The 144179-nt window shown below is 45.5% G+C and overlaps 1 protein-coding gene across 1 annotated transcript; it reads right to left on the bottom strand.

The window, feature by feature from the left end:
• Positions 1–1059: 1059 nt before the first annotated feature.
• Positions 1060–46305, bottom strand: MELK (maternal embryonic leucine zipper kinase). Its single transcript, XM_074994014.1, has 18 exons — positions 46067–46305; positions 44558–44658; positions 44174–44259; positions 43288–43404; positions 42116–42259; positions 41095–41163; positions 38491–38583; positions 32237–32335; positions 24869–24937; positions 24282–24380; positions 23095–23181; positions 19699–19830; positions 16863–17006; positions 15540–15759; positions 13709–13811; positions 13056–13224; positions 2624–2727; positions 1060–1373 (listed from the first exon to the last, which is right to left on the bottom strand). The coding sequence occupies exons 2-18, from the start codon at positions 44619–44621 to the stop codon at positions 1196–1198; spliced, it is 1977 nt and encodes a 658-aa protein (XP_074850115.1). The 5' UTR covers positions 44622–44658; positions 46067–46305; the 3' UTR covers positions 1060–1195.
• Between the last annotated feature and the right edge of the window lie 97874 nt (positions 46306–144179).

Raw genomic sequence — 144179 nt, forward strand, 5'->3', positions numbered from 1 at the left:
CCAGGAAAAAAGTTATGAGAATGCTTAGTTACTATTGCTCTTCTGTCTTACAAAAACACTATAGCAAAGTTCTTTGCACTTCTGCATACATTTGCTGAAAATCTGAGCAAAGCCATTCTTCCCTATCATTGCCTTTATAATTATAATTTACAATTAAATAAGTGTCCACTTGCGTCTAAGTATGCAAGGGGTATTTAACTGGGATAGATAGCAGATTTAGTTTCCTTTGTCAGGTGATTAAACACAACACCTACCTGAAGATCTCTGTGCATGCTTAGCAGCTAGTCTCACCAACAGAGATTGCTCCAATAAAAGATACTGACTCACCCACCTTGTCTGTGAGCCAAAACAGCTACCAAAACTTTAACTTCCTGTGGATTTGCTTACTAGCTGTGCCTGTTTGAAGTTGTATAGGTCTATCCAGCAACAGTAGTAGAACCCACAGGGCAAGACTCCAGCAATGGCCTCCATGTCTGTTGTAATTACTTAGTTACCACCTCTGCACACTCTGGTATGGAATACCTCTAGAATGGCTTGGCTCTAAGCTTCAAAGTACTACCCTCCAGGATCAGAAAGCTTATGCACACAGTTGTTAACCATCACTAAAGGCTTAGTAACGAATTACCATATTATAATATTTCATATGGGTTTATCATTTAAATCCCAGCATTGTTGGCTTAACATATTTATTGAAGTCAATCCTATTTTGTTCAACATATTGAGCATATAGTTTAACTGGTGACCACAGCTGTGACTTAGTTAACGATCTCAATAAATCCTACTTAGACAGGAAAAGAATTATGCAAATGAATGATCTGCTTCCTGCCCAACATGTACTTTCACTAAGCAGACACCAAAAATAATCTTTAGAATTAGAAAATTAACTCTTATTTGGACTTCAATTTTATACCCAAGAGAAGAGCCTAGCTTATATTTATAAAATGTTTATTTCAGAAAGAAATTACATTTGCAGAATACAAGTAGTTGAACATTCACATCCACATGAGAGGTGGACACGTGGAGACAGTTTGTATACAAACATACATGATTAAAGACAAGGACAGAGTTATCACATTTATTCACAAATTAGTGTATTTAAAAATAGAACAGTTCTTTGAACAAGATTAGAGAACTAAAATAATTAGGGTAAAGCAGTGTAAAATCACCCTTGCTTTGGATATGACTCCTCCATCAATTACACCTTGCAGCTAGATAGGATATCTTCCACTAGTCTCTTGTAGACCCATGCATCACCTTTAAGTCGTTGCCTCCTGATACCTACTACTTCAGATTTATTGAGCTGGCACACTTCTAGCTCAAATTGCATTGTCACTTTGCCAAAATCTGACTGCGTTTGACATTTCAAGGTATACCTGCATGGCCAAGGCAAAGAGAAATAAAATAGTCACTGTTCTTTTAATATTCGTTAGGAAGTTGCCAACATGAAAACTTAAGAGGGGACAATTAACAATTCCCACACAAAGTATCACATGGAGATGCAGCAGTGCAGGCAAACAGCTTGAACAAGGTAAGGTAAAATGAAGGCTAGCTCCCTCTTGAAAGAGGGTACCTTGTCTGCAAAGGCTAATGAAGAGCACAAGATCTCTTTCGCCACAAGAATGGCTGCCTGCCTCTCCCGGGAAGTGGGATCTATGACAAAGAACAAGGCAGGGGGATGATTATAGTTTTCTCCAGTCAGATTATCTTCTGCAACTATTACAGCAATATCCCCTGTTGTAAGGCTGTCCCTAACCTCCTGCATCAGGCTTCAAGAGCAGCAGTCTTCCCAATGAACAGAAATTGAACCATCCTGATTTCTGGAGATGCAGCATTGCGTGGTGGCAACAACTCATCTCTTGCCACATTTGAGGCATGAAAGACCAAGATCTGATCTCTGAATCAGCATGTCAAAGTTAGTCACTTAAATGAAGTTAAGTGCTTCTTCCTGGATGCTTAGCAGAGGCTGATCTTTTTAAATGACTTCCTTCAAGTGAAGAGAATTTTATAAACAAAGATTATCCATGTGAGTTATGATCCCTGTTTTATACATCAGGAAACTTCAGTATAGGCATTTGAAGTGTCTTGACCAATGTCAGTTACATGCAGACATGCAGCTCCTTAAGCAGAGACCCTGCAAACTAAAGCAATGTCTGAGCCTGCATGTATAAGTATTAAGGCTTACATTATGTCAGCCAGGATGGATGGTATTTTAAGTGGCATTATGTGATGGCCACAACAAATCTCCATCATGTTAGCACTAAAGTGCCTTATCTCTGGTAGTGTGACAGTATCCCAAAGAGCCTCTGCCACCCATGAAATCACAAGAGATAGGATTAGCTGTTTGCTCAGTCTCTTTAAAGCAAGTTGCCACAACATTCATGACAGGTCAGCACAGGAGACTATTAACATTATCAGGAGCATGTTAAACTATTTCTTTTGCATCAATAGGCAATATTTAGCACGTTGATATGTCTCATGAGGTTGTTTAATAAGAGGTACAATATTAAAACAAAAAGGCAGCATAAGGGGTTGAGAGGAAAGAAAGTTGAATGCTTTGCTTTAGCAAAATTAGAGAACCAACCAATGGGGCCAAAGATTAGTTTTGCCTGATGTTTTAACTTACCCTTTCTGTACATAGTCAACATGTTTCTCTGGGAGGATGGCAATTATTTCATTCAACAGCTGGTCTGGATTCAGTAGTTTAGTTGTGGTTACATTATAATGAGCCTGAAAAATAGAAGTGCAAGAAGCTCAGTCAGGAAGGCAAACTTGTTTTTAATATTCATGTCAAACCCTACAGATCCTGTGGCAATAAATATTTTAAGCAAAGGTTACACACCTCTCACAGTAACTGTTTTGAGATGCGTCTCCCATGGGTATTCGACAAGCCCTCAACCAGAGGAGGGCTTCCTGTTATCAGCCTGCCTTTGGCCTGTGCGTGTGTTCCATATAACCTTGCGCCATACGCCCAGACTGTCAGGCCAAACTGCCCCCAGTTTTCTCTAAATGTGCAACACCAGGCCAAAGCATGGGTAAGGCAGGGCAGATAACTGGACACTAACAGGGACACATCTTGAACTACAGGTCCTGCACAAAGAGTAACCTTTGCTTTGAGTAGTGTCCCTGAGGGTGCTCTACTGCAGGTGACTCCTGAGCAGTATCCCTGCGAGGAAAGGGCTCTAGAATTAAGTGCAAGACTGAAGCCAGTGATCCAGTGGGGGCAGATCAACCCACAGTGTTTAAGGTAAGAAGCACTGAGGCCCATGTAGCAGTTCTGCATCTCAGGCAACTGAACGTCAGTGTAGCTGGGGAAAGTCACCTGTGATCTGGTAGATGAGTCATTCTCTCAGGAGGCAGAGCACAGCTGCATCATAGAAAGCACCAAAACACAGAGCTCTATCTGAAAGGTTTGTGAAGAAAATCGTGGACCCCTCAGATCTTTCTGCAGTGACAACCAACCAATCTAGCTTATTTCCAAAACTATTTATCCTGTCACAATGCCTATCTCAAATCTAACACGAAAAGGAGGTCTCAGCTCAGGTGTGTGTTTTAGAGAAAAATATATGCCGATGAATGAACTGGTGCTGAAGCTGTTAGGAGGAACACATTTGCTGAGAACTTTGGATGCAATCGTAAGGAGAACTTGTCCTTGAAACTTATCATAAAGGGAGGTCTGCAGCCAAGGCCAAATCCCTCTAGATCTGAGGGCAGATATGATAGCTATTAGAAAAGCCATTTTCATAAATAAATGGAAGGAAGGAGCAGGTTTCCACAGCTTCAAATGAGGGTCCTATGGTATTTCTAATTACCAGTTTGAGATCCCAAATCAGAGCAGGTTTCTTAACCTTGAGTAAAGACTGCTCAACCCTTAAGTCAAATGGCACTGGATGAAGAAATACAGAAAACCCCACTAAGGCTATGTCTACACTAGCCCCAAACTTCGAAATGGCCATGCAAATGGCCATTTCAAAGTTTAGTAATGAAGCACTGAAATGCATATTCAGCGCTTCATTAGCATGCGGGCAGAGGTGGCGCTTTGAAATTGATGCGCCTCACTGCCGCGCGGCTCGTCCCAACGGGGCTTCTTTTCGACAGGACCCCGCCTACTTCGAAGTCCCCTTATTCCCGTGAGCAGGTGGGAATAAGGGGACTTCGAAGTAGGCGGGGTCCTTTCGAAAAGGAGCCTCGTCGGGACAAGCCACGTCATTTTCAAAGCACCGCGGCCGCCCGCATGCTAATGAAGCGCTGAATATGCATTTCAGCGCTTCATTAGTAAACTTCGAAATGGCCATTTGCGTGGCCATTTCGAAGTTTGAGGCTAGTGTAGACACGCCCTAAGTGAGGGAATGAAATGCTGATATTGGGGTCTAATGAACCTCAGAGCCTTAAAAGAGCATGATTAAAAACGTTAAGCCAGAATGGCTGAAAACAGAAAATCCAGGCACAAGGTATGATAACTACACCAGGGTTGAATCTTTTCCGTTTCTGATGGTAAGTAGTTCTAGTTGATTCCCTGCAAGTGTTTAGTGATACTTGTACTTCTGCCAAACAGGAACAGCAAATGAGTCTGAACTAGGAGGCCTAAAGATAAAGTGAGCAAACTCACTGTCTCAGCTTCCTCAGCAGCTTTCTAACTGAGTATCTTGCACTGTTCTGCTCCAAAGCATTCAAAGTTACACTAGTGGTTTTTCAGGTTCTGGGAGCCAGGAACATTGACTCAATGGCAGACGCATTTGGAGCGCAGCAGACCTGGCACCCACTTGCCTGCTACTGCCCAAGTTTCTGCATTCCTGGTGCAGTCTGGACTCATTTCAGTTAGGTGGGCTCATAGCCCAGGATTTTCTGGGCTTGTCAGAAGCTAACTGGACAATATTACCAGGGTCATTTGCCAAGTGCTTTCTGGACTGGAATATGGCGATCACACTGCATTAACCCCAGTTCTATCAACTCCTAGAGCTCAGTTTTCTTGACAATAAGCAGATTTACGGTTAGCAGGTGGGCAACTAATGATTAGGGTATGGAACAGCATCCATGAGGAGAGCTTACAAAGACAGACTGGTCGGCTTGACAGCGATAAACAGACATGACTGAAGTCTCTAAAACAGGGATTGGGATGGAGAAAAGAGAAGTTACTCACCTGTAGTAATGATGGTTCTTCGAGATGTGTCCCCATGGGTGCTCCACAATAGGGGTCAGGCTCGCCCGGCGCCGCAGATCGGAAATCTTCCAGCAGTTTCTCCTGGATCACGCATGCGCCGGCACGCGCCACCCCCCTGCGCGCCCCCGGCCATGTGCGCGATCCGGTCCCCACCAGTTCCTTGACCAACCGCCTCGGATGCTCCTGAAAAACACTAGACAGAGATCCAAAGCGGGGAGGATGGGCGGGTGGTGGAGCACCCACGGGGACACATCTCGAAGAACCATCGTTACCACAGGTGAGTAACTTCTTTCTTCTTCGAGTGGTCCCCGTGGGTGCTCCACAATAGGTGACTACCCAGCAGTAACCCAAGTAAGGAGGTGGGTAATCAGTTGATGTGCAGCTTGCCCCCGAGAGGACTGCTGTCGACAGACGGGTATCCTCTTCGATACCCGAGGGAGGGCATAATGCTCGGCGAAGGTGTCGTAGGAAGACCAGGTCGCCGCTCTACAGATGTCTTTTAACGCGATGCCCTTGAAGAAGGCTGTTGACGCCGCCACTGCCCTGGTGGAGTGAGCCCTGGGCGGGGCCAGCAAAGGAGCAGTTTGAAGCTCGTAACACATTTTTATACAGGACACAATGTGCTTAGAGATTCTCTGTGAAGAGAGACCTTCTCCTTTTGACCTGGGAGAGAGAGAGACTAGGAGCCTGTCCGTTTTCCGGAAGGACTTAGTTCTGTCTATGTAGAAGGCCAATGCCCTCCTCACATCCAGGAGATGCAGGCGTGCCTCCGTGCTGGAGCTGTGAGGCTTCGGGTAAAACGAGGGTAAAACTATTGGCTCGTTAAGATTGGACTCCGAAGAGACTTTTGGAACAAAGGCTGGGTGCAGCCTTAAGGTTACCGCCTCCTTTGAGAATACTGTGCAGTGCGGCGTTGCCATCACTGTTGCGAGCTCACTCACCCTGCGGGCTGATGTAGTAGCAAGGAGGAAGGTTGTTTTCTTTTTTTATCATAAAGAGACTTATGGGAACTGTGGCTAATGGTTCAAAAGGTGGACCCGATAGCGTGCTGAGCACCAAGTCCAAATTCCACGATGGTGGAAGCGGTTTCCGAGGGGGGTACAGGTTTACCAGCCCCTTCTAGAACCTGGTAACAATAGGATGGGCGAATACCGTGGGCCCTTCCTCTGTATGCTGAAAGGCTGATATAGCAGTGAGGTGGACCTTTAGCGAGGATAGAGAAAACCCGCCTCTCTTGAGGTCCAATAAGTATTCTAGTATTACAGGTATAGGAATGTCAAGGGGAGCTAACTGCTCAGCGGAACACCAGGCTGTGAATCAAGTCCATTTCTGCTTGTAAGTCCTCCTGGTGGAGGTCCTTCGGCTACATTCCAGGACTACTTGTACTCCCTCCGTACACGTGCTCTTTAAAGAGCTGAGCCATGGATTAGCCATGCTTGTAGGTGCAGACCCTGAGGGTGCGGGTGCACTAAGGACCCCTGAGCCTGCATGAGTAATTCCAGTGCCACCGGTAGAGGGAGCGGTGGGCGGTCCGACATGCGCAAAAGCAAGGGAAGCCATTGCTGCTGATCCCAAGCGGGACTATGAGTATCATGCGAGCTCTCCCGCTTCTGGCTTCGTGCAAGACCTTGTGGCAAACATTGATCAGGGGAAACCCCCAAGTACGAAAAATGCGCCCTAGCAGATCGGAGCGGATCTGCCATTCGTGCGTGATTGCAAAGCACCTGCTCAGCTGATCTGCTTTCACGGTGTGAGTGCCCGGCAAGTACGAGGCTTTCAACATTATGTTGTTGGCAATGAACCAATTCTACAATTGGACTGCTTCCGCACATAGGGCACGGGATCGTGCTCCTCCTTGTCGATTGATGTAACACATAGTGGAGGTATTGTCAGTATTGAATCCCGACTACTTTGCCACGTAGGTAATCTCAAAAATGCTTGCAGGCGTTGAACACTGCTCTGAGCTCCGGCATGGTTATGTGCAGTGTCTGTTCCGCAGAGGACCATAGCCCTTGCGTTACCTTGTCGCCGATGTGCGCTCCCCATCTTATGTGGGAGGCATCGGTAGTAAGAAAAAAATAGAAATTTGTGGTTGGTGAAAAGGCACCCCCACTAGCAGATTCTCGGGGTTTTCCCACCACACCAGGGATCTGCGCACCTCTGTTGTGGGCGACACCACCCTGTGGACAGTGTGGGATGCCGGTTTGTAAACCCTCACCAGCCAATGCTACAGGCTTGACGTGTGCAACCTGGCATTCTGTACCACAAACGTCGCTGCCGCCGTATGGCCCAGCAGCTGTAGGCACGTTAAGACCGGCACCGTGGGGCTGTATGTAATGACTTGCACCAGCGAACTGATTGCGCGGAAGCGGGCGTCAGGTAGGTACACCTTTGCTGTGATAGAGTTTATGCGTGCCCCTATGAACTCTATATGTTGTGTGGGTTCGGACTTTGACTTTGCGAGGTTGATGACTAGGCCCAGCGAAGAAACGTGTCCGCTGTGATGCGTATCATGCGTGAGACCTCTGCCTTCAAGGTCCCTTTTAGCAGGCAGTCGCCCAGATATGGGAAAAATAAACACCCCGTCTGTGCAGGTAGGCTGACACCACTGCCAGGGTTTTGGTAAAAACTCTGGGGGCCGAGGAGAGGCCAAACGGAAGAACCCTGTGCTGGAAGCGCTCCTGGCTGACCGTGAAGCGGAGGAAGCGTCTGTGTGCCGGGTGGATTGTTATATGAAAGTAAGCATCTCGTAAATTGAGTGCTGCAACCCAGTCTCCATCGTCCAGTGCCGTGAGTATCAAGGCAACTGTGATCATCCGAAACCATTGCTTACGCAAGTAACTGTTGAGGCCCCGAAGATCTAAGATGGCCTCCAGGGTCCTGTTTTCTTCTCTGGTAGGAAGTAGTGTGAATAAAAACCTTCCCCTGGAATTATTCCGGCACTCTTTCCACCACCCTTATGAACATAAGGTGAGTCACCTTCTGCTTGAGCCTCGCCTCGTGGCAGCGTCCCTGAGGTGAGGCCTGGTGGGAGGCTTCGTTGGTGGAAGCGACTAGGAGGGGATCGCGTAACCCGTGGCTATGATCTCCAGCACCCATATGTCTGTGGTGATCTTTTGCCATTGGGAGTGGAATGGTCTGAGGCGATGATGGAACATGAGATGAGTGTGGCACTGAGCAAGGGTATTGATAGTGCAGGCCCCGACCTACCCATCAAACTTGTTGCCTTTAGGCCTGACCCGAGAGCGTACGGCTTTAAGAATGTCGCCTAGGAGTTCTGTACTGTTGCCGCTATTGATAGTGCCCTTGGTCGTAGTCCCATTGATATTGAGCACGCTGTGGTTGTAAGCGTAGCGTCTTTGCTGAGGGTAAAAGTTTTCCCTCCTGTATGGGGGAGTATAAATGCCCGAGGTTCTAAGTGTAGCTCTCGAGTCCTTACTGGGGTGAGGGACCGAGTGGGTTGAGTCCGCAAACAGCTTTTGTGTATCAAAGGGAAGGTCCATGATCTTTGCCTGTAGGTCCCTCGAGATACCCGACGTCTGGGTCCAGGATTCTCTACGCATGACCACTGCTGTAGCCGTTGAACGTGCCGCCGTGTCCGCCACGTCCAGGGCAATCTGAACTCCCGTCCGCGATGCTGCGTAGCCCTCTTGAACCATCGCCTTTAACACCGGCTTTTTATCTTCCGGAAGTGAATCCATGAGGGGAGTAAGCCTGGAGTAATCATCAAAATTATGGTTTGCTAGGTGTGCCCATAATTTGCCACTCTCAATAGCAAGATAGGAGAGGAATATACCTTCCTGCCAAACAGCTCTAGCTTCTTAGCATCTTTGTCCGATCCCCCCGATTTGTACTGAGAAGCCTTTGACCTCTGCTGGGACCACCCGACCACCAAAGAATTTGGTTGTGGGTGACTGAAGAGGAACTCCATGCCCTTTGCCGGGACCAAGTATTTCTTATCCGTTCTCTTGTTCGTAGGCGGAACAGAGGCCGGAGTCTGCCATGTAGTAGTGGCTGACTCCAGAATGGCTTCATCCAGCGGAATAGCAATTTTGGATGAAGCCGGGGGTCTCAAATTTTTCAGGAGTTTGTGATGTTTCTCCTGCATCTCTGCCATTTGAATGTCTTGCATGAAAGCCACCCTTCTAAACGGCTCCTGAAACTGTTTAAAGTCATCCAGGGGAGAGACGTCCCTGGGGGCCATGGCCTCATCTGGGGAGGATGAGGAGGAACCACTAAGGTAAACCTCCCTCGAACCCTCGGGTTCCTGCGTCCGATGATACACTTGCTCGCTGGAGGATCATGAATAAAAGTCTTGGGGTTCTAAAATTAACTCCCCTTTAGACAACTGTGTTTCCGTCCCCAATCGGGAGTGCCCACGGGGGTATTGAGCGGCTGGGGAGGGGACCTGCCCCTGGGTGTAGGCCTGTGGTTTGTCTGTGTCCAGCCTGATAAGGACAACCATGGCAGCACGGGCAAGGGTCCAGGGATGGAGACCTAGACCACTCGCGGGGTGTGTACCCCCGATGTCTGGGAGAGCGAGACCTTCGCGACGACACAGATAGAGGTGAAACTGGCTTGTGATAGTACGCCAGGGGGATCCAATCCCAGAAATGGTGAAGGTGGCCCAAGCCATGGTGACATTGGTTGGAGGAACGGAGAAGGAGGAGGTTTTTTTTTTTGTTTTTTGTTTTTTTTTTGTTTCTTTTTTCCCGGATGGGCCAGTGGAGACACAGGCCTTCAGTGCGGCGTGTGTATCACAGGGGGAGGGCTTGGTGCTGACAGCAGCGCAGCCCTGTCCAGAGATGGACTGCGGTGCCGGGTTTTTGATGTTGCCTTGCCCCTCCGCTGCGGGGCCGGCACTGCCCCCTTCCGTGCCAGGGATCTCGGCCCCGCTGTCAGCGCCGCGCTCGGCCCCGTCAGCTGCAGTGCCGCACGGGTATCCCCCTCCGGTGCCTGCAGGCTCCGTGCCTTGCAGCCCTGCACCACTGGTGCTGCAGGGATCTGTGCCGCCTGCGGCGGTGCCGCCGGTTCCGGCGCTTGCCTGGCTCACACTCTAGGCGCCGCGTGTGCCGGCTGTTGAATAATCGGAGGCTCAGCCTCTGCCACGTGCGCTGCCATGCTGCCACTTGCCTGAGTATGCGGCTGGTGGCTGTGTGCTCCGCTCGTCCTGCTCGCTGCAAATGCACGACAAGGATCAAGCCAGGGAGAGAGTTTCCTCTGTTTCTGCGCTGAGGGGGTCAGAGAGAAAAGCTGCCCTCCTCTTATGCAACCCAGAGGGCCCTTCTGGGTGAGGCTTCTCCGGCAAGTCCGGCTGGAGAGCCTTATCAACAAGAGCATTTTACGCCTCATCGCTATGTCCTTCCTGGCCCTGGCTGTGAGCTTAGCACAGTGAGAACACGTCTGGGTAAGCTGTAATTCCCCCAGGTGTCAGATGCATTCGCTATGCCCCACGGAGGCCAGCATAGCTTCACGGCATGACTCCTGCTTTTTAAAACCTGAAGAGGCCATTGCGTTGAGTCCTTTATTGTTAATAGGGTACTTAGCACTTAATCCGTGCCTTTCCACCCCAAGTAGTGATCACCGGCCTGCGGGGCAGCGGGCGGCCTAAATGGCCTTCACGTCTGCTCCTCTCTTTTCTTTTTTTTTTTTTGTTTAATAACCGAAACAAATTACATGTGGAAAAAAAACCACTAAGTAATCTGACTCTGGCCTTAGCCTGAGTGGATTCCGTCTGCAGCCGATGGCAGTTGAGAAGGAACTGGCGGGGACCGGATCGCGCACACGGCTGGGGGTGTGCAGGGGGGGCGGCGTGCGCCAGCGCATGCGCGATCCAGGAGAAACTGCTGGAAGATTTCCGATCTGCGGCGCCAGGTGAGCCCGACACCTATTGTGGAGCACCCACGGGGACCACTCGAAAAAGTAGTATTATATACGCCTTCACAACCTAAGAACTAGCGTTGCCCAATGTAATAGACATCAGCCTTTTCTACACAGGCCACTTCCTTCAGAAAATTTTTGGGAAAAGGGGGCCTCCGAAAGGGTCTTCCAGACTCCAAATCACGTGACGTTCTGCTAGTGAGGCGTGGGGAATTTGCATCTGCGCCTCATTAGCATCTTTCACGCCATGTATTAGCATGCCACTTCCAAAGGAAGTGGCCTGTGTAGAAACTGCCATCAGGTTTAACAAAAAACTATTTCTTCAAACAACATATGAAACTTACTGCCAGGGATGTTGTGACGGTCAATACTATAACTAGATATAAAACAGAATTAGCTAAGCTCATGGGGGATAGCTGCATCAATGGCTGAGCCAAAATGGTTAGGGATGGAATTCCCTGCTCCAGGTGTCCCAGCACCTGGCAGAGGGTTCGGGAGTGGATGATAGAAGATTGATCACTGGATTGCCTGTTTTGCTCGTTTTCTGTGATACACCGAACATTAGCCACTGTTGGAAGACAAGACTCTTGGCTAAGCAAACCTTTAATCTGACCCAGTATAACTGTTCCTATGATCTGTTTTCTTGACAATAGCCAGCAAGTGCCTGAGAAAGTAGTTTGCCACCTAAAGACGCACATAGTTTATTTGAATACATTTATTTCAGGACTCAGGAACAGCGTCTCTGCTATAGTTGTGAATCAAGACAGGTTCTCCTCCAAGCTCAGTTTATATGACTTTTCCAGTGCATTATATGATAGCAAATATTCTGAAACAGCAGCAGCAACAACACTGAATGTTTTGTACAAGTCACTGTTTAATACACCAACGTTCAGTACTACACAACTGAAGTTGGCATCATGGTAGTTTTGCAGAATTCAGCCACCTTTGCTCTATCTTTAACATAGGTGCTACTCTATTAGTGCTTTAATAAGCAGCATGTACTGAAAGGCCTATTACATTAAAAATTGATGAGGGCTCAAGGCAGATGTTCTAAGCATGTATGTGCCCAAATACCTTTAAGTCCCAAGTCTTCAAGAGATTTCCCAAGAGCATTTTTGAGATTTATAGTTGAACGTTTCCCTTAGTCTCCTATAACTCACTGGTGAACAAACAGGGACCAGAAGACAAAAGCCAGACAGGCTACCAATATCCAGAGTTTGCATGGCCTGCTAGATCAGACTAGAAAAATCTGAGCATGGGGATGGGAGGTTCCCAACAAGTAACACCCAAACACCTAAATGAGCTCAATACATTAGCTGGAGGTGAGAAGTACACAGCTTCTATCTTATGACATTTGATTTCTATAGTGCCCTAAGGCACCAAAGCCCCTTTTGTATCCCTGGGATGCTCACCATCAAGTCCAAATCCAAAATCTCTCGATTCTGAAGAATGTGGTCTCCCTTGTCATTGTTAGCTCCTTCTAACATCACTTAGGGTGAAGATCTGACCTCAAGGACTTAAACAGCTTACAGACCTTGCATCTGATTTCACAGAGCTATCAAAAGCTACTTTCAGATAAGGCCACTCAAAGGCTTCCATCGAGATGCTGCATTTATATCAGCTTGGGGCTTCAGTTACCAGTGCTACCTTGACACTTTTCTAGTAAATGTGACCCTTCTGCACAGGATCAGTAGAAGGTCTGACTGCAGCTGCATCCCCTATAATGACAAGTACAGATTAGCTGGAGGGGAAGCAGACTGCAGTTATTTCCACAAGCCACCAACAGACTGAAACAGCTGTGTCAAACCCATCCTGAGCCAGAACTTGCACAGATGCCCTTGGCAATAAGTGAGGCTTTTTGCACCATATCTAAAATACTACAAAGGCATCTGCACTTTATTTTCAATGCAGAATGGATACAATTCAGACAACTGAAGTTAGAAATAGTGACAAAGACACCCTTGACTTCTCCAGAGATGATCTCATTTAAATAAAGGAGATTTCCTTGCAATCTTACCTTCAGTTTCCTTGGGCCATCCCTCGTGGATCCTTTCCTTTTGCCTGGTGTAAGCATTGTGATCATTTTATCCAAGCCTCTTTCCAGACTTCCAAACATTTTGGCTCTTTTTTTTTTTTGGCCACTATCCACATGAACTTGATTAAGATCCATATCTACTGAGCGACACCTGTCACATTAAGAGATTACAAAAATACAGGCCTTCCATTTTCTCATTGACTGGAAGTCAGTCATTTAAGAAGAATCACTGAAATTACTACCACACCCTGGCTCTGTATCTAGAAAGACAAGCAGAATACATTATAGCTAAAAAGAGACTAAGAGGATGCTATGAGAATTACTGTTCAATAGTCATTTGGGATTTAAGCAGAATTGTGTATAGAAAACAGCTACCCTCTGGGGAAGTGGAATCAGGGTGAATTTGTAATGATGAAAAATAGGAATATACCCAAGACTGATCAGGTGTGTAAATTTAAAAACTTTTCTGCCTTTAATATTTTCCACTTTTAAAAAGGGGTTTAAGGAGGGTTTAAAACAAAGACAAGACAATGAAAGAATAGGTGCTATTGTAACAAGCCTTCATAGTCTATTGGAGGGTTAGGGTAGTCCAGTTCCAAATCACCAATGGGTATGAATACTGAATGGGTATGTACCGTCTTTCTGGGCTAATGACTGCTGCCGCCACTATTTCATCTGTATTTGCTGGGATTGTGGGTTTCTTAACCAGGGTGTCTTTAGTGCACTGACTTCTCTCTGCTGAAAGAAGAGACCAATCCAAATGGGTTAAGGTTTATCAAGGATAGGAATTCTGAACTTTTACAGCGAGACATTTTCATGATCTGTCATCTTAAACCAAATCCTCTTATCCCAACCTCAGTGTCACTGAAATATATAGAATACCCTCAACAATCTTTCAAATACAAACCACAAGGCACCATTACTCCTTACGTTCAAGATTCAGACAAAGGGAGTCATTTTGCTGAGGCACTAGTAGTAATTGCTCAGATGCAAGGCAAACAGTATAGTTCAGCTGTTAGAATACAGGATGAGGGTTGGATAAAAAGCTAGCTTTGGCTCCCATCTCTGCCATTGACTCAGGGTACGGCCTCGGGCAAATCACCTCCTCCACTTCCTCATGTGTACAACCTGCATGTTTAAGTCCCCACCTCCTGTGGTGGTGAATTACTGCCTGTGAACATCAAGACCAGAGACAGGTTTCTTATTCCCCAGTTGGCATGCTTCTCCCCCATACCACCACCACCCACCACCTGAGTCCCCTTCTGCCTCAGAGCATTTTTGCCTTCCTCCATGTGAAGGTCTGGCACTATTACACAACTGCCATTTCTACCATTCAGGATCACCCCTACTACGCCCAGCACAGAGTGATCAACACTTGTTGATACCCCCACTGGTATACTTCACTTTCCCACGTGATACTTTTCACAACCACAGCACAGGCAAATGCAAGTGCTTTCAGTACCTCACTGCACTTCAGTTTGGTTTGAAAATCCAAGCTCCTAAGATACAAGTGATGTCCTGTTTCTCCATCCCTACCTCATCATAGTCATAGCTAAAAGTAAAACTACAGCGACTGTTGTGCAATCTTCAGGAGATTTGCCCTGCACACTCAACCTTGGCACAGTTTCCCTGCACCACACGTTACTGCCAACAAGAAGTTCTGCAGGACAACTGATCCACTTGTACCTGTTGCCCTAGGAAAGACAGGGGATTGCATAACTGTTGTTGCCTAGGCTTCTGGCCAGGGCCCTGTTCATTAGGCAATAGCAGCCCACCCACCCCAACAGGAGCAAACACCTCTCTATCTGAGAAAACAAGTACGCTAAAATAACCTACCGGAATGGTTGGAATAGGGTTCAGCTTTCTACAGAAATGGCACCAGACATACAGCAGGAAGCAGGGACCTTACTGCTGGCATGACAAGCCTGTGTGCCAGTGAATGCAGGGATGGTGTATCAGTGAAGAGGAACTGCCACAACTCTGCCCATATCCCATTTTCCTTCAGGGATGAGGGACTGCATGGATTCTTACTTTCCTTTTCATGCAGTTTGCAGTCAAGGGGAGGCCAAGTCTCTTCTCAGAGCCAACAGCTGATCACCAGCTGATCACCAAAAGGAACAGAGCTTATAAGCTATTGACTAAGTTAACATATGAAGGGTCTTCATTGCAAGATTTGGATTTCACAGCTGACATCATGCTAGTGCAAGCAAATACGACAGGAAACCAAATGGGGGATAAGAAAGGAAACAGATGTGTTTTTGTAACCCAAAGGAGTGATTTAAAGCCCAGATAGAGGAATTCTTGAAAGTATCTCCATTCAAAACTGTTCTCAAGGAGGCAACAAGAAGGGGAGATTACGCCACCGAGAAACTCCTGTAGGTATCAGTTAGCTAGAGTGGAACATTCAGCTATACAAACCTTAAACACCACTCATATATAGCTAATGAAGTCTCACAGCAGACACACCTGTGGGGGGAAGCGCTTGCTTCAGTGCTGTTTGTATCTTCTTCTGGCTCTTACTCAGAGGTGTTTTTGGAGCAGGAAGCACAAACTGCTCTTCTTTCTTGACCATCAACACCAAGTCAGAATTCTCTTTGTTTTCACTCTTTGATGCTGCTTTTCTTCTCACTGGAGATGGAGGTGGTGTAAATTCTACACTATCTGGTGTGGTCTGATACTCTGAAGGCTAAAAGGGATTAACAGTGAATTAACTCTGGATGAAAGTTAATACTGTCAGTACACTGAACACACACTATGTTTTAGAAGCATCAGGTCAACATAGCTACAAAAAACCCAATACCAGATCACTTCTCTCTGACCCATTCACAAAGTAGTAAAGAGCAGGATCTTAAGTCACCGTATGTTAGGTCTGCTTACGACCATGATGGTTAGTGGAAGCATTCCTAGTTAGGAGCACTAACTAAAGAAGGACAATGTTGGGGATGGGGGAACTACACTAAGCCCAGTCCCCCCACTTCCTCCCCTATGTTTTGGGCTCCATGAGACAGACAGGCAGGCAGTGGGGAGCCCCCGCTATCCCACTGACAGCTTGGCTTTATCTATTCTGCAGCTGTGAAACAGACAAGACAGCCAAAAGCCAGCGTAAGTCAAACTGTATCCACATGGAGACCGGGTCACTAAACTACATTGCCATAAGCTCTACACCATTCATGGAGGTGGAGTTACGTTGTCAGTGTAGTAGGGCACTTACATCAGCAGGTCAAGGCTGCAGTGTGTACAATGACATGATTGGATTGCCATAGGTCCCCGCAAAGCAGCTTAACTCTGGAGTGTGGACAAGATAAAATTCTTCTTCACTTACTCCACTGGCTCCCTTTGGCCACCAAGCACAGATCAAATTTCTCCTCTTCATCTTTCAGGACTTGCCCATCACTGCCCTAGCTACAGCTCCGATCATTCATTGCATATTCTCACTGCAAAACACTACCAGCCTCACTATCCCCTTTGTATCCTTCCTTGTCTGTTTCTTTTTCTGCACTGCCCCTACACATAGCACAAGCAGCAGATCCTCTGCCTCTTGTTATCCAAGCGAGGACCCACAGACTAGGAAAGGATGTTACAGTTTATAGCAATAGCCATCTGACCACCAAAGGCTTTTAGCTCCATCTTAATTTGTAACACCGTCTGGCCAGGAACTGTGTCTATTCAGCACAAAGCCAGGATAGTGATACTTAACATAAATGCTGTGTGCATTAAGAAAACCTCAGAGAGGCAGACAGCCTTGAAACAAGAGCAACTGTTTTTTGGAAATCAGTTTAATTCAAGCACCTGGATTGTTTGGGGCATATGCAGAGCAAATCTGGAATATGGCGATTCCTCATAAAATGCATCATCTGAAAAGTCCATGGAACCAAATGCACACAGCATTTCCCTGCAGTCTTGCACGTCTTCGTAAGTCAGGTTCTTCTCAGCCTGTTTAAAGAAAAAGGAGATGCCAGAGATTCTAATAAGGCATTTACTGAAAACTTATCAGTAAAGAACTTCATTACTTTTAGAGTTGGTTTTCATAGTTTACAGCTTTGCTCTTTAGAGTTTCTAGTTTTGGGCACCATCTCAGGTCACTTGTCATTTGAAAAGCCATAAAAGTTATGAGCAACAGCAGCAGATACAACATTATGCTGAAAGCACCATTAAACACAAGCAACCCATGCAGCAAGAGGCAACACCCGCTATTGATTTCTTCATGCAAGCCATAAGTCCCTAGCCATGCTAGCAAACACCACAAGTGTGGTCCTGCAAAGAGGAGATGCAAAATACAGGGAAGGAATATGGGAGAGCTGCTTAGTCATATTATTTAGGTCTGATACCCTGGAACAAATGGCTGTGGTAAGTCAATCACTTAAAGCTGCTGGGTGAATCAGCAAAAAAACTTGATTCTCTCACAGAGATGAAATTTCAACAGATGTAAAACCCTGTAGGGTTTTATGCCCATTGCACATGCTGATTCCTTCAAAATGCCAGAGGCCAGGAAGAGTTTAGTTCCATATTTCTGTAGGCTGTGGCCTTATTTGTTGCTATTTTTCCAGTGATGTCATGGCCCCCATCTTTTAAAGAGAGCGATTGGATTGGTTCTCTCTAGAGGGCATTTCCTGCTATGATCCTTCTGTTTAGGTGATGGCAGGTCCAAAAGGAGAATCACTAGAGTGGCACAGCTGTACCGAAGTACCCATGCCAGCATAGCACTACTAGTGCAGAGACTACACCAAAGGCAAAGCTCTCCTGTCACCATTAGTCCACCTCCCCAAGCAGCAGCACGTGTCTCCTGCCAACAAGAGTACACCACTTATGTTGATAATAACAGAGAGAAAGCCATGCTAGTCTATATACTAGCAAAACAAAAAAGCAGTCCAGTAGCACTTCAAAAACTAACAAAATAATTTATTAGGTGATGAGCTTTCATGGGACAGACCCACTTCAGATCATAGTCTGTTCTGGTATGGCTATGATCTGAAAGAGCTTTCGTGGGACAGACCCACTTCTTCAGATCATAGCCGTACCAGAACAGACTATGATCTGAAGAAGTGGGTCTGTCCCACAAAAGCTCACCACCTAATAAATTATTTTGTTAGTCTTTAAAGTGCTACTGGACTGCTTTTTCACTTATGTTGGTGTAATTTGTGTTTCTCTAGGGTTGCTGTTCCACACCCGAGTGACTGGAGTACTAATGTAGATCTACCCCTAGTTTTGCAGTAAGTCAATGCTTACAGTGCCTTTTTGTAGTAAAATGGGCAGAAATAGCCACTCCCATGGTCAGACAATATTTAAATTCAGAGTGACTGGACAGGAGATGGTTTTCAATACATCTGTGGATTGCACAGAACTCAATGGAAGGCCTCAGTGTTATTTGCCACTCCAATGAAATTGCAAACAATAAAGTCACCCATCAGCCCTCAGCTGAAAATAATGCCATTATAAAAGGGAACCACCATGTTTTGTCTGGAGACAAATGGGTTTTGGCCAGTGATCAACAGTATTGCCAAGATCAGATTTTTCATTACTATTGAAAGCCAAAGTGTAGCTTTCTAGTATATGACCAGATGTGCCACTGATGATTACTATAAGACCTTATCAGTCACCTGTTCATAGCAGCCAAGAATTTAGTAGCCAGATTCTGTAATTGAAATCATGTCTCATTACTCTGTGAATAATGGAACAGGACCTGATGGGCCAGGAGAAATTCACTCCATTATAGAAATGCTACTACAAGTCACTGGGCGGGGGGGTGGGAATACTATTTCCAGGTGGCAGATTTAACCATTACTAGAAAACAGCACTGTCATTCAAAGCATAATTTGGTTTAGTCATTCTTTTGGAAAATCTTTGTACTTCAAGCTGCTTGTCACACAAAGCTAATTATGTTCAAGCCACTGACAACACAGACCAAATCTCTAAATTAAGAGTCCTGCCAGCTTAGTTTCCATAGACAGGAGGTCAGCTAAGCTGAAATGGCTCAGCAGCAGATCTTCAGAAAGTATGTTTTAGAGTACTGGAGAAGTTAAGTATTTCCCCAGGTACTGTCTTGAGACTAGTAAGCGTATGTTACAGAAGAGATATTGAGGTAATCTGGCTCATCTCTGATGAATTGCTCTTATTGTTAATGGTAGTATTTTGCCAAATCCATTTCAATATCTCAAACAATGAGGCTTCCATTAGCACTGCATACTTTGAACTGCTCTCAGCAATACAGAATGGCACCAGTCCAGCCTTTGGGAAGGTGCAACTGCCCACTTGCTCCTGGCGTTCCCCAAAGGGTTGTATTATAGCCATGTCCAGACACTGCATTGGTTTTCATTCTGTTTGTGCCAAAGGAATTACATTTATAAACCTAACTACATACCAAGAGATGCTTAGGCTGTTAATCACTGCCTTAAATTGCTTTCCTCTACAATGCTAGCAAGTGACTACAAGAGTTTTCAGTGACAGCCTTAGCATATTTCAGTCCACTAAAAGGCAGTTGAAAGTATAGATCCTACATATAATATTGTGTTATGAAACAAAAGCAATTTAGATTTTATATGGTCTTTTTAATGGGATCATCTTTGGGAAGGTAGTGCAAAACCAAACACTGCATTAACATGGTACAGTACAGAGGCCTACAACTTACCTTCAGTTCTCTGCACGGTGTGACGCTAGCATATTCTGCTGCTAGAGAGGGAAGCCATAGACGGACAGGCTTACCATGAGCCTTCTTGGATTGAAGCAGGAGGTATGTTGCTGATATTTGATCATATTTCCACTAAAACCAAGAGGAATGTGTCAGAACACTATTTCAGGGTCATGGTGAACACTGCTTTAAATTATACTTTTCCTGCAAGGAAAACATCTACTTATTACAGACTCTTCTGGTCTGTATGGCCACACCACTGTAATGCCATAAAAGTCAATGGAGTTGTGTTGGTGTGGAGATCAAAATGAGGTTGTGCTCGTTACTACTCTGCCACCATTCATGCAAGCAAGTTAGAACTGTGGTCTAGAGATTGCAATAGAGGTGAGAAACAGGCAGAAACCCCCTATTCAAATGAAATCAATGGCAAGACTCCCACTGAATTCAATGGGGACAGGATTTCAATCAGAACACCTTGGTTCTTTTCCAGTTGTCACTGAATTGATATAGGACCTCAGGCAAATTGTGTCCATTTCCTTTATCTAGAAGCTAGGTATGTCCTTGCCAGCTTCCCAGAATGGGATTTGTGATTAGTCTTACATTAGGCCTTTAAAAAGGATTTAAAAAGTGATAAATCAGAGCAGCATTCTGTGCATCTTGGCTGAAGAGATCTAGTTGTCTTAACAGACAGACAGACAGACGAGTCTTTGAAGTTTGTTCCAGAGCTATAGAGCAGGAATAAGTGTAGATGGGTTAGACAGCAGTTCTTATTTCCCCAAGATTCATGTCATACTAGCAGCATTTGATTCACAATTTCCAGTCAGGTTGATTCTATAACTACTGCCTGGAGGGTTGGGCTTCCCTCTGAAAGAGCAAGAAGTCCTGTGACACCTCATAGACAAAGAGATATTTTGGAGCATAAGTTTTTGTGGGTATAGACCCACTTTGTCAGATGCATGAGTGGGAGTTCCAGAGGAGGTTCTAAATTTATAAGTTCATGAAAAGGAGGGAGTCCCAGTCAAGAAGGCCAGAGTTGACCAAGTCAGTTCAGTCATAGAGGACGTGGCCCATCATTAGTATCTAGTGTGGAGGTGTGAACATCGAGAGGAGAAACTACTTTTGTAATTGGCCAGCCACTTCCAGTCTCTGTTCAGTCCTTGGTTGGTGTCAAATTTGCAAATGAATTGCAGGTCTGCAGTTTCTCTTTGGAGTCTGTTCACATATCTACACCAGTGTCACCATCATAGGACCTAACCACATCAACCACACCATCAGGGGCTCATTCACCTGCACATCTACTAATATAATATATGCCATGTGCCAGCAATGTCCCACTGCAACATTCATTGGCCAAACTGGACAGTCTCTACGTAAAAGAATAAATGGACAAATCAGATATCAGGAACGGTAACATACAAAAACCTATAGGAGAACACCTCAGTCTCCCTGGACACTCAGTAACAGGTTTAAAAGTAACCATCCTGCAACAAAAAAAGAACTTCAGAAACAGACTCCACATAAGCTGTTGCTAATAGACCACATACTCCACGATGGAACTGACCATCTCAACTCTGGCCCTCCTCTTGACTGAGACTCCCTCCTTTTCATGAGCCTATAAATTTAGAACCTCCTCTGGAACTCCTACTTGTGCCTCTGACAAAGCAGGTCTTTGCCCCCCAAAAGCTTATGCCCCAAAAACCTGTAACAAAGAGATAGCAGTGTTAGTCTATATTCTACCAAAACAAAAAAGCAGTCCAGTAGCACTTTAAAGACTAACAAAATTTATTAGGTGGCGAGCTTTCGTGGGATAGACCCACTTCTTCAGAGCATAGCCACACCAGAACAGACTCAATATTTAAGGCACAGAGAACCAAAAATAGTTTAAGGTTGACAAGTCAGAGATCTTGTAGTTTTTGGTCTCTATCAGAAGGATCAGAGCAAATGCAATTGTACTTAAGGGCTTGACTATAATCCATTGAAGTGGTCTGTCCCACAAAAGCTCATCACAGAATAAATCTTTTTGTTTGTCTTTAAAGTGCTACATTTATGCTGCTTTGTTTTGTTGGGGTCTTAGACATTTAGGGGTAAATTAGGGCTAAATAGCAGCACAGAACACAGAGCCAAGACAGGTGGCTATAAATAAACTTTATGGGACTGTGAAAGTTGGCCACACCCATGATATGGTCATCCAGTGAACTAATTGTGCCAGATTACAGATGATGCCGGGAAGAGAGTTCTGGATTACAGAGGTTCAACCTGTACTCTGAAGCTCCTCTATGAAATTGAATTGGTTTTAAAAGAAAAATCATGCCAGCAACTTAAGTTTCCCTTGAAGGACACTAGAATTGTGGTTAAAACTTTGTCAAAAATTTAGGAAACACCAGAGTCTGATATGGGGGCAGGAGGGAAGAATAGTAATGTCTGAACTGCAGCTGAGCTGACAGTTAAAGTAGCAATACTTTGCAAGAACTGTCTTAGGTAGCCCATAGAGCTAGTTTTAGCATTCAACAGTAATTCAAGGAACCTGCAGGCCTGTATCCCATAAGATGTTAGCTTCAACCGCTAGCATAGGACTTAAGCCAGATGATCTTTGGCACCAATAAGCGGCTCAATGCTCAACCCCATGTTTTGGGGAACTGAGTAAGTATAAGAGGGAAGTTGGTACATAACATCAGGCAACTACAGGAATAAGAGCTAACACACCAGTATTTGGTTTTAGGGTAGAAACATGTGCAGACAAGAGTGTCGTTGCAACTAATTGGCATACATAAGTTAAATAGTAACAGATAGCTGTGCTAGTCTATATACTATCAAAACAAAAAAAGCAGACCAGTAGCACTTTAAAGACTAAAACTAGCACTCAGCATTAGTTGGGTGAAAAAATACAAGTAAGGAAGAGGAAGATACAGCTATTGAATATTCATTAGACATAATGGCATCAGCATCATATTATAAAATACGTATGCTAGCCTATGTGCATGGGAGAGAGAAGTAGGTTTTGGGAGGTACCATAATGATGGCCACTGGTGAGGAAACAAGTATTTAAGGTTGTTCTTCAAGGAATGCTGAGAGTACAGATGTTCAATGTACATTTTGTATTATCTCTATCCACCATAGTGGATCAGAACACTTGACTCCACTAAACGTATTAATCAATTACTACAAATACAGAAGCAAGCAGTGAGTGTTGCAACTATGGATATTCCAACTGAAAAGCAATTTTAGTAATGGACCTGTTCTTGGGAATAAGAGCCTGCCAAACTTCAGAGTGATAACTGGGAATTCTTAAGTAATAACATACACAATCCACAGATCAGGCTATGCTGAACTTGGGTATCATACTTGAACCAATGAGTATTTGAATCAGCTAATATGTTCAAGTTGCAGGTTACTTACCTCTGAAATTAACTTACTCATACTTTGCCTGCTGCGTTTATAGAACACGGAAAGCTCTGTTATGCAGTCATCATCAAGATGTCCAGGCTGCAACGAGTTTGTAATGTTAAAGTTTCAGACTTTGAAATCGTCTACATCGTGTTTGAGAGGGGGATGTTCCCATGAAGCCAGATGGCTCTAGGTTGACAGCCCAATATTTCTGGACAGTACTGCTGTGATTTGGCCTGACATCCTGTCTAATGAGCCACAGAACTTCCAAGGTAATTCCTAAAACAGATCTTTTAGAAAAGCATTCAACCTTGATTTTAAAAATTGCCTAAGACTGAAAATCCACTATGATCCTTTGTAATTAACCCTCACTATTAAACAGATGTGATTTTACTGGCATGCACTTCGATTCCTTCCCTACTTAAAAAGGAACAAACAAAGCTATTAAAATACATGCTTGCAGTTTTACACATTAGAACTCATGTTGGATGTACAATAAAGGAGCTCTTTGCATAGAGAAACAATGACACCCAATGGCCAAACACGGGGACTGGCTGTACATACTTGAATATTTTCCCTCCTGTTTATCACTTACACCTAGTCTAGCCTAGATTTTCAGTTTTGTGTTAACATCTATGGCTAGTATAGTATTTAGTGAAGAGGATCTAATTTTAGATTTTATAATAGTTTTACATGAGGTGTATCCCACATAGGAGATTACAGAAAATTAATAAAGTTGTAGAACAGAACTATATAAGACATTTCCTACTCTTGGTTCTGCAGCACACAGGTGCCTTATTTTCAAAGATATATACCTTACTGTATACAAATATCCAATTGTATCACAAGTACTCAATCTAACTGGCCAGCTAGCTGTGAAAATACCCATCAGATCCTTTGATGTTTTTTAAAATTAACTAGATTGCATTAAATTCTGCAGCTCACACAATGAGGTCCTCCTCCTTCATAGGGATTAAGTATTTCACATTGAGTATCATCATCTTCAATATACATTTGAGAGAAAGAGAACCTTAAAATTCAACAGGTACTAGCTGAACAAAAGTCATCTTTAGGTTTGTCCCTTTGAAGGATGAATATTTTACATTGTCTCCACATGCCATCTATTAAGGCATCAATTCAGGAATAATTTATGCTCTAGTCACTACATGGTACAGTAATTCTCTAGTTAGTGTACTCACTGGGTATTTGCTTTGCCATTGAACAGTGTAGGCATAATCATGCATGAGCCATGGGTGAGTCAAGAGATGTTTAACTGTAATTCGCTTCTTTGGATCCACCTAATGGGTAGTAAGAAATCTAGTCAGCCAGGACTTCCACAAAATGGACACCAGTTACTCCTCAGAACATTGGAGTTGAAAGTTCAAGTAGTAAAGATAAGGTCAGGCCACAGGGGTGTGTTATGGAAGGCTCCATTAACAGTAGCTGAAGGGATAATTAGCACTTGTCACCATGGCCAACAGTAACCCAGCTAATTTGTTCTATAAATTTAGCTTGCTATAAAAGCCCACTTGGACATTAAGTTTATACAGCAAGGTTACAATCCCCTAAATGAGAGTGGAAGACGGCTTTAATGTTAGGAACATGACAGCTGCACCATCCTAGGCAGAGTGCTTTGAGCAATGTTCTGTGAGCACAGTCCTTGCAGTGAAGGGACTGTTATATTCTCTTGAAAGATTTTTGAGCTAAGATACTATACTTCAATGCTATTTTGAGTAGTGAACAGTACTGTAAAAGGTTATGGCCTGAGTAGAACCGACTGCTTTACCTGCAGCATCTGGTGGAGAAGCAGTATACTGCTAGCAGAAAGCCACTTCGGAACCTCATATTTTCCTCTCTGTATTAAAAAAAATTGAGTGAACTTTGGCCAGCTAGTGCAAATATCTTCATGAAATTTCTTAGATAACTCACTAGCATTTATCTTCATGCAGAAAACCCATAATACAATTTGGAGCTAGAAGAACTGGCATTTGAAACATATTTAGACTAATTTGAAGTCAAGCGTGACTAGTTTTTAGGTTAAAATAGATTCCTGCTAAGTGCCATGGATAGAAGTCTGACCTTGACCTGCTGCTACAGGCACATAATTAAACCAGATTGCAGATAAACAAATGAGGTGTCCCACAAGGGTTCACATTGGGACCAATCCTATTCAACGTATTTATAAGTGATCTAGATAAGGGTGGCAAAACTTGTAAGTGATACTAAAATGCTCAAGACAGTTAAAGCAGATTGTGAAGAGCTTCAAAGACAAAACTAAATAACAGCACTATAAAATGGCACATGAAATTTAATGTTGATAAATGCAAAGTAATGTACAATGGAAAAAATAATCCCAACTATATGTACAAATGATGGGGATTAGTTTAGCTATAATCACTCAAGAGACACCCTGGAGTCATTGTGAATAGTTCTCTGAAAACATTCAATTGATGTGCAGCAGCACTCAAAAACCAATGTTAGGAATCATTAAAAAAAGGAATAGGAAATATTTTATTACACCTATATAAATCCCTGATATGCCCACATCTTGACTACTACACACAGATATGGTCATGTCATCTCAAAAAACGATATGGGCATTGGAAAAGGCTCAGAAAAGGGCAACAAAAATGATTAGGGGTTTGGAATGGGACCATATAAAGAAAGACTAAAGATTGGGACTTTTCATCTTAGAAAAAAGGAGACTAACAAGTAAGATATGATAGAAGCCTATAAAATCATAACTGGCGTGGAAAAAGTGAATAAGAAAAAATTATTTACTTGTTTCCAAAACATAAGAACTAGGGGCCAACAAACTAAATTAATGGGTAGCAGATTTAAAACAAAAGGAAGTTTCTTCACACAGCAGGCCTGTGGAACTCCTTGCCAGAGGAGGCTGTGAAGATCAGGACTTGAACAAGGTTCAAAAAAGTAGTAGATAAATTCATGGAGGTTAGGGTCCATCAGTTGGTAGGAATGGCATCCCTACCCTCTGTCAAAGGCTGGAAATGGATGACAATGACTACCTGTTCTGTTCACTCCCCTCTGGAGCATCTGGTATTGGCCACTGTCGGCCAACAGGATACTGGTCTCGATTGACCTTTGTCTGATCCAGTATGGCCACTATGTAGGGTAAGAGCAACTAAGCCATCAGCTCCAGCACACATTCTTCTACTCAGCCCTTATTCATACCATTTTGTTGCACCCAATTTTGGTATTCAGCCTTGAGTATGCAAGCACTTTGAACAGGAAATGTGGTTATATAGCACCTCTCATAATGATGTAGCAAGTATAGACTTGAAAAGGTAGGCCATGATAGGTCCTTGAACTACCAAGTGCTGGAGTCTGGACTAGGTAAACCGAGACTATTCCTTACAGGGATTTGTCCAACCCGTTCTTAAAACCCCACAATAGATTCTGAGCTTACCTATCTTGAGAGATAGAACATTTAAATCTCCTTTGCTGTAGATTAAGCCCATTACTACTTGTCCTACCATCAACAGGCCTCGGAAACAACTGATCACAATTGTCATTTTAACAGCCCTTAATGTAAGTTTTCATACATCACATTCTCCTACAGTCTCTTCCCAAGATGCTTTGTTTAGTCTTTCCCTATGAAAGTTTCAGAAAGCCTGTCCTACCATTTTTGCTGCTGTCCTCTGGATTATCCAGTATGTCCAACCACCACCCTAAAAAGTAGTGTCCAGAACTGGTCACAGTGCATCAGCCAAGGCCTCACCAGTGCCTAATACATTCAACATTTCTGTTAATACACCCCAGAATGAATAGCCTCTTTTTGGAACTTGATTCCATGTAACTTTTCAGCAGTACTACCATCTAGCCATTTATTCCCCATTTTATAGCTGTGCATTTGATTTCTCCTTCTCACATATAATACTGAGCACTTGTCTCAGTGGGCGTGGGTACTACTGTGATTTGTACTTTAAAATAGAATGAAGGTTTTAAATCAACTGCTAGACAAAGAATTAAAATTAACCTGATTTAACATTCTGTGCTTTAATAGTGGGATTAGTTATGTCACCAAAAGGGAAGCAGTCTTGCATTTATCTGCTTTCCATTTATTTGTATTTCTAATGCTGGACAGGCACCCTAGAGGTAGAAGGTGGCATTCACTAACCAGAAAAACTGGAAAGGATTTAAAAAACCTAGAAAATGTGGAGTTTTTATTAAAGCCAACAATCCATTGTTGGTGTAGCACGTCTGACTAGTAGCTGAAACACTAATTGCTTCCAAATTTGAGGAAAGATAACTGCTACAAAAGAGTCAAACTCAAATTGCTACCAACACCTCATGTTTTCATTTTAGTATACAAAGTCAGTGAAGAATCATTGTGAAATATGATTTAGCTATCAAATTGGAATGAAATGCACTGAATTTCATTTTTGCAGCCATGTTTCAATTAATACATATTTCTTTAGCTCCTTTGGTTTCATAATAGGGGGTCTGAATTCTTGTTGCTTTTGTTTTTTAGTCACGATTAAGAAGTTTAGAAATACTACTATTTGATAGCTGTGATATAGGAAATTTCTCTCTACAAGTAAGCTGAAGTGAAAGTTTTATATTTTCCAAGGAGAGCTGTAAAATTGAGATTTGGCACTAAAATTCAGCTCTGGCATATGAATACAGATGAGTAAGTAATGATTTATTAGTAGCCATGCTAGGAGTTACAGTTCAGCATTTTTATAAAGATAGCCAACAAATACACAACATAGAGGGAAATTTGATGCTTAATGAGGAGCTGTCAATTTTTTAATCTGATTTTCAATCAAAGCAAGACGCATTTAGTTGAGTGTTATTTCCAAGTGAAGTAATGTAAAGCATTTTAGGCAAAGAAACATACTGCATTCAGGCGATATGACACCCTAATTAGATTCACCCAGTGGACTGTACTACACTCTGACACAGAACAATAGTTTGAGCTGAGATTACAGTAAACTTCAAAATCTATAATGTGTGAAATTAAACTCCACAACAATGCATAAAAGTCCTAATTTGAATCAATTTTCCAACTTGCAAATAAATCAAAAATTGAAAATGGAATTCAGAGTAGTAGAAACAAGCCTATGTTGGCAGATAATCTTAATTAGGAAGGTTGTATCTTGTCCTCAAACATAAGTTCTTAAAGCATGTTCATTTGAATGCATTTAGACAAATTTGGGTAGCCAGTGTTCTGTGAATTCAGATCAGCTCTAGCTCCAGAGCATATGGCACAGTGATGAAAGTACTATGTAGGATTCATCTGCAAGACTCATGTTAAGCTTTGTCTAGGTTATATTTAGCCACCTAGAAGTTTACTAAATTCTCACTCAAATTATATAAATAAAAAAACCACACAAGTCCAGCAGCATCTTAAAGACTACACAGATTTATTTGTGCATAAGCTTCCCTGGGTAAAACTCACTTCAAATGCATCAGGACTCCTCATTGTCTTTTGCAAATACAGTGTAGACTAACATTACTACCCCTTTGAGACTTGTCAAACTATTTAAAGAATGGGTACCCACTCTGGGCAGTTCATAAAAGTGCCTTAAACAGAAAGCATGAAAGGGAATACTTATTTTTAAATATGCTGGGGAAAGTACATTCAATTATTTGCCAGAGCCTTTAGGTGCAAGAACATTTGTCCTCCTTACCAAACAATATCTGTATTGGCCAACCCCAACTAAATTCTTTTCAGTTTTATGATTAGGGCACCAAATCTGTCATGTAGGGTTCAGAAGTCTGGATACCGTGACTTTGTGACTTATGCAATGGCTACTGTAGGTGAAACCAGGGCCCCAGCCTTGCTAGGGTGTCCCCCTATTAAGATTTATTCTAGGACTTTTATCGTACCACTCAAGGATGGGTGATGAACCATGAGTTTGAGCTGTGACATCTCCATGACTGGTGACTAAATCGTTGCCTTAATGATCCTTTAAGCTTTCATTTTTATCCTCCACAATAACAGTATCTAGAGATTTGAACATTTTTCTTCAACCTACAGATGCATATCTTATGAACGTATAAAAGAAAGTCAGCTTCAGGCCTATACCTGGAAGACCATGATTTGATTTGTTAGCATTGTTTTGTGAGCCAATCCTGAAGCTAAATGGATTCAAGCTATTACACATTCTATTAATTCAGGAAGAAGTTTAGAGCAACCATATTCTTCCTAGGTCATATCCTGTCAGGGCAGTTCTTAACCACTACAGGGACCTCTCCCTCACGGGAGAAATTCCTGACTCCAAGGCCACCAGTCATAAGAACAGCCATAGTGGATACTCAATAGTTTTGAATCTGCAATTTTTGCCAACGCCCCTTTCTCCAGATCATTTATGTACGTTAAATAGTACTGGTTCCAATACAGACTACCCGAGAGACATTACTACTTACCTCTATTTTGAGAGCAGACCATTTATTCCTACCCTTTCTTCCCTATCCAGCTAAAAAAATCCATGAGAGGACCTTCCTTCTTATTCCATAACAGACAGGAGAGGGAGGGAAGGAGTCACTTGTCCCTCTACTCAGCCACAGCGATTTCTCACACTGTTTATTAGCTAAGCCTTCCCTTTCCAACAGCCGTACCAAGGAAAGGGACCGTCTGGTATGCTTTAAATTAAATTTAGCATTCAAGCAGCAAGTTTAATTAAGCAGTAGCACACAAAAAGACTACATACTAGCAGCACTTCCTGACTTACCCTATTTGTACCATTTAACCTCATAGAAACATTTAGTCTAGCTGGCTCATGGTTTTCTTCTCAGACCACCCCATTTTGAGGAGAAATGTGCAATAGCAATAGGTTGGCACTACAATGCTTGTTACAGACCAGAAATAATTGCTCTACAGCAGACCCCCAGCTAACACGAGGGTTGTGTTCTTGTGCAACCCTGTATAAGTAGAAATTCATGCAACTTGGGGGAGCCAGGAAACTGACCAGAGCAGTAGTGCTGGTCAGTTTCCCTCATGCTGTGAGTGGCGGGCAGCTGAGAGTCTGGCTCTGGGGCTGCCCGCTGCTCACAGGACGGGGAAGCTGACCAATACTGATCAGTTTCCCTGCTCCTCTCAGGGGTGGAAGCCTGACTCTTGGATCTGCTGCCCTGCACCTCTCGGGGTGGCAATCTGACTCTTGGCTGGAGCTCCCATCAGGGCAGCAACCAAGAATCAGGCTCTTTCTTGACTGCCATCACTGACAGGAGCAGGTAAACTGACCTGGGCAGCAGCCCTACTCAGTTTTCTGGCTCCAGCAAGTGGAGGAGAACTGTGAACCAGGTGTCAGCCTGGTTCCCCTCTCACCTTCACTTGCAGAGCCAGGAAACTGACCAGGGCAACAATGCCGGTTAGGTTCCCCACTCCTGTCAGTGGCAGTATCTCACTTGCTGCCACTGACAGGAGCAGAGAAACCTCTCCCGTCAGTGGCTGCAGCCTAGGTCAGCTGCTGTCCCTGATAGGAGCTGGGAAACCAACCAGCACTGTACCACTCAGTTGCATTAACTTAGATACACACAAATCAAGTGTGTGTATCTTGGGGCCGGGGGGTGGGGTCTACTGTATTGGCTTTTTTGGAGGGGTACAACCTATGATTTCTGTCAGTCAAGGAGATTTATACACATTTGCACATGTGTTTCCAGTACAGGACTAGGACAATGTGCTTCTTCCCAAATGCTGCTTACAATCAGCACAAGAGCCAGCCAGTGGTACCACAGGGGTTGGGGAGGGTGCAAATGAATAGACAGACGGGAGACAAGGGAAAATCATGTTTGCTACCTTTTCTTATTGTGGAGCAATGAAACAGTGCCCTAGGCAGCACAATCACAGAAAAAAGGCTGGACTACTGCTTTCACATAAGCCCTGCTCCACTCACTCTTGGTAATTCATCACTATTAATCCCACTACACAAGAGTTCTCTTTTTGGACTAACTTAAACAAGATCCAAAAGGTCACTGGTGTGACAGCAGCATTGCTGAGAAGGATCAGGGAGTTGTGTTGTATCATAACCTAATGAGTCAGAGCCAACATGCTGTTGCAGAAAATGCTTAATACAAACTAAAACTGCATTTGAAGAGGCACAGTATGCAAATCCTGGGAGAGGACAGTACTCATCTCCTCGGAGCTGGTTAAGCAAGCAACAAAGTTATTGGGGGGTGAAGGTAGAATAGGATAGCAATCCACAAATACTTGAAAGGCTGCCATAAAAAGAGGTGGAGAAAAATTGTTCTTTTGCTAGAGAGGGCAAGAAAAGGGGCAGTAGCTTTAAATTAATCTAAGCCTGCTCTTCTGTAAAATCTCAGGAAAAACTAAGTGTAAGAACAATAGGACAATGAAACAGACTATCTAGGGAGGTTGGGGAAGCTTCTTCCCTGAAGGTTTTCAAACAAACAATCTGGATAGGCAGCACTCAAGTGGCTTACATACAAATCCTGCATCCTAACAAAGGGTTAGATGAGATGTCTCTTGCAGTACCGTCTCACCCTGTGATTCCAAGGTTTATATAGGTGTAAATCTCACTCATCTTTCCCCATCTCCTTTCCTTAAGATCCTCTTTTCTACTTCTGAGGCAATGTTGCTCTTATTTCACTATTCTGTACTATAGACTTGACCATTTCCAATCACTTGAGCTGTCGTTCCTCCCCAAAGCTGATTTCCACCCTATTAAAAACTAGCCCTCTTTTTTTGTGGTTATTTTTTAAGAGTTCTCTTCAGCTGTAGAATTTATATCAAACCCTACTATTCCTTTGTTTGCTTCACACCTATCCTTTACCACAAGCCTGAAAAATGATCCATTAGTCAGTCCTATTCTACAAGGGTCCTCCCCAGGGGATTTAATCAGTGAGTTTTTAAATCCTTTGTTTCAGATTAAGCAAGAAACGGAAGTGTAACACCCTACATTATTTCATTACAGGTATTTTAGATCTACTTCTTTACCTATGTAGATATTCTGAATTTGAGAAATGTTACTTGATGATCACTTTCTTTAACAATTAGTGAATCTTCTGGAAACAGTGCAAAAGCAAAAATCAAGAAGTTCTGTTAAACACATAACAGCAATATACTTCATCACCAGAGAATAGGCCAAGATGTACCACATCCTGCCTCTGCTACACAAAGGGTCTTCACTTATGCTTGACATTTTGCATTTCCTAAAGCACAACATACCATGATCTTCCTGTAGAGCGCCATGACATTCTCATCATCAAATGGAAGAAAACCACACAGGAGAGCATACAAGAGAACCCCCATGCTCCATATATCTGCCTAAAAAAACAAACCAACACCATGAAGGGTCAGGTAAAATGAATAGCTGGGTGGATAAATACAGGGGAAAAAAAATCAGGTTTTTTTAAATTGAATTTTGATTTTTAAAATCCAGGCTAAATTTTTCAATTAAAAATAATCACATATACTCTCAAAATGAACTGATGGATCTAGTCTATCTGCTGTAATTACTAGCACTTGCTTCTTGAAAGTTCTAGGCTTTCAATTTCTCTCTCAGCAGACTAAAAAGTAATATGTGCAAAAAAAAAGACGATAGGACTTTTTTGTTCTGTGCTTATGTTGTCATGGACCTTGGCCAAGCACTGCAGAGAAGCTAGTAAGACATTGTTTTAACATGGAGGCAATATATAGGAAAGGCTAAAGGCAGCATTGAAAGAAACGGTGGAGTGGACAGGAAAGAAAAAGGGAAGACATTTAGCACACACACAGCTGCCTATATTTCTCCACACTTTTGCCACAGAAAACGTGTGATGGCTTCTGGATTGCAAGAGGCACAACTACCTGGGAATATCTGGAAGAAATTCATTCCCTAGGTAAGAAAGGAAAACATGTCAAGTCTTCGCAGTGCAAGATCATGCAGGGCCTAACTGCAAAAATGAAACCTAAAGAAAAAACTGTTTGCTGGGAGAAAGTTATGTAGATGAAGACATGGATATGGCTGAGGGAATCAGCTGGCTAGTAACTTAAATAATTCACTTTGCAATGAATCATTCAAGACTCTATGCCTGTTACTATAAGTGTTATGTGACAGGTAAACTCCCAAGATGCTTGCTATGTTGGATGTTGCTAGAAAAAAAAAAGTTTAGCTTAGCTGATCATTATGGTTTACTTAATTAGTTAACTAGATTTAGAATCTATACAGTACAGAAAGCTGCAGGAAGAGAAATCTAGAATTGCCAGTTGCCACCAAGTGCCTTTTTTTCTTATATCACATACTACATGCACCTTATTTTGGCACATCCTGGCCACAGACCATAATGGTGATGTCATAAATCTATTCCCCATTTTATTTCAACATAACTCAGCTTTTCCAAGGGAACGCTATTCTATATGGCTATGTCTACACTACATCTGTCGACAGAAGTTACTGTTGACAGGGAAATAGACAGTATTCTGTCAATGGATTGCATCTACACGCAACTTTTTCTGTCGACAGAGTACTGCCAGCCTGCCCTGCCCTCTGGTGCCAGAAAACGGAGCGGCAGCCCTGCAAAGAAAGTCCTCTCTGTCGACAGAAGTGTCTACACTGCACACTTGTCGACAGTATTCTGTCCAGCAATTGTTATGCCTCAAATTTGAAGGATAATGTAGGTAGTCCATTCTGTCCGACGATGTCTTCGGCTTGCACAGGCTCATTGGTTGTGGACACATGTGGCTGAGTCATCCAAGCTTTGAACAGCATGGGCATTCACAGTGGGGGCAAGGGAATTGTCCTGACTCTGCTGCTGTTGCTTTCTTCCTCTCACGAGCATCAATGAGGCATATGCGTTGCTGCTCTTCAAAGTTGTCATACGCATGTCGTTCGAGAGCACGCCAGCCTGTTCGGTCTTTTGCATGATGCTCTAGATGATCTGGTTTTAAACCAGCATGAGCAACGTTGGCCTTCACACAGTCTTTATATCTCTTGCGAGGCCTATCTTGATTCCTTTTGGCCTCAGAGTTCACCGTAGAGGAGTTGCTTAGGGATTCTTGACTCCTCCATTTGCATGATGTGCCCTGTCCAGCAAAGCTGGGCTTTCAGAATCATGGCTTCAGTGCTCGTGGTTCCTGCTCTGTCCAGGACTTCCAGCTTCATTACTCTGTCCTGCCATCGAATGTGCAGTATTGACCGCAGGCTGCACGTGTGGAAGCGCTCCAGCAGTTTTATATGTCTCCTGTACAAGGCCCAGGTTTCACTGCCATACAGGAGACTGCTCAGGACTACAGCCTTGTACGCGTTCAGCTTAGTGGACTGTCGGATATCTACTGATTCAACACTCACACTCTGAAGTCCTAGTGCCCAGCTGGCCTGGCAGATTCCTGCATTTGTCAAGGGACCCATCATTGGCTATCACACTGCCAAGGTACTTGAACTCCTCTACTGTTTTGAACTCTGTTCCTTCTATAAAGATTGAAGTGGGGAAAGCAGCAGATTCTGGAGCAGGTTGAAACAGCACCTTGGTCTTTCCTAGGCTGACGGTCAAACTGAAGAGGCGAGTGGCATCAGCAAAACTTGTTGACGATGAGCTGGGGATCAGATTCCTTGTGTGCCATAAGTGCACAGTCATCAACAAAAAGGGCTTCAAAGATGAGCCTCTCAGGTGTCTTGGCTTTAGCATTCAGATGACAATCAATTGATTCATGAGGGATAATACTGTTGAGGAAAATGCAGAGTTCTGTCGAGAGAATGCTTTAAGTGTGTGGATGTTCCCTGAGTTATGTCAACAGAAGGCCCCTTTTGTTGACAAAATTCTGTAGTGTAGACCCAGCCTATGTGTATTTTCAAAAAACAGAAATGCCAGTGAGTTAAGTAGGGCTTATTTCAAAAATTAAGTACACTCTAAGCACAGTCAGCCTTAGCTTTTTAGGGAACTCCATCTAAATCAAGTTTGGTTTTTTTTGGGGGGACATGATTTAAATCATGGATTTATTTAAAAAATAATCAATCCCCCCCAGAAAGGCTAACATCTGGTAGCTCGGTATTTGTCCAGGATGCATAGAACTGCTTACTGAGCAACAATGTTCTGTCCATTCTCAATACAGGGATCAAACATCATGGCTATAACTTTACCTCCATATGTCAAAGGACAATAGAACTACGGCAGGTTAACCAAAAAGAAGAGCACACTGAAGTGGCAAGTTTCCCTTTCTCTGACTCATCTTTGCAGTAAACTGCTACTTGTTGAACCACGGCTCAAGCCTCATCCTCTCCAAAACTTCACTTACATCCAGATTTGTTCAATTTTGATAGGGAGATAAATTGGCTGGTGGCAAACTTATTTTGCTAATGCTCAGAGTTAGCACTAAGCTTTTGTAAACTTCACTGATGCCATTGAGTGCCGTGTGTAGATCCTCCTTTGAGTGACCAACTACAACAGAATCTACATTCTGGAGTTCAGTTAATATTGCCAATATTACTTTAGTTCTGGCCTGGAAATGAAAAAGACTGAAGGTGTTAATAGGAGATGCCAACAGCCTGCATTAGATGGCCTTGGATTAATATTTTCATAAATGCTAAGAAAGTGGGGGAGCCGGTGGGTGCCAGTGCACAGCCTTGTTTTACACCAGGGCAGATGACAAAGGGCTCAGAGGTAGAGCCACTGCACAGGACAGAAGCAGTCATCTGGTCATGAAGGAGTCGTACATTGGTGATAAATTTGCTTGGGTAGCCAAAATTTGAGATGATTTTCCAGAGCATCCCAGCTATAAGGAGTCGAAGGCTTTCATCAGATTAGTAAGGCCATATACAGCTCTTAGTAGTATACTAAACATTCTTCCTGGATCTACCTGTCTGTGAAAGTCACATTGGTGGTGCCGCAAGATGGTAAAAAGCAGTGCTGAGAGTCTGGAAGTACTTCTGCTGAAAAAGGGAGTGGATTAAGTAAAATTCTAGCAAGAATCTTCCATGATGGAGAGGAGGGCAATACCTCAGGAGCCGAGGGTCAGCCCTGTCTCCCTTTTTGCAAACAGAGGTGTTGCAATTACATAAGTCAGCAGCAATGTCTTCACTGCACCGAGATTTTAAGGAGCAGCAAATGAAGCTTGTCAGTCTTTCAGTACTTCAGAGAGTATGTCATCAGGACATGGTGCTTTACTGTTCATTTGTGCAATGGTCTATGGGTTGGAAATTTCCCAGACTGGATGCTGAGGAATGGATTCAATGGTGTTTTCAGACAGTCATATCTTGATTTAGAAGCTTTGGTAGCATTCCTTCTGGCTTCATTACCTTTAAGAAAGGTACTGTCATCTTCCAATCTCTGAGGTGTTTGGTCCACACAGGGTCCTTGTCTCACAAAATGTTCCAACTATCCTGTCTGTCGGCAAATGTTTGGGTTATTTACTTTGTCCTCCCACTATTCGTTTTTGATTTCTCAGATTTTCCTTTGAACTTCAGCTTAGAGCTGACAGAAAAAGCTCTGCTTCTGACTGGGTAGCAGTTTTGCCAGTCTCAAAACTCTTTTTGATTCTGGCCCAAAAGGGCTGTTATCACAATGTTGACAACCAGTCCTGATGGCAATGAGTAGCAAAGCTGAGAGATGGCTCTTAAGGCTCCTGGATGGTCTTTTTTTAGGGCTTCCAAATCTTCTTGAACACTTGTTATGCCATTTCCAGGTGTGCAGATGGCATGCTTTTCACTGAGGAATGTTCAGAAGTTGTCTTACTGCTCCCAGTGTTTGGATATTTATTGCCATCTGTGCTATTTGGATTGTGCTCTATGTTCTGATACAGTCCTGATAGTCATGACTGACTGGTCAGTCCAGCAATCAGGTTCTCTTATGACAAGGTTAATTAGGACATCTCTTAGATGACATGTTCTGACAAATCACATGGTTTAGGGGTAACAAAGAGGTAGCCATGTTAGTCTGGAGTCGAAAAAACCACAGTCATGTAGCACTTTAAAGACTAACAAAATTGTTTATTTGGTGATGAGCTATTTTGTTTGTCTGTAAAGTGCTATGTTAGGCTACGTCTACACATGAAGCCTACTTCGAAGTAGCTTATTTCGATGTTGCGACATCGAAATAACGTCTACACGTCCTCCAGGGCTGGCAACGTCGATGTTCAACTTCGACGTTGCGCAGCACCACATCGAAATAGGTGCAGCGAGGGAACGTCTACACGCCAAAGTAGCACACATCGAAATAAGGGTGCCAGGCACAGCTGCAGACAGGGTCACAGGGCGGACTCAACAGCAAGCTGCTCCCTTAAAGGGCCCCTCCCAGACACAGTTGCACTAAACAACACAAGATCCACAGAGCCGACAACTGGTTGCAGACCCTGTGCATGCAGCATGGATCCCCAGCTGCAGCAGCAGCAGCCAGAAGCCCTGGGCTAAGGGCTGCTGCACACGATGACCATAGAGCCCCGCAGGGGCTGGAGAGAGCGCGTCTCTCAACCCCTCAGCTGATGGCTGCCATGGCGGACCCCGCAATTTCGATGTTGAGGGACGCGCAACGACTACACGGTCCCTACTGCGACATTTAACGTCAAAGTAGGGCGCTATTCCCATCCCCTCATGGGGTTAGCGGCTTCGACATCTCGCCACCTAACGTCGATGTTAACTTCGAAATAGCGCCCGACACGTGTAGCCGTGACGGGCGCTATTTCGAAGTTAGTGCTGCTACTTCGAAGTAGCGTGCACGTGTAGACACGGCTTTAGTGTTGTATGGTTTAGGGGTGTCACTGTTTCAGCAAGGGTGTTCACAAGTTTTGTCCTTGCTTGGCATGAAATTGTGACCACAAGGTCATTCCTTCAACATATACAGAGTAGAAGGAAGCCATTGGAACTGACGTTGTCTACTCCTCCCTTTCCAATGATGCTACACAATATGCTAGAATCTTGCCACCTCTTACATCACGATCCCCTAAGACGGCTATTAAATCTATTTTGGAATGAATGACAATTTTATGAAGGTCTGTGTAAAAGGATTCTCTCTGTTCTTCAGCATCACGTGTTGGTGCATATGGACTGATAATTGTGGAAAACATCACTGATCAGTTGGATGCAGAGGGTCATAAGGCTCTCACTGATGTCAACGAGCTCAGAGGTTGACTAGAAGGTTCTTGACTGCAAACCCAACATCGTGTATTCGTCTGTCACTTTCTGGTTTTCCTTTCCAAAAGAAGTAGAACTACTGCTCTGTTCCTTCTAATAGGCTTCATCTGCATGCATTGTTTTCCTAAGAGCAGCAATGTTGGCATTATACCTTAAGAGTTCTTGGGCAACGATTGCCTTTGAGTTCAACTTCTGATCTTTCACTTTTGGATTCTTATAAGGTACAGACATTCCAAGCTACAAGAAGCATTTTTGTTTTTCAACTGCACTGGGTGTGATCCCTCTGGACATGGAGTGTTTAAAGATAATTCTCATTATGTTAGTTTTTGTGTATATAGAGATATCATTCAGAGATTATTTAGGACACTGCATTAAATACCTCTGAGCCAATGTAAGCTTTGCCCTGAATTAACTCTGGTGCTGCGTAAGCTGGGCTCCCACAACATGTGTTCAGCTGGTAATCCAGGCCACCCTAGAGCAGAACAATTGAACAGATATATTAGATAAATTAGAAAGGATTTAAGTATCTAGTTTGAACTATACTGTGGTATATGATTATGAGCCTCACTCAACTGTGAGGTGTCCCATGTGATCACATATACCAGAACGAAGCAGAAATGCTCTGGGGCTAAGATATCAGCTATGCAGGAAATCTGGGTGCCATTGCCAGCTAATAGTTCTGGCATTACTATCGGCAGGCAACAGTTTCAGTGTTTCAGCTGCTCATCTTCCCATCTAGAAAGGGATAGTAACCTGTCCTTTTGGGGGCCAGTTACACCTACACAGAACTCTACTAATTGGATTGCTTGTTGTTACCATACTTCTCATTTTAGCCAGATCAACATTTACAGTAACGCCACAACTTTCAATGTGAGACAATCTGACATAAGGTTTAGAAGTCAGACCTCTGCACAGCACGTGTACAGGCAATGGTCTCATAGTCCATAACCCCTAGACCAATGGTTTTCAACTTATTATTGTAGGCTGCATATGTGACCCACAAGGTGCTCCCCAGACCCTATAAGGCCAGCTGGTAGCACACAAATGAACTGGGTGGCAGCTGTGTGCTAAATGGACCAGATGCAATCTGTGGGCAGAGAACCACTGCCCTAAACAAAGCCATACCTTTGGAACACTCAAAGCCAGATCTATTTCTGGAAGGCTTTTCCAGTCAATTATTTGAATTACAAAAGCAATTTAAGAGTGTGATCTCAACTGGGGCCTCTGTGTGCTAAGTGCCATACAAATAGTTAGACTCTGCCTTACAGATCTTACAACAGAAAGCAAAGGGTGTGAGAGAAATAGAGGAAACACAAAAGCACATAGTTCAGTTATCACTTTGTACCGTTGGCCATTATCATTGAAGACTCTTGGAGATCAGGAGAGATACTGGATGACTGGAAGAAGCCAAATATAGTGCCCATCTTTAAAAAAAGGAAAGGACAATCCAGGGAACTATAGACCTGTCAGCCTTACCTCAATCCCTAGGAAAATAATGGAGGGAATCCTCAAGGAATTCGTTTTGGAGCACTTGGAAGAGGGGAAAGTGATCAAAAGTAGCCAACATGGATTCACCAGGGGCAAGTCCTGCCTGACCAATCTGATTAGCTTCTATGATGAGGTAACAAGCTCTGTGGACATGAGGAAGTCAGTGGATGCGATATACCTTGACTTCAGCAAGGTATTTGATATGGTCTCCCACAACATTCTTGTCCATAAGGTAAGGAAATATGGATTGGATCCTTGGACTATAAGATGGACAGAAAGCTGGCTTGATGGTCGGGCCCAACGGGTAGTGGTCAATGGCTCAATATCTGGATGGTGGTCTGTTTTCAAGCAGAGTGTGCAAGGCTCAGTTCTGGGGCCGGTGTTATTCAACATCTTTATTAATGACCTGGATGAGGGACTGGACTGCACCCTCAGCAAGTTTGCGGATGACACAAAACTAGGGGGAGCGGTAGATTTGTTGGAGGGTAGAGAGAGAATCCAGAGGGACCTGGATAAATTGGAGGACTGGGCCAAAAGAAAGCCGATGTGGTCCAATAAGGAGAAGTGTAGAGTCCTGCAGCTGGGGCGGAAGAATCCCAAACATTGTTACAGGCTGGGGACTGACTGGCTCAGCAGCAGTACGATGGAAAGGGACCTAGGGGTTATGGTGGATGAAAGGCTGGATATGAGTAAACAGTGTGCCCTTGTAGCCAAGAAGGCTAATGGCATACTAGGGTGCATTAGGAGGAACATTTCAAGCAGATCTAGAGAAGCAGTTATTCCTCTATTCGGCACTGGTGAGGCCACAGCTGGAATATTGTGTCCAGTTTTGGGACCCCCAGTATAAAAAGGATGTGGATTTGCTGGATCAGGTTCAGCGAAGGGCAACAAAAATGATTAAGGGTCTGGAGCACAAGACCTATGAGGATAGGCTGAGGGATTTGGGCTTGTTTAGTTTACAGAAGAAAAGAGTTAGAGGTGATTTAGTAGCAGCCTTCAGCTTCCTGAAGGGAAGCTCTAAAAAGGAGAGTGAGAGACTGTTCTCAGTGATGTCAGATGGCAGAACAAGGAGTAATGGTCAGAAGTTGAAGAGGTGTAGGTTAGATATTAGGGAAAAACTACTTCACCAGGCGGGTGGTGAAGCATTGGAATGCATTGCCTAGAGAGGTGGTGGTTTCTCCATCCCTTGAGGTTTTTAAGTCCCAGCTGGACAAGGTCCTGGCTAGGATGACTTAGTGGGGGTTGATCCTGCTTGAAGCAGGGGGCTGGATTAGATGACCTCCTGAGGTCCCTTCCAACCCTGTGATTCTGTGATATCAAACTGGAAGAAGCAGCGGACCCTCTCCCTCTGAATACTATTTACAATGACTAGGCAGAATCCAAATAACTGAAGCATTGGCTGGAGACTTGAGTGTTATTAAAAACACCCTTTTAATAGCAGAAGTATTTGGATGTACTACTTTGTAATTAGCATAATTTTCTTTCTCACACTCACCTTTGGCTTTGCACAGAGACCAAAGTCTATCAGCTTCAAGTTCTGTTCTGAATCAATCAACAAGTTCTCCTGGAGGAAAGGAAAATGGTGGTAATGAGGGCACTTGGCAGAACATCCCAGCCAGAGGATGAGTAAGTGTTTCCTCATCTCTTCTAGCCATCAACTAGTACTGTTCACCATCCTCCCAGTGTCCTTATCAACATCCCTTGGGTGATAGACCCATCTCCTCTAAAGACTATAAGCAATGTTCAGCCTTTTCCCCAGAAGAGAATATGTTTAGAGAAATGTTCTCTACATTTTTCAGGAAGCAGTCAGTCTGAAGAAGTGGGTCTATCCCACAAAAGCTCACTGCCTAATAAATTATCTCGTTAGTCTTTAAAAGTGCTACTGGACTGCTTTTTTGTTTGGATAGTATATAGACTAACACTGCCATCTCTGTTACAGTCATACAGTGAAATTCCTCACCTAGCATTCTCATCCCCCTCAAAGTGTTCTAGTCAGTCCATAAAACACAAGTTTCTACAAACAAATACATGTTAAAGCAATTGGTTTCTTAGGAAATCAGAGTGTCACATGGTTTCCCACTGCACCCTCTTACATCACCCTTTAGGAAGGCTGAAGCAGAACATGGCACTTGTGCTGCTGAGTGACAAGAGTGACATGGAGGAGGGCAGCAAAAGCATGGTTTCCTATTAGAAATGGAATATGGAGTAAGGGAAGAAGACTGACTGGGGCTAACTTGAAGTCTGGAGTTGGGTACTAAATAAGCTTTCTTCCTTCTGCTGCTGATTTGGTATGCCAGAGAGTAAAACTGGACTCAGAAAACCATATTGGGAAAAGTTTGATGACATGGAATAGGAAGATCATTCCTTATAACGGCAGGACAGCAAAGGTAAGCTACTCATTTGGAGAAGAAGCTTAACTAAAAAAAGGCTGCATCACATTTGAAAGCGTACATTACAAATACTGAAAGTAGTGGCCAGATTTTTATTAAAAAAAAAAAAAAACGAGTCATACTTACAGGTTTGAGATCCCTGTGGGCATACCCCTGACTGTGCACATAAGCAATTGCTGAAACAATCTGACGGAAAAAGATACGCGCTTCTTCTTCTGAAAGGCGATCCTTGGAGATTATATAATCAAACAGCTCTCCTCCAGGACAATACTGCAATGAGATAGGAAACAATGGTATTTGAGACAAAGTAACCTCACACTTATAAGACTTAGTAAAGAGGCAGCCCTGATCAGCCTAGCAGTACACTGAGCACTACTGTATGGGAACTGAAATGACAAAGTCCCATTGCCTTCCTCCAATCCCCCCAGTCAGGAGCAGGATATTTTGCTGTACAAGAGTAAAATCTGACCCCTATCTGAAAGGCTAAAGAGATTTTTAGTCAGGACAATATACATGCATTATACATAGTAGGAAGATGGCAGAATTTAGTTATGCATTTGCAGTTCTGGGTCACATTTTAAAAAACGAAAGAAAGTAAGTTAACACTGACTCACTTGTAAGCATGGCAGGAGAGAATTTTTAGGAGCAACTCAAATGAGGTAGCATTAGCAATTTAACAAACTCAAATAGACACTTTTTCTGCTTGTGGGACAGTATGAAAATTGAAATTAATGCAAGAAGCTGATAGAGCAGAGTTCAGCCACAATGGCAGAAGAGAACCGTAATAAGACCAAGTGAGATATATATGGAGAGGTGGCATTAAGTAGGGCCTTGAAAGTGATGACAAATTTTGACTTGAGGCAATGGAGAAGGGTGATCCAATTGAAAGATTAAGTCAAAATGGACTAGGATTATGCAGCAGCATTTCTTGTACAGTCAGTAGGAGGTATAAATGTCGGTAGGCTGAAGGGATGCAGTCAGCTTAGACTGCCTGAGGGTCTTATTTTATTTTATAGCTCTTCCTCTGGAAGACAGACTCAGTTTCAGTCACTGCAATGTGTGCAGCCTATTTGAATTCTTCCAAAAATGTTGATTTAATTGAGGAGCTTTTGTAGAGGCTACAAGACTATTCAAAGTGACCTATTTTAAACTCATGTCCCTTTCACAATATCTGCCCTCTGAAGTGATCTGTACCTAGGGACAGCAGAGAACTCCCAAAAGTGAGCTTTCTAGTCATCCCATTCAGCAAGACTGAAATAGTATTTTAGCTATTCCAAAAGCATCATTGTGGCACTAACCTCCAAAACCATGAATATCTTCTTGGCTGTCTCTATTACATGGTATAATCTGCAAATATGTTGGTGACTCAAGTTCTTCATTGCATCAATTTCTGTTTTAACACGCGGTAAATCATCCTATGGGGGAAAAAATAGTTATTTCAATATCCTGGTGCAGTGCTCCTACAATAAGCACTAATGCAACTAGTGACAGTCAGTCCAGTATCAGCTTTGGCAGAACTAATACAAGTTCAGAATTTGGCATACAGATCAGATGGACAATTTTAATGCAATTGCTACAATTAAAAAGTTGGAATATTTTTTCCTGCAAAAGTTGCCAAAAATTATTGGGTTCTAAAATGCAGCATCTTTACATTACTTTAATCTGTGAAATTAGTGTCCCATCAATGTCATTGTCACCAAAAATACGCATTTGTGGAGGTTAATAAATTTCTGCTTCTAGAAAGACACTTCAGAAGAATGTCTAACAGTTCTACACATAGACTGTGTCTACATTGCATGGCCCCCCCCCACCCCAAAATACTTTTTTGACCTCCCAAGGTCTAAATAAGTCAAAATATGTTCACACAACCACAGCATTGCAAAAGGAGCATTCACATAAGCCTGTAGCTGCACTTTGTTCTCACACATTCATCATCAGCCTTGGATGGGGGAGGAGGTGAACGAAAGTAGTTTGCAGAGCTGGACTTATTTTAAGGGACAAGCCCTCTTACCCTGACTTTTCATGCATTGCAATGTGAATGCTCCAGTTTTTTTCCCCCCCAGAAAAAAGTGCATGTGTAGACAAGCCCAAAGACATTTCACAGGAGTAAAGCAGAGGCTGTTTCCCATTACAAAATGCAATCTCTTGCAGCATCTTATCAGACACTACAGTACATAGACTTACCCCTAAAGCCAGTTTGTCCATTATTTTTATTGCAACTTTTTCACCAGTAAGAAGATGGAGACCTAGTTTAACCTTCGCAAAGCCACCTGAATTTATGAGAGAGGCATTAAAAAATCCAAGATAAACATCAATTTTCTCCTCAATACTCCTTTATTAAAGTCACACTTTAGGAACAAGCCTTACAGCTTGAAGAAAGCTTTTTACAGCTAAATATACTAAGGGGATTTCTGGATTAAACATCTCAATTTTCTTCACCAAACTAAACACATGAAATCTGATCTCTAGATTAGTTGCTATTTTAACAAGCTGCTTTTGAGTTGTATGTGAGGATGACGCATTAAGAATAAGTGTTCACTGTTTTAATTTAACACATGAGAAACATACCTGTCCCAACTGTTTCATATAATTCATAGTACTTGAGAATTTCCTCATAGTCATCTACACCCATGCTGAGATAGGCAAAGTTTAGCCGTAATTCCGAAAACCTGGCAAAGCATATGAGAACATAATCATGTATTCTTTAAGATTTCTACCTAAGAAACACTTATGTTAGCAAAATAAATTAAAACAGAACCTTGAAACTTCACATTCATGGTGAAACTGATTTAACTGACACTCACATTCAAGCTGAAAATCTGCTTCAGTAATAAGCTTCTGTATGCCTAGAACATGCTGAAGTGTCTAATGGCAAAGTCACTAGACTTCATTTTCACACTCCATTAGATCAAGTGTCAGGAACCAAACAATGATTCCTTCTGCCATCCAAGTCAGAAACTAAAATGTTTGCTCACATTTGTGGCTTCCCTTTCATCTTATTAAGGGCACCGACTGGACCTTCCCCTATCAAGCCTCTAATCAATACAGTACTAATTAAACATCTGAATTTGTTTCAGATAATAAAATTCCTGTTTCATAATTACATACCTTACAACAAACCACAGTATTCTGCAATAGTGATAGTCTCCCCTTCTTTATCAGGCTAGTCTGAGTGGCTGAGGGATGTTTCAACAGTTGCTATGCCAGGTTGGTCACCATAGGCTATGCCTGACCAGAGTACACATACCTATCACAAAACTCTCATCCTATGTGGTCCTTCACTTTAGTTTAGGTCAATAAGGAAGTCATGACTCATAACTGCCATCTGGTTGACAAACAAAAGTATACTCAATGTAGACAACTGTTAAGGGAACTAGTCATGGCCAAATCTGGTTCTACAGACACAGCTACCCTTCTGTTGTTTTATTAAAAGTTAATGCAGTGAGGGGCAACCTAGACTAGTGAGAGCCACATGATTGTCATGACCAAGATGGGCTCCCAAGCTACAGTAGTTTTACTAACTGTGCTTGGATACCTTAAATTTGTGCTCTGCACCAGTTAAGCCTTAGCAGCTCTTTGATTGACTGAGACTGGATGACAAGGAAAACACCAATGTTGTGTGCAATCAGCACATACCCCACTCTACATGCCTGTCATTTTGGTAATCCCAGTAAGGGAAAAAAAAAACATGGACAGAAACCAGCAGAATCAGGCAATTCCAGGTATACACAACAATTAAAAAAGTTACACAAACCACCCACAGAACGTGATGGGCTGCATGTGGACCCTCCCACTACTTAGTTAGCAGGTGGGGGCCACATCCACATGTGACAGCCGTGATCCCAGCCAGCCAGCCGGCGGGAAGGTATGACTGCAGCCACCATTGGGCCAGGCTGGCTTGACTCTGGCCCGAGCTGCATCAGGCCAGCAGGAAGAGCCCCGGTCACAGCCACGCAAAAGTGGTGGCAGCGGCCAGCAGAACCCCTACCCACGGGCCCGGTGGGACCCCAGCCGACACTTCAGCAGTATAATTTTGCTCGTTCAACCACTGTTTTGGCGGACAGTTCCACCCCTCACCACGGCGCCGAACCCGCAGTCAGGCAGCCAGCATCTGGGGTGACAGTGCAGCCCCGAGAGTACAAACACCCGGGCCCAGGCCCAGGCCCATCCACCGCCAGCAGCCTGGGCAGCCAAGAGGGGGACCCCAACGAGGCCCCAGAGCACAGGGCCAGGTCCGCTGCCGGGAGCGGCTGGGCAGCGTGGCCGGGGGCGAGGGCCCCCCCAGGCAGCCTCAGGGCCGCAGTGACGGAGGGGACCCAGTCGTGGGGGTAGTCGGGATGGAGCTGGGAGGCGGGGTCAGGCAGACGAGGGGGAGGGGCCGTCGGGGTGGGAGCTGGGCGGTCAAGGGCAAGCGTGGGGCAGGTGACCCGCACAGTAACGCCCCCTATCCCAGTTCATCCCGGGCAGGCCGCGCTCACCTGCCCGGAGACGAGTCCCGGAGCGCCGCGCAGTGCCCCCCACGTACCACAACACCAGCCCCAAGCGCGGGCGGCCGTTTCTAACGTTTAAATTTCCCTGCCAACCGAGCCGCTTCCGGCCGCCGCTGCCAGCCGACCAATCAGATCGAAGCGCCGTCCAGGGAGCGGCATCATGGGAGGAAGGTCAGCGGTACCAGTTTGGGCTGAGCTGGACGCCATGTTGAGAGTGGCTCTCGCTCCAGTTCCTGGCGAGAGTTGTCTTTGGTCTGCTCAAAGGGCCTGGCCTGATCCCTATTATGAATTCATGGCACGGGCTCTGTCATGTCACCCTGGCACAGGAGAAACCCTATGTTTCTCCAGCGTGCCCCAGGCAGGCCCAGCTCCTGCCACAAGCCTGCTGGTGTTCATCTCAAAGCCCCAGCTCCTGGAGTCAGGTGGTTCAGTGCAACTCACTGGTCTTTAAAATACATCATAACTGTCAAGTCATAAGAACATAAGAACATAAGAATGGCCATACTGGGTCAGACCAAAGGTCCATCGAGCCCAGCATCCCATCTGCCGACGGTGGCCAATGCCAGGTGCCCCAGAGAAGGAGAACAGAAGACAATGATCAAGTGATTTATCTCCTGCCATCCATCTCCTGCCCTTGTACTGAAGGCCAGGGCACCATACTTTACCCCTGGCTAATAGCCATTTATGGACCTAACCTGCAAAAATTTATCAAGCTCTTTTTTAAACCCTAATAGAGTCCTGGCCTTCACAGCCTCCTCGGGCAAGGAGTTCCACAGGTTGACTGTGCGCTGTGTGAAGAAAAATTTCCTTTTATCAGTTTTGAACCTACTACCCATCAATTTCATTTGGTGTCCCCTAGTTCTTGTATTATGGGAAAAGGTAAATAATTTTTCTATATTCACTTTCTCCACACCATTCATGATTTTATATACCTCTATCATATCGCCCCTCAATCGCCTCTTTTCCAAACTGAAAAGTCCCAGTCTCTCTAGCCTCTCCCCATATGGGACCCTTTCCAAGCCCCTAATCATCTTAGTCGCCCTTTTCTGAACCTTTTCTAATGCCAATATATCTTTTTTGAGGTGAGGAGACCACATCTGCACGCAGTACTCGAGATGTGGGCGTACCATAGTTTTATATAGGGGAAGTATGATATCTTTTGTCTTATTATCGATCCCTTTTTTAATAATTCCTAACATCCTATTTGCCTTACTAACTGCCGCTGCACACTGCGTGGATGTCTTCAGAGAACTATCCACTATAACTCCAAGATCCCTTTCCTGATCTGTCGTAGCTAAATTTGACCCCATCATGTAGTACGTGTAATTTGGGTTATTTTTTCCAACATGCATTACCTTACACTTACCCACATTAAATTTCATTTACCATTTTGCTGTCCAATCACTCAGTTTGCTGAGATCTTTTTGTAGTTCTTCACAATCCCTTTTGCTTTTGACTGTCCTGAACAACTTGGTGTCATCTGCAAACTTTGCCACCTCACTGCTTACCTCATTTTCTAGATCATTGATGAACAAGTTGAACAGGATCGGTCCCAGGACTGACCCCTGGGGAACACCACTAGTTACCTTCCTCCATTGTGAAAATTTACCATTTATTCCCACCCTTTGTTTTCTGTCTTTTAACCAATTCCCGATCCATGAAAGGATCTTTCCTCCTATCCCATGACCACCTAATTTACATAAAAGCCTTTGGTGTGGGACCGTGTCAAAGGCTTTCTGGAAATCTAGGTATATTATGTCCACTGGGTGCCCCTTGTCCGCATGTTTATTAACCCCTTCAAAGAATTCTAATAGATTAGTTAGACACGACTTCCCTCTGCAGAAACCATGCTGACTTTTCCCCAACAATTCGTGCTCTTCTACGTGCCTTGCAATTTTATTCTTTACTAGTGTTTCTACTAATTTGCCTGGTACTGATGTTAAACTTATCGGTCTATAATTGCCAGGGTCTCCTCTAGAGCCTTTTTTAAATATTGGCGTTATATTGGCTGTCTTCCAGTCATTTGGTACCAAAGTGGATTTAAAGGATAGGTTACAAACCACTGTTAATAACTCCGCAATTTCACATTTGAGTTCTTTCAGAACCCTTGGGTGAATACCGTCTGGTCCTGGAGACTTGTTACTATTCAGCTTATCAATTAACTCCAAAACCTCCTCTAATGTCACTTCAATCTGAGTGAGTTCCTCAATGTGGAGAAAGATTGCAAATGGGAACAACTAACATCTCCAGGGCCAGGAGGTTCCCAAAAAGTTGTTTGCAGAATGTTATGATTGTTAAGCCAGCCCCATGATTTGTAAGCTTGACTCTCAAATGTCTGGAGCTAGCAACGTCGCTTGTCGCCTGGCCCAGCATCTTCAAGTGTCATTGCTCAATTTCTTCTCTAGCTCTCTTTGCAACAAATCTTCTAACTCCCAGTGTAGTACCTTATACATTAGGCTATCCAGGGACATTCATTTATCATATTAGTGCAGTGTTTCTTAGCCAGGGGTACGCACAGCCTTGGGGATACACTGAGGTCTGTCGGAGAGTACATCAACTCAACATATTTGCCTAGTTTACAACCGGCTACATAAAAAACACTAGAACAGCCAGTACAATCTAAAAGTTCATTCAGACAATGACTTGTTTCTAATGCTGCATATGCCTTATGCTGAAATGGCTGATACGTAAGTACAAAATTTCTATAATTAATTTATTTGCTAATAAGATGGTAGAACATGAGCAAGTTTTCAGTTGTCCTCTTCTGTGATATTTTTGCATGATTTTGTAAGTAAGTAGTTTTTAAGAGAGGTGAAACTTGGTATTCAAAACAAATCTGACTCCTGCAAAGAGTACAGTAGTCTGGAAAAGTTGAATGGCACCTCTTTCAAGACCTCAGATTACCTTGGGATCATGTTTCTCAACCAGGGGTACGTGTACCTTGAGGTGTACACAAGAGAAGTCTGGGGGTACTTTTTTTTTTTTTTTTTGAAAAAGGAGCACTTTATTTTAAAAAGGTTGTGAAACCCTGTATTAGGGCACCTATGAGCATCTGGCAGCTTGCTTACTCCTTGGCTGCCTTCTGGGCAATGTGTTGGCAAGAAGCTGTGAGGTGTTGGGGTCTTTTGGAAATATGGCCATCACTCACACCGTGTCTTTCTGAACAACAAGAAGTCCTGTGGCACCTTATAGACTAACAGATATTTTGGAGCATAAGCGTTCGTGGGCAAAGACCCGCTGTGTCAGATGCATGGGTCGGGGGACGGTTTCAGAAGGGTATTTAAAGAGTAGGGTCCCAGTAAAAGGCAGGGCCAGAGCTGACGAGGTCTATTCAGTCAGGGTGGAAAAGGCCCATTATCAGTAGTATGTATGAGGAGAGGAAAAAACAGGTCAAATAAGACAGGGGTGGGGGGGGTATGGCCCATTGTCAGTCTAATCTGGAGCCACTCCCAGTCTCTGTTTAATCCTTGGTTAATGCAGCCAAATTTGCAAATAAATTGCAGCTCAGAGATTTCTCTCTCCATTTGATTTTTGAAATGTCTTTGTTTCAGGACTGCCACCCTTAAACCGTGTCTTTCTGTCAGTTTACATTGTGGTCTCCTCGTGCCACGGATTATCCCTCCACAGCAAGGTTGTGACACTCGCAAATTCAGTTATTCGCCAGTGGCTCGTTGTCCCATGCACTGTTGCCTCTCCCCGGCGTGAGGCACCGGAGCCGCCCGCACGGCGCTGCTGTTGCCGCCTCACAGTGCAGTGCGCCGATGCCGCCGCTGAAGAGCTCAAGGCACTGTAGCCATCCATGCGGCACTGCTGTTGCCGGGACACAGTGCGACACGCCATAGGTGCCCGCCGGGTGATTCTGGAGCCGCTGCAAGAAGGTGCCCTAGCCACCTGTGTGGTGCGTCCAGATATTTGTGAAATTCTACATTCATGAGGGTTCCCAGCACTGAACTGCATTTCATGGGGCGCCGCCGAGCACCACGGGGCTTCAGTTTTGGGGCCTGTAGGCACTACAAGTAATCTGAGCAGCACCCGCTGTGTGGTTGCAGGATGCTGTGGCTCGCCAATATGACGAGATTTTGCTGTCAGATGTATCGGTCATGTAATTCAAACATGAATTTCCCAGGTGTCCACCATAACGTATACAAACATAGTTAAAATCTCACAAACATCTCTGAATACCTGGCAAGCCTATGGGGTCTCTTTTACCTTATTCTTCCATTGCTGTTCTTTGGAATCCTGCCCCTGCTTATTGTGGTCTCTACTCTACAACCCAACTGGCACCCTGCTAGGCCCTTCAAGTCAGAAGTAACTGTCAAGGTATTACATGATGAAAGACAATGGTCTGGCAATAATTGACCTCAGTATAGCAATATACTTTGTGAGTTATCTGACACCTGACTCCTAATTTAAGCATATTAAAATTCTCTCTTATGCTTTGTCCTTTTTGGGTAGTCACATGTGTTTCATGGACTGTTTGGCATGAGTATAACTAATAAATGACAACATCTGATGTCTGAGTGGCCTAGTCCAAGGACTGTTCACTGCCAAGTATGCAAACGAGCCCCTATAGTGATTCAGACAGTTCCCATCCCAGTTCAAACCATGCGTTAATGTATTGAATTTGAATATAAAAGAGAGTTCAGCAGCCTCTCTTTCAAGGGTGTTGTGAAAATTCCTCTTCAGTAACACTCAAACTTTAAGTCATTAACAGAATGGCCCACTCCATTAAAATGCCAGCTGACAGGTTTGTGGATCAGGAGTGTTTTTATGTCTGTTTTCTGCCCATTAACCAGTTAACTAATGGGCACAAAATAGACATAAAAACGCTCCTGATCCACAAACCAGTCAGCCAACATTTTAATGGAGTGAGCCATTCTGTTAATGACTTAAAAGTCTGCGTCTTACTGAAGAGGAATTTTCACAACAGTCTTGAAAGAGAGGCTGCTGAACTCTCTTTTACATTCAAATTTGACACATTAACATGTGGCTTGAACCGGGATGCGAATTTTCTGGGTCATTATAGGGGGTCTTTTGCATACTTGGCTTAATCTAACTCTCGACACCCCCACCCACCCCTCTACTCTCTGATTTGCTCACCTTGATCATTTTTTTTCTGATTCGTCAACCTTGATTCCTATTTTTGGTTCTCTGTGCCTTAAATATTGAGTCTGTTCTGGTATGGCTATCTTCTGAAGAAGTGGGTCTGTCCCATGAAAGCTCACCTAAAAAATTATTTTGTTAGTCTTTAAAGTGCTACTTTACTGCTTTTTTGTTTTAATGTCGATAGTTGATCAAAAGCCAGAGTCTGACAGAGGCGAGGTGGAGGGAAGGGAGGAGGACTGTCACAGCCTGAGAACAATTAGAGACAGACAGTATGAGTAAATCAGGTACTAAGTGACTTAGCCCCAGTTCCTCAAAATAAGATAACTGATTTCAATGGAAGTTAGGCACCTAACTACCATTAGATACCTGGGTCTTAGAGACATGTAGGAAAACATCTCCTTTCTGTGACAAGTGTTCAAGCTAAGGAGATATCTACTGTACATTTGCAACCAACTGGTTACAACATGATATAGAAACAGAAACAGAATCCAAATGTTCCACCATCCCCTGCTGCATCCTGCCTAAGAGCACCCACAGCTGTCACTACCTGCTACAACTGCTTCTCCTCTATTACTCCTCAATGTGAAAAGGAAGAAAGAGTTGTGGTTTTTAATTGAAAGAAAGGCACCTTCCTGTCAGCTGGTACCCAAATAAAATTAGTGGAAGTTCCATCACATGGAATATTAAAAATGAACTGCTTTGATTCTGTGAGTGGGTGCCTCTGTGTTAAGATAGAAAGTGCTTTTCTTTAATATCGTCACATGGCATGCTCGGGGGCCAGATCCTCAGCTGGCGTAATGTGTATTTACACTAACTGAGAATCTAGCCCCTCACCTAATGTGCTTCACTGTCCTAGCTAGATCTTTCTTGGTTATTGCTTCTCATTATATGGTATATCTGCTCTGGATTATTTTTCCAGAGTGAGTGTTCATTTGATAATTCTAGCTCATTCTTCCTATTTCTTCCTATATTCATCTTTATTTTCTCACTATACTCCAGAGACTTAACAAGGAGATTTCTAGTAACTCCAATATATACACAAACATTATAGGAACTTCTGCCATTGAGAACATCACATGGGACTGATTGTTGCCATTCTAAAGAGCAGACTTTTGACAGGATGAATGCAAATATTTAGTTTGCACAGCCCACAATAAATATTTCACCAAAAACATTGACAGTGTTCCTAAATTGTTGTGCAGCAGTTAATTACTGTAGGTTTGAACATGGAAACAGAATCTAAATGCTGTTAATTAGGAAGACTACAGTTGCTATTAGTGAAATTTTAGATATGAGCAGAAGTTAATGATTCCATGATGAAAAGGTAGCTTAAGTTTATGAAGACTGGGCCACTTTAGACACATTTGACTGGTTTATTTTTATATGAAAACTTTTTAGGCACAATTACACAATTAATGGATGAGAATGTGATACACGCCAAGTATTTGTTGTTTAGTAAACCATTTGATACTGTATCTCACAAAAATCTCATTTGAAAAAATAATCCAAATTGGCATGGCTAGGAATATTTTCATGTGTACTGAAAGCTCGCTAAAAGACCACCAACAAAGGGGTATGGAAAACACAAATGTATTGAATTGGCAGGAAGTGTCCAGCAAGGCTCTGTAAAAGTAATGCTAGACTTCTTTAATACATTTGCTGATGACTTGAGAGAGGGAATATGCATCAAATTGCTAACAACATATGCAGATCCTGTAATGTTAGAAGGAGTTGCCAACACTCATTAGGATAGGAAAATAGTAATTGACAACACGTACTTTCAGTTGGAAAAAGCAAATTAATGCAGCTGGGAAAACCTAATCTAGAACACTTTGACGGTAATGGGGAGTGAGGGGAGGGCAAAGAATGGTGACTTCTGAACCAGAAATGCCGAAAGAGACAAGCTGAAATATTTAAAGCCATAAAGAGAGAATTGCATCTCCAGCAATTTCAGTGGGTACTGGGCAAACAGATCCCTTAGGTGGCTTTGAAGACCTCAGTCCTAGTGGATAAGAAATTAGTCATGAGTTCACAATGCAGTAAGTTCACAATGAACAGAAGTTCACAATGCAGTGCTGAAAAGGTCAATGCAGTTTTGAGCTGCATAGGCAGAAGATAAGAATCAAGCTACAGAATAAGGAGCAATATATTCTCCCTACAGGTCTCTACTGTGAGCGTAGGTAGAATACTTTTGAAGGCATTTTGAGCACCATGAGATCCGAAGGGTACCAACAAAAACATCAACGGCAGGAGAGATTGATTTAAGAGGAAAGATTAGGAGAGAGAGAAATACATGCAGCTTGGCTAGCCAATACTTACCATTATGGGGAGAGGTACCATCTAGTGGCTTGCCGCTCTATTACGGGTGTAAACAACATGGGCAGAGAGAAGGTATTCAAAGGTTCAACTAGGAGCAACGGGAAGCAATTAAGACTAGGAGGCAATGTGTTGTAGGGCTGATCTACACTCCAGTTAACGTCAATGTAATTTACAGTGCTCAGAGGTGTGAAAACACCACCCGGACTGATGTAAGATCCATCGACTTAAAGTTGTCTCCACACCATGCAACACCTACGGCTGGCATAGCTTTTGCCTCTTGTGGAGTCAGAGCCATTAGGCCAACAGGAGAGGGCAGCTGCGCTGATGTAGTGTGGGAGTGTAGATTTACATGGATAAGACACCTGCCCGGGACTCAGAAGACCAAGATTCCTTCCTCATCTTGGCCATTGCCACACTGTGTGACATGGGCAAGTCACTTCCTCTCTCTGTGCCTCAGTTTCATCATCTGCAAGATGGGCAGAATGATGCTGGCCTCCAATAGAAAGTGCCACATAAGAGTCAGATGTTATTAGACAGGAAACCTTGACAGAGACATGTATCAGGCCATGGCATAATCTTCCCAGAAAAGCAGTAGAAACTTTGCCCTCTGGAACTTCTAAAGCTAGAATAGAAAAACAACACTCTAAAATGTCCTCCAGGTGACAGTCCTATCTTGGTAAAGAGAGGATCAGATCACACAGGTAAGGCACAAATATTAATGGCCATTCTCTACATTAAAGAAAAATAACTTCATTTGAGCCTACTCAGTGGATCTTGAACAGTTCTGTGCATACAAGTGATCTTCCCTGCCACGCAATAATATTCCAAGAGAAGTTTTGCTTTGCCCAGTATGTGCTGCCAGACCGGCTTGTTCACAGACTGTGAATCAGGCCTTGGAATACATGGGAGATTTCAAAGTAAGAGTGATTGGGTTTCTTAATTTGCTGTCTGGTTGTGGAGGCTGAAGCATTTCCCAATGTTCATATGGGCAAGAAATGTCCTGTTTGGCGGGGGGAGGATTAGGGAGTGTGAGGGAGACCAAATGTAAAGTGCAATCACAGGACTCCTGGAGCTGAAGTTTAAATTAAAACAATAACACACATGCTAAAATTGCAAGGGTGGGCAAGACTATGAATCTCTAATTTTGTTTTGTTTCAAAGGTTCCATCTGTGTTACAAAATAACCATATATGACTGATACTGTACAACAGAGTATGTCCGTTTGGCTCGTTCGTGCTGAGTGCTACCTTTGCTTCTCAGTAAAGTTGCTGCCTAAATATGTTTAATAGGTTCATCAAATCTATGTAATTTACAAAATATTAGATAGATTTAAAAGGGAAAAAAAGAGATGCTTACACTAAGGAAATGATGGCAAAGCTGGAGAGACCCTAATGCAGTCTGATTGCTGTGTGGATTACTTCCTGTCAGCAGTGGGTTTTTTTGTGCTGGTACTTGCTGGTACTGAGTACTAGCACCTCAACAGCCCCAGCCATGGGACTGACCTGGGGAGGAGAGGAGTCTGCTGAGTACCGGCTCCTCTTTTTTTTTTTTTGTTTGTTTTTGTTTTTTCACAAAAAAGGCACTGCCCATAAGTAAGAGATATTGGGCCTGGTTCTGTAGTCCTTACTCATGAGGGTAATCTTTACTCACATATAAATTGTCCCAGTGAAGTCAGTTGCAGCAGTCACATAATTATGGAATAAGGGTCTCAGAGTCAGGCTTGGTGTTATTTAAAAACTATATTGTGTACATGAATAGTCCTTTCACTGGTAGGAATGATACTAAAAGTGGTGAAGTGGATCCAATGTTACTTGTCAGGTTTCACAATAACCCAGCTAACAAGAAGTCCCCCTTTTTTGCTTTAAAATGTGATATTTTGAGAATAAGCAATTTTCAAATTGTTGTGTTTCAGGAAATCAGAAGTTTTTCAACCTCTCAGAGCAGGTGCACAGTTACTCACTGAATCAATTCCAAACTACTGGTCACTGGTTGATGGCACCTATCTAAAATATGTGAAATGAGGAATTATCCTTCTTTGGCTACGTCTACACGTGAAGCCAACATCGAAATAGTCTATTTCGATGAATAACGTCTACACGTCCTCCAGGGCCGGCAACGTCGATGTTCAACTTCGACGTTGCTCAGCCCAACATTGAAATAGGCGCAGCGAGGGAACGTCTACACGTCAAAGTAGCACACATCGAAATAGGGATGCCAGGCACAGCTGCAGACAGGGTCACAGGGCGGACTCAACAGCCAGCCGCTCCCTTAAAGGGCCCCTCCCAGACACAGTTGCACTAAACAACACAAGATACACAGAGCTGACAACTGGTTGCAGACCCTGTGCCTGCAGCATAGATCCCCAGCTGCCGCAGAAGCAGCCAGAAGCCCTGGGCTAAGGGCTGCTGCCCACGGTGACCATAGAGCCCCGCAGGGGCTGGAGAGAGAGCATCTCTCAACCCCCCAGCTGATGGCCGCCATGGAGGACCCAGCAATTTCGACGTTGCGGGACGCGGATCGTCTACACGGTCCCTACTTCGATGTTGAACGTCGAAGTAGGGCGCTATTCCTATCTCCTCATGAGGTTAGCGACTTCGACGTCTCGCCGCCTAACGTCGAAGTTAACTTCGAAATAGCGCCCGACGCGTGTAGCCGCGATGGGCACTATTTCGAAGTTAGTGCCGCTACTTCGAAGTAGCGTGCACATGTAGACACAGCTTTTGGTATTTGTATGAAAAATGCAAACATGTTAAAGTGAGAAATGAAAACTAAACTCCCCTATTTGCATAGTCCTTACCTGCCAGAATAGCTTTCCCCATTCCTGTCCTCTCAATTCTTTCCTCATACGTAGGCTTAACAAAAATCGATTTTTTAAAAATGAAGGTGATGGAGAATGATCAGTGTTTATATATAAACATTATTTCAGATTCTTGATTTAAATAGTCACAGTTTTGTGAAATTATGGGTGCATCAGACAATAATTGCTTAATGACAGTAGATGTCCAGATTCAAAAAGTTAAAGTTTTATAACCATGAAAGGAAAAATTGTCAAAATAAAGCAGTAGTAGTAATAGGTATCCTTCCATCTTGAAAGACCAAGGGGAATTAGAGTTTTATGGCAGCTGAGAGCATGACTGAAGAGACCCACTCAAGAGAGGCAGTCTCTCCCACATCTCTCACCTCTAAAGGTGATGTTTCAACCATTTGGGCTCTGCCTTCCACAAGCTCTTTTCACCTCTCTAACCTGAACTGCATCCTCTTGTAACTCCAGAATCCTTTATTGAGCTCTGCTTTCCACAGGTTGTGGTCCTAAGTTTGATCTTCCCCTTTGTCCACATCCATGTCCCCCTCGTTGAGGTCACACTTGAATACATCCTTGAAACACAATTTTGAGCACCCTTGGTGCCTTTTTCCAGATCCCGGTTCACCACAGAGGCTGTCCTTTGTGATGCATTCATCACTCCTTCAGCACATGTGCCCAAGTCAACAGAGATATCTCTGTCTGAGGAGTCTTTGCATGCTGAGTGTGCTGGCCTGTTTGAGCACCTCAATGCTGGTGACTCTGTCCCTCAAGGAGATTTCAAAGATTTGAGGCAGGCAGCACATATGAAAGCTGTTGAGCCTCTTTTCCTGTTATGAATTTAATGTCCATGTCTCACTACCATAAAAAAGCATGCTGATAAAACATGCTCAATACACACAGATCTTTGTATGTTCTGTGAGTTTGTTGTTTTGCCAGACCCTTCTGCTCAGTCTAAACACTGTGGCAGCTTTTCCAATGTGGATGTTGAGTTACCTGATAAAATTCAAACAACTTGTATGTAAGAATCCTGAGAGGGTGTGAAAATTCCACTTGCGATGGCAAGAAAAAAGTGGCTCAAATTTACAGATGTCTTGGAGAGCCCCCGATGAGCCTCATCTCTCTTCTTCTACATCCTTCAACAACAGTTCAATGCACAAAGCCCTGATGTGTGTGGTGGGTTGGCATCAGAAACACAGAAAGAAATATGTCAAATAGTGGCAGACATGGTTCCACAAATAACATCTGTGATAGCGCATCCTCATCTACAAATTGCTTCTCCTGGGAGTTCAGCTTCCCTAACAGCTCAATGAGTTATTTCTGAAAGCCCTGGCTATTATTGTTATTATTATTATTATTGAGGAGCCTAGAGCCACTAGTTCTGTCATGTTGATCACTATACACACATATAACCAAAGATAGCTCCTACCCCAAACAATTTAGTCCAATGCAGTGGTGGGCAGCCTGCACCCCCAAGCTGTCTGTGACCCTTCAAGTTTCTAACTCTGGCCCATGAGACATTTAGCCCATACCATTGTCCACATGCAGCGTGCCAGATTTTGCTCTTTTTCATCCACATTGTTTTTTAACTACCAGTGTTACAAAAGTGACACCCATGAAAAGCCAGGGCCCGTGACATGAAGTACGGGCTGATTGCGCACAACACTGTCTGTCAGAGCTGTGCGCTTCCTCTGTGTCCAATCAAAGCGCTGTTATGGTTTAGTCAGCACATCCAGCAAATTGTAGGCACACAAACGCAATTAGCAAAGTTATCCCATCCCAGGACATACTCTTGGTTACAACAATCTTGCGGCCCGTTGAGCTGAAGGAGGGCCACTCACGCAGCCAGCTTAGCAGCCTGGGTTGCCCATCACTGTTCTAAAGGCTTACATTCTGCAGAAAACACTCCTATTTTGCTTTTCATAGCAGTGACACCCAGTGTTTCTTCATCAAAGCAAACTCCTTTCCAACAGGCTAAGGAGATGAATAATAGTTAGTGTGAATGAAGTGCTATTTCTCTACGTTGTGGATAGAATGGAACATCAAATGGAAAGTGGGAAGTTTTTAATGGTACTGTTATGGGAATTGCAAACACGTGGTCCTTTTAATACAGATGATTTTACCTCAGGAGTGAGCAACTGGACATTGATACTTTGTAAGGAAGAAGCAAGGAGGAAGCAATGTGACGCTAAAAGTCTGCTTGTTGAGTATTATTACAGAGTACCATGTGGGCTACATCAGTGGTGACATTTTTGCATGATGTGTTTAATACTCAGAATTTCTGTGACCAAAAGGTGGCAGCATGCCATTAATTATACATTTGAGATGCAGCCAACTCCAGATAAAGAACCTCTAATGTACTGTGCTCTCCTTAAACAAGGGGAGGGCAGAGTATCAGAGGAGAAAGGATGTGTATATATGTACAGGACTGAGACAGACAACATGTTTCATATCGTAAGATGGTAGTGGTCCTGCTTAGTTCAGGGAACTATTTGTATTGTAAGAATGATATGTGATTCCTTGATCACATCCTGCATGTGTAGCTTATGCAAGCAGACTCATTGATTTCCAGCATGAGAAGGGAATGGGGCCTGGATCTGTGCCAGAATTCCAGGGTCTATGTTTTGAAAATCCTTTGCTGCTGCAGCTGTTTCTTTAAGGAAAAAGCAGCTGCATCCTGGGATTCCAGTATAAAAGTGAGAGCCTAGATAAAAATCATACATATACTTCGTCCACATTTATGATTCCCTCTCCGCGTTTACCTTCATGTTCCATAATGTGCACAAAATGTAGCAATATTCCAGCATAAGAGAACTTGTTATGTCTTAGACTGAAATTCAGCAAAGCACTTAAGCATGTGTTTAATGGGACTTTAGTGCATATCGTGTCTTAGTATCCACCCATTCACCCCACATTGGACAGGGAAGGGTTAACTCCTCACGTTAAGCAGAGGAGGCCACATACCCCACCTCCGCATGTCCCTTCTGGGCACACTCAGGGTGTAGGGCCAGTATAAGAGGGAGCAGCCCAGCTCAGTCTGGGCCGATTGCAGTAGAGGAAGGATGGTTTCTGCTGGCTCCTGCAGAGGAGCATCCAGAGCCTGGGACCAAGTAAGCCAGAGGCGGTGAGACTCAGGCAGACACCCAGCTACCTGTGCAAACCAGAGGGAGGTCTGAGCTACAGGGAATTGCAGCAACTGAGGAAGCTGCAGACTCCAAGACACACACACTGACCCCATGTTAGGAAGTGGCCCAGCAGACCTGAACCGGACACAAGAATTTTCCAAACAGGGGAAACTTATCTTGCCTCAGTACTCCCACCTCCATCCCCCATCTCCTGACTGATTGCAGGTCCTGGCAGCTGGGTCCCAGCTTCTGGCTGCTCTTGGGTCCTCGCATCCACCATCCATCGTGGTACTCCACCGCCCACAGATTCAGGCAGCTTGCAACTGTTCACAGCCACCGGCCCAGCTCCCCACCACCCTGTCTTCCAGGCTCCCATTCAGATCCCTGTGGCTCCCTGAAGCTCTCCCCCACAGCTGCCCCCATCTTCCTGCAGCTCTCCCCAGCTTCCCCCAGCTCCCCACCAGCTGCTCATAGCTCCTTGAAGCTCCCCCCAGCTCCCTGACAGTCTCCCCGGTTTCCTGCAGTTCTAACCACCGCATCCACCTGCTCTCTACCATCCTCCCTCCTCACCCTGCAAAATGAGCCAATGCATCTACCTTCACCACCTCCATGATTGCATCTGGCCCTTCTTCTAATCACAATGCTGGCTACCCTTCAATACAGAGTCCCAGCTCCTTCCCTGACCTCCCATGCTTGGCAGTATCTTGCTTGTACCTACTGTCTGCTCCTCCAACTGCACAAACGTCCCAAGACACACCAGGGACTTCCCTTTTGTGTCCCCTTTCCTACTTCAGGCCTTCTCCAATAAGGAGCTGGACACCTGGGATCCCAGCTCTGCATGGATCGTATTTATCATGCTACAGCCCTCTTCCCAAAAGCCTCCGTGCCTTAGTCCTCCCTACAGAGATCACAACATAGAAAACATCTCTTTCCCCCTGCCCCAGGCAACTAGTGGAACTAGCATAGGGGTTCTGAGCATCGCTGGTCAGTAACGGCTGTTTGTTTCCTGCCAGCCCATCTGTGAGTCTCCCAACCCCAACCAGTCCATCTGCCCACACAGGTCTTGGTTTTGTGAGTCGGTGTCTCGTGAGGGAATTTCTATCACTTTTCAGAGGGAGTCTGGGAAGCTGTGAAGAGGAACACTCACCATCAGCTCTGCCTCATGGTCAGGCGGGGTTGCAGTAGGTTGTCTTCTTCCTGGGAATTCCTCTTTCTAACTACCACTTTGCTTCATCATGGTCTGGCTTTGGAGTGTCTCAGCTCCCCCGCCATGTGTTGGAGTGCTCCCCTTTCTGGGTTCCTATGAAGTGTCCAGTCACAGGGAGATCTGCAGGACTACGTGAGGGACCGAGAGTTTCCCTCTGGGTTGGAGAGTGTTGTTCTGAAGCCTTGTATCGTCTTTGGAATGAGTCAGGTCACTGTCATTGGACCTCTGGCAGTAAGTAGTGCTCCTTCCCTGGCTGTAGGTCATCTCACCTCCCCCAGCTGCCTTCCACTGAACTCCTTTTTCTAAGTTCCTCCTCCAGAGTTTGCAAGATTCACAGCTGTGGTAGCAAGGGGCCACCTGGTCCCTGAGCATCAATCTAATTGCTTCCTGTTTAGTGTGGGGGTGGGGTCTATCCAACCATCACAGCAGGAAGGTTGAGACACACTGTGACAGGGAGGAAGGGGGAGATTTCCAAACAAGACCACCATCAATTAGAAATCCGGTTTTCTAGGTGTGTGTGAATTGTAAGCATGTTGGGGTAGGGACAATCTTTTTGCTGTTTGCTCAGCTTCTTGGACAGCTGGGCTGTGATCCCAGATTACTTCTATTGTGATGGTGTCCAAAGGCCTTAAACAGTAATAGAAATGTCAATAGCTGATAGAACAAGAAGTCCTGTGGCACCTTATAGACTAACAGATATTTTGGAGCATAAGCTTTCGTGGGCATAGACCCGCTTTGGGTCTTTGCCCACAAAAGCTTATGCTCCAAAATATCTGTCATTCTATAAGGTGTCACAGGACTCCTTGTTGTTTTTGAAGATACAGACTAACACAGCTACCTCTCTGATAATAGCTGATACGAGATAGCAGCCCAGAGGTATGAATGCAGCATGCATAGACCTAAGATAGCTTGGATCTTAAGTAACAGCAGTGGTGAAGCCCAGGCTAGCCACTCCAGTATGTACCCAGAGTCCCAAGTTGGCAGGGTTAGCCCATGTCTCTGTCTTTTGTACTGCAGCTTCACTGCTGATTCCTGATGTCACAACTAGCTCAGGTATGTCTGCACCTGGTGCAATCACATGTCCTTATTGCAGTGTGGACGGACCACATATGCTTAATATGGAATCTATTCTCCCACCTTGACTTATGCAAGTCAGTAGGACTAGTCAAAAAGACTACCTAGATGAGCAAAGGCTGCAAGATTGCAATGTTTCACATTCCACAGAGATGAATGTATTGTAAGTCCCTAAATAAATAGTCCAGAATAGAATATTTTGTTGGCATGATATGAAAATGTGATTTAGGTTTCTCCATGGCAATTCTAGAATGTAATAACTACTGACACATAGTACTCCACGGTAACCTTCTCTGACATCATAAGCATCAGATGCCTCCGCTGTCCTGTGGGAATCCTGTTGCTGCCCATTCCACTGTATTTTCAGGTCTGTGGTCATGAGGCACAGCATGCCTGTATTTGTGTTTGTGATTAATTTGCTCTCATGCCATGTGTTCTCTTTGTTAGAAAAGGCTATTACTGTCATTTTCATTATTTATTGGATTTCTAAATATTTGTTCTGGCCAAATAGCAGCCACTGGCAGTACAGTGGACAATTTGCCAGTCATGTTCCCTTTGTTGAATCAGGTGTGAAAAATACAGACTGTCTGCTGTGCAAAAGAAATACTCACTCACAAAACTAATAGCCAGTGATAAATTCATCAACACACCACCAAAGAGCCCTTTCCGGCTGTTTCTCACTCTCCAGAAAGGTTCTACTGGTGATGCGTTTTCACCATTCTTGTATCCACTTAAATGTAGCTAGAGAAAAAGATATCTCTGAATTCCTTACCAAGGTTAAAACATATGTAGAGTTCCATATGAGGTAAGCATGGCCCTGCGTCTGGACCACACATAAGCACATGTTGAAAATAGCATAGGTTTGAGTCACACTGAAGTCATGTCACAGTGAACAGGAAGGTACTAATGACCTTTCCTGATTCACTGCCTATAATTTTAGTTTCAGTATTTATGTAGTATAATTCTGAAACCTGGACAATATACAAGCATCATTTAAAGGCACTTGAGAAATATCATCAACGCTGCCTCAGGAGAATCCTAAATCTCTTTTGGGAGGACAGGCACACGAACACTAGTGTCCTGGAAGAGGCCAACGTGACCAGCACTGAAGCCATTATCATTCACCAACAACTTTGCTGGACTGGTCACGTGGTTCTGATGTCTGATCAGCACCTCCCAAAACAGATTCTGTTTTCCAAATTGGAGGAAGGACAGAGGGGTACTGGGGGGCCAGCAGAAGCAATATAAGGACATGCTGAAATCACACATGAAAAAAGTGCAGCATCGGGGTTGACACTTGGGAGAACGCTGCCCAGGACCATCCCCAGTGAAGAATGGCAATCTGTGAGAGGGTGGCGCAATTTGAGAGGTCCCACCGCAGTGCGGACGAGGAGGAGAGGCGAAGAGGAAGAAAAGAGCAGCAAAAACTGCACTGCACCCCTCCAACAGCTACCAACACCTGCCCCTTCTGTGATAAGACCTGCGTCTCCAGAATCAATGGACTCGCACATAGGAGAGTGCTTGAAAGTGTCCTACTTGTTGTCAAGTGTCTGCCAAGAGTATAATTCCAGCATGCTCAGGCCTCATAAACATAAGCAGATATGGCACAGTCCAAAGGCTCCCTTCTAACTGGGCCTCTTCTGATTTTTCTTCCCCCTCCTCCTGCTTGTTTTTCTTTGTCTAGGCTCTTGGGTTGTATCTTATAACTGCATAGATGGATGGCTTTGGCCTTTGCCATTAACATCCATGGGGATTTACTGAGGGAAAATATGGACAACTCTCACCAGCCCTCCAGTCAGTTGTGACATGGCATGGCCATAGCTGGTGGTCCTGAAAGTGCACTAGTGGCCTGATGAAGACCACAGCAAAGCTTCTACTGATTTCAAAGGGAGCAGAATCAGGCCTTAATACGATTTGAAGCTTGCCTGCACTACTTCTCTCGGTGTATCATAATGGGAAGTTGCACCTCCAAAGCCCTCATTTGCTTAGCAACATAAGGCCCTGTCCTCTCTGTGTCCCAAGTGAGATGTCGGTAAAGCCATGTGGAGAGCTCACACAAGAGTATGGATTTCAATGCTGGCAGCACAACCAGACCACAAAGTGCTGTCAGGTTTGGACATCACATGTGAGCAGCCCCATCTCTCCCTGAGACATGAGCTCATCTGAGATCAGTGTCTGGGTAAAGAGCCTGCAGCACTGGGATAAAATGGAAGGCAAGCTGGTGGGGAAAGAGGAAGACTTTGAGGATGTCTTTGTCAATTGCAACTGGAAATGTAACAAATGAACTGGTTTCCAAGTGTGGCCAGCCAGTGATGCCCTGCATTGAAGCCACCAACTCATGTGAGTCCTCAGCTCTTGGACTGGCTTTTACCTGCGTATTTCCTATGGTTGCAGACCTCTTGCTGTTGAGATGTATTGAGTCTCGTCTGTAAAAGTAGAGCTCTCTGCCCTGCCCAGATCTTCTTGGCTGCAGAGTGTCTCATGCCAGCAGCCTGGACTATGGAATTTCCATCTGTATTACGTTCTCAAGAGAGATCCTCCAGATGATCTTGACCTGATCCTTGATCTGTAGTATTTGGAAGTGAACGCAGTGAAGATGTGTTCCTAATATTGTTCTTCTCATTGATGTGAAACGTGAGACCTTTGGTCCAAATACTATCCTCTCTATTGGGGATCTGAAATATGGCTAAAGTGGTGAGGTGAGGACAGCTGTTATACAAAAATAAAGCATTGATGTTTACCTTTACAGCTATTGAAATGACTTGAGAAGTAGAAATTGACTCTAGCAAGGGAAGGCTGGGAATATATATGCAAGTAATGGCTGTGATGGGTTGGATCACAGGGGTCCCCTGGGGATTGTCACCTGGTGTCCTGGTCATGCTACTGAGCTTCCCAATCTCCCCTCCGGGGGCTCCCCACCACTCTGTCCTTCTAAGCCAGAAGATCTGGTCTCCTCCAGCCAATGCACAGAGTAGGGGTATCAGCCCCCAACAGAGCAACACAGACACTGAACCAGTGTGGCTTTGGGAGGACTCAGCTCTAAGTATCGAGTAATACAACCCCTGAAAGGGACAAAAACCCAAATTAAATCCATCTTACTCTGTGCAAAAGTTTTACACAGCGAAAGCTCATAACTTCGCCTCTTTATCAAGGAAAGAGTGCTGTATACAGTGGTGTCTTCCCACAACTACAACCCCCCCACCCGTACCAATTATTTACACTGGGCTTGAAAATAAACAAAGTGTTTTATTAAGTATAAAAAGTTGGATTTTAAGTGATTGCAAATGAAAACAGACTGATCAAAGTAAGTTACTGAGCCAAAATAAACAAAACATGCCAGCTAATCCTAATACACTAGAAAACTTGTTACATGCAAATTCTTACCCTAACAGTTGTTTTAATTATCACTTTCACAAGCTGGGCAGCCGCCTAGCCTGGGCCAATCCTTCCCCCTGTTCAATCTTAGATATTTCCAGGAGACATCTTGGATGATAATTGGAGCTCTTCCGAAATCTGGCCACTCCCTCTATTGTTTAATGTCCCCCATTATATCCATTTTGCCTAAGGCAGGAATTTTTTCAGCTCAGGTTAAGTTCTTCTCATCTAGAGTGGAAAAGTACCAGATCCAAAATGCATCAGGTGGCCTACTCACGTGTCTTTTAGGACTGACCACAGTTTGGGCTTACAGAAAGAACAAAACCATTTACAGGTTATTAACTTGATCACCTGGCCATTAAGTTCCTAAAGCATCACTAAGGGCTTTTACTAGATTACTTGGTCTAATAACATGGGTTCCCACTTAATGATTCAAACTTTTACATACAAGAAAGATACAAGATACAACTTTAAAAATGACATGTCACATGATCTGTTTTGCATAATCATAAGCCAATTTTAATAATGCATGGGGGGGCTGTGACACCAGCATTCCTAATGCTTTAAATAAGTATTTTTAAGATCCTTGAGCCACATACCTTGAATATGGCCCACTTGTATGTCATTTTTTTTCAGTGGATTTGGAATAAATACCTCAGACTTTCTGCCAAGCTAAATGTCAACATCTACCTTTTTAAATGAGTGGAAATATATATAAATAACAAGGCTGACTAATCTGGGTTTTAAAACTCACTACATGTCTCTGTTGTATCACGTAAGCTCAGTCCTAGACAACCACTGTCGCCACAGCAACTAAGGAAGGAAATAAACATCTGGAATCATGGCAAGCGTTTATACGGGTTGAGCCTGGGACTCCTGGTCTTACCTTGATCTGGAGTCCACAACCAATGCTGCTGTGAAGTTACAGTGAATCTGCCAAGCGTCTATTATTAAGTGCTCTGTTGGGTTTCTCACTGGGCACGTGCTTGGCAAAACCTCCATGTAGGAATCTGCTTCCATATTAAAATCTCTTTATTCATTGGCTGGATGAGGTAGAGTTGCAGGACTGATCTTAGGTTGCTCGTTTCTCCCACTTAGTATGCATGGGACTGTGTGCTTCCAAGGGAAACAAGTAGAAGCATCTACAAGTCTTCCTGCTGAAGTAGAAGTGGCAACATGACTCCAATCAAACTGGCCTGAGGCCCCATTTAAGGCAGAGGCAGTAAGCACAAAGGAGCTATGAATTAACCGCATGGGGAAGAGTGGGAGTGTGTTTGCAGGCGTGGGAGAGGGTGGCCTTAGCATAAATGGGGAAGAGTAACAAATGTCAGATTTGGCTGTAGAGCGGAGGATCCTTCCTCGTGTTCTGAAATCATGCAACACAAGAAATTGCTTGTTGTTTTTTGTACACGTTGCTTCCAAACAGAAGCAGAGACCCTCAGGGTCAGCCTGGATCATCCCTAAAAGACATTCAGAGCTGACAGATTGCAACGCTGCTGTCGTCTTTTATAGCCATAGTCAATAATCCATGTGTGTATATATGTTTGCCTGCTCTAACCTTATGAGAACTCTCAATTCTTTTCTTAGTTAATAAATCCACAGATAACAACAAAAAGTCCTGTGGCACCTTATAGACTAACAGATATTTTGGAGCATTAGCTTCCGTGGGCAAAGACCTGCTTCATCAGATGCACGAGACATGCATTTGACATGCATGATATCATGCGTCTGATGAAGCAGGTCTTTGCCCATGAAAGCTTATGCTCCAAAATACCTGTTAGTCTATAAGGTGCCACAGGACTTCTTGTTGTTCTTGAAGATACAGACTAACACGGCTACCTCTCTGATACTTGAAATCCATAGATAGTTTAATAGAGAATTGGCTACAAGTGTTGTCTTTGGTGAGAGACCTAAGATACAAATTTCCTGGGGTAAGAGACTGGTCCTTTGAGATAGGGGGTAACATGAATATTTTGTGGTCTCTAGTGTCTAAGGACCATCTATCATTATGTCCAGCTTAGCTGGGTGGAAAGACAGACTCTAATCTGCATAGGGACTCCCTGTGGCATCATGGGAAGACTGTTAGAATGCTTTAGGAGCTCATACTTATTACTGAATTGATGAAATCTAATTACACAACACATAACTGGTCTAGGGTCACTGTCCTGCTTCTTGACAATTTGCCCTGAAGTTGGCATGCACTGTTCTGAACGACACCAGTCCCCATGACAGTGGGTCTCCCATATCGTATGCCGGTGCCCTGCCCCAGCCTTCCCTATTGTGAGGCTGTATACTGTCCCAAGAAAGAGGCAATGGTAGAAAATATCGACCAAACAAGAATTCTATGTAGAGATCACTTGTGACTGTCCCTACAGAAAGTAAGTATCCTTCAGTTCAGATATTAGGATTTGTGTTATGCAAAAGAGCCATTCTTTTCTGTTTGTTTACATGACACACAATGTCTCAAATTGATGTGTTTCTAGTTTTATTAATGCACAGCTCGCTATGTGTTAGAGTTAATTTGTATCTCAGCAGTTTAGGGTGTAGGCTGATCTCTTTTCTGACAAACCAAAGGAAGAGGAAAAATACAACCTCAGCATCAAACACGAGCAAAATAAAAAGCAAGTTGTGTGATTGTCAAAGCCCTTTAAGTTGGGCCAGTAATGCAGTGAGTGGAAAGGGAGAAAGAGGGTCTGGCTTTAGCATACTTGCTGTGTCACCAGGGGGCTGCAGACTGAAAGCAGAGGTCAAGTAGTTATCTTTCAAACTGTTGTAGAGAATACTCAGCATAATTAAGAAGCCTCTTTCCTTTAACTCTGTCTTCCTACTGCTAATGTATTACTAATGAAACAGATACTAAATTCTCAGTTGGTGTAAACCAGCACAGCTCCATTAAAGTCATCAGAGCTATACAAATCTATAGAACCTGAGGGCTTGGACTTAACCTTATAAACAGAAAAAGTGATTGGTTTAATATACAGGATAGAAGCCTCACTTGTCATCAAGCACCCCTAGAAGCAACTGAAGAGGGAGCACAATAAATCCAAACTTGCCACAGCTGACACTACATCCAGATCAGGGAAGGAATTCACCGAAGGCAGAACAATTAGTGCACCTGGTTGCACCTGTGGAATGGAACAGGCCCAATTTAGGATTAGGCCCAGCTGGGTGACTAATGACAGAAGGATTTCTAGGGAAGCTGGAGGAGAAGTAAGTGATGGGATTACCTCCTGAGAAAGGGGCTCTGGCAAAGGCTAGTAGGAGTACTGGGAAGCCATAGGTCTGAAGAGAGCTCCTGTGGTGAACACTGACAAAAGGACACAATCCTAGGAAAGGGAGCTTGGGTGACAGGTTTCTATGGGAAGACACACACACACACACACCTTCCTCAAGAGACTGGGGAGAGGCAGAGAGAAGCTGGGCCTTTAGGCAAGAGCCAGAAAGAACTCTGCTGAAGGGAACGTAGAGGCAGTTTGGAAAGAGCGATCCCACCTCAGGGCTGATGAAAAGGGCCTACAGGCAGATGCATGCAGAAAGTGGCCCAGAGAAGCAGAAAGTGGCCCAGAGAAGCACCAAGGAGTCCAAGGAATCAGTCCTTGGCTGTCTGCTGCAGTGTCCCTGGACAGGAACCCAGAGCAGAGGGGGAGCCTGAGGAGGGTGGTGTGAAACACCCTTCTATCAGGGGATAAGAACCACTAAATCAGAGATGGGTCAAAGGCCTGGTGTGAGGTTACTGGGCTATCCAGTGATGGGAGTGAATGGGATCTCACTGTCAGGCTGAGGCAGGCCACACACAGGGCTAGAGCAGCTATCAGCAGAAGATGCGAGAGGAGGAGAGTCTTGTAGGCCATGCCCGGTCATTAGTGGCCATGTTACCTGGTGAGTCCTTCTACTGTTGGGAGGGATAGCTCAGTGGTGTGTGCATTGGCTAAACCCAGAGTTGCGAGCTCAAACCCTGAGGAGGCCATTTAGGGGTCTGGGGCAAATAGATTTAAAAAAAAATCAGGGCTGGTGCTTGGTCCCGCTAAGAGGGCAGGGGACTGGACTGAATGACATCCCTTCCAGCTCTACATGATATATACCTCTGTTTATTACTTCTACACCATATCTATAAAGGAAACATTTCTTGAGTAGATTTTTCTGCTCTGACTACAGTGATAGCACATGTTCATATGGCATGGTTTAACTTCCTTCCCTTGTGATTTATTGCATCCACAGTGCTCATCTTTTGAAATAACCCTCAGCATTCCAGACATGTTGCCCTTGATAACGTTCTGCTGCATTTATTGCAGAGGTGCCATTAATCTGAATGTGAACTGCCTGTCCAAATCCTTTCAGCATCTTTGCAAAGTTCAGTCTAAGTGTAGTTCCGTCTGGATTACTGTTCACTCATGTGATGTCACATTGGGTATGCCACCTCCTGCCAGTGGAGGTATCGTTGCAGTGCAGCCAGCATACACGATCTAGCTTTAGTCTGGGTAGCTCACATACCAACAGCAACAGAGCTACAGCAACCTGGAATTCAGTGTAGGGCTGGCTGCCTGAGTCAGCACCCCTGGCTTCATCACTATATTGGTACCTATACTAGCTAGGTTAAAGCTAGCTTGGCTATTCCTCGGTAATTTCTAACCAGACCTCTGCTTGCAGTGTAGACATACCCAGTGTGACAGTTGTGGGTTTATCCAAACTAATGCTATGTCTTTTGTTCAATCTCCATTCACCTACATCTCATCAATGGGTTCTTCTTTTTTCCTTTATCCTGATACATTTGCATTCATTGCTAGAAGAGCAGCTTGATGAGGTTGAAGGTTACAGCCAGTCCAGTTATATCCTCATTAGTTGGCAATTACATATCCTTCTTGTGGTGCTAAGTCCACATTTTGTCCAGTTGTTTATGCATTTAGCCTCTGGGCATATTGTTAGCCAAACATGCAGTGTGGTGAAATATTTGTCTTGCCTGAAGTGCAGATCCTGTATTTAATATCTTTAAGGGCAGACTTTGCAAATAACCTTCCTATGCTCCTTGTGATTTTTTTTTTTTCGGTCTTAATGTAGGGAATTGTTCCCTCTGAGTCATAGGACATGACTTTCCTGGGGAGATCTGGAAATTTCATGTGGGCTGGAGGTTTTTGTATCTCTGCACTGTGCTTAGTGACCATTTCTGAGAATACAGATACACTTCTGAAACACAACGTGCTCTTGGCAGCGCTCTGTTTGCTTTTCAAAAGCGCTTAATAAAAAGAGAGTTAAGAGCTTGACAGTCCTGGGCGGTGGGTCTTTCTCAGAAGACAAGGATGGGATCTAGCATGCAGTGATGTTATGACTTCCTTATCTTCTGTACTGGGAAGAGATGGGGAGAGTAAGATTTGGTGGCAGGATCTGAGACCTGGGGCTAGGCCGGGCTCTGTGTTCACTTGTACAACGCCAGTGGGTTGCAGTAGCACAGATGAGAGCAGAAGCACATGATGCTCATGCTTGGCGAACATCACCAGAAAAGGGAAGGCTGAGAGTGTATATGCTATAATTCTGAATCTAAGGTCTGTAGAAGTACCCTAGAAACTAGACTTGTGGGGCTTTGGGACAGAGTTCTCATATGATTGGCTAATCTTTCCAGGGCTTTCTTTACTCTTGTCCCATGACATTTCTTGACCTGTCCATGGAGAAACTTACTCCTGAAATACATGTTTTGCTAGGTCAGGGCCCAAACATCTGAGCAGACCCATGACAGTAATGTGATGTCTCAGGTATCTAGAGGTATACATGTGCTCTAGTACCTTGTTGGAGCAGGGCTTTCTGCACCCTCAGTTAGTAAGGACTTTCCATTTGTTGTTTTAGATTTAAATGGCATCTCACTGAGAGCAAATGGATTGCTTCCCAACGCTTTTGAAAATGGGAGACAAGATTTCCCTGGGGTAAAAAGACAGAAGATTAGGTTCTGCTTTGTTATATTCTTGCACCCTTACTGAAATCAGAGGACTTCCCCGGGTGCAACTGAGAGCAGAATTTTGCCCCGGTTTGTAGGAAGAGTATGAAAGGCATGGACAGCTGCATTAAACACATTAAAATCCGTATACAACTGATCTCATAATTCTGGAGTATAATGTAACATCAGTGAATTATGAGATTCACTAATCACTACTGACTGAGTGATGACTCCAGTGGCACTGGAGAGATGCCAGAGAGGTGGGACTCAGCTGCACTTTCCATGGAGAGGACTAGATTGTAAGGTTTTAAGGGCAGAGGCCATATTTTCATTGTGTGGGCAGCCCCTAGCACAGCGGGACCCGGATTCCCTGACCAGGTCTCTAGATGCGATGGTTGTGAGGTAAGATTCACAGAGCTGTGAGTGGGAGAGTTGTGGGGAAGACACCAGTGTTAGAGGGAAAGTGAGCAATATAAAACAGAGAGAAAAAATAAAAACAAGGGCAGATTGTGGGCAGAAGAGGCATGGACAAGAAGGAGCAACGGCCTCTCCAGAGTACGGACCTGGAACCCTGAGCAGTGAAAATAGGAGACCTTAGAATCGTAGGACGTGCAGGGACCTCAAGAGGTCATCTACTCCAGTCCTCTGCATGCATGGCAGGACTAAGGATTATCTAGATCATTCCTGACAGGTGTTTGTCTAACCAGCTCTTAAAATCTCCAATGATAGAGACTTCACAACCTCCCTAAGCAACTTATTCCAGTGCTTAATTATCCAGAGAGTTAGGAAGTTTTTTCCTGATGGCTAACCTAAACCACCCTCACTGCAATTGAAGCTCATTGCTTTTTGTCCTATCCTCAGAGGTTATTGAGAACAATTTTTCTCCTTGCCCCATGTAAAACAACTTTTATGTACTTGAAAACTATGAGGTCTCCTCTTAGTCTTCTATTTCCCAGACTAAATAAACCCAGTTTTTTCAATCTTCCCTCATAGGTCATGTTTTCTACGCCCTTAATCATTTCTGTTGCTCTCCTCTGGACTTCCTCCAATTTGTCTATATCTTTAAATTAAGGGTTCTGGTGACTACAGAAACAACTTGAGATTTGCTCTTGGGGTTTATGTCACCAGACCTTTGGAAAGAATTATGGCCATATGAATCAGAGATACCTATTGATATTTAATCCTGTGTCCTGGCTCTCAGAAGGTAGAGGACAATATTGTAAATTCCAGAACCCAAAGGAGGTGGTTTTTTCATTGAGGGGAGAGGGGATTCATTTCTGAGAGAGTTTAGTGAAGGTCCAGGTACATGACTGGTGTGAGTCTATATAGCTTCACTGGTTGCAGTAAAGCTTAATTGACTTCTGCTGAGGATATAGTCCCAAATTCAAAAGTTGTGTGAGCAGTGGCTTAAGACTAGATTCTCTCTCTCTCTTCCCCTAACAACTGGCAGCTCTCTTTCCAGTTTGTGTTAAGCTGCTGAGGGGTGAGTAACATTTAGCTGTGCAGCACAGAATGCAGTTTTATATCCATGTTTTATTCATTCACAAGGTATCTTGGCGTGTAGTAACTTGTAGACAAGTGGAACAGCTATTACGAATTCACTCACCATTCACACACCGCAGCACCCATTTGATAGCATCTCCCAACTCGGTCACTTTGTAATACTCACTTTCTGAGCAGCATCCAGAGAGGTTAGATGGAGCTCTCAAGCAGGGTGTCAGTGGTGCAGCCATGTGTTGATCAATTTCATTCTAAATAAAGTGGCTCCTACTACTGACATGCTAGGTGCTGTACAAACTTAAAGTAAAGGACAGGAGATGACAGCCAAAAGAGGGAACCAGAAGCACAGGGAGCCCAAGGTCCCCCAGTGAATCAACATTAAAGTCGAGAGTTAATGCCATTATCTGACTCTCAATCCCGTACCTTTATCCTCTAGATACCATTCGTATGGTAACATGCAGAGGTATAGCTGTGGCCTGTAACTATTCTTTTCAGAATCTTTTTGGTAGTAACTCTGTTTGCCTCTCTGGCTACGTCTACACGTGAAGCCTACATTGAAGTAGCCTATTTCGATGTGGCGACATCGAAATAGGCTATTTCGATGAATAGCGTCTACACGTCCTCCAGGGCTGCCAACGTCGATGTTCAACATCGACGATGTGCAGCACCACATCGAAATAGGCGCAGCGAGGGAACGTCTACACACCACAGTAGCACACATCGAAATAAGGGTGCCAGGCACAGCTGCAGACAGGGTCACAGGGCGGACTCAACAGCCAGCCGCTCCCTTAAAGGGCCCCTCCCAGACACACTTGCACTAAACAGCACAAGATACACAGAGCTGACAACGAGTTGCAGACCCTGTGCATGCAGCATGAATCCCCCGCTGCAGCAGCAGCAGCCAGAAGCCCTGGGCTAAGGGCTGCTGCACACGGTGACCATAGAGCCCCACATGGGCTGGAGAGACAGCGTCTCTCAACCCCCCAGCTGATGGCTGCCATGGAGGACCCCACAATTTCGACGTTGCGGGACGCGGATCGTCTACACGGGCCCTACTTCGACGTTGAACGTCGAAGTAGGGCGCTATTCCGATCCCCTCATGAGGTTAGCGACTTCGACGTCTCGCCGCCTAACGTCGAAGTTAACTTCGAAATAGCGCCTGACGTGTGTAGCTGCGACGGGCGCTATTTCGAAGTTAGTGCCGCTACTTCGAAGTAGCGTGCACGTGTAGACACAGCTTCTGTGTGGATGCATCCACACTACAAACTGAGGTGTAATTGCAGTACGGCTACAATAATCTAGTTACCACAGGTAAGAGCAGTGAAGACACAGCATCATGGTCTCCGGTGTGGACTCTTAACCAAGTATCCAGGGCCTCTGGTGGGTTTTTATTGGGGCAATTAGCCAGCGTAGGAACCTGTACTACCATGTCCTCAGTGCAATTGTTAACCACACTAGTTATATCAAAATAGCGTCTAGCCACTACAGTTACACCCTTGTTTGCAGCTGTGACATTATACTCCATATTCTTTATGAAACTGTACTTATGATGTGAAAAGAGCACAACTAAGATGCCATATAAGAGTTATATTGCATAAAGCATATAACTGGAAAGGTTGTGGTTTATTAAATATCATTATCCTATTTGTATGCATGTATTATTTCTGTATCTGAAGTTAAAATTATTGACTGTCTGTATTTCAATTATGCTATCCCAGACACCGGTCAGAAGCACTCCTAAACTCCAAAATCTGAATAAGTTGTGCAATGCATTGCCTGTTTTTCATTTCTTAGAAGGCACTAAGGATGCTGTGTGAGAGCCCCTGGAAAAGAAGGTGGGCTTGGAATCCTGTAGTCCTTTCCCAGAAACCACCAGGCTTGGCAGACCCTCTGTGAGAGCTGCCATTCACCTGGGAGCCACCTCCTTTTTCCATGCAAGCAGCACCAAACAGGAGGGCTCATGCCAAGGTTGAAGACATCCTGCCTTGTGATTTATACCAGATGCGAGGTGAAATCCAAAATTATGATGAAGTCTAAGATTAGGTGGATTGACCTTGCTTCTATAAGGCATGGTTGGTTGCCTTCAAAATGGCTGTACTGGGCTAGGCCCATTCTAGAGGAGGACGGGCTTCTGCTAGATTGGGGTGTGGATCAAGTGTTGGAGAGAAATTGGCAAGGAGTCAGGATGGCTGTTTTATAGATGAAGAAAGTCACAAAATGCATGTGGCAGGCATTCTGTGGCAGAGAATAGAATGTTGAACCCCATTCCAAAGACTTCAACATGCCCGTCTCATATGTAAGATCCAGACTGTTAAGATAAATATAGACTTGTATCACATATCCTCCTACACCTCTGCAGTTCCTAATTAAAAATCCATGTTCAGGGATAACTGCTATACAACGTCTCAGGAACAGCTGCAATTCTGTAGTTGCTAGCCGGGAGGAAGGGAAGCCCTCAAACATAAAATCTTGTCCTTATTGTAGCAAGACATAATAGAAAAACACAAGATTATTTAGAATGCGTCTCATCCATGTATGCTTGCCAAGAACTGCAAATATTTCAAAGTGTGGAAATTAAAGCTCATTTGAAGACTTTTGATTACAAGTGAAATGCATGTGCTGATTGATAATCAAATGGAACCGAATGGCTGAGTGTTTAGTTATGCTGCGGAAATCTGCTTCTGGTCCTTTCACTCATCTAAATATTTATTGTTCTGTCTCCTGAAACCAGCATATAAAAATGCACACTGGGATTTATTGCACAGAAGTGAGAGGAAAACAAATGAAATGCCCAGCAGGGATGCCATAGGAGATTGTCTCCATGTCACTAAAAGTTAACATGATTTCTCTTTGACTCTTTTGTTTCAGTTTTGAATTATTTTGTTTTGTTTTGTTTGTTTTCTCTTTTCCTCAAGAGTAAAAGCAGATGCCTCTGCAGGCACCCAAACTCACTTGTCTGCTAGAGGGTTATTTCTCTGCATTGACAAACAAATGAGAGGCCATTTCTTTCATTCTGCGAGATTCCTCTGGCCAGATCCTCAGCTGCTAAAAATTGGAGTCGCTCACTGAAGTTATGCCAATTTACAGTGGCCGAGGAGCTGGTCCTGGAGCCCTTCAGAATGGAAGAGTCAAGTGGGTCCTTTGCATATTTTCGATGGGGTGTCCATTTTTACCTGACTCCTCAAGGAAAGCTGCGTGTGGAAGGAGCTGAGGTACTGGGATGCGTCTGCTGGGGTTTACAAGGGACCAGTGTGCTGAGTAACATAGAAAACTTTAATATAACACCTTCTCCTTTGTCTTTGTCACAGGGCAAATTCACCACCATGGTGCTTCCTGCTGATTGCTTGAGGAATTGGTTCACTCTCTGCAGCAGGGTGCTGCCCTCTGGCTGGTGTGTTGTATGCCACTGCTCCCTGCTCTGCCAGACCCATGTTGCTCCCAGGATCACCATGTCCTCTTCAGGACACAGCCCTCCAGCTGTGCCCACTCTGCTAGTCCCTTGTCTCCTTCCGGGGGTCTCAGCAGTCCTTGTTCAGTGTACTCATCAACGTGGCCAGCAGTAGCCTCTATCTAGCTCAGGGGCAAGCCACAGCTAGTATTGGCCAGAGCTGGAGTGGCGGAAGGGACTCCGGCCTGTGCACTGCTCTGAGTCCTGGCCCAGGGACCGTCTGGTGTCAGCCTGTCCTGCCCTCCTGCTCTTTTCTTTGACCACCTCTCACTCCTTGGGTCACTTCTCCTTTGACCTCTTGCACCTTTCAGGGCCTCCACATCAGGGCCCACAGTCTGGGAGGAGTCAGGCTGGAGCATCCCCCAAGCTCCCCTGAGCCTCCCAGCACTGCCCTACCTAAAGTGCTAGCTCTCTCCGGGAGCTGGTTCTTTACCTTCCCTGGTCAGGACCCTACTGAGCAGCTCCTTAAGTTCAGGGCTGCTCCAGCAAGCTGCCCTCCAAGTGGCTGCTTCTAAGCCCTTTTCTAATTAGTAGGGGATGTTGCGCAGGCTCCCTCTAGCCTGCCCCTATCCCTTCCCTGCAGGAGTGGGGCACTCACCCCACACCAGTCAGAAAGGAACTGTGTGAATGCTCTCACGTGGGAGACATATGACTTTACTGAAGTATGACTAAAGGTAAATCCGTTATGCTGACAGGCAGAATTGCACACAAGCAATAACAAGCTTGGTAACCCCTTCTAAAGCATATTAGTTAAAATAAATACAGCACTAATAGTGGGGCAGGGAAAATTGTATTTCTCTCCTGTAGAACTGCCATCACTGGACATCTATTCAATAGTTTAATCCTCTTTATTTGAAGAAAATTGCAGATCTGTCTTCAGTATTGGTGATGCCCCAAACGTAACATTTAGCAGCAAAGTTTAAAAGAAACCATGCCTGTCCAGGAACTGACCAGCTTCTTCATTTTCTCCCTTGGGGAGGCATTTTTAGAGGATACGATGGAGATGATAACTAGGGCAAAGAAACCAAATGCCAGCATGTTTGTTTTCAAACAAAGCTCTCAGAAGGCCTTTATAGATCAGATGAACATAATTCTCAACGTATGTATGAGGAAAGTGCTACGCAAGAAGGCATAGTGACCTTGTGCCAGGTCACCCAGTAGGCTGGAGTCACAAACAGAACCTGGGTCTCCCCATCTGCTAAGCCAATGCCCAAGCTAGAGACCCACTACCCTTTATTCCTATGGGGCATTGGGAGAGCATGAGGGTTGGCTTTCTCAAAGGAGTCTTAACAGTCCTGACCTCTGATGGTCTGGAGCCCCATAGCTAAGGACCACTACTGAAAACTCCCTGTTACTTTGTCCTCAAGAAAGTCACGGTGGGCTCCACCAAGACTATCACAAACAGGTATTAAGGCCAGGTCTACACTAGACCTTAAAGTCAATCGTAGATACACAATTCCAGCTGCAGCAATTGGGCAGCTGGAATTGACTTATCTACAATTGACTTACCTGGCCATCCTCACAGAGGAAGGTCGATGGGAGAAACTGTCCCATTGACATCCCTTAGTCCTTGCGAGATTCAGGAGTATGGGGTCGACTGTTGACACCGATAGCTCAATTTCACACATCCCCAATAGGCCTGCAAAATCGAACCCCAGAAGATTGACCGGTAGTGAAGACACCCCCTTAGATTGAGCTGTGTAAAAAGATTCAGTCCCAGACACGGCCTGAGGCATCCCTCTGTTGGTTTTCTGTAGGAAAAGGAAAACCTTAAAGAGGCTGTAGTGGTCTATGGGAAGATCATAAAGATTTGGGGCACTAGAGGGATATGTGATCTTTCCAGTTCATGCCACCCAGTAGACACAAACTTGAAACACAGCTGGTTTTGCAGGCATGAGACAAGTCGCTGCAGTGGTCTAAGATGTGGGTGCTAAATAAAGCTATCTTAACCCAGTAGATAGGAGAGGACACTGAATTCCTCAGGCCTGGTTTCACTTCATCTTTCACCACTGACTTGCCTTCTGGCTTTGGCCAATCATTCAAATGTTCTGATCATCATTTCCAGTCTCTAAATTATTAATCCTTTGCCAGATGCTTTGGGATCCTCAGCATTATGAATATGAGGCGTAAGTTATTTGTTTTGTATTATAAGGGCATAGACAGCTGTGGCCAGGTCAGTATTTGAGAACCATGTGCTGGCTTGTCACAGATGGAAGAAGATGTTTGTGCCTATTGCTGCCTCTGAGGGTTCATCTGCACATTACTTTAACTTAAGCCAGTTTTAAAACTTTCTTAGTTAAGTGGACGGTGAAAGCAGTGGGGAGACTCCTTTTTGATTGGTGTATTTTGATTTAGCATAAATCAAACCCTAATCAACTTAACATGAAATAAGCTTAAACCAAGAGAAGAGCGTCCACACAGCCTTTTTGCACTGACATAACCAGCTCAGTTTAAGATCACATTTTTAATTAACCTGGTGCAACCATTTTGTGTCCACAAAAGCTTATGCTCCAAAAAATATGTCTGTAAGGTGCCACAGGAACTCTCCCTGTTTTTTCTAAATTTCTTGGTGGTGACTCAATAACAAGTAGGACATCTTCATGTCACCCTCCTGTTTTTGAGTCTGTTGATGGCTGATCAGCCCAACTCTGGAGCTTGAGGTCTTATCACAGAAGGGGCAGGTGTTGCAGGGTCACAGGGCAGTTTTTGCCACTCTTTTCTTGTCCACCTCTCTTCATCTGCACTGCTGTGAGACCTCTCAAATTGCGCCACCCCTCTGCCCCCATGGATTACCACTGTCCACTGGGGACAGTCCTGGGCAAGGTTCTCCCATGTGTTGATGCCGATGCTGCACTTTTTCATGTGTGCCTTCAGCATGTCCTTATATTGTTTCCTCTGGCCTCCAATGTTCCTCTGTCCTTCCTTCAACTCCAAAAACAGATTCTGTTTTGGGAGGCACTGACCAGACATCCCAACCACGTGACTAGTCCAACAAAGTTGTTGGTGAATGATAGTGGCTTCAATGCTGGTCATGTTTGACTCTTCCAGGATGCTGGTCTTCATGTGCCTATCCTCCCAAGAGATATTTAAGATTCTCCTGAGTCAGCATTGATGATAGTGTTCAAGTGTCTTCAAATGTTGTTTGTATGTTGTCCAGGTTTCACATGTATACAGTAGCACTGGAATAACCACTGCACAGTGTACAAGGACCTTTTTCTTGACATGGATGTCCCGATTCTTGAAGACCCTTTGTGTCAGGTGGGCAAAAGCAGAGCTTGCACAGCTCAGATAATGCTGGATTTTGTTTGCCAGCTTTGATCCAAGAGCAAACTTTTAAAGCCAAATTTTAAATTCCTGTAAAAGGGATTAATAATGGAATTGTTATTAATTAGAGTGACATGAATAGCTTTTATAATGAAAGCTACGGGGGCTGTGGTACACAGAGATGGTTTGGATTGGAAAGTAATTAAAATCTCAAATGAGCCTAGGTGAGTGCGAGCCATGTACAGGCCATGCATGTGATGAAGACAGACTCTCCGTGTGCTTGAGAGTTTGCACCCAAGGATTTTTGGGCTTTCAGTAATTACCTTGGGCAGGGTTTGCTAAGAGAGAAGAGTGAATGAAGGCTTGGCAAGTCTTTGGGAGGTGGAGGGAAAACGGTGGCTCATGCTGTGATCTGTTGAATAGAAGAGCTGAAAATCATCAGGCGGTTTCTTCATCATAAATCACTGGGAAATAATGTTTGCACTAAATCCAGGGATGTAAGTAACGATCTCTTCTGCCAATGGTAGGGTTGCTGGGCCTGATGCACCCCAGCTTTGCAGTGTATGTAATTCCAAGGCTGAAAGAGTTCATCCAGCAGCAAGGTTTTTTTGTTGAACAATGGAGATTTGGAGATGCTAAATCACTGAATCAGTTTTCACCAAGCTGTTCATGACAAAATAAAAAGAGAAATTTTTTTTCAATTCAAAATAAGTTTAAAAAATTGAAGGAAATTTCTTTAAAAAAAACTATTAAAAGCTTAATTCAAACAAAACTGTCCTTTTAACCCAAATCATGAGGGTTGGCTTTTTTTTTTTTTTTTTTTTTTTTTTACTTTTCAGTTCCACAAAATGTTCACATTTCATTTGGATCCAAATAAAAATGATTTCTGCCCAAATTGACAGCTTTCTGAATTACCAGCACACTGAAAAACCTCTAGTAGTCATAACAGTCCCTCTGCATGCGGGTAACGGAGCTAGCAATTCAGGACAGTAGCGGGTATTCAGGTGCACATCAGGCATTTTGTGACTGATATTCATCTCACTTAAGCTGGTGTAAATCGTGAGTAACTTAACTGAAACCACTGCAGAGGTACACCAGTCCAAGGGAGAACAGGATCTGATGCTTTGTAGCTGACAAACTCTTGTTAGAGCACCATTGGAGGTGATCCCAGATACTTCTGTTATATTAGCTGTTCTGACATGCTGATGGGAGTGGGTTTACCATTGGGTGCATTTGGTGATTCACTGAAAAGCTGTTCCCCAACAGTTTCTCACCCTTCCTCTTACATCTGGAACATTGCGGTTTTGGTTTGCGTAAAAGATTCTGCATGTATCACATACATTTCCCACCAGCCTTGTGTTGATGTCTCCCATTATGGGGCCCTGACATATTTTTGTTAAGCATATTTATTTCTCATGAAAAAGTGGAGAGGGAAATGTGCTATTCTGGGACCTGAGCTTTGAATGGCTGTTACAGAAATGTGAAGTGTGACAAGTACAACCTGCTGACTGCCTATAATTAGGTAGTGAGGTGCTTGCTTGCACAGAATGTTGCTGGTTTGTAACACATCCATGCAGCCAGCACGTTGCACCTTCATCTGGACAGTATCATTGCAGAGAATGTATGCTAATAGGGTTGGGTTTGAATAGCTTGTTGGTACCTTGAATCTACTTTGCCCTTCCAAACAACTGGTCTTGCCAACAAATGTGCAACACAGCCGATCTCGAGCACCATTGGGTTGATAACCGAAGTGTATGCATTAGCAGCAAAACAAGATTATAAATCATGGAGCAGGCACAGTTTGAAATAATTCAGAAAACTGATTGGTTTTGTCATCTGAACTCTGGAGGAAAAGCTCTAAATACACCAGACAGAAACAGGTCTGAATGCTGCTGCAATGCATAAATAGGTTGCAGTCCATGTCTGGTAAAGAAAAGGGAAGGGCTTTCCATTGTGCCCTCCTACTATTTAATGACTAATAGTTACATTCAGCACGGAGAACCCAGATATTGCTCATGTGGGGCCAGGCTTTGCCACCCTTGCTCACATGGAGCAGCCCTTTATTTTGAGACATGCCCCACTTTTGTTTAGTTTGTAATTTTGAGGAGTAAGGAGACTGTGAAGTTGCCCCGGCACTTTGAAGTACCAGCGGGTGTGCCGTGGCTAGACGCATGCTGGTACTTCAAAGTTTAAAACTTTGGAGTTGCCGTGGGGGGGAAATTTGCTTAATGAAGTGCTGCCTGTGAATGGCAGCACTTCATTAGTAAACTCCCAACACCCTAATTACTATCCTTCCTTCGAAGGAAGGTGGTAGTGTAGACACAGCCATTAGCAGTAAGGGCATATCAACCTCCCCCAGTGGAGATGGCGCAAAAGCCCAGGTTAAGGTATATGGACTCCAGCTGTATAATTAACATAGCTGGAATTGCGTACCTTAATTCAAATTTCTTGTAATGACCTATCCTGAGACTGCACATGTAACAATAGCATTGGGGCACCTTGCCAGCAGCATTGGACTTATCTTCCCACCACTGCTTCGACGTAGTGAAGTCTCTAACCATTTTACAGATGTCTGAGAGAGAGAGTATCTGAGCTGCATGGGGAAGTGAATGCAGCTCTCAGATCAGCTTTTGTAAAGGGTCAGTGTTCAGCAGTCTGCTACTTTAACTGGAGTTACCAGATAGTTCTGTTTGAACACAGCACTGGGTTGGTTTAGATTAAAAATAAAATAAGATTGCTGAGAAGAGAAGATTTTTGAATGAATTCAGGTGTGAGAAATAAGGGTGGACATAGTTCCAAACAAATAAAAGAGAGCTCTCCTTTCCAAGTGTAAACCTTAGCCTAGCAAGTTTTGGCTAAAGTCTTTAAGATGGACTTTCTCACCTATGAGCATCCAGCAAGATGGTGACTGGCCTTTTATGTGGTCAGGGTCTGTGCCACAGGCCCAAAAGTGCAAGTTCCTTTGTCTTCTGAGATGAGAAAACTTGAGTTTCTCTGTCCCTTGCTTTTATAGACCAGTGAACCTTTGAAGTGGATTCTTCTGAACTTTGAATGCACGTTGCTTTGAGGGTTAAGCGGTGAGGAAAGAGACATGGAGTCTGGTGGTAAAAGAGATTGCATGCTCTTTCTTCCCCCACCTGTGTTTTTTAAAATACACATTGCTCTGTTTTCTGCCATGTCCTTCCCTGCTGTTTTGAAATGATCCCTTCCACAACTCTCTCTTCTCTTTATCCAATATCCTTTTAACCCTAGAGCCTATCATGTTCACTTTGCTGCCTTCAGCCCTGTGAACAATAAACTGTCTTGAGCTCCCCAAACCATTAGGACTCCATCCTACACAAAAGGAGAAGAACAGAAACATATCAACAAGTGCTATAACAAGCTTTAGCTTGCAGTTTTTTCATGTATGCAAATATATCCAGTGATGCAAACATATTTTTGGGCATAACACCTTACTTATACGTAGTGCTTAGAACATAAGAACGGCCGTACTAGGTCAGACCAAAGGATCATCTAGCCCAGTATCCCGTCTGCTGACAGTAGCCAATGCCAGGTGCCCCAGAGGAGACGAACCGAAGACAATGATCAAGCGATTTGTCTCCTGCCATCCATCTCCCACCTTCAACAAAAGGCTACCCTTACCCCTTGCTAATAGACATCTATGGACCTAACCTCCAAACATTTATCGAGCTCTTTTTTAAACTCTGTTAGAGTCCTGGCCTTCACAGCATCCTCTGGCAAGGAGTTCCACAGGTTGACTGTGCGCTGTGTGAAAAACTTTTCAGAGATACCTCTCAAAGTACATTACAAAGGAGTTCAGTATCATTATGGGGAAACTGAGGCACAGACTTGCCCAAGGTCAGTCAATAGTCCAGTGGCAGAACTGAGACTAGAACTCAATTCTCCGAAGTCCTAGCTTGTGCTCCACTGATTAGGCAACACTACTTCGAACCTGCTGTCCATTATTGTCTAAATTGCAGTATTTCCTCTGGAATTGCTTAGCACAACTATATGGTCAGAATTTTTCAGTCATTTTGACTAAAAGCTTTAGAAGCTGGCGATCACTTGATTTGAGACAGGCTTTTGACACATTCCCACATGGCATTCTAATAAGCAAACTCCGAAATGTGGTCTAGAAAAATTACTCTAAGGTAGGTGCACAACTGGTTGAAAAATTGTGCTAAAGTGGTAGTTATGGTTTTCTGTCAAACCAGAAGAGCACATCTGGTGGGATCGCATAGGGATCTGCCCATTGCTAGTCAATATTTTCCTGGGTTATATGATAATAGAGAAGAGGGTATGTTTATAAAGCTTTGTGGAAGACACCAAGCTGGGAGGGATTGCAAGCACTTCAGAGAAGACTATCAGAGTTCAAAACAACCTGGAAAAGGTAGAGAATTGTCTAAAATCAACATGCTGAGACATTCATTAATGGCAAGAGCAAAGTGCTACTCTCTGGAAAGAAAAATCAAATACACAACTACAAAATGAGGAAAGCAGTGGCTAGGTGGCAATACTGCCAAAAGGGATATAGGAGTTACAGTGAATCACAAACTGCGTGGTGCAGTTGTAAGAAAGGTTAAGCTTTTTCTGGGCTGTTTGGAGTATCACATTTAAGAAACAGGAGGTAATTGTTGAGCTCTGCTTAGCACTGGTGTGGCCTCAAGCTAAAATACCAGAAGAATGGCTAGACTGAGTTAGACCAACCCTGTGTCCTGTCTCTGGCAATGTCTGGTGCCAGATGCTTGATAGTGAAAGAACAGAACAGGGCCATTTTGAGTGATTCTTCCAGTCCCATCTTCAGGCAGTTGGAGGCTTAGGGATGTCCAAAGCAGGGGCTGCATCCCTAACCATCTTGGTTAAAAGCCAGTGATGGACCAACTGTCCTCCATGAGCTCATCTGATTCTTTTTTAAGCCAGTTATACTTTTAGCCTTTACAACATCCTTGGGCAATGAGTTCCCCAGGTTGACTGACCAGCATGTGAATCACTGAATCATAGAACACTAGAACTGGAAAAGACCTCAAAAAGTCATCAAGTCCAGTCCCCTGCCCTCATGGCAGGACCAAGCACCCTCTAGATCATTCCTGACAGATGTTTGTCTACCCTGCTTTTAAATATCTCCAATGATGGAGTTTCCAATTCCTTCCTAGGCAATTTATTCCAGCGCTTAATCACCCTGATAAGTTGGTAAGTTTCTCTTAATGTTCAACCTGAACCTCCCTTGCTGCAATTTAAGCCTATTGCTTCTTGTTCTATCATAAGAGGTTAAGGAGAATAATTTTTCTCCCTCCTCCTGGTACCACCCATTTAGGTACTTGAAAGCTTCTATTATGAAGAAGTGCTTCCTTATATTGGTTTTTAAAATTGCTACCTATTATTTTCATCGCGTGACCTCTAGTCCTTGTCTTATGTGAAGGGGTGAATAACACTTCCTTATTCACTTTCTCCACACCATTTGTGATATTATAGATTTCTATCCCCACTTAATCACTTTTCTAAACTGAATAGTCCTAGTCTTTTAATCTCTTCTCATATGAAAGCTGTTCCATATGCCTGATAGTTTTTTGTTGCCCTTGTTTGCACCTTCTCCAATTCCAAAACACCTTTCTGAGATGAGATGACCAGCAGTGCATGTAGCAGTCATGGTGTGGCCATACCATAAATTTAGATAGTGACATTTTGATAGTTTCTGTCTTATCTGTCATTGTCTTAACATTCTACTTTTATTGACTGCCATATCTCACTGACCTGCTGTTTTCAGGCACCCATTCATGATGACTCCAAGACCTCTCTTTGGTGGCTACAGCTAATTTAGACCCCATCATTTTGTATGCACAATTAGGATTTTTGTCTTAGTGTGCATCACTTTGCACTCACCAACACTGAATTTCACTTGTCATTCTGTTGCCCAGTCATACAGCTTTGTGAGATCCCTCTGTAAGTCTTTGCTTCAGACTTAACTATCTTGAATACTCTTATATCCTTTACACATTTGGTCACTTGTTTACCTCTTTTTCTAGATCATTTCAGAAAATGTTGAACTTCACTGGTCCCAGTACAAATCCTTAGGGTGTTCTGCTATTTACCTTTGTCCTGTAGCTAATTGTGAGCATCCCACTTCAGGAAAGACTGGAGGGAGTCCAGCAGAGAGCGACAAAAATGCTAAGGTTTAGAAACCAGACCTCGGAGGAAAAGTTAATAACTGGGCACATTTGGGCTTGAGAAAAGCAGCCGGGGGTGGGGGGGGACCTGATGATAATTTCCAGATATGTGAAGGGGTGTTGTAAAGAGGACAATGACCAGTTGTTTTCCATGCCCAATGAAGACTGAACAAGATGTAATGGGCAGAAGTTAGCTATTAGGAAAAATTTTCTCATTCTAAGCTGGATTCAGACTACTGTGGAAGATTGGCCTGCTGAGGGTCAGCCTTCCCTGGTTTTGTTTAATGCATGCATGAAACAGCACTTTCCAGGGTCAAAGCTGACCCCAGAACTCCTTGCTAGTGGTGAGGATTAAGGAAGGTCCTGTCAACCTTCTTTCCTGGAGACAGCCATAGCATTTGACTGCTGATATGTCAATTTTAGCTATGTCAAATTGGATATCAGAGGTTGGCTGCTATGTATAGTATAAACATAGCCTAAGGATCATTCGTGTCTGGAATAGGTTTCCAAGAGGGGTTGGAAGAGCCCCATCACTGCAGGTTTTTAAGAAGAGGTAGTACAAACACTGAGCAGAGATGGCTTAGTTTTCTTGGTCCTGTCTCAGCATCTGGTGGCTGGACTCAGTGCTCTCTCTGGAGCTTTTCCAGCCGGGCCAATCGATGGTGTGATGGAGTGGGGGGAGTGCAAGTGTGAGACTCAGGCTGGAGGTGTGTGAGACAAGCAGAGCAGCTCCCAGTGGCTAAGGATGACCCTGGGGCTATAACCTAGGCTGGCAGGTAACACCTCTGCCCTGAACAAAGAGGAGGAGGAGCCAAATGGGGTTTTTGAATTGGAGGCAGTAGTTAGAAGCTGGGGGAACAGGGAGCTGGAAGGCAGCCAGCCTGGCAAGTGGGGGAAGCTACACCCCAGAGGGGCACCCCTCGGGCTCCTCTCCCCAGGATGGGTTGGAATGACTGTCTCTGCCGGCTGTACTGACACCTCTGTGAGAAACTGGATCTCTGTTGCCTAATAAACTTCCTGTTCTACCTCCTGAGTGAGAGTCACTCCTGCCTGCGGCCCGGGTGCAGTGCTTGGGGACCCCTGAACCCCATCACAGATGGTTCTGTGACCAGCTGATTGTTTAGTGAGACTCTGGCCATTTTATACAAATTTTGTGCTCCGTCTCTGAGGAGCACTAACCTACATGGCCCATTGTGGATTCAGAAAAGAGCTTGAAAATGTGTCTTGGTTACAACTCTAATGGCTCAAAAACCAGAGGAAATAAAAAGTGCCCCAAATATATTTTTATTAAAAAAATGCTTGTCTTGTAAGCTATCTCATGGCTTGTAAGACAATTTCCTAAGGTTTGGAGGCTTGAGTCATTTTTTTTTAAACTCTTGCGGGGGTTAGAATGCAGATCAGAGCCTAACTAACATTATATGAGTAACAATAACGCTGACCAAATGCTGTCAAGAGCACTGAGGGAATATACAAACAGATTTGTTCTTCCTCTGCTGCTTTCAGGTGCAGGAATTGTAAGGACTTTTGTAATTATAGTCCTTGCTGGACATAGGCACTGGAAGCTCTTTGGTGAAGGGAAGATCTTCATCCTGTGTTTGTGTAATGCAAAGTGCAATGGGGACTGGGATTCCTGGCTGCTACAGCAACAAAATAACCAATTTCTCAGAGAGGGAGTCAAGAATCTTATCCTGTATCCTCTGGATGATCATCTCATTCATGGCTAGCCTGCCCAGTGATAACTCCACTGCAGAAAGTCAGTTTTCTCAACAGATGTGTCTTCTGCCATACTACAGGCACTGCTTAGCTACTGACCTCTGCTAAATGCAAAATGACCTCGAGAAACTGCTGGATATCTCAATGAAGGGAAGGTTTTACAACAAATAAGAAGACTCCTGAAAGAATTTAAAGTTAAAAGAACAGATACTCCACTGGTGTAAATCAATGTCACTGAAGCAACCACAGGTTATACCTGAGGAGCACCTGGCCCAAGCCAGATTGTGTTCCCTAATCCTAGTTTACTAAAATGTTAGAAAAGAGAATCTTCCAAAGATATTATGAGGTGAATGAGTGATGAAGTAGTTGTCTCTGGCGTAGTGCAGCAGTAGTCTGAGAATGGAAACAAGCTTGTTACTGGCTCACGTTCAGAGAGCTGACAATGGCTTTCACACTGCCCATCTGTGACGGTTTAGGAGCAGTTCTGTATACTCAGAGATGACAAAGAAATAACAGTAATTGTAAATGGTTAGGTCCGTCAAACGTGGATAAAAGCACCATGCTTGCTCTGCTGTCTCGGCTCCTCTCAGCTGCCTGCTCACTGGTTTCACCAGCCATCCCTGCCGGCTGCCTCTGCCATCCAAGCCCACCCTCCTGTCTCTTTTCTAACTTCTCCAGAAAATAAAACTCAGGCACAACGATGGCTCTGTTCAGTTGTTATGGGTCAAACTTATAGAGGTGAAATGTTAGAGGAATGACAAAACTTTGAAAAATGTGGTTGAAATAAATATTTTGTCATTTAAAACATTAAGAAAGAAAAAGGAGTTTGGTGTGTTGTCCGTGGCATACTTGTGCTAGTCCCAAAGCTTGGCATTGCATGTTCTTTGTGCATTTGTGGGTATATGTTTGTCATTCGCTCCAGAGCTGCAAACACCAGAACCTTCATCATCTGTTTACTCCATTCACTGAAGGATTGGCAGGTGTCAATGACTGAAATAGGGGCACCTGAGAATCCATCTTCTGAGTTTTCCTGCCACAAAATCACAAATGCTTAATATTCCTGACACTTTTAGGGGAAAAACAGCTTGCAAGATCCAGGTCTTTGTACCTTAGACATCACGAAGTACTAAACAGTTGTAAAGGATGAGGATTTGCTGTGTGATCTAAGAATACTGAGATGTACACATGTTATGAATGTTGTATGGCCACTGCGGGATTATATACTGGGTTAGAAAGTCTTTTCTACATGAATGTGTAGCTCCTCTCTTCACTGGCCCAGTATGAGCTTTTTCAAGTTAGGAGAAGCCTTGCGACTTCTTACACAACCTTGTGAGACTACGACCGAGCCTTCTTCGTGCACTCAATGTTGTGAGTCAGTCTGTGTTCACCTCAGGCCGGACCCAGTCTGATAAATCGCCTGGAACAGGCGTTGTTCTTGAAAACACAGATTAGGATTACAGTCCTGCAGCCTTCTGTCTGTTTACCTGCTATGTGCTCCCAGCTCAGTCAGTGAGATCATGCTGCCAGAGGCAGAGGGTACATCTTTGCATGAACCAGGAAGTTTGTTCTCCACAATTTGTAGTACCCAGGGCTGCTGTTAAAGCACACCGGACCTTGGGCTGCAAATGCTTTGTTGCAATTTAAACTGGGAGTGAACTGGCCTGTTCATTCTACACCTTGGTTCACTGGGAAGTGTGCAGGAGTATCACACTTCCCCAGACAAAATCACCAAGGTGCACACTTGGAGAACCAGGGGTGTAAATGTCTATTTTAAGGATCCCATACCTTGTCTTCAGTGAAGGTCAAAATCTTATTTTGCCAGGCTGGGGGTCTGGAGATCCAAAACACTGTGAACAATTAACACTTCCAGAGGAAATCAGTGGGGGAGGAGGATTAGTGTGAGACTCTCTGCTGTTAAGTGGGGAAAGGGAACTGGGTTTAACCTGGACAAGGCTGCATGGGACCCTTAACAAAAACAGTCCTCTCGCCTGAGCGTTACAGCATACCAGTAGCTATCACCTGGCAACCACTATCCAAGTAAATAAATAAACAAGTAAAATGATAATATGCAAGCCAAACAGAGAACAATTTATTAAGGGATAACTTACAATATGTGGGAAGAATAGGTAAAGAAAGAAATAGATAATAAATCAATACAAATCTTAACAATTATAATAGTTCCCAAAAACCAATATCCAAATATAATAATGCATTTATATTGGCCTTCTTCACAGTTCCTGTCAGTTGCCTAGGACCTACAACCTTTGGACTAGTTTAAAGGCCTCTGGGAGGAGCACTAGGACAATCCCTTGATTGAGAGTTGTTAACTCGATGGTCATGTCCCATGGATGATATTGGTGACAGTGGAGCTTGAGGCAGAGAGCAGTAGATGTTAACTGGAGTCCTGTGGTGTCTGTTCTTCAGATTGAAACCCGCACCACACTGCTACTTGTGGCGGGAAAATCTTATGTAACAGTGTTCCTCCAGGGAAACCCCTTAGGAGTCTCTGAGGTAAACCAAAAGATTGAGAAAAATCTACTGTGTCAGAATGACTCAGCACAATTCAGACTCCATTTTGTGACTCCATATAAAATATGGATTGTACCTAAATCACGTGACCACCCTCCATATTCTTTTAGGGTCTTAGGATTTCACTCCCAACACTGTGGAGGAGTTTATAGAGAGTGAGACCCACCAAGGTCCCCAGGTGGAAGATTAGACACCTCATAAGCTAGACTTGTGAAGTCTGTTTATTGCTCCGAGATTTAGTTCCTCTGAAATGTTTTGGTTCTAAATCACTAATAGTTTCCTGTAAGGAGGCTGTTTGGTTACTGTCATTATTCCTGGAGACAAGAGAACAGCAGGGCAAGTCAGACCTGCTGAAAGAATCATGGCTGATTACAAGGAATTGCAGCCAGGACCAGTTCTGGGAAAATCACCTGAATCAAATCCCAGTGAGGGTGACAGTATGAGGGCTGGGACCTAAGGAGGGGGGGCTTGAAGAGAGTAGGAGGTTCAGATGTGTCATTAGCCCAGGAACTGAGACCTAGCCCCTTGTTTTGGGTATTACAGATCACCTGTACAGCTTCTGACAGGGCAGGTATGGTGATGTAGTTCTACTGGAGATGGACCATTGTACAGAGTACAAGTGAGGTGTTGAGGGGTTTAGGGTAAATGCAATTAATCAAAGTCACCCTTATCAGCTTGGTATCACCAGAACAGAGTACTCAAGACCCACAAAGATGAATGTTCACAGAAGCCTGATTCTAAGAGCTTTCCTCATTTAATCAAGGAACAGAAACATACCGTGTGATTTCTGTGTCCAGTCAAAACAAACCAGCTATCAAATACTCACAAACAACCTGAGCAAAATTAGTCAGACACAATGCAGAGGATATTTTTGAATAACAAATACATCCCAGTAAATCGTAAACAGTTCATGGATGATATGTGAAAAGAAAGAGGTTATGTTTGTCAAGTAAACAGTTTGTTCTGGATTAGCCTCTCAGCGCTAACGTACTGGGAGATTCATTTGCAATTCTAATTTATCATGTGGTTTTATCCACAAGGAATGCTATTCTTAAACAGGTACCTTTATTTTCTTCCTCTCTTCAGCCAGTTTTAATTCTTGCCTTCCTTACACCTGCATCTCCACAGTCCCCTCAGGAGAGATCCTCCTGTTTGTGTGAAGGTCAGTAAGGCTCTTGTGTTTTATCCTCCTGAAATGAAAGTATTTTGTAAAACAATTATCTGGTTTTGGTCCATTTTCACTGTAAAAAGAAAGGCCATTAGGCTAGCAGAGTTGAGGAAAGTGACTGTTTCAAAATAGGTTTGGTTGTCTACTCTGGAGGACTACAAGGCCAGAGGATTGCAGTAATTGGAGCTGCCAACAATCATTCTCTCCGAGCTTGATTTGGACCCATGGTGTAGAGACTCTAGAAGAATTCCACAGAGACTTTAACAATCTGCACCCCACCATCAACTTATGCCTCGATTACTCCACGTGAGAGATACATTTCCTGGACACTACAGTACAAATCAAGGATGGCCTGATCAGTACCACACTCTACCGGAAACCCACTGATCGCTATACTTACCTACACCCTTCTAGCTTCCATCCTGCACACATAACTAGATCCGTTGTTTACAGTCAAGCCCTTAGGTACAATCGCATTTGCTCTGATCCTACTGACAGAGACCAAAAACTACAAGATCGTTACCAAATGTTCATAAACCTCAATTACCCGCCAGGAGGAATAAAAAAAAACAAATTGACAGGGCCAGACGAATACTCAGAGACCAGCTACTCCAAGATAGGCCCTAAAAAGCCAAGAACAGAACACCACTGGTCATCACCTACAGCCCCCAACTCAAACCACTGCAACACATTATTAAAGACCTACAACCCATCCTTAATCAGGATGCCACACTCCAGAAGGCCCTAGGTGTCAGGCCTGTTCTCTCCTACAGACAACCTCCCAACCTTATGAGGATTCTCACCAACAGCCACAGTCTATACCGCAGGAACACCAGTTCTGGAACTTTTCATTGCAACAAAGCCCACTGGCAGCTTTTTTCACATATCTTTTCTGGAGATACCATCACTGGACCTAACCAGGTTATTCACAGAATCACGGGCATATTCTCATGTTCTTCAACTAACATCATATATGCCGACAATGCCCAGATGCTTTGTATATTGGACAGACTTCAAACTCCCTTAGACAAAGAGTTAATGGGCACAAAATAGACACAAAAATACTCCTGATCCACAAACCTGTTCACCAGCATTTTAATGGAGTGGGCCATTCTGTTAATGACTTAAGAGTTTGCGTATTACTGAAGAAGAATTTTCACAACACTCTTGAAAGAGAGACCGCCGAACTCTCTTTTATATTCAAATTTGACACATTAACATATGGTTTGAACCAGGATGGGAATTTCCTGAGTCACTATAGGGGCTCGTTTGCATACTTGGCTTAATCTAATTTTTGACTGCCACCCCCCACCTTCTGCTCCTCCACTCTCTAATTTGCTCACCTTGATCATTTTTTTCTGATTTGTCCACCTTGACTACTGTTTTTGGTTCTCTGTGCCTTAAATATTGAGTCTGTTCTGGATGGCCATAGTCTGAAGAAGTGGGTCTGTCCCACAAAAGCTCACCTAATAAATTATTTTGTTAGTCTTTAAAGTGCTACTTGACTGCTTTTTCCTTTTGATAGTATATAGACTAGCATGACTCCCTCTCTGTTACTATCTCTCAGAGCTGTGATTGTGGCAATCACAATCAGACCTGAGTGTTTGCCAAAAGATCAGAGACTTTTGCCAGGGATCTAACAGAACAAGTAATAAAAATGCTGCATCATTTGCACAGAAGGGAAGTAGAGTAGATGGACTAGTAGGTCTGCAAGATATTACTTTCCAAGTCATTTAGCCTGTCTGATAATTAACTAACCTGCAGTCACTCCTGAACATCTCTGTAGAAGCAAAACTAATGATTTCAAAAATAAATCACTGCATTAACTGGCATCTGACGGTATCTGGTATATTTCTCATTATTCTCTTGTCCAAGATTTCTCTTCCATGACTATACTCTTTTCAGTATCAGGATGTCTGAAGAAATGCCTGACCTCACCTAATTAAGTGACCTGACCTTACCTTCTAGGCTGGCCAAAATGATCTGAGCTGACTATTTTATCCAGCCGCATAACCTGACATCATTTCACAGACTCTACATGTCCAGACTTACTGGGCTAGCCCTGATGTCATTGACCTAACATGATGAACCTGGCTGGCATAAGTTTATTGACCTTGTTTGATCTGACAAACGACTCACCCTTCCCAATTTTACCTGACCTCATCTGACCAAATTCACATGACATAACCAACCTGGTTAACCCACCCAACCTGGCCTTCTTGACCTGACTGAGTCATGTGACTCACCTCTCTGATTCACCTGAATCACATCAAGAGGCATGATTAACAAAGAACCATAGAAATGTACGGAAGAGATCTCAATAGGCCATCTGTCCCAGTCCGCTGCATAGAGACAGGACTAAGAACTATCTAAACCAGTGGTTTTCAACATGTTTTCAAATGCAGATTCACACCCATTTGGAAATTTTAGATGTAGTCTGCAGACCACCAGGAATCCATGGACCACCAGTTGAAAACCACTGATCTAGACCATTCCTGACAGGTGTTTGTATAACCTGTTCTCAGGAATCTCCAATCAGGTTTATTACCCTCCCTTTTATGACAGCCTTTTATATGTTTAAAGACTGTATCCCTGTGCTAACCCATTCAATGGGCCCTTCCAGATTGACTGAACCACTATGCTCTTTGATAATAATTTTCCAATCAGTTGTACACACACCTTACAGTTGATTTGTCTAAGCTGTATTTCACTAGTTTACTTATGAGAAGTTCAGGTGAGACACTACCAAAAAGCCTTTGTAAAGCTGAGATAGATCATCACATATACTGCTTCCACCTTTCCACAAGGTTTGTTATGTAGTAAGTACAGGCCCAGTATGAGGCCTTAGGCCTGAACCAAAGTAATGGTCAAGACTTTGCTAACAGAAAGCAAAGTGCAGCTGTGAGCTAAAGGAATGCATTGCTCACAGAAGTTGGCAAGAAGAGGGTTGATGTTGCATAAACATATCTACCTAGCATATTGAAGTGGGTACATGGTACCTGAACACCCTACCCTGGAACATTCCACAGATAAGAAAGAATAGGCCAATCCATCCCAATGACAGGGGCAAAAGGGTAATATGATGGATAGAGTTGTTTTGTTCGAACCAACATGTACAAGGTGAGAGGCGGCACCTGACTACGTAGAAGGGTTGTGCCTCAATACGTCAGGAGTGATGTGTAAGTTGTTTGTACCTGTGTATAAGAATGTACTTCTGGGATGTGATCTGGGTCCAGCCGAGGGGACAGTGGAAAGTCCTGCCACTGACTGAGCCGAGTCCATTCACCGTGGGTGCATATTTGTAGTATGCCCTGACTTAGACTAAGAAGTCTACAGGGAACTACTATTGTGTCCAATACGGCAATAAACCTGGCCGACGTGCCCTCGCACCTTACTAGACTCTGTGGTCATTGGGGTTTCTCTTCGGGTCTGCTGTGTCGGCTATCTGCAGAGCTGGGGCAGCGCACAGAGGGAACACACGCACGCAGCCGAGTGATACCAACATTGGGGAGAGCAGAGCACCACGCTGGTAGCATCTGACAACATGTTACTCTGTTGAATAGGGATGTTAGGTTGGTTTGATGTAGTTTGTTCTTTATGAATCCATGTTAACTGTTACATTCCACTTCTAGCTGCTTACAGATTGGTGGGGTAATATTCTTTATTTGTGAGTTTCCACACAACCGCTATATTTTCATGAAAGCATTTATCAATCTCAAATGTCATGAAATATGCATTTTGGGATAAATAATCTGTTATTTGCTGTGTGCTATTTTTAATTCTATTTTAAAAAAAATCAGCCAACCTATTAAGGGTATGAAATAATACCATGGGAGATACATGACCAACCACATATCATGAAGAAAGAATAATGAATGAAAAAACTTCACAAACAACCCACTAGCTGAAAATTATTTTTCCAACATGTTTGCTAGCTACTTAGAAGCTATACGCTTATAAGCTTATGTTCTTATGTATACATTGAATGGAAATCAGGATCTGCTGACATACCAGTAACTAACCAAAAAGGCTACATTCATAAGGAATATAGTTCAAACTGATGCAATTATCATCGATCCTGAAAGTAGCATTTATGTGTTGACGTTACATTCATCTCAGAGGGGTTTAGGAAGGAGTAGATTGTAAGTAAAGGTGGGCAGTAAAATACTCTTTTGATCCTCACAGCTCAGCAGAGCTGGAGCTATAATTCACACAAAACAAAGCTATGAATGTGAAAAGCAGATCCTTTCTAGATCAGGCTATGGAATAGTGTCCCAAGCGGAGAAATGTAAAACTGGGCAAGGTAGAGCACCCAGAAAGAACAGTGTTGCATCACAGATTCATAGATTGTGTTAAGGTCAGAACTGAGCAGTACCACTAGTCTGGCCTGCTAGAAAAGACAAGCAGATCAGGTGCCATGCAGATCTAATATTTTTTTAACTCATCTCTTACCCTGATTGTTTCCCAGTCTTAAGACCCAGAAGTGCTGTGTTCCCTGCATCAGGGGCTGTTCTATGGAGGAGACCGTCTTATTGTATGATTCTATTATTCCATTTTGGTCAATTGACGGCTTAGGTTTGTCAATATTGCATTTCTTCATGCTGGATTTGCAGCTGTCTTTGAAGTGCTTTTTTGCTTACCCCTTGCCCTTTGGCCATGGCTCAGTTGTGAGAACATAGCCTATACCAGGAGTTAATTCTCTGGCATTCAAAGACTATAACCAGCCCAAAGGGTCAGTGGTGGATGATCGTAGGTCAGTGCTGGAGATTTTGTCTTGGGACAGAACACTGAGGTGGGTGCATCAGTCATCTCTCTTGATTTTGGAAGATCTTGCAGAGGCACCATTGATGATATCATTCCAGACCCTTGAGGCGTGTACTGTATGTGACTCAGGCTTTGTCAACATACAAGAAAACAAAACAGCAGAAATGTAGCACTTTAAAGACTAACGCAATTATTTATCTGGTGATGAGCTGTCTGTCCCACGAAAGCTCATCACTGAATAAATCATTTTGTTAGTCATTTTGCTACATCTCTGCTGTTTTGTTTTGTTGGAGTACAGACTAACACAGCTACCTCCCTGTTACTATTCAACATACAAGGAAACAGGTATAACATGGGCTGGGTGCATGAGAAGCTCGTTTTGATGTTTGATGTCACTGTCTTTGGAGATACCTTTTTTCCTCCATAGTCTGAAAACTGGCACATTGAAGATGGTGTTGAATTTCACCATCAATGTCAATTTTCTGTTGCAGATAAAAAGCCTGCCCATGGGTTACTTCAGTTTTCTTAGTGTTCAGTGTGGGGCTGAGCTAGTTGTAGGTCTCAGAGAAAATGTTGACTCGTGTCTGGTCTGTGCCAGCTGGCATGGGCTGCCCAAATTCCAAATGCAGAAAACTGATCACCGCTGTCCTGCCCCCAGCCCCACTCCTTTTCCAAGGCCCCACCCCTGCTCACTCCATCTGTACTCCATCTCATTGCTCACTCTCCCCCCGCCCTTGCTCACTTATTCATTTTCATTGCGTTGGGCAGGGGGTTAATAGTGAGTACCAGGCTGAGACCAGAAATGAGGGATTGGGGGTGAGGAGCCTCCAGGCTAGGGCAGGAGATTAGGGTGTAGTGGGGTTGCGCACCCTGGGATGGGTGCAGCTGGTGACAAGCAGTGCAGGATGCAGGGTATAGGTTCTGGGCGCAGAGTGCAGGATGCAGGGTATAGGTTCTGGGCGCAGAGTGCAGGATGCAGGGTATAGGTTGTGGGCACAGAGTGCAGGGTATAGGGCATGCATGTCCAACCCGCGGCCTGCGGGCCACATGCAGCCCCGGACAGCTAGTAACGCGGCCCCACAAGATCATAATATACATTAACTATATTACATACTTGATATGCGGCCCAAGACAATTCCTCTTCACTCAATGCGGCCCAGGCAAGCCAAAAGGTTGGACACCCATGGTGTAGGGTCTGGGCACAGAGTGCAGGATGCAGGGTATAGGTCCTGGGTGCACAGTTCAGAGTATAGGTTCTGGGTGCAGAGTGCACAGTATATGTTTTGGGCGCAGAGTGCAGGATGCAGCGTTTAGGTTCTGGGCGCAGAGTTCAGAGTATAGTTTCTGGGTGCAGAGTGCATGGTATAGGTTTTGGGTGCAGAGTGCACAGTATAGGTTCTGGGCGCAGAGTGCAGGGTATAGGTTTTGGGCACAGAGTGCAGAGTGCAGGGTATAGGTTTTGGGCACAGAGTGCAGAGTGCAGGGTATAGGTTTTGGGTGCAGAGTGCAGAGTGCAGGGTATAGGTTTTGGGCATAGAGTGTAGGATGCAGCATATAGGTTTTGGGTGCAGAGTGCAGAGTGCAGGGTATAGGTTTTGGGCACAGAGTGCAGGATGCAGGATATAGGTTCTGGGCGCAGAGTGCAGGGTATAGGTTTTGGGCACAGAGTATAGGATGCAGCATATAGGTTCTGGTTGCAGAGTGCAGGATGCAGAATATAGGTTCTGGGCACAGAGTGCAGGATGCAGCATATAGGTTCTGGGTGCAGAGTGCAGGGTATAGGTTTTGGGCACAGAGTGCAGAGTGCAGGGTATAGGTTTTGGGCACAGAGTGTAGGATGCAGCATATAGGTTCTGGGTGCAGAGTGCAGGGTATAGGTTTTGGGCGCAGAGTGCAGGATGCAGGGTATAGGTTTTGGGCACAGAGTGCAGGATGCAGGGTATAGGTTCTGGGTGCAGCGTGCAGGGTATAGGTTTTGGGCGCAGAGTGCAGGATGCAGGGTATAGGTTCTGGGTGCAGCGTGCAGGATGCAGGGTATAGGTTTTGGGCGCAGAGTGCAGGATGCAGGGTATAGGTTCTGGGTGCATCGTGCAGGATGCAGGGTATAGGTTTTGGGCGCAGAGTGCAGGATGCAGGGTATAGGTTTTGGGCACAGAGTGCAGGATGCAGGGTATAGGTTCTGGGCGCAGAGTGCAGAGTGCAGGGTCTGGGAGGAATCTGAGTGTAGGAGGGGGATCAAGACTGAGGCAGGAGCTGGGGTATTGGAAGAAGGGGTAGGGGCTCCAAGAGGGAGATTGGGTGTGGGAAGGGGCAGAGGTTTAGGAAGGATGCAGAGTCTGGCAGTTTAGCGTTGAGATGAGGACGGGTTCACTGGTAAACTGTTCACTCGTGTCATCCTCGGCAGACTCCAGAAGATTGCTGAGAGGGTGTATCCCGAATCACAGTGCGGATTCTGCACAGAGAGATCTACCGTCGACATGGTCTTCTCTCTGAGGCAGCTGCAGGAGAAATGCAGGGAGCAGAGGAAGCCACTTTATATTGCCTTCATCGACCTAACCAAGGCCTTCGACTTGGTCAGCAGGGACGGACTGTTCAAACTGCTCCACAAGATAGGTTGTCTGCCACGGTTACTCAAGATGATCCAGTTTTTCCACAAAGACATGAGAGAAACCATCCCATATGACGGCACATTATCGGATGTTTTCAGCATCAAGAGCAGAGTCAAACAAGGATGTGTCTTTGCTCCAACATTGTTCGGGATCTTCTTCGCACTATTCCTGAAGCACGCCTTTGGATCTTCAACAGAGGGCATCTTTTTGCACACAAGATTTGATGGGAAACTGTTTAATCTTGCAAGGCTGAAAGTTAAATCTAAGGTGCAGGAAGTCCTCATCAGAGATATGCTGTTCGCAGATGATGCTGCTGTAGTGTCACACACAGAAGACCAGCTTCAGAAACTGCTGAATCAGTTTTCCAAAGCATGCAAGGACTTTGGGCTTACCATCAGCCTAAAGAAGACAAACGTACTTGGTCAGGATGTTGCTGAACCTCCATCAATCAGCATTGACAGCTATACATTAGAGGTCGTCCACGAGTTCGTTTACCTCAGGTCCACCATCACTGACACCCTGTCATAGGAGACTGAGCTAAATAGGAGGATCGGAAAAGCAGCCACAACTCTGCCCAGACTCAGCAAGAGACTGTGGAATAACATCAAGTTGTACACCCACAACAAAATGGAAGTATACAGAGCCTGCATCCTCAGCACCCTCCTTTACGGTAGTGAGTCTTGGACCCTGTACACCTGCCAGGAAAAGAGGCTGAACATCTTCCACTTGCACTGCCTCAGGCGCGTCCTTGGAATATCATGGAAGGACAGAGTGAGCAACACTGCCGTCCTTGAGCAAGCTGGAATCCCAACCACGCACACCCTCCTCAGGCAGCGTCGGATCCGCTCTGGCTTGGCCACGTCCACAGGAGGAATGATGGAAGGGTACCAAAAGACATCCTGTACGGTGAGCCAGCCTCTGGCAAAAGACCTCCCGGACGCCCCCAATTGTGCTACAAAGATGTTTGCAAGAGGGACATCAAGCTGGACAGCTGGGAGGAGCTGGCAGATGATCGCAGCAGATGGAGGCAGGAACTACACAAGGGCCTTCAGAAGGGTGAGACGAGGATCAGACAGCTAGCAGAGGAGAAGCGAGCGCACAGAAAGCACAGTAAGGACCTGCCAGACACCCATTACGCATGCAACAGATGCAGCAAGGACTGTCACTCTCGTGTGGGCCTTCACAGTCACAGTCGACACTGCAAATGATGATCCCAAATGGAACTACGAAGGGTGCAATCCATAGTCTATGTAGACTGAAGGATGCCTACTACTACTGAGGGACGGGTATAGAGTGGGGGCTCCAGGAGGGGGTGGGGTTTGGGAAGGGGCTCAGGCTGGAGCAGAGGGTGAGATGCAGGAGGCAGGGGTTGGGACAGCTTGGTACCTGATGCAGGGCTCAGCTGGTGTCGCCAGGTATCCAGCCGGGAAACACGGCTTTGAAAAGGGACTCTGGCAGCTCCAGGCAGCCCTGCTGACTGGGCTGTTAAAAGTCCAAAGCTCACCCAGGGAGACACCGGGACTGCCAGCCGTCGAGGACCTGTGAGCAAGGGAGCCCTACAGACAGGCCTGGGTCGGAAATCACCCAGGGAAGCCAGACATTGGTTGTACTGAGCTGCTGAAATCACAGTCAGTATCTCTCCAGTGGATCCCCGCTGACCCACTTGCCACTGGTAGGGCCCTTCATTGAGACCTGGTGCAGCAGGGTGGGCCTGAGTCTCCCTGCTGCCAAGCCCACCCCTGGATGTCCTGTGGTTTTCTGCCCCAGCCAGAGAGCTGCGCCATAGGCTGCCACTGTTGTGCCCTACTCAGAAGGCATGAGCCTGCCAGTCTGCTGTCTGCCCAGCCAGAGAATCTGGGCATAGATTGCTCCTGCCCTGCTCCCCCAGGGCAGGGCCCTGGGCACTGCTGACACCCACCATGCTCACCTCCTGGCCCTTGGCTAGCAGCAGCTGGGTGACATAGCAGCTGAAGTAGCCTCCCTCTGAGGCTGACAGAGAGGAATCTCTCCCAGCCACTCCACTTCTTAATGTCAGTTTAAAGCCCCAGCCCGGAGAGCACACCAGCCTGCACAAGGGCCCAGTCCTAAGCTCAAGTAAGTCCTTCCCTGGGTTGGGTCCAGTGTCCCCTTGTACTTGGCACTGACGAGGCCTGAGAGATGTGGAATCCACGGCCCCATCCAGCATTCTGGGAGTATAAAGGGCACTGTTGCTGCGTATGTCCCTTTTCACTTTCAAGAAAAATGCACAAGGGGGAATCAGAATGATTTAATATTCATTAAGACACTTAGTCTGTCGTCTCTCAAAAAGACCTGTTGAATAAAATCCTCCTATACCCCACCAAAACTGAAGAGTAAGGGTGGTCTCCACATTAAAAGCTGTGCGGTGACTATCTATGCGTTGAATTCCGCTGGCACAGGTACCAATGACAGCGATGATGGTGCAGCATGGGCTGGCAAGCCAAGTGCAGACGCATGCCCGTGTGTGGTGAGTACTGTCTGTGCTGTAGCCCACACTTCGCTGTCTTCACTGATTGTTACTTGGACTAGCTGGATTCAAGCAAGCTCAGGTATCACTGGCAACGCTGCAAATAAAACAGCCGGGAGGTTCACATGAAGTGTGGTGGTTTCAAAATACCCCTGGACTTAAGAGAGGGGATGACAAAACACCTTGGAGTCCACACACCCATCAGGCCTTGCATTCAAACATCCTAGACCAGGTGGCTAGGCAGAGATTTCTGAGCTTTTCTGGGTACCAGGAAGGCTGGCTGAAATCCACAAGAAATTAACTAAAGCAGCTGCAAAGGTTCATGACCAGGAGAGATAAGACTTCAGTGCCTCCATGCCTGCAGTCAAGCTACAGCTTCTCTGAAAATGGAAGAAAAGGGAATTTGAGCAGTAATTGGAAAACTTTTAAGCAGAAATTTCCGCTGCGCCGCACAGCAGTCAGTGCATATGAAAACCCCGACAAACAAAAAGTGGAATTGCTTCTTATGATTGCAGGGTCACAGGCAGCTGAGATTTAAATACATTTAAATGCACACATGGAGAAGAAAAAAGATTTAAAAAAGAAAAGCAATGCGCTGGTAAAATAGTGTGCTACGTTCTGTTCAGCAAAGGAGAGTAAAACTATCGGAGTGCCCACTGCTGGTTGATCACCAGGCTGGACCTGGGGCCCCTTACGTTCCCCTTGTTCTGGGCAGGCTGCAGCCCAGCTTCTTTCTTCAGCCTCTGCCTCATGTCTTGGACAGCCATTCTGCTATCCCTAAACAGAAGTGGGACCTCATGGTCCAGCTGCTGCTGTCCCCCAGGACTAGAGCTGGGCCTCTCTCCCCACAAAGACACCCCAATTGCATAAGCACCCTATGTTGCAGAGTGCCAGCCATGTGGCACTCTGCTTTACAATTTCCCTACTCAGCCACACTGGCTAGGGGAAGACCATCGCAATGCAATGTTTGCAACAGGTTCCAAGAGCAATCTCTTGTTACATTATTTATTACATTACTAGATCCTTCCCCTTCTCCTCCTGCAGAGCCTTGCTTTCTCCTTCTGGCCTCTTCACCCTCTCTCTCAAATGGATGGTGAAAGAAACTGGTTGTAAAACTGCAGTCCCCTGGGTCACCTGGCCCAGTGATTGGTCTTGTTAGGTGTTCAAAGTCTTCTACCATCAGATCATTTGGCTGCTATCCAGCTTGACCGTACCAGTTTTCTGGATTTGGCCACCTTCTTTGTCCAAAGATGCTTCCATTAGACTAGACAACTACCCAGATTTAATGACTCCATCCCTGGGGATTTCATCCAATAATGAAAGTAAAAAGCTAGCAGAGAGGGCAAGCTATCCCTAAAATGTGGAGTTAGTTGTCCAATAAAAGAAAGCACTGGCAGTTCATGATCTCAGACAGAAGTAACCAATTATACATAGATTTCCCCAAATAGACACACAGAAGCCAGAATTGTTTCTGCTGTGCAACAATGTAAAGTAGGAAGACATTTAATTCCTCTATCACAGATCTTAGAGTCTACAATGCTTTGAAGTGAACTCCCGCTACTGATGAACTGGAAGGATAAAATGTTATGTGGAGCTTAGAATTTTGTAAAAGATTTCTGGAGAGGTTACTGAGGTTCCACACTGCCTCCCAGACAGGGCAGACCTGATTTCCAGAATTCCTGAGCACCTGCATTGAGATGAATGGTGGGAGAAGGGGCCCAGTACCTTGGAAAATCTTGTATGGGCAGAATCAGACTGAATCCTGGGGATATAGTTTTAAAAATGCAGTGACAGCCCAGTTGCTCCAGGTCCAGCTCAACATTTTTATAAGCAAGTTGCTTTAGCTACTCCGTGCCTCAGTTTCCCCATCTGTAAAATGGGGATGATGATACTGACCTCCTTCATAAAGCACTTTGAGATCTACCAATACAAAGCACTAGATAAGAATGCGATGGTGTTATTAGTCAATAGGTATTGCAGGGACAGCCGTTAGCAGTGCCATTACTCAGGCTAGGCATTCAAAATAATTGTTGTTGTTTACGATTGCACAATGGTAGGCACTGGAGCCCCCAGGTGAGAAGAGATACCCATTGTACTGTACTCATAGGCCTTGTCCACACGTATGGGGATGAGCAGAGTACAGGCACATCCCAGGGAGTGACACACTGCTCCAGCAGGGAGGAGGCAGCAGGACACTACACAGCAATGCAGAGGCGCAATGCACTGCTTGGGCAAGGAAAGAGCCACAGAGGGAACGTACCCTGAACAGGTGAGTAGGGCATTCTACGCATTTAAGTAGTGACTCACCGTCATGACTGCTACTTATACCCCTGCTAGCTGGGCAGGCAGTGTCTGTTCTCTGTGCGCTGCCATAAGTTTAGCCATACCCACAGTCTCTGCCCCAAACTGTTTACAATCTAAATGTACAAGACAGTTTTCAGTCCTATTGTATAGGTGGAAAACCAAGACAGAGATTAAGTGACTTTCCCATGGTTACCCACAGAGTCTGTGGCACAGAACAGAGCTCTCCTGAATCCCTATCTCATGCTTCATCCTGAAGCAAATCCTTCCCCTCCAGACTAACCCACGTCTCTTGGGGCTGAGTAAGCTAGCTGGAAGATCAGTCTACAGTGAATCATTTCCCCTGTGGCTTGAGACATCAACAGTGAGAAATGAGCAGCACTGAGAAATGTTTGTGGATGTGTCAGTAAAACAATATTTCACTCAGAAGGGCTTCACCAAGAGCCATCACAGAGAGCCGATGCTGTCTGCACGCTGCATGGAGAGCAGACACCAGTGAGATGCTGTTTCTGGGAGCATCAGAACGTCGGAAGCGGACCACACAAAAAAAAAAAATCAAACACACTTTAGGCAGGTTGTATGCATGTCCTTACAGGTGCTGCTTAAACTGATTTCTCTGAGTTTTGCCGAGGTTATAGTTTAAGCTGTCCCAATGAAACCCAGCTCTTCCTCTCTCATCAGTGATTTCCCTTGTCCTCTTCCTCCGTCCTCAGGGATGAGATTTCTATGGGGCTCTGGGTTTGTGCAATGGGATCCCTTGTATTTTTCCTTTGCTGATGTTGGATTTTGTGGCTCAGCCTGTTTCATTCTATTTCACTATTCAACTCTGTCTGTTTCATTCATTCTCTCCATATCTGCTCAACACTAACTAACATCTGGGATTGCTCTTGTATGTATTTCTGCAAGAGGACACAGTCTTGATAGAAATTATGACTAGATCTTACCATGTCAGAGCTGAGACTGGCCTCACAGAAGGAACAGGTGAAACCTTACGGAAACTAATAAAATATTTGGATTTTAACTAAGCTCTGATACAACATGAGTATTCACCACTTAGCTAAGCAGAATCTGACACATATTGGATCTGAGACAAGAAAAAAGGACAGGAGAACTAGGTTGCTGGGATTCCTCATCCATCATGCCCTGTGTATCTTCTCATTATCATTATCAAAGGTCTCAGAGAGGTAGCTATGTTAGTCTGTACCCAAACAAAACAAAAGAGCAGCCCTGTAGTACTTTAAAGACTAACAATATAATTCATTAGGTGAGGGGATTTCAGGGGGCAGACCCCCCTCTTTAGATTTGGAAAAATTCTGAAAAGGGGCTTGCTAAGACAAAGAACTAACCACTATTTTCTAGAATGGGCCTTTCTCATGAAAAATATTACTGAAACCCAATTGCCTGGATTCCAAGCTGAGCTGCTTGGAAAATAGATTTTTCCATCCCAGTGAAAAACTAAGATTTCAAAAACTGTTTTCATTCTGAATCTGGACAAAAAGGCAAAATTTCAGCATTTGTCTGCACAGAATTCCAGAAAATAATCATTGTGGATCAATGAGAACATTTTGTTGCAAGGGGCAATCTGTCAGCTGGCTTCAGATAGGTTCAGAAGTAGAGTGGAGTGGGCATTTACTGCCACAGAGTTTTTTAAAAAGGGAGGTACAGCTGCATAACTCATGTTGCAAATGATTTTGGGTGCACCAGAAAGCCAAAGTGCAAGCCTCTCTGTAAGATTTTTTTTTTCTGTAATCACATCACTTTCTTGTGTGATTAATTTATGATGAGGTTCAAAGGCCAAAGAATGAGGTTTTGTTTTAATAGAACCGAGGTCAGTCCAGCCAAACATCCCCGAGCCAAAATACACAACTGGATTAGGCCTGGGCTCAGCCCAGCCACATCTTGATTGTGGGCCTGAGCAGCCTGCCAAACCTGCAAAAGAACAATGTAAACAGGGAACAATGTAAACAGGGAGGAAAAACCAGGGAAATTTATAAAGTTGGTGAGAAGTCGGCTCTTGAGAACATGCGGCCACGCAGATAGGACTGTGCCTGGGAAGAGGATTTCACGTTCACTGAATGTCTAAAAAGGGACTGAAGAAGCCCTTCCAAGCTGCTGAAAATAGAAGAATGCTGAAAATTATAGGAAAACTTCTGCCCTGTCAGATGGGCTGGGCTGGAAGGAAATAGGGTGTAGGCAGCCTCTGACGCCAACCACGACACCCTGTCCACCCAACAATGTATCTAGCTCTATGTGTAGGGTGCCCATTACTGCAATCTGTGCTCTAGGACTGCTCTTTGTGAGGCCAAGACTCTCTTAAATTTCCTTTTCCAGAATATTTTTAATGAGAAAGGCTCCACCCTAGAACAGAGTGGTTGGAGTTCTTTCCTACCCACTCCCTTTCATAACGGTAATTTTTGGCTTCAGTTTCCCCTACTGTCATCAAAAATGACAGTTCATTGGGCCCTTATTGTTCTTCATTTTCTCCTAATACTTCTTCGTGGTTGATTGATGATAGTGTCAGTTTCAGAGGGGCTTTACTGGCTTCCCTGGAGGACATCTTTACTGCTTTCCCCTGTCCTCTTGGCACTCACACTCGTTGTATACAACATTCACAGTCATGATGGATTGTGGTGTATAAAGTGACGCAGTGTAGCTGTGTAGGCTAGTCAGGGCCCAATCCCACCCCCCCTTGTACACACTCAACAAGTACATAGAACTGGGGCTGCACAGGTGCAGGGCTGGCCCCAGAGATTGGAGTTTGATTTCAGACTAGTGGACAGGACCAGTTTTCAGTGAAGACTGGAATCCTTTCTACTGACAGCAGCAGAAGTGTAGCCTGAATCAGGACTTCAGGACTGGGCCTTCTCAAAAGAGGCCAGGTTAGCTTTGAGAATGATGCTTGTTCCGGTGGTTGGCCTTTGTTCTACTTGCGAACCTACCTGGATTTGTACGAATGAAATCATTACTCACGAGTGCTCACTAAACTGCTTGTGCGCAGGGCTGCCGACGCAACTGCTGGGCCCCTGGACAAGGTGGGGCACGGCTCCACTCACTCAGAAGGGGCGCGGCCTCAGGCAGAGCGGTGAGGCTTTGGGCTAGGCTCCCTCAGTGAGACGCTGCATGACCCATGCCCGTCAGGGCTTCCGTGAGGCCTGGGGCTTTGGCCGCTGTTGCTGCCATGTTAGTGACGTTGGCAGCAGGACTGAAAGCCACCATGAGCCCTGCAGCAAGGCGGGGGGTTGGGGGGCAGCTCTGCACAACTGAGATAGGGCCTTGGGCAGAAGGGAGGGGCTGCAGTAGGCAGCCAGCCCTTAGCACCACCTGGACCACAATGCCTGCCCCGACCCCTCTGGCCCTCAGAGCTGTGCGGAGTGCCTGGTGTGGTTCTCCAGCAGCAAGTCAAGCGGCCCTGGGCACCACTCCTGTCTCAGTAGCAGCAGCAGCAGCCAGGAGTCTCAGGCCTCTTTGAAACACCAGGCGCCTGGGCAATTGCCCCATTGCCCCTCCCTGTCAGCAGGCCCGTGTAGCAGCACTGGGTGCCCTGGGCCCTTTAAATTGCTGGGCTCCAGCACAGCTGCCTTTTGCCACTCTCCCATTGGCAGCCCTGGCTATGTGACCAAATTTCTGACTTTTTTACCATCTGCAAGATACAGGGTGGGATTTGTCACCTGAATCTTGGTGTCACTGACACTCCTAAATTAGGGAGAATGGCAAATAGGAGCAAAGGGGATGCTCTTGGGAAACAAGGGGAAGACCCCCACCGAAGTCAGTCAGAGCTGAAGCAGGCCCATGGAGAATCAGTGAGGTTAAGTTCAGGACCAGCCTTCTTGGCTGAAATTACAGCAGGTAGAGTCATCAGACATGTAAATGAACATGAGATGTCAGGGAAGAGTCAACACAGCTTTTGTCAGGAAAAAATCAGGCCTCACCGCTCTATTATAATTCTTTGAGAGGTCCACAAACATGTAGAGCAGGGTGATCCATTTGATATAGTGTACTTGGACTGTTTTCCCTGAAAACTTTTGACAAGAAAGCAAAAAGGTTCTCTCATTGATCAGTAACTGGTTAAAAGACATGGGCAGGAAGAAATGGTCAGTTTTCACAGTGGAGAATGGTAAATTGTAAGTCTCCCAAAGACCCGTGCTGCATAAAATACTCAAAAATCATGTTGAAAAGTGAGATAACAAAGTTTGCAGAAGATACAAAATTATTCAAGATAATTAAGTGTAATGCAGATGTGAAGAGTTACAAAGCAATCTCACAAAGGTGGATGACCTGACAACTAAATGGCTGCTGAAATTCAGTGGTGATAACTAGACAGTAATGCACATTGGAAAACAATCTCGACTATACATCCAAAATGATGGAGTCTAAATTTTAAAAAAAAAAAAAAAAGGTCTAAAAAAGCTCTTGGAGCCACCACGGTCAGTTCTCTGAAAACCTCCACTCCGCATGCCATGGCAATCAAGGAGGCTAATAGGATATTAGGAACCATTGGGAAAGGGATAGATAATAGCTGATAGCTTTCTTTGATAGGATAACAAGCCTTGTGGATAGGGTAGAAGCTGTGGATGTGGTATACCTAGACTTTGGTAAAGCATTTGATACCGTCTTGCATGATATTCTTATCAATAATGTAGGCAAATACAACTTAGATGAGGCTACTATAAGGCGGGTGCATGACTGGCTGGATAACCGTACTTAGAGAGTAGCTGTTAATGGTTCTCAATCCTGCTGGAAAAGTATAACAAGTAGAGTTCCGCAGGGGTCTGTGTTAGGACCGGTTCTGTTCAATATCTTCATCAACAATTTAGATATTGGCATAGAAAGTACGCTTATTAAGTTTGCAGATGACACCAAGCTGGGAGGGGTTGCAACTGCTTTGGAAGACAGGGTCATAATTCAAAATGATTTAGATAAATTGGAGAAATGGTCTGAGGTAAACAGGATGAAGTTTAATAAGGACAAATGCAAAGTGCTCCACTTGGGAAGGAACAATCAGTTTCACACATACAGAATGGGAAGAAATTATCTAGGAATGCCTACAGCAGAAAGGGATCTAGGGATTATAGTGGACAAGCTAAATATGAGTCAACAGTGTGATGCTGTTGCAAAAAGAGCAGACATGATTCTGGGATGCATTAACAGGTGTGTTGTGAACAAGACACGAGAAGTCATTCTTCCGCTCTACTCTGCGCTGGTTAGGCCTCAGGTGGAGCATTGTGTCCAGTTCTGGGCACCGCAGTTCAAGAAAGATGTGGAGCAATTAGAGAGGGTCCAGAAAAGAGCAACAAGAATGATTAAAGGGCTAGCGAATGTGACCTTTGAAGAAAGGCTGAAAGAGTTGGGCTTGTTTAGTTTGGAGAGGAGAAGATTGAGGGGAGACATGATAGTGGTTTTCGGGTATCTAAAAGGGAGTCATAAGGAGGAAGGAGAGAACTTGTTCTTCTTGGCCTCTGAGGATAGAACAAGAGGCAACGGGCTTAAACTGCAGCAAGGGAGGTTGAGGTTGGACATTAGGAAAAAGTTCCTGACTGTCAGGCTGGCCAAACAGTGGAATAAGCTGCCAAGGGAGGTTGTGGAATCTCCATTGCTGGAGATATTTAAGAACAGGTTAGATAGATGTCTATCAGGGATGGTTTAAAAAGTACTTGGTCCTGCCATGAGGGCAGGGGGCTGGACTCTATGGCCTCTCAAGATCCCTTCCAGTCCTAGTGTTCTATGATTCTATGATAATAAAGCAGAAATTATCATAATGCCACTATATGAAGCAAAGGTCTGCTGACACTTTGAATACTGGGTGCAGTTTTGGGCACTTCCTTTCAAACTATATGCCACCCAGATCCTCACTTCTTCCTGGTCACAGCACATAGCTGTTTCCTCTGGGGAAGATGCCTGGTTTATAGACAGCAGGACTGAGGCACAACTGCGAGCACAAAGCTGAAAGAGAGGAACAAGAGCAAGGTCTCAGTGGGTTTTGAAAATCCATCCTTGCTGGTGACAGACGAGAGGCCTGCCATCTTCTCGCATGGGCTCCACTAAGGACAGCAGTTTGTCCAAAGATCAGCTCATAATAATGAACTTAATAACCAGAAGAAGAGCGGAACAAAACGTTATGAGTATATTAGGACTGTGGATAAAATATCTTATCTGAAGTCATCCAAAGACCAATTCCAGAAGCATATTATGAGTTCCTAAATAAATATACACCAGATTATGGGAAAATTAATGATCCATTTAGGCAGCTATAGAGTTCTCTCTACCCAGCATGATAATAAAGAGGCTAATGACGGCTATGGACACTTTTTATAATGTAAATTTAAAACAATTATCAGAGGAAGCTAGTCAGACACTGAGAAAGGATTTCTCTCGGGTTGAAACTGGAAATACTCTCCTTTCTGCTGAGTAATGCTTTTTAGCAGAGCATAGCAGAAATATTGGCCCAACTTCTTTTGGAGACATTCAGTTAGTCATTTAAACATTCACAGTCACCATGTGTTACAAGAGATCCCAACCCATGGAGAGCACCTAGAGGAGATTCATAAATTCATGGGTTCAAAGACCAGAAGGACCGGCCAGACCATCTGGTCTGACCTCCTGTGCAACACAGGCCAGAGAGTTTTCAACATATAATTCTTAGCTCAGATCTTTCAGAAAAAACATCCCTACTTGATTAAACCCAGTCAGTAACAGAGAATCCACAATCCATGGTAGGTTGAGCCAACAGTAAATTATTCTCTCTCCCACAACATTAAAATTTTCACGGAATTTCCTATTTAAAACGGTCTAGTTTAGCTTCCATCCACTGGATCAAGTTATGCTTTTCTCTGTTACATTGGAAAGCCCATAATTAAATATTTGTTCCCCATATGGTCATGTAGTGGGGGCTCCCAACCCCGGCTCTCCCTGCATTGGGATGACAGATTTTCAGTTACAGCTCTCCTTCAGCTTGCCCTAGGGAGCTAGCAGTATGTTCTGTGAGGCTTGCCTATATTGAATGGTGCCTCTGCAGGGGCCTCATTTTTTTTAACCCCAAGATGGAACATTGCACCAACAGACCTCCACCTCTGCATATGTGGCTGGAGGAGGAGGGGAATCAGTTAACTCTAACCCATCAACCACACTCATTAGAGTCCGCACCTCGTCATCAGTGGTGGAAGGGTCTCTCATCTTCAGTCACTGTGAACCAACCATGGTGACCCTTCCTTGTACAATCACAAGTCCTCTGATCTGGGGCTCCTGCTGCTCCCTGGTGAAGTCCATCTAGACCAGATTCCACAATAGCATCCTTCAGTCTACATAGGCTGTGGATCGCACCCTTCGTAGTTCCATTTGGGATCATCATTTGCAGCGTCGACTGTGACTGTGAAGGCCCACACGAGAGTGACAGTCCTTGCTGCATCTGTTGCATGTGTAATGGGTGTCAGGCAGGTCCTTACTGTGCTTTCTATGGTCTCGCTTCTCCTCTGCTAGCTGTCTGAGCCTCATCTCACCTTTCTGAAGGCCCTTGTGTAGTTCCTGCCTCCATCTGCGGCGATCGTCTGCCAGCTCCTCCCAGCTGTCCGGCTCGATGTCTACCTCCCTGAGGTCCCTCTTGCAAACATCTTTGTAGCGCAACTGGGGGCGTCCGGGAGGTCCGGGAGATTCCATAGAGATGTGGCTTTCATGGTTCCTCCCTTTGGCACCTCTCTCAGCTGGGAGAGCTTTTCCTGTGCTTCCTTTCTTGGAGAACCCCCCTCACCCACTCTCCTGAGAGGCCCTCCCTTTGGGCACTTTCCTTCTGCATCCTTGGAAACTCTCCCTCTCCCCAGAGCCCCGGCTCTCTAGCCTGCCCACCAGGACTAGCTTCTTTATTGTGACCAGAGGCTTCCCTGTCTCAGGAACTGCCTCTAGTACTCAGGCAGCTCATTAGCTCCAGGCCTTGCCTCATTCCGACTGGTGGAGCCTCCCAGGGGTAGGCCCAGTGACCTTCTGACAAGATACTCACAGACCGTGATCAAAACACCCCTTAATTCTTGAGTCTGTCACGAGAGAACAGGTTTTCTAATCCTGTATCCATTCTTGTGGTTCCTCTCTGAACCTGCTCCAGGGTATCACTATCCTTGTTGAACTGTGGACACTAGACCAGGTCACAGGACTCCAACAGCACTTGCACCAGAGCCAAACACAGAAGAGACGTAACCGCTCTGGGCCTGACTCACATGAACGCCAGGGTTCCCTGAGCCCTTTTGGCTTCATTGTTGCTCTGGGAGCTCAGGTTCAGCAGATTATCCACCATGGACCCCCTAATCTTTTTTGAGAGTCCCTGTTTTGTGGGACTGAGAGCCCCAGCCTGTAAATATAGCCTACATTCCTTGTTCCTAGATGTAAACATTTCTATTGAGCCCAGATTACTAAGCAACCCAGACAACTCTGTAGCCATGACCTATCCTTTACATCATTCACCACTACCCAGGTTTTTGTGTCATTGGCAAACTTCTGTCAGTGATGATGTTATGTTGTTTTCCAGGTCATTAAAAAATTACTAAAGTGTGTAGGGCCAAGACTTTTCCAGAGCAGACCTGCTCAGTAAGGATTGTGATTACATTTTGAGACCTCTCAGTCAGCCAGCTATCAATACATTTCATGTGTGCCTTGGGATCTTGTACTGGAGAAAGATGGGGAGGTAAACAGGAAGGATGTGTGTTGGCCAAGGTCACACAGCAGGTGGTTGGCAGAGCTGGGAAATAGAACCCACCCAGCCACTAGGCCGCACAGCCTTTCAATCAACTTCTTATTTTATAGGCGCAAAACTTCAGGTTGCAGAGAATCCACAGCCTTCTGAAAGGTTCCTGCCAGACTTTCTAAGTGCAGCGAATCAAAATTTGTTATTAAAAACATTTTAAAGGAAAAATTACACTTTTAAAACCCAGAAAGTTTCCCTGAAATGCTTTCCAGCAAAATTTTCCATTTTGGTATTGAAACTGAGAGTGAATTTGTGTGTTTTGTTTCTTTCTTTCTCCCGTCTCCTCCTTTTTCCATCATGTTCTTATTGTGCTCTTTTCTGCAGAAAGTAAGATGACTGACATCCAGTGCTGGGGGTAGGGGGGGTTCTTTGTTTTCTTTTTGGTTTTGCCACTCTGTAACTTCTCAGAAATGTTCTCTATTTTGGAAAAGTTACCGTGCATGTGAGGATGGTGCCAACTCCACCCAGGACCGGAAAGGGTTAAGGTGGCCAGGTTGGCCTATTGACTCTATAGGCTGCCCCTGGAAGGAGCGTGAGGGAGAAGGGAATTGAGTACAAGCAGGCTCAGCTGGAAAGGAACATGCAAGGCCTATTAAGCCAGGAAACTGGCAACAGACAGGGGCTCTTGCTCAGAAAGGGCCGTCCCTCTGTGGGAAGAGCAAAGGAGTTCTGGAGCTTGGTAGGATAAGGATGGGGGGGAATCAGGCGTGTTAGGAAGCAGTCCAGGGAAGGAGCAGTGAGGGCTGGGGGAGACACTGCTGGGCTGAGGGACCCTCGACTGGATGTTGGAACTCAGAACAGAGGGCAGAGCCTGGCTTCCGGGCCAGCCGCTGAAGGAGGGTCACCTGAGGCAGTGAGTTGGAAGACTGCCTACAACTGCTGAAGGAAAGACTTTGCCATACGATGGAAGGGGGAATGCTGAGTGACCTGACCAGAAGAGTGAGAACAGAGACAGCTCGTGAGTCAGTGTGTGACTGTGGAAATGGGTGTCAACCAGATGAGTTAATCCCCTCAATGGCCAGGAGATGGTGCCAGCCTAGCAGTGAGGGGTGCACCCTGTGACAGAGTGGCAAAAGGGAAAAAGGGAGGCTGAAAAAGCGGGAGGGGAGATAATTGTTCTACTGCGTTCTGGGTGGGGAAGGGAGCAGAGCTTCTGAAAATATCAATTTGTTTCAAAAAACACTTTGTGAAAAATAATTAAAAAGCAAAAAATCTTCGCTTCATTTCAAACTCTGTGGGTTCAGCCTTTGGAAGTGCTAGTTTTCCATATGCCAGTCATCTCTGCTCACAATGACGATGAACGCTGAAGGTCTTTCCTCTAAGTAGTCATGTTAAATCCATACAAATGGCATTTCATTCCCATTCCCAGCTAACTGCTACCACTCCTCCTCTTTAACAGCACACGTCTGCGCCATGCATTGATCCTCATTGATACTGCAGACACAAGGTGGAACAAGCCACCATATGTGATAACAAAGGGAGAGGATGGTGCAGAAGGATTCTTTTCGTGTTTGACAGACTAAGGACACAATCCCTATACAGAGCAGACCTTTGTCTCTCACGAGTGGCCCTCTGATGATATGTGCTGGGCTCTCTCTGTGCACCAAGCTCCTGCTGATCTTTGCAAGAAGCCTGCAGAAGATCACTAAGAAAGCAATTTGCAGCGTGGGGCTGTAAAACAGCCCCATGCTCCATAGTAATGTTACAGCATTTACTAGCCAATGACAGCTCTCTCTTCCTAGGTGCCATTGGTCACTCCTGGATCCTGTAGGAGGTGCCAGGATTGGTGGGCAGTCTGCCGGGAGACACCCATAAAGGGAGATGGGCCTCTATAAGAGGGGTGTCTTTCCCCTTAAAGCAAAGAGGTCCTGAGTCAGGCTGTTCAATTAGCCGTGCTCCAGAGACAGCAGCAGAAGATGCTTCAATTGCAGTTAATTTTGTTTGTCCTTTGGAGTTCTCCTGAGGGGCCCCAGGAGAAACCCAGAGACCTGCTCCTTTGTAAAAGAAGATATCTTACCGAATCACACTTTCTGAGCTGGCAGGACTTCGCTGTCGGCCCAGGGATTGCTGGGCAATGGGACTTTACAAAGACCAGCTGGGAGGAGCCATCTTGGGGCCTGACCAGTCACAGCTGGGCTTGGATTCGCCAGAAGGATTGGAATTTACTAATACTCCTTAGCCAAAGAGCTGCTATGAAGGGAACCGACTGAAGATCATGAGAGGGAAACTGAGGCAGTGTGGCACAATGTTGGGACTTGCCACCTGGGGGCACTGTGGGATGGGGCATAGTACGACAGCCTCTCGGTCTGAGTTCTTATGGCTGAGCTTCTCTATGCCACTGGAGTGGATCTGTGGAGCTGACCATAAAATATGTAACATCTTTTGTTGACTTTTCAAGACCCGCCCACCCCTTGAAACAGAGAAAAAAAACATCCAGAATTAAGGGCCCACTTGCCCCCAGTGCAGTACATAATTTATGGACAGCCCTGGAGAGGTGATGGCAGCCTGCTTCAAAATGAGCCCAGCACCTGTAGCCCTGTCCAGGCAGCAGGAGTCAGGAGGATGAGGTGTCTACTGGTGAAGCAGCAGATGAGTCTACTGTATGGACTTCCCTGCCTCAGTGACACCTTGCAGGGCTCTGATTTAGGTAGAAGGGAAATGAGAATAATGGCACAAAGAGCCTCTTGAGAGTGGCCAGGACAGGCTGTTTCAAGGCAGCATATCGTTACCCCAATTATACTGCTCCTGGCTCCTCATATACCCTTAAGTGCATTTCAGTAGTGATGGGTGACTGTGTGCGGGTAGAGGGGAGGGTGATGGGTGAAAGCAAGGCCCCACTCCCTGAGATTTGTTCCTTTCTGGCAGCACAAAGCAATCAGGAAACCAGCTCACCACTGTGTGTGAATTCCCCAACCAGTATAGAGCTGTCAGAGCCGTGCCCCACCCGTTCCAGCACAGGGGCATGTCAGAGGCCCAGCCTGCCTAGGGGTGTGGCTAGAATGTCACTATTTTCTGGCGATCACCAGCTGCCCGAACAGCCCACTGGAACTGTTGGCAGCTGGGTGCACACTAGAGCAGCCCTGATGCTACTCTAAATTGGGTCAGGATCTAACCGTCTGCTTCGCTGCCCCCAGGAAAAGACGTTGTGTAAATCCACCTGTACCCTCCCTGTGGGTCTTGTACTCCCCAAGGATTGTGCCAGGCAAGTGTAACTTACATCTTTACCAATAAACTGTGAATTTGGCCAGAGCCTGAAGTGAGAGACTGGACAGGAAAAATTAAAAAAAGAACTATTATAGTATGGCTAAGTCAGAGGTGAAAGGAGGAGAAACTAACAGATTGAAGTGATGGAGGAAGACACAAACCAGGAAAAGACACAACTTTTAGGTTACAACTCTTATGTAATTTATGCTCCTGTGTTGCAGAGCATTTCCTTGGCACAGAGGTTCTAGTTAACAGATGTCCTGTATCACCTTATGTCCCTGACTGGCAGACTGTACAAGTTTGAAGATGAGGGATGGGATGGTCATTCTGAGCACTCGTGTTAAGATTGCCGACAGCTTTGGCGTCCATCCTTAAATAGCTGCCTTTATATGGAAAAGAAGTCTTCATAGGGATTGAACTGGTAAAATGCTTGTGATACGTAACAGGGTTTCTACAGAAGTTGCTCTAAACACATCTGCAATTTTAATAGAAAATTGAAACCTTTTCCCATGTGATTTGACTCAGCTCATGAGATTGTAAAATAGGGATGTGATCTTTTTACTGCCTTCTACATGACGAATGAGAGGCAAATTGAAAGCAGCCTTCAACTTCCTGAAGTGGCACTCTAAAGAGGATGCAGAGAGGCAGTTCCCAGTAGTGACGGATGGCAGAACAAGGAGCAATGGTCTGAAGTTACAGAGGGAGAGGTGTAGGTTGGATATTAGGAAAAACTATTTCACCAAGAGGGCAGTGAAGCACTGGAATGCGTTACCTAGAGAGGTGGTGGAATCTCCATCCCTACAGGATGGGATGATTTAGTGGGGATTGATCCTGCTTTAGGCAGGGAGCTGGACTCGATGACCTCCTGAGGTCCCTTCCAGCCCTGAGATTCTATGATTCTATCATCATTGCCCTTTATGCCTACGGTTGTGTAGGTTGGCAACAAAGGTTCTCCACTTCTTTCTGTCACTGGCCAGCCTCTCAATGGTGCCCCAAGTATGATTCATGCACTTCATTTCTAATTCAGTGGTCCGGTGCCATGTTGTCTTGGGTCATCCGCATTTCTGCTTCTCTTCAAGGGTCCAGTGCATAGCAGTCTTTGTGATGGAGCTTCCATCTCCCCTGAACATATGCCCAATCCATCTCCAGCATCTTTTCATAATGATGGTGGCCACGTCATCTTGCTTGCACCATGCAAGCGGGTCCTGATTTAAAATTATTCTTGGCAAAAAATGTGGAGGATCCTCCGAAGGCTTCTGCTGTGAAAGATTGACTATCGAGGTCGTCGTCTGTCATCCACCAGCATTCTGGTCCATATAATAATGTTGATAAGACACAGCTGTAGTGAAACTTCAGTTTGGTGTAGATGCTGTAGTGTGATGACTTCAGTGCAGCATTCAGACTCATGAAGATATTTCTGGCTTTACTGAGTCTGCTCTGGCTATTGCTTCTGACATCTCCATCTTGTCTAATGATACTACCCAAGTAAGTAAAGTTCTCTGTGGTAGGTAGGTCATGGCCATCGATCTTGACTGATGCTGGTCCCTCAATGTTTAGGGTCATGACTTCTGTTTTCTTCTGACTAACTCTTAGTCCCATCTATTTCCTAAAGGTGCACAGTCAATTTGTCTTCTCTTGCATATGACAATGCCTATGGGAGAGCAGCAGCAAGTCATCAGCAAAATCAAGGTCCGCTTGTGAGGAGAAGATGGTCCATCTGATGCCGCTTCGCTCGTTTTCTGTTGTACTCTGCATAAGTCAATCTATGACTAAGTTAAAGAGCATCAGAGACTTGACGCATCCCTGCCTTTCTCCAGTCTTAAACTTGGAAGCGCAGATCATTGTTTCCCACGCTACATGTGAAATTGTTATAAAAACTCTTGATGAGCTGCACTGCTTGTTGTGGTATTCCATATGCTCTCAAAATATGGCAAAGAATATTCCTATGAATGCTGTCGAAGGCTTACTAGCTATACTTGCCTACAATTCTGTAAATTGTCCAGAAAAGGAAAGACTTTTACCAACTTGTTGGCTACTTGAAATTGTTCAACAAACAGTTCATGAAAGTAAATGTTCACTAATTGCCTGTACCAAATAACCATGTGGTTAGACAAAACTTGGCATTTTCTGCTGGGCAGAGTTATTAGGTACCTACATCCGGTGGTATGATTTCTCATCCCCAACCTTTCCAGCCTGCTTCCTCCCACAAGGAGTTTGCATTCTGTTTTACTACTTGATCGAACAAATTTTGGCCAGACCTAGCGTTCTTGCCAAGACTGGTATGAATGGAACTTTGCTCATGTGACTCTCCATGAAAAACATAGAGCATGCACATGGCAGAATCAAAACCTGACTTAGGACTGATGCATATGTTGGTGAATTTTCTCTTTGCTATTTGCACGCGTCTGTATTTATTTTATCTGAGTGGTAACCAAGAGATGTGACCATCACATGGGGCACCCACTATTGCTGAGTTCTAATCCTGGCTCTGCCTTCACTCACTGTGCAGCATTCATAGTAGTAGTAAGTAGTAATAGTAGGCATCCTTCAGTCTGCATAGACTATGGATCACATAAAACCTCTGTCTCAGTCTTCCCATTTTTAAACCAAGTGTGTCATGGTATGAATTGGGCCTGTTGCATGGGAACTGGGCCAACCCATCTGTGCCTCATGAAAGACCTCTGGATGGGGTGACATAGAACTGGAAGTCTCCTGTGGGACGTGGGGGAGAAGACTCTAGCAAGGGAGGGTGGGGAGTGGCCTGCCAAAAGCCAGGCACGACTGCAGGCAGAAAGGCCTGGGAATGGTCCAGGGAAAAGAAGGCCTTGGATCTTCTCCTAAAGGAAGGGGAGGAGTCTTTGGACTCCATTTTTTTATAATTATAATATAAATTAATTAGATTCAGAAGGGAATGGAGGAGTTTAAGGAGACAGAGCCAGGGCTCCTGCAGAGTGACACCAAGCCTAGGGGGAAGCCTGGTACGTGATGTAACAATACTTATTTATCAGCTGCACAGGGTATGTGGTCAGTATTCACAACCATACCTTAACTTAGGAATTCATAACTGATTGATTAAACGATTCAAAATCCTGCCTTACAGTGATAAGCTGATCTCCTTGAGTCTATTTAGAGAAGAAGAAGCAGTGACTTGATTATAGTCTGTGTAAGTATATACAGGAACCAAATACCTAACCATAGGCTCTTCCGTCGAGCAGAGAAAGCTGTAATGTGAAATGGTGGCTGGACGTTGAAGGCCCTAGTTCAAAAGCAGCATAAGTTTTTAACCAACGGAACAATGTATCATGGATTGTGGTGAGTTCTCCATCACTGGCAGTTTGTAGTTCAAGATGGGATGTGTTTCTAACACAGTTGTTCTAGGGTTTATTTGAAGGCAGGGCCCTGGCCTGTGTGACACGCAGAGTCAACCCAGCCCAGTCCATCCAGGAGGGGGCCCTTTTTTTTTTCTTCCCCTGGGAGCCCTGGCAGCCCAGCAGGGGCTCATGGGAGGGCTGGCTGCTGGCCATGCTGCAGCGCTGGAGCATGGGGCTGGAGCATGTGCAGAGGCTACTCCTAGCATGCTCTCAGCTTCCTGCCACGGGTTTCCTGCACGCGTGCAGCTTTAAGGCACCCGAACGCAGGGACCATAGACTCCCGCTGCTGCCGGCTGGAGCGGCCCCGCGCTCCAGCTGTCCGGCACCATGGCAGACCCGTATTTCAAAAGAGCGGATGGTGGAGCGTCTACACGTGTACTCTTTTGATTTATAACAGCAGTGAAGGGTCCTGTGGCACCTTACAGACTAACAGAAAAGTTTTGAGCCTGAGCTTTCGTGAGCACAGACTCACTTCATCAGGTGCTGGTCTGCAACCCCTCCGATACTATGTGTTGATTTAGTATTTCGAAAAGGGCCGATCTGCCTGATCTGGGATCAGGGTTCGGTTTCGAAGTCTGCACCCCGTTCTTTCACTTTCCCTTCAAGAGGCGGTTTTACGCGCGTGCTCCCGCTCTTTCGGAAAAGGGCCGCTTATTTCGGGTTTTGTGCGCGTGTAGACGCAGTTCTAAAGTTTTAACAGCACATCATAGCCACTTAGGCCTGGCTTCTCCAGATCTCCCCTGTGAGGCTCTGTAACTGGTTCCGGTTTCAAAGACTTTCCTTTGAAATCAGCACTCTCTGCTCCTCAGCAGACAGGTGGCTGTCTGAAACCATCTCCTTCTCCTGGCCTGATCAACCCCTCGAGACAAAACACAGAAAAGCTCATCCCAGCAATCAGGCCAACATGCAAGAGTAACATATTACAGGACACTCCATGTGTCTCATACAAGAGTATCAAAGAGGGTAGATTTCTCTCTTAAAACTCTCTGAAAAATTAGAGCCCCAGCTTAACCTCTGATCACTGAACAAAAATTATGGCCACACATAATTATACCTGGGAAGGACAGTGGGTAACGCTGTTATGTACTGTGACCGTGTCTGATCGTGCCCTTGCTGTCTCACGCGGCACAGTGCTGCCATTTGCAGGCACAATTTGTTAGGGAAAACAAAGTTTGTTGTGAAGTGGTCTCAGCACCCCTATGGTACAGAAAGGATGTTAAAAACTGGCAAGCTCCATTACTGCACCCAGGTATACGTGGAGGACGGGCCAGGGTGGATTCAGGATGAGACCCAGCTGAGGTGAAGCTGAGTGGCTGTTATGAAGGACAGGGGCAAGAGGCTGTAGCTGGCTCAGAGGCCCCTTGCTGGAGGTCTCACAGTCCTATTGCATGCATGCAACAGAGTCAGTCTTCCAGGCTGCCTACTGCAGCTGCAGGGAGCAGCCAATCAGGGCCTCTCAGGCTCCTGTAAAAGGCACTGCAGAGCTAGAAAGGCTCAGTTGCTGGATGGCGAGGTGACAGGCCTTCGTGCCCCTCAGTGGATGCAGGTGGAATGACGGAAGGCCTGAGGATGGGAATTTAAATAGGCAGGAGCAGCATTTGTTCAGCTCTGATACCCCAGAAAGGTGAATGAACTGAGCTTCAGGGCCAGCTCGGCTGGAGAGTGGAGCAGGAGGCAAAGGGATTCCAAGGAGGGAGCCCTAGGGGCACAGCTCCGTTGTAGAAGAGGGGCGGTGGTAAAGCTAGCCCAGGGAAGAGGGCTGAGACCTGAGCCCAAGCAGAGCTACAGAAGGCTGTGGAGAGGGGCCTGGAGCAGCTAGAAGAACTGGACATGCGGGTGGTGTTCTCCTCCGTCCCTCCCATCCTCCCCAGTTCTGCCCTTCTGCCATTCCTCACTGCCTTGGGGAGGCTGCTGTCAGTCTTGAGTCCCCTCCTGCTGGTCTGCAAAGACCCCGCCCTTCGCCACGTCCTCTCCTTCCAGCAAGCACAGATCCAGCCGCTGGCGGCTGCACGTGGAGGGCTCACCTGGAGGGGACTTGTCTGATGCCCCATCAAGGGGCCCAGTACCGGGTTTACTATACCATGGGGGAGGCCCGGTGCTTTGTTTACTGGGTGACAGGACACGTCCGGAGGAACTGCCCCCTGCCCCAGCATGGGGAGAGGCCCAAGACGCCCAACACTCGGGATGGTGCCAGTCACACCATCGCCGGTGACCCTATCACCTCAGCCCACCCCTCCTCCTCCTCCCGCGGGGGATACCACCACCCCTCAGGCACCAGAGGGTGCCCTCACACTGGACCATAGTGAGTGCGCAGGTGCCGATGCCTGAGAAAGCACTATAGCCAGGCCTGTGGAGGAGAGGGTGGCAGGGCCGGTGACAGGTCTCAGACAGGGCCCACCCCAGGGTGGGTCGCTCCCTTCCTTCGCTATCCCACCCTCCTTTGTCTTCCCTCTCTCGCCGCTGCCCTCGTTCCCTGGCCCTCCTCTGCCACCCAACCGACCTCATCAGAGGGGTGGGTGCCCATGCAGGGAAAGCAGAAGAAGCAGGGTGACAGGGTGGATGTGCCACGCACGGTGCCCAGGAGAACCAACAGCCCCGATCCCCCGCTGGAGCCCTGGCTATTGGCCATCAGCCGGGGAGCCCGAGGCTGCCGCGGCAGTCATGCGCGATGCCGTTCCCTCTGCCCTGGAGCCTCGGCCCAGCATCGTTGTGGCGAGTATTCTTTTTGAGCCTGCGCCCGGCTCGCACTTGGAGGCGGCCGTTGCCCCAGCCACTGTCGGGGGTAGCCCCGAAGAGGTGGGCGTCAGCCTTGCCTTCCTCTCACAGGAGGTCATGGCCCTGGGTCTAACCCCAGCCGCCGCACTTATGGATGCCCTATTTTTAGAAGTTTGAGGGCGTGACACCTGCCCTCAGTCGCCTCCTCTGTCACCCTTTCCTTCCACCCCCATTGGCCCCTTGATCACTCCTTCCCTTGACCCCGGCTTGTCACTGACTGCAACCATCTACCCGGCTGGAAATGAGGCTCCAGCCAAGGCCATTGAGCCCCTGGGTTTCCCTGGTGAGCCAGAGCCCCCTCTATATCCAGAAGCCACTGGCACCAAAGCCCCCGGTGCCGTGCCCCCTACCACACTGGTGCCTGAAGCTGGGGGCAGCTGCAACCCAGCCCCCATCCCTCCCACCCTCCTGCCCTCCAAAGGGGTACCCCTTCCCAATACCCCTGCTGCTCATGATCCTACCCCCGCTCCAGCCCCCTTGCCTGGCCCCATCATTTGCCCCATCCCCACCCTGGCCCCACCTCCTCCTCCTGTGAATGTCCTCCTCCTGACCCTGACTCCCCTCCCCCTCCTGATTCTTTCCCTATTCCCCCTCCTCTCCCTCCTCTTCCCCCTCCTGATCCAGCTCCCCCTGAACCTCTTCCCTCTCCCAGCGCTTTCACTGTCTCCATCCCCCACATTGTCCCTGCTTCCACCCCTACTGTTCCCACCCTCCTCCCTACCTCTTATCCTACTGGAACTGTCCCCAAGGCTGCGGCACCCCAGGAGGCATCCTTTGTTTTGCCCTCTCCCAGCACATCCAGGGCTGCTCTCCTTCCACCACCCGCACCCATCCGGTGGCAGGGACTTGGTCCCTGCCCACCTGTCGCTGTTTGCCATGGGGCCCGCAGTGGGGTCTGGCCTGAGAGTTCTCGGGGCCCTGAGGCCCTGACACCTGATGTACTGAAGGACAAGATGCGCCGTTTCTTGAAGAACATTTGCAGCTCCAAGAATAAGGTAACTCTTGCCCTTCAGTGCTGGGGAGACTGTCATCTTATCCTGGAGACCATGAGGGCCATCCTGAAAGAGGGTAAAGGGACTGGGAGAGGGGGTGCCACACCTACCGGTGGGCCCATAGCTTCCATGATGCCCTACTCACCTGTGGGGTTGGTCAGGGATTGCTGTGAGGGCCCATGGGGACCATTAGCTTTCCCTTCAGCAAGGATCCTCCCCAGCCCTCACTAAGCTGCCAATTGTCTTTGCTACCTTGAACACCAGGGGCTGCAGGTTGGGTCTCCACAGGTGCCGGGAGCTCTCCTTCCTCCAGGAGTGGGGGTATTCAGTCACCTTCCTACAGGAGACCCACACTGCTCCAGCCACCGAAGCCAGCTGGCGGGTGGAGTGGGGGGACATGTTCCATTTCAGCCACCTCTCGGTCCATCAGGCCGGAGTGGCAACCCTGTTCTAACCAAATCTGCAGCCCAAGGTGCTGGAGAATGTCGAGGTCATGCCAGGTCGCCTGCTGTACCTCCGGGTCCAGGCTCCAGTTACGTCTAGTTAACATCTATGCCCCATCTCTGGCCCGGACAGGACTCGTTTCTGCCAGCAGGTGTTGGCCTTCTTCGACATCATAGATCCTCATGAGTGCCTGGTCCTAGGCATGGACTTCAACTGCACCTTCGAGGACTGGGACCGTAGGGGACTGAGAAGAGCTGGGCCGCCGCAGGTGTCCTCCAGTACCTAATAGACTGTCACTCCCTGGTGGACATCTGGTACAGCCACCACCCAGATGAGGACACCGTGTTCACCTTTGTCTGGGTGGTGGGCAATGATCGTTGCACTCCCAGTTGGACCATATCTACATCTCTTTCCACCATCTCTCGTGGGTCCGCTCCTCCAGTGTGCGTCCAGCCTCTTTCTCGGACCACTGTTTGGTGGCCATGAAGGGTTCCTTCCCCTCCAGGAAGCCAGGGCCAACCTACTGGCACTTTAATAACAGCCTGCTGGAGGGTGTGGGCTTTGTAACATCCTCCCAGGAATTCTGGCTGGTCTGGCATGGGCAGCGGCATGCTTTTCCCTTGGCATGGCAGTCATAGGATCTGAGAAAGGTGTGCACGTGGCTCTTCTGCCGCGACTATACTGGGGGGCCCAGCTGGCAGTGGGATGCGGTGATAGGGCAGCTGGAATGGGAGGTCTTGGAGCTAGAGAGGCATCTAGCCACCAGCCCCAGGGATCCATCCCTCAGTGGCATGTATCAGGAGAAGCATGAGGAGCTCCAGGCCCTCAACGACCTTCGGGCCACGGGCACCTTTGTGAGATTCCCACATCCACCTCCTCCGGGAAATGGATTGTGGCTCCCACTTCTTCTACGCCCTGGAGAAAAAGAGAGGGGCCAAGAAGCACATCCTTGCCTGCTCACAGAGGATGGCACCCCCCTCACAGATCCAGTGGAGATGCATGAGAGGGCCCTCACCTTCTATGCCACTCTCTTCTCCCTAGATCTGACTGATGCTGACGCCTGCAGAGCGCTCTGGGACCAACTCCCAATGGTCAGTGCAGGTGACTGGGACTGGCTGGAGCTACCTCTCACTCTGGCCAAGCTCTTGGAAGCCCTCCATCTCATGCCCACTAATAAAGGCACAGATGGGCTGACCACCGAGATCTACTACATGTTTTGGGATGTCCTCAGCTCAGACCTCAGCAGCATCTGGGCCGAGTCCTTACAATGTGGGGTCCTCCCTTTGTCATGTAGATGAGCTGTGCTCGCCTTGCTACCTAAAAAGGGGACCCCTGCAACCACGGAAACTGATATCCCATCTCACTCCTCACCACAGACTACAAGACTGTTGCCAAAGCCAGCTCCCTTCACTTGGGGTCCGTGCCGGCGGGCATGGTCCACCCAGAGCAGACCTACACCATCCTGGGTCACACTGTCTTCGACAACCTCTACCTGGTCTGGGATCTCCTAGAGCTAGAGTGTAGGGATTGTCTGTCATTTGCCCTCCTGTCCTTGGATCAGGAGAAGGCATTCGACAGGGTGGACCACGGGTATCTCCTGGGCACTATGCAGACCTTTGGCTTTGGACCCCAGTTTTTGTGGGGTTTCTCCAGGTGCTATATGGTGCCTCAGAGTGTCTGGTCAAGCTCAATTGGACCCTGAATGCACTGGTCAGCTTCAGGCAAGGAGTACATCAGAGCTGCCAGCTATCAGTCTAGCTGTATACTCTGGCGATCAAGCTCTTCCTCAGTCTCCTTCATAGAAGGTTGATGGGGTTGGTGCTCTGTGAGCTGGAGATGCCGCTGGTCCTGTCAGCATACACTGATGATGTGCTGCTTGTGGTCCAGGACTCATGCAACTAGGTGCAGATGGAGGCCTGCCAGGCCATCTATTCAGCAGCCTCCTCCACCGGGGTCAGCTAGGTCAAGGATTCTGGCCTGATGATCAGGGCTGGGTGGTAGGCAGGCTGCCTCCCACCTGCGCTTCAGGCCACCTGGTAGAACGTGGGTCCACTGCTCTATCCTGGCATCTTTCTTTCTGCCATGCATCCCTCCCTGCCAGAGAACTAGCAGGGTTTGAAGGGCAGGGTGGCTGAGTGGTTGCAGAGGTGGACAGGACTACTCCAGTTCCTCTCCCTGCTCAACTAGCTCATCCTGTCCATACACTGGTACCATCTTAACACCCTGGCCCCACCCCCGGAGTTCCTGACCCTCCTCCAGAAGCTGGTTCTGCAGTTCTTCTGGCCATGACTGCACTGGGTTCTCCATCTCCCGCTGGAGGAAGGAGGGCAGGGCCTGACATGCTTGCACATGCAGATCCATGTCTTCCACTTCTGGGCCCTGCAGGGACTTCTTAATAGTAACAGTGCAGATAGTCTGGCAAGGAGCACGTTTGCGCATGCTTTCCTCTGCCATTTCTGAGGGCTCCAATACGACCAGCAGCTCCTTTACCTCCCTTTGAAATGTCACCCGAGAGATGTCTTGGAACTGCCGGCCTTCTACCAGGACCTCCTCCGCACCTGGCGGCTGCTTTTGGCCCCCAGGTCCTTGGGGGCCACGGTGGGGGAAGACCTCCTTGCGGAGCCCCTGCTACACAACCTGTACTTCCGTGTGCAGGCAGCAGAGTCCCCTGTGATGCACAGGTCCTGGGAGAAGTCACTAGAATCAGAGACTTTCTGGACTACGACTGTGGAGATTGGATGGAGGCCTCAGCGCTTGCCCGGCGCATGGGGGTCTCCACCCTCTGCACTCCCCGGTGCATGCTCTAGGAGGTGAGAGCTGCTTTACTGCCCACTGCTTGAGTCTACCTCGGCCAGTGCACTTCACCCCGCTCTCAATCCTGGCTCTCTGGACCTCTCTGTAGGCCCTCGGCCCCACATGCCCTCTCAACCTCCTCCCCCTTATCACCTGACCTGGCTGCACACTTTGCAGCTTTTCTCCTTTCAAACCACACTGAGGCATCATCTGTACACGCTCATGCTCCACATGCTCCACTTCCCCACCCTCGTGTCCCACCCAGATCGTAAGTGGTGGGATGTTCTGTCACCAGCAAAGGGTGGGGAACCCCAGTGGGCCAGCTTATGTTTCACCTTAGTCCCACAGCCCGCTGGGGACATCAGTTGGAGGATCCTCCATGAGGTGGTGAGCATGGGTGTGTACTTGGTGCGGTTGCCCCCTGTCCCTGATACCACCTGCTCCTTCTGTAGCGTGAGGCAGACCCTGGCACACATCTACTTCGAGTGCGCCAGGTTACAGCCCCTCTTCCAGCTCCTCCAGAACCTCCTGCTGAGGTTCTGGTTGCACTTCTCCCCACACCTTCTAATCCTGTCGCACCCCATCCCTGGCCCCATGGAGCTGCGGTACCTCCTCATCAGCCTCCTCCTGGCCATGGCCAAGATGGCCATCTATAAGACCAGGGAGAGGAGGCTGGCTGACGGGGGGAGACTGCGACTGTGGGGCCTACTTCTGTTCCTCAATTCGCTCAGGAATCCGCGAAGAGTTCCTTTGAGCAGTGTCCGCTGGCTCACTCGACACCTTCGAGGAGCAGTGGGTGCTGCCAGGGCTCTCTGCTCAGTATCCCTCTCCAGCTCCCTCATTTTAGCCCTATGACCTTCCCACCCCTCTCTGTTTTCTTTTTAGTTGTCCCCTGTACTCACCTGGGGACCATGTCGTTTTATTGGATCCCCTCAGAAGGGGGATCTTGTAGGTGTGGGCAGGCTTGCACCCATCCACTCCCTCGTTTACCCCAATAGGACAAGTCTGTGGGCCGGGGTCTATCACACTACTTTATACTCTTCCTTTATTGGGTGGTGCTGTGAGTATAAAATACCTTATTTTAAACTAACCTGAGCCATATTTGGGAGTTGTCATGAACAAATCTGATGTGTATCTCGCTCAAGCTCTGGAGCTAGTCCATAGCTGGTACAAGAGCATGGGGTGGTGTCAAAAGTAAGCCAGCGCTGAAGGGCAATGGAGGTTGCAGGAGCTCATAAACATGCCACCCTTCAATGCCTCTGAGCTTTGCATTGACAGAAGTTCCAATGGGCAGACTGGAATCAAGAGTTGCAGGGTTTCCCATGCCAGACAAGATCCACAAGGACACTGGACATCTACAGGTGCCCTCTTCATGCTATGGGAAGCAGACTGAGTCTATCTTTAAAACCTTTGACTTTACTGAAGCCTGGCACAAAAATGACTAGGAAAGCGTTCTGACAATATCTGATTTACACTTCCACATATTTTTGAAAAATGAAGTTTAAAGGGCACGATTTCACCAGAGAATTCAAGGAACTGTGAGAAAGTTGAATGTTTTATGAGAGCTCGGGACACATTGGCTGAAAACCTGACCTTTTTTTAAAAAAGGGGGTTGGGTGGTGAAGGGTAATGCAGGACATGAAGACGTCGGAGGGAAGTGGGTGACTGGGTTAGTCTGATAACCCTTCACAATAGCTACAGCTAAATACAGACTGAAGCCTAGCCATGGCTGTGCAGTGAGGCAGTATGAACTAGTCAAAAAGCAGAAGCAATTTGTAAAACCAGTAATTAGCTTAAAAGCTATATACGGCTATTTGGGAGTTAAAATGGTTATCACAAAACCCCTGAAGCAGAGAGAGATCCATGCTGCAGAAGGACATGCTCTAGCCTATCCACTTAAGGTGTGAAAAAGTCACCTCCCAAGAGATGTCGCTTGTCCAGCTAGAAGTCCAAGGTGTGAAAAAGAACAAAATATGAATATTTTGTAGCTGTCTGCTGTGCCAAAGCAGTCACGGAGTTGACTCATTACAAACAAGCAAGAGACATTGTTTTGGGTACTTACAATCACTTTTACCCCTCCAACAGCTAAAGTCCCTTGACACAGCTCTGTCTGACCATGGAGGTATTCTGGACTGCCTGAGCCAGTTCACCATTATTTACACTGAGTGCGTAACTTTTGCTTTTAGATGTAATCAAAAGTTTGCAGGGGGATCACTCAGTAGTTTGCGCATTGGCTTGCTAGACCCAGGGGTGTGAGCTCAGTCCTTGAGGGGGCCATTCAAGTGTCTGCAGCATACAGGTTAAAAAAACAAATCTGCCAGGGACGGTGATAGGGCCTGCTGTGAGTGCTGGGGACTGGACTCCATGACCTCTGAAGGTCCCTTCCAGCTCTATGAGACAGGTCTGTCTCCATCTAATGAGAAATGTGGAAGAAATCGATGGGATTTGGGGCAATACTGGAATTTGGAAATGAGCTCCAGTACAAATAATCTTGAGAGAATGGGTCCAATTAGAAACTGTCCAGAAGCAGTTGACTCATCAGTGCCCCTGCAGCCCATTACAGTTGGTTTAAAGGTCTCCCTGCAGAGCGGGAAGGGCCCAAGGTCTGAGAGTAAAGAGGTGCATGGGTGAGAGCTGAGGATCTCAAGCAAAGCAGAGTACTGTGGAGGAGCAGGATGGACTTGCAAGGTCCCAGAGGAAAGGTCCTGGGAAGGGAGAGTTTGGGGAAGTGGTTCAGGGAAGAAGCTGCCAGATTGGGAGTAGAGGAAACCCTGTCTATTGGCACTGCCTTAGGGATCCTGGGCTGGAACCTGGAGTAGCAGGTGAGCCTGGGGTTTCCCCAACCATCCCCATCCTTCTGTAAGCCTACTTCAGTAAAAGTACAGAGGTGTTGCATCTTTATTATACTCAAGAATCCACAAGTAAAAACTAGTCATCCTATGGAAATCTATAGTTAACCACCTGAGTTATCATCAGGCTCCATTATTCCCACAAAAGCCGTGTCTACACATGCACACTACTTTGGAGTAGCGGTGCCAACTTCGAAATAGCGCCCGTCACGGCTACATGTGTTGGGCGCTATTTGGATGTTGAAATCGACATTAGGCGGCGCGACGTTGAAGTCGCTAACCCCGTGACGGGATGGGAATAGCGCCCTACTTCGAAGTTGAACGTCGAAGTAGGGCACGTGTAGACGATCCGCGTCCCGCACCATCGAAATAGCGGGGTCCGCCATGGCGGCCATCAGCTGAGGGGTTGAGAGACGCTCTCTCTCCAGCCCCTGCGGGGCTCTATGGTCACCGTGGGCAGCAGCCCTTAGCCCAGGGCTTCTGGCTGCTGCTGCTGCAGCTGGGGATCCATGCTGCATGCACAGGGTCTGCAACCAGTTGTCGGCTCTGTGGATCTTGTGTTGTTTAGTGCAACTGTGTCTGGGAGGGGCCCTTTAAGGGAGCGGCTTGTTGTTGAGTCCGCCCTGTGACCCTGTCTGCAGCTGTTCCTGGCACCCTTATTTCGATGTGTGCTACTTTGGCGTGTAGACATTCCCTCGCAGCGCCTATTTCGATGTGGTGCTGCCCAACATCGAAGTTGAACGTCGACGTTGCCAGCCCTGGAGGACGTGTAGACGTTATTCATCGAAATAGACGTCGCTACATCGAAATAAGCTATTTCGATGTAGCGTGCACATGTAGACGTAGCCAAAATGTGCATATATATGCATATATACTTGTGTATTATATCGTATATATACACCCTATGCTTTTATGTTTCATATCTGGAATTTAAATGTAGTTGTAGCCTTCATTTATAAAGCTAAAGAGTGATCAAATTAAGTACAGGAGTCAAATTACAGAAATTATAAAAAGACTAAAAGTTTAAAACATATTACACAAAAGTTATAAAAAATGCATTCCACCAAGCCTTTTCATAAGCCAGAACAGAAGGCATGAAACATTGCAGAGAGGATGGGGCAGAATCTGAGTTCTTCTGAATAGTAATAGAGAGATAGCTGTGCTAGTCTATATACTATCAAAACAAAAAAGCAGTCCAGTAGAAATTTGAAGACAAACAAAATAATTTAAATAATTTAAATAATTAAATAATTTAATTAAAAGATTAACAAAATAATTGGATCTGAAGAAGTGGGTCTGTCCCACAAAAGCTCATCACCTAATAAATTATTTTGTTAGTCTTTAAAGTGCTACTGGACTGCTTTTTTGTTTTGAGTTCTTCTGAGTTTAAGTGCCTCATTGAAATTGCAAGTCACTACAATCACACCTTATCTCCAGATCCTGACACTAGGAACCCCAGTGACTTCCAGTGCATGAAGAAGGTATGCAGGTTAAGATGGGAGGAAAGAAAAATTCCTTGTTCTTGATGTGAGAACTACACTGCTCAAAAATTTCTCAGGTCAGGGGGCTTTAACGAGGTCCCCTGACTAGAGAAATGTCAGCATACAGATTAGTGACAGAGACATAGCCGTGTTAGTCTGTATTCTTTAAAGTCCAGTCATATAGCACTATAAAGACTAACAAAATAGTTTATTAGGTACTCAGCTTTCATGGGGGTCTGTCCCATGAAAGCTCATCGCCTAATAAGTGATTTTGTTAGTCTTTAAAGTGCTCCATGGCTGCTTTTTTGGTTTTGGTAGCATACTGATAAATTTAACTTGTAGTGAAAGGAAGCAAAACCTGAGGGTGTGCCTAGGTCATCCAGGACTGAATGAAAGGTAAACGTGTTTCCGGCACTCACTTCCCTAGGAGATGCATGGGGGGCTGGTATCAGTAACAGCTGCCTCCTCTGCACCTACCCGCCTGCCCACCCATCTGCCTCACATTGTGGGAGCAGCAGCAGCAGCCCTCCATCCACCCCAACAAGTGCGCAAAACTTCTAAGCCAGCCAGGGAAGCAGGAAGACCAGGACCAACCGCTGATAGGGGAGGGGCACAATCTAAAGGCTCCCACCTCAACAACTCAGGTGTCATACCCATGCCCCAGCTTGTGGCCAAGTGCTCCTCCTTGGTTCCCCTGTGGGGCTCTTAGGGGGAAAGGAGGGTGAGCGTGGAGCCAGAGCTGCTCCACACTATCACACACCCGCATCACAGCCAGCTGGAACCAAGAACACGCACTTCTTCAATCCCTGCCAAACTCAGCCACGCTCCCTGGCTCTGCGCCTCCTGCAGCACAGCCTGCCCCACCCTTTTGCCATAGGGCTTCTACAGGGGGCCTTCTGCCCCAGGAAGAATGGAGAGCCCCTGCCCTGGGCACCCACCTTCCTGCTGCTCCCATGAGAACAGGAATTTTCTGAGACAGAGTGAGTGCTACTGTCATCCCTGCCCTGGGCTGAGATGTTGGGTTTGCCCTTCTACCTAGCTGGCTGCTGGGCAGCAGGTAAAATCACACGAGACTATTCATATGCACCCACTCAGTACATCACCCTGGGCAGCAGCCCTGGTCACTCAGGTCTAGGGCTGGTAGTGCCTGCATAGATACTGTTTTTGAATGAAAAGGTGTTGCTGCAGCTATTGAAAAGGGTTCTTCTTTGCCAGTCATTGTGCTTGTTGGTTATTGTTTTAATAAAATTGCCACTGCATGACTGGATAATTGCACACGCAGCTGTGCTTTAGCAAATTGAAACACGATGCTGGCTTGCACAACTGTTAGTGCGGAGAGAAAAGTACTGAGTAAGCAGTAAGAAATGGTAGGTGAGTAAAAAGGACAATATCGTCTTTAAAAATACTTGAGTAAAAGTACAAATTTCACAAAAATAAATTACCAAGTAAAGTAAATTACGGGGGGCGGGGGATATTACTCAAGTAATGTAATAAAGTATTTCTACTTAGTTACTTTCCACCTCTAGGTATCTGTGAACATTGCAGAACTAATAGACCAACACAAAGAACCTTTATCTGTGCTGAGTAGTAACAGAGAGGTAGCCATGTTAGTTTCTACTCCAGCAAAACAGCAGCAGAAATGTAGCACTTTAAAGACTAACAAAATGATTTATTCGGTGATGAGCTTTCGTGGGACAGACCTGCTTCATCAGATCAATTTCATTTCCAGTACGGACTGACATTTATAAGTACAGAGCACCAAAAAAATTTGCAATAAAAACCGACAAACCAAGCACATAGGAGGGGGAGGAGGAGTGGGGGATGTTAATTAACTCAGTCTCTCCGATCTTTAACATCCCCCTATCCCTCCTCCCCCTCCTATGTGCTTGGTTTGTCGGTTTTTATTGCAATATTTTTGGGTGCTCTGTACTTATAAATGTCAGTCTGTACTGGAAATGAGATTGATCTGATGAAGTGGGTCTGTCCCATGAAAGCTCATCACTGAATAAATCATTTTGTCAGTCTTTAAAGTGCTTTATCACTGCTGGCAGACAGAGCTGGGAAGAGACTAGCTGTAGATTTATGTGAATTCAGAAGATGTCATTACCTAGTCAGAGTGGGCTGGTTTTCCAGTTATATAGAAATAAAGTACTCAGGGCCGTCCCTATGGGCACTGATGCCCTACACAGGCCAGCACTGGCACCTGCACACACATCCCCTCTGAGGAATGATAGCTCTGTGTGGGGTGCGGGAGGCTGAAGCTATGGGCAAAAGGGGTTGCCAATTCTCCCAGACCAGACTCCACTTACTGCAGCAATGTTCAATCTCAGAGTTGGCACCCTGGAGCTGAGCCAGGCAGGAGACGTGGGCAGGAGGGCTCTGGAGTAGCAGCAGGGGGTCATGCAACTGCCTAGAAAGAAGCATTGCTTTTAAGCCACCCCTGCATGGCTGCTCTCTACTCTGCTTGAGTCCTCTGGCCTGCAACAGCTACTTGCTGCCAGCTGGTGAGCAGTGGCTGGGTGCTGAGCACTGGGGTGCTACTGGGGGGATGAGGTGGCCAGATGGGGATGAGATGAGGGAGGGGTGAAGGATCGGGCTGGAGGCAGCTGGAGCCCATAAGCAGCATCCTACGTGGCTACGTGTTTTGCCTGTCGGTAGGGTCAGCCCTGAATGTACTTGAAAGATATAACCTGTCACGGTGTTACCAAGAAGCTGAAGTGCACTTTTGCTCAGTGGGGTGTTCCAGAAGAACTGGTAACAGACAATGGACCACAATTTGCTGCAGCAAAATTTGTCATTGTGAAGCAAATAGTTTTGATCATATTACTCACCACCAACGTTACCCAAAAACAATTGGAGAGGCTGAGTGCTGTACAGGCACCCAAAAAATCCTGTGGCAGGAATCCCTTCTCAGCTAAAAACACTACAAGTCCTGTGGCACCTTATAGGCTGACAGAAATTTTGGAGCAGAAGCTTTTATGGCCAAAGACCCGCTTTGTCAGGTGCATGAGGGTGCGGGAGGGGATCAGAGGATGATTTAAAGAGGGGGGCTCAGTAAAGGAGAGGGCCAGAGCTGACAAGGTCTATTCAGTCAGGGTGGAAATGGCCCATTATCAGTAGTTAATGAGAAGTAGTGAACATCAAGAGAGGAGAAAACAAGTCAGTTCATCAAGGAGGATGTGGCCCATTGTCAGATTCTAATGTGGAAGTGTCAACATCAAGAGCAGAGAAACTGCTTTTGTAATGGGCCAGCCACTCCCAGTCTCTGTTCAGTCCTTGGTTGATAGAGTCAAATTTGCAAATGAATTGCAGCTCAGAGATTTCTCTCTCCATTTGATTTTTGAAATTCTTTTGTTGTAGGTCGGCTACTTTTAAATCTGTTACTGAGTGTCCAGGGAGATTGAAGTGTTCTCCTACAGGCTTTTTTGTGTTACTGTTCCTGATGTCTGATTTATGTCCATTTATTCTTTTATGTAGAGACTGTCCAGCTTGGCCAATGTAAATTGCAGTGGGGCATTGCTAGCACATGATGGCATATATTATATTAGTAGATGTGCAGGTAAAGGAGCCCCTGATGGTATAGTTGTTGTTAGGTCCTGTGATGATGTCACTGGTGTAGATATGTCAGCAGAGTTGTCACCAAGGCAGCTACTGGATGTTATCTGCGTCAGAAGACAGCTCAGGTTCTTTCCCAAAGCTGAAATAGTAATTCTGTCTCAAAAGTAGGCAAGTCTGATTAAAAGGCAAAAGGAACTTCTGAACATTTTTACAACAGCTCACGCTCAAAGAACTGCTGAGTCTTGATCCTGGTTACTATTTATGTCAAATCAGATGGAGAATAAGGATGGGCAAGTCTACATGCAGTAAAATAATTCAGCATCCAGGTCCTATACAACCAGGACCAATAATGGAGAGGTCAACAAATCATTGTTCTCTACAGTTTGTTCCCTGGACAGACAACAATCATGGAGCAAACTCTTCAGATGGCAGATTCAGAACAAAAAAGGAACTTAAGGATTCCAGACTGACCACAGCAAGGCATAACAGCTTGAACATCTGGCTGTCCATTACTTGTAATATATTCTGGATGTGTAATTAGAAAACCTGTATGATTCAGACACGCTCCACAAACTGATACTAAACGAATTGCAAAGAGTGTAAATTTTGTAAATACTAGGAATATAGACATTCAAGGGGAGATGTAATTGAATTTTAAACTTTGAATTAAGCTGTTCTAGCTTTAGGTGGTGTTGTGTATAACATACCTTGTTTAAGCTAACCTTCGCCATACTGGCAGAGTGTTAAAATATCGTATTGTGAACATACCAGATGAGTATCTCACTTAAAAAGAAGCTCTGTCAGATCTAGTGCAGGAGCACGACAGCTCCTTTGAATTCATAATAAAGAATGAAACATTCAAAGCAGCTGTAAGTTTCTTCTTCATCTTGGTTAACTTAGCTACAAGCACTGCTCCATACCATAGGCTGTGGAGATGCCTGCTTCCATTTCAGTCTTGTCTCTTTTTATGTATTATGTTGAAGTCTCAGAGGGGTAGCCAAGTTAGTCTGTGTCCTCAAAAGCAACAAGAAGTCCTGTGGCACCTTATAGACTAACAGATAATTTGGAGCATAAGCTTTCAAGGGCAAAGACCCGCTTCATCAGATGCATGAGTACAGAGGGTCCAGATGAGGATTTAAAGAGGGAGTCTCAGTCAAGGGGAGGGCCAGAGTTGAGGAGGTGTGTTTAGTCACGGAGGATGTGGCCCATTATCAGCAGTTAATGTGGAGGTGTGAACATCAAGAGCGAAGAAACTGCTTTTGTAACTGGCCAGCCACTCCCAGTCTCTGTTCAGTCCTTGGCTGATGGTGTCAAATTTGCAAATGAATTGCAGCCCTGCAGTTTCTCTTTGGAGTCTGTTTCTGAAGTTTTTTTTGTGTCATGTAACTTTTAAGCCTGTTACTGAGTGTCCAGGGAGACTGAAGTGTTCTCCTACAGGTTTTTGTCTCTTACTGTTACGGATGTCTGATTTGTGTCCATTTATTCTTTTATGTAGAGACTGTCCAGTTTGGCCAAAGGTTTTGTGTGTCACCATTCCCGATGTTTAAGTCTGTTAACAAAACCCCCAGAGATGAATGACTCTCTTCTTGCTATTTAGATGTAGTGTTTCGAATCATGACAGGACCCACAGTGCTGGGCAATGGGTAGTGCCAACGGCCCTCACCAGGAGTAGCCTAAGGAAGCAGTGTGACTCCTTCCCCTGGCCCCAGGTCAAAATTCACCCTCTGCTTCCCATAGCGATCTAGTGTTCTACAACACCGACTCACCACCCTCCCCAGGGGAGACGCAGCTCTATTGCCAATGAGCAGTCGAGGTGGAGCCAAGGCACGGCCACTTGCTCACCACCCCCTTTCCAGGGAAATTATAGGGGGTGCAAGCAAGGTTTTAGACTCACCCCGCTGCACCCCTCTGCCTAGCACAGGGGCACAGGCAAATCAGTCGAGACCTAATGTTGTCCGAATTGTTTGCTTCTTACAGTATCCACTGTGATTCCTTCCAAAGGGAGAAGAAAGTCTGGGAATGTGTATTTTGGGCTAGTTACTGACAAAAATACTTCTTTTCCTTTCAGTGCCATGATTCCTAACGTCAGCCTCTTGCCTTTGAAAGCAAGGTCAGTCGTTCCTTTTAAGATGCTGGGGTCCATGACCTAGTGAAAGAATTTTCTGCCTAAAGGACTGGAAAGATGACAGACACCCAGATGCTGGCCTGTGGGCTTTTCAAATGCAAATTTGCTCTGTACTAGGAGAATAACTTCAAAAAAAAGAGGTACAAGTCAGGGTTGTCTACGGAGAATACATATGTTTCTTGCAAAACCATTGAGAAGCAACATTAGCTAGGAGTGATTGTGTCTTGACTGGTTAATTGAAGTTCAAGTGGAACATAGTAGATACCAGAAGCATCTGTTCTGGGGGCAAGATGCACATACATTCTTGGTATTGGCCTACCTTTTCAAATTTTCTGTAGGAACAAAGAGGAGTCCTGAGATATTTTAAAGACTAACAGATTTATTTGGGCATAAACTTTCATGGGGAAAAAAACCAGGTATCTGGTGAAGTGGACTTTTGCCCACAAAAACTTGTGTCCAAATGAATCTGTTAATTTGTAAGGTGCCATAGGACTCCTTGTTTTTGCAGATACAGACTAACAGGGATACCCTTATAAATCTTTTGCCTGCCATTTCCAAGCTATGTATTAGGCCTGAAAAGAATCAGGGTATTTTTTGGTTTTTGTGGGGGGTTTTTTTTCTCTTCCATTTGGAGGGTGATTCCCTAAATCAGCCACCTTTCCAAGTCTGTCAGAAATCTGGGACTGCAAAGTGGTAATTTGACAGTGAACATAAATAGAGATGATTTTTTTATGGCTCCTTGGGACTGGAATTTCTGTAGTCCTGCCCTTTCAACTAACAGCTGTAATGTTAGTGCTTAGAAAACTGGACCTTGCTAAAGCTCTTTGTTTAAACAAACTGGATGGGTGGGTGAACTGCAGGCTTCAATGCACCACTGAACTTCAGCCTTGACCGGGTCAGACCACGCTCTCTTGAGAAAGGAAAGTAATAAAGACTTGGTGCTCGTTCAGGACTCTGGAGTGCAAGTCAGAAATATATATGTAGTGGGTTTTGTAACAACAAGGGAGAGCTTCGCCAAGATCAGTTGGGCTGCGTGTGACCTTGAGAAAGATCTCATTCCTCAGGGCTCAGAAAACAAGGCTGAAATCCACCTCACAGTCTGTGGTGGTGCTATTATATGTTTGTGCTTGTGTCTCTGCCAAATACGAGGCAGTAAGCCACTGTATTTTATACAACAGCTTTCAGACCCGTGCTGAAATGTTGAAATGCTTTACAGATTTGAATTGTGTAATTGCAGATAATATTTACAGAAATTAGTAGGGGAGATAAAAAAAACAGATGACGCTTCAGGGTCTGTGGGCACTGCTAAGATGCAAATGGAGGAAGATTGGTCTAGAGGAGAGGCATTGTTAGAGAAGGCTCTCGCTCAGCAAGATGGTGCAAAGAGGCAGAGAAGAAATGTTTGCTGGAAATAAAGTAGGGGAAGGACAGCAGAGTGAGAGAACCCAAGTGGCAGGCTGGAGAAAGTCACCTTACAGAAGGTGGTTTGTAACAGAAATCAATATGGTTCCCATAGCTAGGGCTATCTGAAGCTGAATAGATTAGATTTGTATTACATTTTCAATCAGAAAAGGAAATGACAATTGTGAATCATTTAAAGAATAACTTACTTACATAGCCAAAAAGCCACAGTTGTACAATTTGAACAAGAAGTCAGCTATAAAAATAAGCAGGAAGAATGGGGCAGCAGAGAGGAATGAATATAAACAAGAATATAGGAATTGCAGAATATTGATAAGAGAAGCCAAGGAGGAATCTATGGCCATCAAATTTAGTGGCAATATGAAAGAGGATTATAAAAATGTATTAGGGACAAAAAGAAGCCTGATGATTGTGTCAGTTCATTACTAGGTGGGAATGATAAAATCGTCTGTTTAGAAAAGGAAGACATGTTCAATGAATATTCTGTTCTGTATTTGTTGGGGAAACAGATGCTACGGTAACATCTTTTGGTGATGGTCTCTTTTTATTTCACCAGTATCTCTGGAGGAGGTGAAACAGATGCTACAGAAGTTGGACTTTTTAAATCAGTAGGGCTAGATAACTTGCATCTGTGAGCTGCAGCAGAGCAGTGGGATGGGGCACCTGCCTCACACTGGGCTCTAGGTTGCTAGGAGAGCCCTAGGGAGAGACTGGAGGAGGCAGCCAACTGGAGGAGGGGCGAGAGAAGCAGCTAATCAGGGCTGGACGGCCCTTATATGCAGGGCTGCAGGGCAGAGCTGCTTCAGCTGCCCCCTGGAGCACAAAGAGGGAGGACTGGCAGCCTTGCAAGAGGAGGAAGGTGGACAACTTGGATAGAGCAGCACTGAGCTTGGCCAAGGGAGAGACATCAAGCTCCTGGATGAATGAGATGGGCAGGTTGACTACCTGAGATAAGGGTAGAGCAGGTGCTAGGGCTGTGAAGAAATAGCCCAGGGAAACTGACCGTAGGGTTGGAGGGGATGCAGCTACTGCTTCTTCTGTGCCTCAGTTTCCCTCCCTGTCAAGAGGTAATATTACTGACTTCCGTTGCAACACGTTTTAATAAAATCTTGTGAGAGTTAGGTGGTGATACGATGGAATCTGGAGGGATGATGGTTACAATGGCCTTACATGTATTTCCACGTCCATTTTCTATGTGAGAGAAAGAAAGAGTGTCGTTTTAAAGTACCACTGGAGAGAGGGCCGGAAAACAGGGGAGTCATAAGTTACCCTAATGAAGGACATAAAAATTCATAGGTCTCCCAGTGGATGGTAATTTCCACTTAACAAAACCATTGCATTATTTTTAGTATTACTTAGAGTCATGCACACATTTTCTAACACCATTCATTTACACTGATGCTCTGTGTATGGCTTTTTATGTGGAATGCCATGCAGTGGCATATGCTAATGTCTCAGCTGTGTGTGGCAAAGCAAGCATATGTCCAATATAAATTATACATGGCATCCTGAGAACAGGTAGGGCTTGTTGTGAAGTCTGACCCTTTGGGTGTCATCCCTCCGCTCATAAATCTGCTGGGAAAATGAGCTTCAAATGTCTTTGTGCTTCATGTGTACTTAATATAAAGATGCAAACCATGTTAAAATATTGGAGGGGTGTATACAATATCAGAGCAGGTGGCATACAATAATGAAGGCACCTAAAAGGGAGCTATGACTGTAAATAGGAACGACCTTTCACTTCAGAGGGATTTGCTCTGAACACACTTGGTCACCAGTGCGAATAAAGCCGAAATGCCCTTTAGTGATCAGATGCTAGCTTGCACTTAGGGGCCCTAATCCAGCTGTGAACTTGGTGCACATGCTCCACATGGGAGCAGGCATCCTTATATCAGGATCAGACCCGAAAGGACCTGTTTTTGCTGCTGAGTTAATTTGGGTGATTGGCAACCAGGTCAGAGAACCTGGTTGGCCCTGCCTTGTTGTTAATGGCCATACTACAAAGCCCTGCTGGAGTTACTGTGTCTTCATCAGCACTGCCCTGCCAGGGTGTGTCACTAGGGCTTTGACGGGCAGGTCCCAGAGCTCTTTGTGCTGGACGAACTCGAGCTGTTCATTGATCCTTTTTCTGTGAATTGCCAAAACTTTGTCTTTCTGGGTAGCAGGAGAATTGTGGGAAGATACTGGATTTCCAGCACTTGTGAGTGGTTCAGCCTATGCCATGCTGCAAAGCAGACAGGGTAGCAGTGTGAACGAAAGGAGAAGCCAAGCCTTTGTTTACACTGCGAGATGGGCTAGCGGGAGCCTGGGTTTTCAAGCATCACCATGCTTTGGGTGAGAAGGTTTTATGTGTGGATGGAAGTGGGTTAGGAACAAGAGTCCTGGTTCATTCTACAGAGAAGATGGACCTATAGTTTCAGCCAATATGCAATGTGCTGTAGTGGATCCAGCCAACATTTTCAAACCAGTGTTTTTGTTGTTGTTGAAAAACTTTCTTTTAAAAAAAATTGCCAAACACTTTTGTGGTGTGTTTTTAATTTTAATTTGTGTTGACTTGTTGGAGAACATTGCACTGAAATGCCTCAGAACAGGGGTTTTTGGTAACCCACTTTGAATAAGCATTTTGAGTACATTTTCCAGTAAAGAGTCAGACCCCTATCAAATGTACCACTGTGCTGTGATCACAAATAGCCTGCCTGGACCATTTGTGGGAACAGACCTAAAGACCACCCACCTCAGCTATGTCTACACCACTGCTAAGCCTCTAACTCAGGATTGAGCTCAAGCCCTGCTTTTGACTATGCAAAAATCACTCAGGCTCAGGTTAGCAATCCCTCAGGTCCTGCATCCTAGGACTCTGCGAGGCAGGTGGTCAGAGCCTGAGCCTCACTCAGAGTCTGGTCTAAGCCTTGTCCCTTTGCAGTGAGGACCCCAGTCGAGCTGCAGACTCAGGTTTACAAAGCAGTGTGGCTGTTGAAGCACTGGCTTGGAAATACTGAGCCCACAAGCCTGAATCGCACAGACCCAGGCTCAGCGTGAGGTGTACCTGTACCCACAGAATGCTCCATGGTGATATGATTCCTTTTGTCATCGCACAGGGCCCGTTGGAACGATAACAATAGACTTGTGTTCAATAGCATATGCTTTGTTCTCAAAAGCTATTGTTTGTGCGTGGGGGAAGCCTAACTCTTGAATGCTCACCGTGAAGGTTGGCTGTATCTCTTTAGTCATTCAATTGCTCTCTGCTTCTAAGTTCTCCTTGCCCGTCCCGCAGGAGTGCCACATTTCTGTCTTGTTATATTTATGTGGTGATCTGAACAGCGGTTTTAACAAGGGGAGGAAATTAGTTGGCACATGTGACAAGAATGAGCTACTGTTTCAGGACACAAAACCGCCTGAACCAACCCCATGAAAGCCTCTCTCCCCATTCCCCCCTCCCACCATCTCTCCCTCTCCATTTGTTCTCGCACAGAACCACGCTCTTCATCTCACTGGCAGAGTCAGCAGTTGGTATCTCCTTGCCGGCATGGTGCTGCCAAGCTTCTTTCATTTGCATGCAGATGTGGCTCACTAAGAGAATCACACCCTGGATCTTGTGTGTCTATGAGGCCTTGCCAGCATGGAGCTAGCAAGGCAGCTCTGATCAAAGAGCAATCTGAGCCTGATGAATTCGAGTTGCCGGTCTCATTCTAGGAATATGCATACAGAGGGTCACTTTTTTTCTTACTGTGGCTGTTTCCCATCAAGGCAGGGAGGTTATTTGCATATTCTTTCCTCATCAGTCTTCTGCTGCTCAGGGAGCCGAGAGCTTCTCTTGATAGAATATAACAATTCCATGCTGGTTTTTCATATGTAAAACAAATTGTATTTCAGCCATCTTCTCTCTGCACCCAGTAGAATAAAAATCTAGCAAGCAGCATCCGAATCTCAGCCATGTTTCCATGGGCTATTGTAGCGTGATTCCTAACAGAGCCCAAGGTTTGTTAAAGCAGAAATCCATCAAACCTCCTTTATATTTTTTAGCATACGATAGAGTTTACTTTGGGTGAGTTGCTTTTCTGCCAGCTCTCACACCCCCAAGATGTAGCACAGCATTTAGGTGACATCAAGGGCTTGATGAAAACCCACAGGAACAAAACCTTTCCCATTTCAGGACTATCATGCCCAGAGGTGAGGTCCTCCCATTCCCTTTCCAGGCCAAAACAGGTCAGTAGTGAGTACTTTGGCCAAGTGAAGCATTAGGATGACTGGGTCTGAAGGGAGTTTTGTCCTTGCCAAGAAAGAGGATAAGAGCAGTGTATTCAAGGAGAGGGGCCATGCAAATTTACTAGAAACCAAGAGTTCATTCTAGGCACAGTCAGCCTGATTCATCAGGGCAAGACTTAATCTCTAAGGAAGGTTAAGCATGCAAAGGGAAAGTTGGGAAAATAGGTTGTGCTGAGGGAAAGTCATTCCACAGCTGCCTCTGAAGTAGCTGATGTTGATGCATACTAGATTGGCTCCTGGACTAGCTGGATCAGTGGTCTGGTTGGCTCTCACCATCTGTGTCATGGGAATACATCTGCACAAGGGCTTTCTGTGTGTGGATGCGAGAAGAGGGTTGGGGTGGGATCTAACAACTCTTTGAAGGGTATCTCCCGAGCAATATTTCCCAATTTTATTTGGCCTTTTAAACTCCAAAGAATTTTTCAGAACCCCATTCTCAGGCCTGGCCCCCAAACCTGCCCCCCATCTCCAAGCTGTACCCTCCTCAGCCCCAAATCTGCCCCCATCCCCAAGCTTTACCCACATCCAGCAAATCCATCCCCAGGCTAACCTCTCAGCCCCAAACCTGCCGCCCCACCCTCAGGATTAACCCACCTTAGCCCCACACCAACCCCTGGAACTAACCCGTCTGTGGCACTGGCTGGGGACCCTACGCTGGATGGCCATGCGTGCCCAGAGGAAGGAAGACTGGTGCAGAGATGTTCCGCTGGTGTGGTCGCTTGGGGAGCAGGGTGAGTGAGGGGTTTTCTGTGGCACCCTGCCGCCACTGAAATAATGGAATTAGATTCAGTTGGTTTAATGGCCAGCTCTCTCCTGCTGGCCTGCCAGCTGTTAAACCAATTACATTTAGTTCCACTGTTTCAGTGGCAGCAGGGCAGGGAGCCACAGAGGAGTCAACTATTGCAAAGGAATTTTCTCACGGAACCTTTATTTTCAGTTCGTGGATCCCTGGGCTTCTGTGGAACGCCATTGGGAAACACTGATGCAGAGAACAGCAATTAAATTGGCCCTGTTCTCCAGTTAGCCCTACTTTCATTTAAAAGTGACTGTTTTCTGCAGTGACTAGGACCCCAAACTCAGAAATAGGAGAAGTAAGTCTTCTCCACACAGAGTAGTAAAGTGCGTCCTCAGGGTGGGATTTCTCAAGCATATCATGTTGCTCATCTGTGGAGATCTGTGTTGTGCAAACTCAAGGTGCCCTAACAAAAGCATCCCTACACGCCAGTTAAAGTACACCATGAGTGCATGTGAGATGTCACACCGCAGTGGATGTATTAATGTACCATGGAGACTTTAACTTCTGTTCTGGATTCTACCAGGAGCTGAGGTGTGATCTGAGCAAACTGCTTAACCTGTCTGCCTCAAATTCCCCATCTGTTACCTGAGGATCCTCATTAGAGCTGGCTTGGCAGGGGAGTAGGATGGGGCAGGGTAGGGGGAGCAGTTGCTATAAAATGTTTGATTTTTTCATTCCAAACTGGAAATTTTCAGAGACCACCCCAAAATTCTTTGGCTTTCTTAAAAACTGTTGACATTTTTGAGGGAAAGCAGATCCTTTTTGCCCAAACTTTTCTTTTAGTTAAAAAAAAAAATCAGTCAAAGATGCTTTTATGGACATTTTTCGATCACTCTAACACTTCCCTTCCATGGATGTCATGGGTTGACATAAAGCTCATGTCATGGAGTGAGTTGAGGTCCTGGAATGAAAGCAAGCTATGATTTATTATTAAAAGACTTCTGGCTGGGAACAGCTGAACAGAATCTTCTCTTTTTCCATATGTATTTACATGGAGTCCAAACAAACACAAAGCTTGGAATGCTGCATTTTTTCCAAGAATAATTGTCAGAAATCTGGTGTTCCCTCTCCGTTACCTTTCTAATATGCAGTAGAACTGCAGGTGGGTTCACGCACCCTTTCTCGTACACACTAACACTGTGCAATGACACTTCATTGTAGACATGAGACTGGGAGGATTCAAGAGGCAAAAGAGCTTCTATATCACACATGGAAACATTACCAGAAGGAAACAACATAGTGAGATTGGGCCATAATGCAGTTGGGGTGGGGGGGTGGCAGAACTACGTACCTGATCTCTGAATCTCTTAGTATTCTCATCTAAGATCTGTGTGGCAAATCTCCTTTCTAAAGCTGTGGGTAGAAGGATGTTCATTTGGTCCCTGCTAGGGATGTGGACTCAAGGAGCAACCGTGATTCCAAAACACCATTCCCTCTTTCTCCTTACCCCCTGGGCTCCACAGACTGAGAGGAACTCAGGTGGGGCCAACTATCCATTGCCTGGATCCTCCATTGCCCCTGTCCATTGCCTGGACCCTCCACCATGGAGTTCCAGGGGAGATTGCCCTATCACATTTAGCTCCTCCAATCCAGGGCCTGGAATAGTGGTGTTCTGCTAAGCTGTGCACATAAACCATGCCCTGCCTATTTGCGACACCCAACGTAAACACCACTTGCAGAAGGTTGAACAAATGTTCAGAATATCTTGTGCTCTGATGGGTTCCTTGAGCATGTGTCCCTCTCAGCTGCCTTCCAGGGTCCCTTTTGTCTGCTTGTGGCACATTTGGCATGGTGGGAGGACAGTGGTGGCATCTCCCAAACACCGACAATGCATAGCACCAGAATCAGAGGCCAGTCGCAGTAGATGCTGAAAACCCTCAGTATTTGATCTCTTTGTTCCCAGTTTCCATGGAAAAGTCCAGTTTTTCATTGAAAAACTGAACACCCAAAACCTGAAATATTTAAATTCTGCCACAGCATCTCATGGAATTGTAGTCTGACTGGGGATCCCAGCCCTTTCAGGAGA

Source organism: Carettochelys insculpta, chromosome 5 (genome assembly GCF_033958435.1).
Source record: "Carettochelys insculpta isolate YL-2023 chromosome 5, ASM3395843v1, whole genome shotgun sequence".
In the NCBI taxonomy this organism is placed as follows: domain Eukaryota; kingdom Metazoa; phylum Chordata; order Testudines; family Carettochelyidae; genus Carettochelys; species Carettochelys insculpta.

Excerpts from the sequence above, each read along its gene's own strand:
- MELK (XM_074994014.1), bottom strand. The coding sequence starts at position 44,621 with ATGGGTGTAGATGACTATGAGGAAATTCTCAAGTACTATGAATTATAT. Across the intron at positions 13,812-15,539 it reads GCAAGCGCTTCCCCCCACAG|CAGAGAGAAGTCAGTGCACT; the intron begins GTGTGTCTGCTG and ends CTCTTCTTTCAG. Across the intron at positions 2,728-13,055 it reads ATGGCCCAAGGAAACTGAAG|GCTCATTATAATGTAACCAC; the intron begins GTAAGATTGCAA and ends TCTATTTTTCAG.